A 109,301-nucleotide genomic window follows, 5' to 3' on the forward strand; every position below is an offset into this window, starting at 1 on the left:
TGTCCCCGGCAGGCTGATGGCTCCACAAATAATATTGATGCCTTTTGTTTGGAAACTCTTTGTGGAGGCTTCCCATGTCCCAACAAGCCACACTGAATGCTGGGCCTCCCCCAAGCCACTTTGCCTCTTACACAGTCCTGTGGCCAACTGTGCGGGCGGATGAGGGGCCCTGAATGCTAATGAGGGGAACGGCTGGCATTCCAGAGGCACCGGCTCTGGGAACCCCGCCTTTGTTGCTAAGGAGTGCTGGAACCAGAGCTGAAAGGCTCTCACAAGAGAGGGAGTGAGAAGAGGGGGAGCAGAAAGGCGAGCGTTTGTTTTCAGAGCCGTCCAGTTCTCCGACCAGCTCCAAGCTGTCCAATTTCTGATCCCAGTTAGAATATCAAACCCCGTTATTGTTTCTCTTAATGATTTTGGGAAATTCCTCTGAGGAGTCAGTGAGCACTTAGCAAACTCTCCGGGTGGCGTGATCTGTGCAGCGGCGCTGCTGCTTGTGCTGACGTGTCCCCCTTTATTCTCATCCCCAGAAGGCGGTGATGAGCTGGGAGGACTAGAAGAAGGCAGAACGCTGCTGGGCTTTCCAGATGTTCATATGGGGGCACCAGGTGCCCATTTGATGGTGAATCTGGGCTCCGTGCTGGGACAAGGAAGAAGACGACCTTGGCCGTAGCTTGGCGTGACCACTAGACTTGCTGGGGAGCCAGGCTACACACACTAAAGGGAATTCTGTGGGTTGTTTGCTCTAACTGTGCCCTGCAGGTTGTGTACTGGGTTCTAGTCCTGATTCAGCCCCTCACTAGCTGTTAGTCCTTAGGGGAGTACACTTACTACTCTGAGTCTCAGTGTCTCATCTGTACAATGGGCATAGTAATGCCAACCTGGTTGGGTTATGGTAAGCAGTAAGGGGAGGCAAGAGAATGAAGAGTAGAAACTTGGAGCACCTGGTCTCTGCCCTCCAGGATCACACAGTTAGTGAGCTAAATGTTTGCTTATAAGGCGTCTATACCTGGAAAGTGTGCACAATAATTTGGCCCATTGAATATGGTAAAAGGAAATACTGTGTAAGAGTAAAAGAGAAAACCAGTTTCCCCTGATGGAGCAGGTCTGTGTGCTAGGTGTCGGCCAGGCAATTTGCACACATTATCTCCTTCAATACGTGTGACTCTAGGGGGAGGTAGTGAATTGCTCAGGGTCACATGTCTTGAAAAAAATTCTGCCCATATGGTGAGATCCAGCCTCTGTCATGTCTTCAGTGCTCTTTCCATCTTTAGAGGCTGAGGTTTTTGGACAGTTGGGGCAGACACAGTTGAGACCAAGTCCCTCCAGGGCATCCTGTAGGTTAATCAGTCTACTTCATATAGACACCCATTTAGAAAATTCAAGACCACAGACACTAGACTTCCTCTACCCAGCGTTTATTAGAAATTCACGGTGATACAGCCATAGGGAATATACAAAACACCACTGGTCTGAGAAAAGAAGGGCAAAAGGTAACAGGTTTTTCATGAGCAAATCACAGGGATGGCCTAGCATAGAGGTCATAAGGAATATTCTGAAGCACAGTGACCTCACAGCATTTTGCTGTTTGTGTCCTGTGGTTTGCTTCACAGCCAGGCCTCGTTTAACCTCTGCTGTCACGTTGTCACCTAGATAACCCAAGCAGTTCTCTAGGACTTAGGTTGAATTTTCATTTTTTAAAAAAGCTTACTTAGAGCAAATCTAATGAGAATTTACTTCAGCAAGTGCAGGTCTTGCAAATACGCCCCGTCTCCTGCCCCTGTCTGCGCCCCACGTATCCTGGGGTAAAACAGTGGAGAATTTCAGATGGCAGATGATCCAAGAGCAGTTGTCGCTTGGCTCTAGAAGGCAGAGATAGCTCAAAATTTGTTTTTGCTGTAGCAGTAGCCTCACCTCCATATGCTGTGTCACACGGACCACTGTTCAAACTTCCCGAGGCTCAACAGCTAAGGAAGGGAATTAAGCAAGGCCTGTCTCTACTGCGTGCAAGGAACTGTCCCAGTGGCATGGTTTGCAGTGTTCATAACACTCCCCTGAAAAGTACTGCTCCCGTTTTACACCTGGAGGGACTGAAGCTCAGGGAGGTCAAACATTTGCCAAGGCTGGAGGGCTGGAGCTGGATTTTGGCTGGTTTTAAAGCTTATTCTTTCTCTGCTCTCTGCTGAAGGGTGGGTGGTCATGGTTAGGGGGTGACTGTGGGTCCAGATCTGGCCATGGCTACCCCAGTTATAGAAGCATTCACTCAGCCAGCACCGCAGGAGTATAGGGCACGCACGACCTGAGTCCCATGGTGTTGGGGGAACCTGTCACACTTTATTCTGTGTTGGTGGAGCCCCTTCCAGTTGTGCAAGTTAGTAGGTGCTGAGGCTGCTTTTCAGGAGCTTTACTAGATGCTGGGCACAAAGAACTGGGCAAGGTAACATCACCGCCCTTCAGGACCTCAAGACTGAGTCTAATTACTGCAGCTCCATGTTTAGAGCCTCTCTTCATCCCGATGCCTGCTCCAGTAGTAGGGCATTCTTGAGTATCATGTGCCCAATGCTTTTCAGAAGGTTCTGTCCCTCTGGCCAATTATCAACAGGCACAGGCCATGAGTTTTCTTCTGCTTCTCTTCTCTAAGCCTCTGTTTCCCCATCTGTGAAATGGAGCTGTACAACCTGCTGCCTCGAGTTGTCACAGTTAGATGAAACAAAAGATATCAAGTCCCCAGCACACAGTGGTTGCCCAATGCATATTAAATTGTCTGATCTCATATTCTAACTTTCCCCATTTGGCATTTTGGTAGCATGGGAAAGCCATGTTGGCTTACTTCTCTGCCCTGAAAGGTAGCTAGCAAGTCGGAGGGTTCTGGAACATTCGGGAGGTTGTCAGTCTGCCTCCAAAGGCTTTTTTTTTTTTTTTTTTTTTTCTGGGCAACTCAAGGATTCTAAAAACTAGAGCAAGTCAGACTAGAAGGTCCTTTGAGATAATTTCTGTTAGTGGATTCAAATTATTTTGTTCTTAAAGTCTAATTCATAAGATTTTATGAGACATCCCACTACATAAAATGGATAAAAGCAAATGCTCAGGGACCTTTCTGTGTGCTTTTTCCTTTGACCTGATTCCTTCATCCTGTCTCCCACACAGATTTGAAAATCAGGATACAAGTCCCTCAGCATTAATGATGGTCCTGGGAGCACTTTTGTCTCTGAAGCCCTGGGCTTCTTCCTTCAATGAGCTTACACTGCCTGGGCTGTATGATGTGCATTAAGTGTGTGTATCGTGTGGGAGGTGCAAGTTGCAGGGGGTGGATGTTAAGAACAGAAGAACTATGGGAACCATGAGAAAGTTCTGCTTGATTTTCCTGCCAGAAAGAGCTCAAACGATGTTACCTATTTCCAGAATCCTTTGTCCCAGGCGTCCCTCCTCAAAACTTGTATCCAATACTCTGGGAAATATCCCTGGGGACAGTGTAATATCATGCAGTTTTTTACTAGGGAAGATATTGGACTTGCTTAGAAAATCTTATTTGAAATTCTGCTTCTACTGCTTAGTATTAAGATAATATATTATTAATACTTCTATTTGTCTTACAATGTGGAAATCCTAGAATAGTGACTAGAGGAAAGGGGCTGACTTATGAATCCAAAGAAGATGTATTTAGGTCTGTTATGTGTCTATTTTTAGGAGCTGACAACACCTAGCATGTTTTTTACTATATGGAATTGCAGGGTTTGCAAAAACACAGTTTGATCAGCAATATAGGGAAAAAAAAAGAATCATGGAATATTCATAATCAGCTTTATAAGAATAGAAGGGGATTTTAAGAGATTGGGTCCTTGCCACCTCAGAAGAGAAAACCTGGTTTTCTCGGATCACTTTGAGCTGCTCATGAGTGGGCATCATAGCCAGGAACCAAGTCCAAATTCAAAGTGCCTGCGATAGCTACACCGGCCCCGCTCTGACAGCGCCTCCACCACTGCACGCGAGCTGGGGAGAAACACGTGTCTGGGTAAAAAGCGAGATAAAGGGAACATCTGCTCTCACAATATGGGCTTGTTATCATAGCTCCTTTAAGTACCGAAGCGCTGGCTCCAAGAGCGTGTTTCCTCCCGCACGGAACCTCCGCAAGGCTTGGTCGATTTTCTGAGGGCTCAGGGACAGGTTGTAAATGAGATTGTAGTTGTGAATGAGGCGTCTGGCCCGTTCCTTCTCCAGAACTCCTGTCATCGGGTTGGGTGGGTGGGAGTTTTTTAAAAGAGGATGGAGGGGGGAAAAAAAAGAGGAAAATATATTATCCTGAATGACTTCTGAGCAAAAAGTAAGTGCTAATACTTTGTAATTTTAAGCTTCTTGGAAACCACTTGGCACCCTAAAAAAGAGATTTACAGTCCTGACTATGCATCATAGATGTCGGGAGAAATTTGAGAGTGATTTTGGGGAGAGGAAACAGAGCCCAATAAAATCCGTAGATATATTCTCCAGCAATTTCAGCTCTTCTTTGCAGCCATAAAACTTTAAAAGGCCAAGTTTTGAAAATGGTGGGCGCACCTGCCTGCTAAAAACAATTCCTAATTGCTCTGCTTTATTTTTATCTTATTGCGGTATCCAAACGTGTTCCTAAACATGCAGGATTTAAACAGCTCATTTTTATGCATTTCTGGACATGTGTTTACTGTGACTCCCTCCAGCTAGCTGTGTGATCACAGGTAAATCATCTAACTTCTTGTGGCTCAGAGTCTAACTCTGTGTAATAGAGATGGTGGTAAATGTCATCAGACAATATACTCCGGTACCCACATGTTTCATGTTCCAGTGCCAATATGTTTTCCACGCCAAGGTTAAGTGGATTTTGATAATTGAAGAGGAGTTTAAGTGTAGAACATGATGTCAGCAAAGATAAATAACTCATTCATAAGCCCCTAATTATAAGCTTATGTATGTTAAATACTGTGCCTGGAAATATAGAGGATTTCGAGAAGCCGTATGTTACCTTAGGAAGATCCTCAACCAGTTGGGGTGATAAGAGATGCAGAAAATTAACCAGAGTGCAACAACAATAACATATACAATGTCTCAGGCACCTGCCCCCAAACATTTTATCTGTACTAACTCACTGAATCCTCACAACAATGAATTTTACAGAGGGAGAATCTGAGGCATAGAGATGGTAAGTCACTTGCCCAAGGTTGTTCTGGTCCATGCATTTAACCACTAGGCTGCATTATAGAACAAGGGGGAAGAGACTGTTTCAAGTTAGGGCTCAGATTGTCTCCCATATATTTTCCTTGAATTGGTCTACGCTACACCGTATCTTTTGCAGGGGTGAAAGTCCCATCTCTTCTATGTTGCTTTTCTATCCTCCTGTCCTTGTACAGACTGTAATAATGATTGTGAAATTCTTTCTCAAAGAATCCAGAGGGAGTGGTCCCCGGGCCATTTTGTAGAAAGTCACGGCCAGTTTATTAGAGCTGGGCTCTAGTGGACACCTTTCGTCTCTGTTTAAGCTCTGTCTGTATTTAAATGTGTGAGGACAGCTGAGTGTGATGGTCCCCTTTGAGATACTCTCTAATGTGTTCTTAGCGGTGGACTACAGACAGCAGAGTCCTAATGTGACTTATTCCATTCAGTTCTATTTGATTGTGTCCTGATCCACCCCTTCCTTTCCCTTCCCATCCCACCTTATTCTCACCCCATCCTATCCCATGTCACCCCATCCCATCCTATCCAGTCCACTTTTTAAATTGTCTCTTCCATTCAGGTTTGTTTGTTGTCTATTTCTCCTGTTAGAATGCTTGTCCTTTCCTCCGCAGAAGTACCTTTCTTTGACTTGGCCAACTGCATCTTTGCAATTTTCTCGACTGGGTGGCTGCTCTTGATCTGGTCTAGGTTGGATCCCTCAAGACATTTCCTCATGCTCTACCTCTGGAAATATAAGTCCTGGGCTTCGGAGTAAGTGTCTGATTGAGGAAGGTACTTTAACTTTTTGAGCCTCAGTTTCCTTGACTTCAAAATAGGGATAATGAAATTGTGTAAAAATTAGTACAATAATAAGTGCTTAGCACAGTGCCTGGAACTCTTACGCACTCATTAATGCAGGTATTATTATAGGATGGTTATAATAGTTATATCATCAACATTATTTAAAATGCATAAGAATATATTTTAATTAGAATACGTTATTAAATATACATATAATTTAGTTTATGTTTTAATTAAAAATTAGAGGTAATGTTAAAAAATACATTCAAGAACCACCACTGGGGGGGGGGTGCTTTTCTTCTGTCTTCTAAGCTTTACTATTGGTAGAGGATTCCTAGTGTCAGACAAAAGTCCCCTGACTGAGATCTGTCTGTCAAATTAGCTGTCATTAGGGGATGCCCAGGACAGCTGCATAAAATAATGCTTACCATGCATCTTAGTGCTGGAAAGCCTATCTTTGTCCCACAAGAACCAAAATGAAAGAAATAAGAAGTCCCTCTTTACTCTCCACTTCATCTCACAGTTTACGAAGAACTTTTAAATCTCACCGGACCCCTTTCCAATCGGGGAGGTATGTTTCATTATTATCAGTGCCATTTTATAGACAAGGAAAGAGGCTTGGAGAACGTTAAGTGACTGTTTTTCAGGGCTCAGCAGTTGGTGAGGTCTGGACTTGAATCTCAGTCTTCTGGTTAAAAACACACAAAGAAACAAAGCAACAAGAAAAATCTCATGCTGTTTCTGGTATGTCCTGGGAGACTGGTATAATGGGGAGTCTGATAGAACTGGGTTAGAATGATGCCCTAACTTTCCACGGGCTGATATTTTATTGATTGGAGTTTGGTTTCTCTTCTGTAAATAAGGACATTAATCCCTTCGGCATGTGGCTGATGTGAGGAGCTAGTGCTGCAGTGTAAGTCAAGTCCAGACCCACGCAGAGAAGGTCCTTGAGGACTTCCATTGCATTCTGCCTCCTTGAACTCGACACTGTTTTCTATCTAGCCTTTAGTTCACTGGGAAAATTCCTAATCTACCAGCCACTCAAACATTTATCCCAACCACCCATCTTTCTTTAAAAAACACGACCAGTTGTTCTTAGTCATTCCTTATTCTTCCTCCTCAAGGATATTTTCTTGACAACCCCCATTAAAGCATAAGCATAGAGCAGGTTCCCAGAAATGCTAATTTGGTGATGGATGCTCTGCCTTCACCCTGGATGAAGAACACCCTGGCCTACATATTTCCTTGCACATAATAAAGAATTCATCTGATTCATCAGTGCACAAAGTAGGGATCATCTGCTCAGTGTCTGGAGAGGGCCGTGGTGGTCTGCCGAATGCTGGGGCTAATAAACCAACAAGATGACCTCAGTTAATCCTCTCTGCTCATTACAGACAGTTGTAGATGTTTCCAGATCTGGCTGACACATTCTTTGGCTATTGAGGAACGAATGAATTTCATAGAAACAGAGAAAACAGGCATAAATAGTGAAAAGGCCATGAGAAAGGCATTTCACATCTGCCGGAATCTGCCCCAAAGTCAACAAAACACTGTTTTTCCCCCAGAATAGTTCAGAAGTATGAGAAAGATCCTGGTCTTTGGGGAGTCTCTTAGCAACTAAGTTTATGATCCATCATCTGTCATCACAACTCAGCATTTGTTTCTTTAGAAATGTCTTTTCTCTCCACTTGATTTTTGGGTTTGTTTTTTTTTTTTTTTTTTTTTTGTCTGTCATCCCCTCACCACTCTCACAGTCCTGACATGGACACTTAGACTCGTGGTTACTTCAGTAACCTTTTGATCTCCTTTGTTTTTTCCCCCAGTATGTTTCCTAAATTATCCATCTCAGTTTTCACTGTGTTCTCTGGTTGAACCCTTGGTGGATACTGGGTAGAGAACTAAGCCTCACCCTAACCCTCAGGATTCACAGTAGGATCTCAACTTCACTGTCCAATCCAGCATGACCCCCAGTGCTGTCTTGCTCACTCTCTTCCCCATCATACTCCTTCTCACCTTCAAGCCTTTGCAGAAGATGGTTTCGAACCGGAATGCCCGATCCAGCTGTCCCAAGCCTGCCTCTCCTCCAGGTTCATCTCAGGTTCTCTCTTGCAGGGAGCCCTCTCTGAATGCCCAGCCCACGTTAGACCAGGAGCTTCTCTGCATCTCTTCTCTCCTTTCTTTGGACTCTTAACTCTATTTTGTATCTTCAATTATAACACTTTACTTTATTCTGTCTTTAAAAGTTTTGTTTTACTGGCATTGAATTGGTATTTCCAGTCTCTGTGTCTTAACTAAAAGTTCCTTGAGGCCAGAGACCGTGTCTCATCCTCCCCGGTCTCCCTCCTGGTCCAGATGCTAGCACAGTGCTGGGCTCATAGCATATGTTTGATACATGAGCTTCTCATTCAGCTGGATGAATTTTTCATTTAAAATTTTCATCTTCCCTTCTCTTTGGTGTAGCTATTACAAGTCCTGGGGTATGGTAGGGTCTTTTTACTTCATGTGGTCTAGAATTATGTTGCATTCGAAATTCAAAGCAAAATGAAACAAAAACACTGAGAGAATGAAAAGACATTGGTGTTGTTACATGATTACTTCTAGAAAGTACTAATGTGTACACTGACTTTTATTGTGATGTAATGGACATATAACATTGCATAAGTTTAAGGTGTACAATGTGATGATTTGATATACATATATATTATGAAATGTTTACCACAATAAAGTTAATCAACACATCCTTTACCTTAAATAATTACCATCTTGCTGTTGCTGTCGCTACGGTGAGAACATTAAAGCCCTACTCTCATAGCAACTTTTAAGTATACAATACTACATTGTTAACAAAAGTCATCATGCTGTACGTTAAATCTCTGGAACTTATTATTCACCTTATAACTGAAAGTTTGCACTCTTTGAGCAGCATCTCCCCATTTACCCTGACAGCCACCACTTCTGTGTGTTCCAGGTTTTTAGACTCCACATATAACACTAACTCTTCATGGACCACAGTCTACAATTAAGTTCAACAATTTCAGTGTATGTGTTCTTGTATCTGCTCCCTCTTTTCAATTCCACAGTTTCTTGACCTAGTTCTGCATTTCATTCTCTCTCACTTGAACACAAAACAGTATCCTTTATCCTTTTCCTGCTTTCAATTTCTCCTTCATCCTGCACACAGCCATCAAGGATCTTTCTGAAATACAACTTCATCATACCACTCTTCGGCTTAGAAGCTCAAAGTGCTGCTCACTGTCTTTGAACTAAATCCACCTTCCTTGGTCTGTCATTGAAGGTCTTCCTAGATCTGGTCCCATCTTGTATTTTCACCTTTATCATTTAATCTTCTTCTTAATAGCCATTATATTCTATCCAAACCAAATTCCTTGTATTGAGCTTCACACATAATGCTTTGCTTGGCTAACCTGCACCTTTGCCAGAAAGGGCCCTCTATTTTATTCCCTTGTACACAAACTGTACTTTATCTTTAATGATCAGCTTCACACTAACATAACCTTCCCTGATCACCTCGCTAGGAAGGAAGCCTCCTCTCTCTGAATGCTCACATAGCACACTTTCATGGCATTTATCACCTTCTATTTTGGATTTAGTTATTTCTTTACATTCATTCATTTATTTGTTCCCTCAAAAAAAAAAAAAAAAAGATTGAGTAGAGTTGTGCAAGGTGCTCAGGATAAAAAAGGAATATAGTCTACTGGTAGATAATAGTAAGTCCCAAATAGAAACATACAGTGTATCGCATATGATGATGAGAGTTCAGGTGAAGGTTGGCCTGGATCTGACTGGGGAAATCGTGGGAGTCTCAGAGGAGCAGGGCTAGAGTTCCAACATAACAGATGTTAGGCACTGATTAGCCAGATGGACAAGGTGAGGAGTTGGCACAGGTAGGGTAGGTAGAGGAGAGGCAGACAGCTCAGGTGGAAGGCGTAGGGTTAGAAAAGGCACAGCCACAGAAGAAAGCAAGGCATGTTTGAGGAACTTATGATATGACAGCCTAGGATATGCTGAGAGAATTACAACGGGAAGAGAAGAGGCTGGTCGGGTGGCCAGGGGCCAGCTTCTGCCTTGCTGAAGAGTTTAGAGTTCAGCCTGTTAGCAGGCATGCTGAAGGTTTCAATCAGGAGAATTACAAGATTGAACTGTGGGTCAGAGTCAGAGAAACTGCAAGCACCCTGGTGGGGGATTCACGTCTGATTCATCTTTGTGTTTTGTGATTGTGCTCAGCACATGCCAGGCACACGATTTATTTACAAACTGTATTTGTTAAGAAGTGATAAAAAGGGAGGTGTCTGCTTTCAGCCTACAACACAGATAGAAAGGCATGTGGGCTGTACAAGGCACACCTCACCTGTATTACTTAGATCGCAGAGGTAGAGGGCATTTTCTAGCTTCCTGAACCTGTCGATCCACGTCTCACGTTCTTCAGGCCCATTTTTCATCACTGGACTCACAGAAGGCTGTGAGACTGGCCTCATCTTCAAAGGGCTCAGGGGATATGTGGGGGCTGAAGTTTTAGCAGGAGGGTTTTCTGGCTGCAAATCCTCTTCTGGAGTTTTCTATGAAAACAACACAAACATCTTGCTGGCAACACATTCTTCCTCAATCTCTTGGCCGATGATGAGGACACACAACTAGCAAGGTTTATTGCACGTCTAGTGAGTTTCAAGTCCTTAGTGCCACAGGACCATATTGGCCAAGACTTGCTGGATATAGACTACTATGTTGAGTGTCTTCTTTTTTCTTTAAGAGAAGAATGAAATTGTGGCTTTTATTCAGTTTGCATTTCTGATTACACACACACACACACACACACACACAAAAGCGCTGGTAACTGGCTAAGACTTTCCATGATGTCCTCCTATGTTTTATACTAGTGGGATCCACAGGCAATGCTGACAACGTTTTGATGGGAGAATCTCTGGATCATGAGTGTGAGATTCTTGACAAAAAAGTGATTGAAATAATAATGATATTATCTTGGGCTTGTGGGCTGATAGTAACGAATCATAAAGCACCTTTAGTTCTGTCTGTTCTGTTCATTCAACAAAGGAAGCTGGAGCCCAGAGTGGGGAAGGGACTTACTAAGGTCATACAGTTAACGACAGGCACAAAACTAGAATGAGGGTGTAGAGTTATGCTTAGCTCATGCTGGTGTCCTAACCCCATGTCCAGTAAAAAATACAGAGATGTTTTAGAATAGACAAATGAGTCTCAGTAGAGCCACGTCAAACATCTGTCACCTACCATGTAGAGGGAGTGAGCATCTCCTCTTTGATCTGATATATACATATGCTTCTCTATCCTTCTGATCAATTCAGTTGGTAGAGTTGGCTATGTTAATTGCAGTCCAAATAATCTTAACTTCTTTGTCATAGAAGCAGCCCTCTAGCTTTGTATACCGTCTGTGCTTCTCCCAACTTCCAAATACCTGAATTTTTCCAGTTTTTTACCTTGTCTCAAACTTCTCACATATAAACTGTGGAAATCTCATTGCTCTAAAGAAAAGTAATTTCAGTAAAGAGGCCATGTTTTGCATTTGTTAACAAACATGGATTCAGCTGCTGCTGGGGAATGTGAAGAATTGCCTTGTTTGAAATAATATAATGCTGTATGGAGTTGTACTCATACGATGACCAGCAGCCAGTGCATTTTAAGAGGATATACAAGAATTCTGCTTTGATAAAAATCAATTTTGGAAAAAGCTGGAAGTTTTTATAAAGTAGATAGAGTAGTGGTTCTTATACTTTTTAGAGCTTTGGACCACTTTAGAAATCCAATGAAAACTTTAGATAATCTACCCAGATAAATGCACATTTACATACAGTTTGGTGGATGATTTTTTAGAGAATTCAAAAGGGGCTCCTTGGATCTGACCAATTGACTTTAACTATTTACATGTTTCTTCAGATAATTCAACACTCTGACTACTAAAGACAGGGAATGGGGGGATATGTATGGGCCTGAATTAGTCTCAACCTAGTAAATGAGGAAGTAAGAAGTAACTAGCTGGCTAACTAACTAACTAATCCATGCTCTACTGTTTTGGTCCCACTGTGTCAGAATGAAGTCCAAATTCCTTGTTGCCCATAAGATCATTCAAGTTCTTGTTCTTGCTTCTTTTTTTTCAATGTATACATCCTTTTCTCTAGCCATAAAACCAGAAAAAAAAAAATGAAGCTGTTTTATGCCTATGCCTATTACATGCTGTTTCCTCTGTTGTAAAAGCCCTTCTTGCCACCTATGCCTTAAATGAGTTGGGCTCCTACTCATCCTTCAAGACCCCACTTGTATTTCACTTCTTGCAGGAAGCCTTCTCTGACAGCCCCAGGCTGGGTGAGGGGCAATTCTTTGCAGCCCCTTTAGCCATCACAGTGCTTATCATGGGATATTATAATTGTCTGTTAGAGTATCTCTCCCCTCCCCCAGACATCTGGAGACTGGGCCTGAGAGATAGTCATTTATGTATCTTTAAGGTCTGGTTAGTGACTGTCACATGGCTGGTTCTCAAAATATGTTTACTTTGAATAAGTGAATGAATGAGTGAATGATTTTCTCTGAGACAATAGGAAAGTGGCTTTACCAAACCTCTGCTTCAATCCCCCTTTCTAAAAAGTAGGACAACAAATGCTGCTTAAATAGGAATCTGAGAAGAATCAATAATTTCAGAGATACAGCAAAATCTTCAGACAAGAGGCAAAATAAAAGAGCAAAGTATATATTTTTTATAATCTTATTCACAACAGACTTAACACTCAAGGAGAAAAGCATTTGCTGTTGTCTCTTGCATGGCAAGAGGCTTGCCAAAATGGATACTATTTTCTAAAATATTTCAAAGTGTGAAGTGCACGAAGAGGCCTCCCGTCATTTTAAGATGAATTATGTTCTAATCCGGGCATTTGAAAAACAACAACAACAGAAAAACTCAGGCTGTTTTTCAATTCTGTCTGCATCTTCTCCTGGCTAAGCACTGGGAATATTAAAATGGATTTTTAACTGCTTGCCAGATTTTCTTTTTTTTTTTTTTTTTAAATCAAAGAGTCCATTACATTTTAAAATGTGATGTCTGAGGAAAAGGTCACCCTCAGTTTCTGGAAGCTGGACTTAGGATGTTATAAGAGGTCTCATAACCACCCTTCATTTTTGATGGCAGTTGGTGGACTGGTCACCAGCTTTTGGAAGGACACCCACCCACCCACATGCTACAGGTTCAACTTCTGGGAGCCGAAGGCAAGCCCATCACCAAGTGGTGATGAGAGGTTTCTGCATGCAAACCAGCGAGGACAGGTACCAACCACGCTCTCGGACTCTTCTGCCTCCCTTCACTGCTGGAAAAGAAGCTTAAAGTCAAAGACAGTCTGACATCAAGGTGTTGGGAGGAAATAAAAAACCCAGAAGGGCAGACCCCACCCAACACTGGAGACTAGATGGCGAGGGAGTGGTGAGGCCCTTCCCCGAGCTCTGTATAGCTAGCCGCATACCGTATGTGCAGTTTTGCATTGAGAAATCTCAGGAACTTCAGGATCCACTGGAGTGGCAGAGGTTTCCTTTCCTTTTTTTCCTGGACAAGAAAAAAAGAGATGGTTTTAGTTTGGCCTTTTCATTTTAACATCCACATATACACCCAGGTGAAGAAAATCTTGAGACCCTGCCATGTGGTTGGCACTGTATTATGGGGATGGGGATACACTGGTGGACAAGAAAGATCTAGTTTCTGCCCTGATGAAGCTCACAAAGGGGAGGTAAATGCTAAATAAGCACTCAATATTGTTATTTAATTACAAACTGCCATAAAAACAATAAAGGAAAATGTGAAAGTATTTCAAGTTCTTTTGGGTTAGGGGTATGAGTGGTGGAGGATCAGAGATGACTTCTTGGAGGAGGTGACACTTAAAGTGGGGACCTGAAGGATGAATAGGAGTTTCCAGGCAAAGGTGATGGTGGGTGTGTGAATGGAGCAGCGAGTGCCAGATAAGCAGAGACATCAGCCTGGAGAACTGCCCTGAATCAGGAGGGTCTTGACAGTTTGGGGCGAGGGAAGGAGCCTCTTCCTGTGGCCCAGCCTTAGAGAAGCAGGCACTTCTGCCGCCCTTTCCACTAAGGTTTGAAGGATCAGGTAAAACCTTTGTCTTCCCCCTTCTTGGTTCCTTTCAGTGGTCAGAGGTCCTGTATGGGAAGAGGTTTGAGCAGCATCCCTAACCCAGGGGATCCTATGCCCAGGTACTACTTGCTCAGGCTGCTGCCTTCATGAATAGAAGAAATTTCCTTAGGATGCAGGAAAAAGACATGAAGCCCGTCAGCTGATATCCTCCATGGCTTATTATGGGTATCATTCATTGATCGCTCAGCACCTGCCATCAGACTTGGCGATTTATCCATTTATTGTGCAAATCCATGTGATTACACAGCACAGATTTCTGGGAGCTTCAGCCTCAGTATTGGTGCACAATTCAAATATGCCATTAACAAATACATATAGTTTCTGAGTTGGCTGTCACCATTTTCAATAAAATGGTTCAATCAATGAATTTTAAACAAAAGGTAGAGGGCAATAGTGTGACGTAGTTATAGAATCTCTGAAGCCAGATGCCTTGGGTTTGAGTCCTGGCTCCTCTCTTGATTAGCTGCATGACCTAGGGCAAGGTACTTGTCCCTTTTGTGTCTCAGTTTCCACTTCTGTAAAATGGGGAGAAAGCCACCTCTAGGTTATTATGAGGATTAAATGGACCAGAAAATGTAAAGCAAATATCTGGAGCACAGCAAGTACTCAATACATGTTAACTAATAGTGTTATCTATGTAAGGATGTTTATATAAATTCACATATTAGATTAAAAAGACTTTATTAGAGCTTTAACACTGCACCTGCAACTCATTATGAATCTTTCCCCTCAGTTTTATGATGGAGAAGGCAATGTGATATTATAATTTTCTCTGAAGCCTCAGCACCCATCATTAGAATAAGTACTCAATGCATGTTTGTTGACTGTATGAATGAATGAATGACCACGTGCCCTAATTCGGAGGGTGGAAAACAAAGTCACTGTTCTGTTCCATTTCTGCAACTCCTTTTCCGGCCCTGTGAGAGGAGGGGTTTCTCTCTGCATCTCTTTATCCTCCCATACCTAATACAGATGCTATAGAAGAAAACTTAATGGCTACTCAGTGAGGACCGTGATGGTAGCCAGTTAAAGCAGCCCCTTCGAGGCAGATCTGATTTAATCTGTTAAAAATTTGTCATGGGAACCCATCGTCACTGAGTGGCACTGCTCATGCTTATTTCACTTAGTATGTGAAAGGAAAGCTGTTTACTACAGGTGGAAAAAAAGGTTCAAATTCTGAATCACAGAGCTTGAGAGTTAAAGGGACTCCAGAAGCAGTGCGTGGCAGGGGTATATAGCACAAGGGCTGGAAGATGAACTTTGATGTCAGATCGATACTATAATCCAGATGCTTCCCTTTACCAGCTGCAAGCTTTCAGATCCTAATTTTGGCAGATATGAAAAGGGAATGATAATCGCATTTTGCAATACTATTATGAAGATTTTAACAAATTACCAACATAAAATGCTTAGCATAGGGGAGATGCCCAATACAAGGTACTATTATTTGTTATTGTGTTGTTGTCATGTGATCTTAAGCAAGTCTAGTTTCCCCAGAAAAGAGGACCTTACATTAGTTATGATGTGCCAGGTTATTTTTACATGCACAATCCTTTTTACTATAAGATCTAGAACCTAGAGTTTGTCCCGGTTCTGTTTCTCTACCATCTGCACAGTAAAAGTTTCATTAGGAGAAAATGCATCCCAGTCTCCCTGTTCTTCTAAGCTTCCCTTTCTCCCTCCTAATGCCTGTAAGCATATTAACAAAAGGTAACGGTTTGCACATGTTAAAACTGAGAAACCCAAAGCAGATCTGATTTTTTTTTTTCTTTCTAACACAGCAGGAAGGATAAATAATAACCATCTTTCTAGCCTGCCAGTTGAAGATTTGTACTGGAGGAAATATGCCAAGCTAGCTTCTAGAGATTTCCAGGTGTTGGAAGGGCCAGGTTTTACAGGGCTCTCAGTGGATTTGGAGAGTTACACACAGCCAGCCCTACCATCTCACCCCAACACCCACTAATGACTTGAAATCAGTGGTCTTCAGCACTGGCTGCTAAAAATTACCAATGCCAAGGTGTCACACCAGACCAATTAAATCAGAATCTCTAGGGGTGAGAAACCAGTTTGCAACTTCTAAACAATTCCCAGGTAATCAACTCTAAAGTGAAGATAATAAAAGATTTAACTAAAGAATCTGGCCTCATTGGATCTACTGGATGAAGCTTTTGAGAGAAGGAAACAAATATATGTCAAATATCTATATATGCTAGACATTTCCCACAAGTTTCCTTACTTAATCTGAAGAATCACCCTGTGAGGTAGAAACAATCTCCACTTGACAGGTGAGGAGACTGAGGCAATGAAAGTTTCAGCTACCTGCCTGAGACAAGAGGTAGGGTTAAGGCTGGGATTCTAACCTGTGCGCTCATTCAACAAACATGTGTTAAGTGCTTACTATGACACAACAACGAACAAGGCAGAGTCTTCTCCTGGAGTGCACGTTGCAGTGGTGAGGGCAGATAGGCACGCAAAATAATATCAAGTAGTGACAAGCGCCAGAAACACAACTGAAGCCAATCATGGGCAGAGGAAGGAATGGCGGTTGCTATCTTAGAGAATTCGCCAAAGGCTTCTCTGAAGTGACATTTAAATAGATGGATGCATGTTACTATATGTGAAGTGGATTAGCAGCAAGGACCTACTGGATAGCACAGGGGACTATGTTCGATTTCTTGTAATGAGCCATGATGGAAAAGAAATTGAAAAAAATATGTATGTATGTATGTATGTATGTGTATGTATAATGGAATTGCTTTGCTGTACACCTGAAACTAGCATTATAAATCAACTACACTTCAATACAAAAATAAAATAATAAAATAAAATAAAATAAAATAAAATAAAATAAAATAAAATAAAGTAAAATAACATAACATAACATAACATAACATAACATAACATAACATAACATAAAATAGAGCCCCGAGTGGAGAAACAAGGGAGAAAGCCTTGTGAATGTCTGGGGAAAGAGCAATCCAGGAAAAAGCTATCACAAGGGTGAAGACCTCAAGGGAGGGAGGAGTGCTGAGTGCATTCAAGCAATAGCTGAGGGAAGAGCCTAGCTGACACGGATGAAGAGGGAAGGGAAGTGGGTTAAGTATTCACAGAACTAAAGGGTCTTACAGGCTATGCGTGTGACCCTCCATTACCCCCTTCTAGTGATAGCAACTATGTTTTGCTTTGTGGGGACCACCCCTCCCCTATCCCAGTGCTGTGGTTTGGTAGAGATGACCCCCATTTCCAGCTCCAACCTTGGTTTCCAATTAATTGAAGACTATTATGATATCCTAAATGCAGTCTTGGTTCAAAGATGGACATGAAACTCAACCTGAGTTTCTGAGAAGAGAGGCGGTATCTGTGACAGGTTTGGTTTGTTTTTTGTTTGTTTTGTTTTATTTTGTTTTGTTTTGTTTTGTTTTCCGGCTAGTAAAGTTCTCTCCTTCTTGGCAAGACCTCCCAAAAGAGAGTGCTGTGAAGATGGGATGAACTTAGCTGGCAGAGCTATTTTGCTCTTCCAGGAGGAGAGCCCAGAGCAGTTGGGACACCAACATTTAGAGGCTGAAAATGATGCCAACATCAGGCAACCAGTGAGCCAGAGAGAGAGCAGGTTCTTGATCTGACACTCGAATGGCGAGGTCAAACCACATCTATAGCTCTTGATGCTTCCAGACTCTTCAGTTACATAAACCAAATATTTTTGTTGTCTGAACCAACTGAGTTGTCTTTTCTGTCACTTCAATATAGGTAGTTCTAACTAGAAATTACTACGGATTTTTTTTCCCCCTAATAAAAGGGAGATTAAATTCTGAGCCCTTTTTCTGTTATCTTCAGTGATAGGTTTTTCAGGAAACATTTGAGGGGATCAGTGAACCTCTGAGGCTACCATCATCGCTCCTTATTTCCCCCATCAGCAGCACCCTATCCGTGGCTTCCTGCTTCTTCCTCTCCCTCACTCATAGGCTCCCTTGAGAAGAGATTCAAAGTTGGAGCCACACTTCATTTTTGTAAAATATTAAGACCTTAGAACACACCATGTTGGGAGGGGGCTAAGGTCTTTTTTATTTGTCTTCATATGAGTTTATAGCATTTCTTGGATCTGTGGCTTGAGATAATACATCACTTTTGGAAAATTTTCAGTCATAATTTCTTCAAATATTGCTTCAGCTCTAGTCTCTTCCTCCCATCCTTCTGTGACTTCACTACATGTATGTTGGATATTGTCACCATTTCCTGTATGTCTCTTACATACTCTTTTTTTGCATATTCCATTGTCTTTTCTTATTCATGCTTCAACCTGGATATTTCCTACTGAACAATATTCCAGTTCACTGATCCTCTCTTCAGCTGTGCCCAATCTCCTGTTGAACCCCTCTACTGAGTTTTTTTTAATTTAGTTTTTGTATTTTTTTAGTTCTAGCTATCCCATTTGGTTCCTTTTATAGATTCAAATTATTTGTTCAAAATTCTCCATCTTATCTATTTTCTTAAACGTATTAATTACAGTTATTTGAAAATCCATGCCCTGTTTTGTGTCATTCCTGATCATTTCTAATTGAATGCTGGACATTTTGTATGAATAATTATAGAGATTTTATAAGATGTTAACTTCTTCCACAGAGTGATTTTTCCTCCCTTCTGTCTAGTTGTGCGATTTGAATTCCAAATAATAGTTTTCAAAGAAATATTATTTCATACTTTATATAGTCTTCTAGTTGATTTTGCCAAGTCCATTCTATCCTTAGTCTAAATCAAAGATATTAAGTATTTATGTGACATTTAAAACAAGTTCACAGGATTTTTGTGATTCTAAATGTGATAATGTTCATAATATGAGACTATATATATATAAATGAATAATTTTAATCGGGTTATCATAGAATCTTTGAGGGAAAAAGGGCCCCAGGAATGAGAAAATTCATAATTCTGCACATCCAAAGTGACTAGCTGTCTTTAGTGTCTTATAATGCCCCCTTTTCCCTTTTATGACGCTTATCTGTGGGGCTAGAGAACAAGCAAATAAATGGCCCACGCAGTGCCCAAGAGCATTTAATAATCATAGTTCATCTTGATAGTAAAGTACAAATGGGAAAAGATCAAGACATTTTCTCAGTAAGCAACAGTCTATTACAACAATGCAACAATAGCACCCCACACTCCTGTTGCTCTGCAGAGCAGTAATATTGCCTGAAGTTTTTTTTGTTTGTTTGTTTGCCAGGCTCACAATCACTCTATGAGATCTTTGATTCTACTAATAGTACACCTTCTGCCCTAATGATGGTATTTTCTTCCTACAATTACTAATCTCTGGGTTACCCCATGGTCATGGGTTGAATTGTGTCCCCTAACACAGGTATCACTGAAACCTGTTAGTGTGACCTTGCTTGGAAACAAGGTCTTTTTACATGCAATCAAGGTAAGATGGTGTCATTCTGGATTAGGGTGGGCCTGAAATTGAATGAACAGTAGTGTCTTTGTATAAAAAAGGAGAGGGGAATTTAGAGGCAGAGACATAAAGAGACAGAGAGGGAAGAAGGCCACACGTGAAGACAAAAGAGATTGGAATTATGCAACCATAAGCCAAGGAAGGCCTGGGGCCACCAGAAACTGGAAGAGGCAAGAAAGGATTCCCTCCTAGAGTCTTGAGAGGGAACATGGCCCTCCCGACACTTTGATTTCAGACTTCTAGTTCCAGAAACATGAGAGAAGAAATGTCTGTTATTTTAAGCCACCTGGTTTATAGCACTTTGTTAGGCCAATGTCCTAGGGAAGTGGATACACTCACCGTCCTCTTTTGCTCTTTCAGTCTTCCAGTATTGATATAACCAATCCCTCAATCCCCTGCTATGAATTTCTTCTGTTTGAAATACCTAGTGAGGTTTCTGCTTTTCCACTGGAATGCAAACTGATATACTAACCCCCCTCAGACTCTCAGTACTTTGCATTCTGATCCAAAGAGTAATTGTTAAATGGTTGATGGATGGAGTAAATAGAGAAATTGCAACAACAGATTAATATGAATGCATATTTTTTCACCTGTCATAATTAGCACTTCCTAATTGCTAAATATTTTGCCCAATTCATCTTTATCATTTTACTTAATAATATGTCTTGGAAATCTTCCTGTACCAGGCCAGCATGTTATTTTACAACTGCACCGTTGATCAATTGAATATGATGTAATTTAATTAAATAGTCCTTGAAGGATCTTTTCATTGTTTACACTTTTAAAAACATGTACAAAAAATTGCATGTATATATATATGTGTATGTATGTGTGTGTGTGTGTGTATATATATATATATATATATATATATATAAATCTTGGAGAGTTTTTTGATGAGATATCAGTAGGATAACTACCTAGCTGTGGGATTCTTAGGTCTAATGGACTGTGCAACTGAAATTCTGATGCATGGTATCAGCTTCCTGTACAAGTGTGTTATATCTATCTTAAAGGGCTATCACTGAAGAATGCTTTATGATATAATACAACTTAGAGAATTATGCCTTTTTTGATCCAGCTGACCTAAAAGAATAGCCATTAAGGCAATCCTCACTTTTATTTTTTCTTCTTTGGAGAGCCATTTACATTTCTGGGAGCAATGAGATGAAACCCAACAAGGAAACCATCGGGGCTAAGCCATAGAGACAACGATAGCTCTCTCAGGAACAACATAACCAAACTCACCTATAGGCAAATCAGATGATAAATCAGAGGAAGCTCTGCTCAACAACTCAACGAAATTCCGCCATCTGTGCAAGAAAAGGAAACATAATATTGATGATCAATGTCGGAAACTCTGGAAGAATGTGTAACAAAGCTTAAAGTTTGTATGGACAGTGGTGTTAAAGGTATCTTTGATGCCTGTATCATTCAGGACACAATGAAGGAAACAGAAACTACATTAGGTGTCTCTACTAGAAATGGCTTTAATATAGGAAATCAGGTGCCCACAAAATTAAGGCAGGAGTAGTAGAATGGAGGTCAGTGTTTGCTGCTAGACTAAGGGCTAGGCCTCAGCAGATAGTCTGGCATCCAGGGAACCACAGGAAACTCTGGCTGACGTCTCAGTTGCCCCCGACCTTGAGTTTGGCAACTAGGCAGTGCAAAGTGCATTCTGGCCACTGGAAAAACTGATGCCTGCCAGGGTCTGAAGTTGCTACTGCTGTAGGAAAATAATAAATACTTAAAATATCACTGCCCTTCTCCCCATTCTTCCTGTCATTCAAATCTCCTGCAATTGCCTCTCAATGATGGAAATTAAATCAATTCCAAAATACTTCCCATACTTGGGAAGGCCGAAAAGAGCATTTCCAAAACTCCTTGGGAAGTATTGCAACACAGGAAAGAACAGAAGGGGATAGAAATAGGTGCTGAGTGCAAACAGACAATATTTAGTGAACTCCCCAAGCAGAAATTTCATTGAGCAACATGTGGGCATGTGACAATCGGGAGCTATTTAAAACTTACAAGTAGTTTAAAAACACTTTGGTAGTGAAAATCACTTATATTTGCTTGCTCAGCATCCACTCTCCACTTATATATAGATACGTTTCTCTGGGGAATGGGCTGCAGTCAATGTCCCATGTCCTCTCCTCGCCAATGTTGTGACCCACCTTGTCTAAGAAATCTCAGTCTATCTATCACTTTCCCCATCCATCCCTTCCTCCCTTCTTCCCTCTCTCCCGCTCTCTCTCTCTCTCTCTCTGTTTCTCTCATTAATTTTTGGTTCTGGTGCTTCCTCAAGTTTCATTTTCCCCTAACTTTGTGTGTAACTCCATATCCTTTCAAAATATTTCTTTTTGCTTAAGTTAGCCAAAGGCAGTTTCTATTGTTAGCAACCAATTTGCAACTGATAAGAATTTTTATCACCTCTTTGCCCATTAGGAGTCAAGAAAATATAAAGATCCAGTTGTGAGTCTACATCCTGGGTTTTCTACTAGAATTTTAATGTCATGTGATTTTATTCTCTTTAAATGAAAACAATTCATTAGATATGTTAACTAGTTTGTTTTGCTTATAACTCATAAATCTTTTCCTATACGTCAAATCAGAAGAATTCTTTGGCCAGCATAGAAAATGTGACCTCCAGAGCTTCATGTTACTTTGGGGACAAGAATAGATAAGGCACAGGCATGCAGAGTCACAAGCTGATGGCTATATCAGCTGCTGAAGGGCTAGGCAGGGAAAAGAAAGTTGAAGTAGCACTCTTAAGAAATATTAATAAGCATACAAAGATCTGATAGTTGCACAGATCTGGAAATGAACTGCAGTAGAAGTATCTCCTGTCTTTTGCGTTTCCTGCAACTCCCTCCTCTTAGGAGGGTCAGGTTCACGGCTACAGCATCTTCTGATCCATTGAACAACAATGACAACAACCACCCAGAAGCAAGAGCATGGATCCACTGATACTTCCACATCGCATAACATTTATTTTTTCAGAGCTGTTAGAAGTTATCAAATGTGCAATAAGGGATCTGGACAAAATGGCGTCAGAAAGTCTCCTCCCACTTCTTGAATGTTTGCTGATAGGCAGGGAAAGAAATTGCAGGAAATTTTTCTAAGTATTGAACTTGGGTATTTCCTGATGACCAATGACATCCTTAAGATCCTTCTAATATCATGTTTTCTTCCTTACATATTTTTTACATTACTCTAGGAACTTTTAGAAACATTGACAACTTAAATGTGAGAATGGGTTATTGTTGCCATAACAGACACTATAATTCTAATCACAGAAGCAGGTGCCAAACTCCCCATGTTGAGTGAGGGAGGTCAAGACTGGAGAACGAGGTCTGTGAGCCTAGATTCTGGCAGGTTCTGAGTTCAAATTCTAACTTCAACCAAATTGGTTAAATTAAAATGGCCTTTAGCAAGTGTTCTGGGTCCTTTGCGTGCATTCTCTCATATAAATGAGAAAAACAAGTCATCCTGTGAGACAAGTAATGACTCGCCCAAGGCCACACGGATCAATGGGGCAGCCAGGATTTAACCCCTGACTGTCTGATCCAAGTCCTGCGCCGCTGTACTCCACGGCCTCACACATGGATGCAGTGTAACTTGGTTTCAGCTACATTTTCCCCTCTTTGGAATTCCCTGAACTTGGCTCCAGTGTCTTCTGATATTTATTATTGCAGAAGTTTGAGGTCAGTCTGATTTGGGTTCATTTATCATTGTTTTCTTTCCCTTTGTTTGCTTAGATTTAGTTTTATTTTGTTTTGACCTGCATCCTTAAATGATTTTCTTCGTCTCTGTAACACAGCAGTTTTGTCAGGCTAGACATAAGTACATGTTCTTCTTAATTTATCTTAGACCACAGTGAAGCTTTTCAGTCTGTACACAGAGGTTTTTGTTTTTTTGTTTTTTTATTTTTTCTTTTTTCCCACATCTGCAAAGTTTGTTTAGTTGTGGCTTTTGGTTTTGCTTCTTGTCCAGTTCTTCTGTTTCTCATTCCACCGTGCCAAGGCCGCTTACGCTCAGTCTCCGTTCTTATTCTTCTATCTCTACTATCCTTTCTTCTTTTCTTCTCTGTCCTTTTTCTCTAGATTTTGTGAAAACTGCTCGAGTTTGACATTCTGCACTAGATTTTCTCTAGTTTTAATTTTGCTATTTATTGATTTCTGATTACCTTTTTGGGGGGTAGTAAACAATTGTTTATTAAAACATAGCCACAGTCATTTGTCACACACAGTTTTTGGCTTCTTTCTGGGTATAATGTCATAGTTGAGTAGTTGCAACAGACTACAGACTCACAAAGCCTAAAATATTTATTATCTGACACTTCATAGAAAATGACCTAAACATTTAAAATAAATGTCTTAATACCATTAAGTATCTAGCAATATTCAGATTTCCTTGATTGTCTCATAATTTTAAAATTGAGATACAATTGACATATAAAATCTTAGTTTCAGCTGTACAACATGATTCTATACGTCCCTGTATTGCAAAACGATCACAATTAAGTCTAGTTAACATTTATCACCAAACATAGTTGCAATCCTGTTTACTTCTTTCTGCTGTGAAAATTTCAGTTTCCCTGAAACTATCCATACTTCACCAAGTTCCTTTTAATTTCTTCTGTTCATTTTAATAATTTCCTTTTAATAGCTTTTTAATCTCATTATGCTTATTACTTTCCAACTCATTCCAATAGAGACATGGCTCCTTACATTCTATAGAGAACACCAATGGCTTTCTAAATGTTTTCCAGCTTCTACAGTAAATCGTTTTTAAAAGTTTGTTGTTATTTGGAGTCTGCAAGATCGTGATTACTGCTCCATGTTGCACAGTATTTTTTAAAATTAGGCCTCCTACGTTGGGGTTTTCTCTTTATTCAGTATCAGATGAGGAACTGTTTACGTTCAGCACAACCCAACAGAACTGCATAGATTCCCCTTGGCCCTACTCCCTGCTCATTCAGTGCCTCAGTCAAGGGGTGAGTGACAACTTCCACCAATGCCTGGTGCTTCTCAGCCCCCTCAGTTAGGACCACCTCAAGGTGAGACCTTTTCACCACACCTGCTGGGTATCAGACACTACATTGGTGTAGTGTGCCACAATGAGTACACTCGCTGGCCTGAAACAAACAGACTGACAGATGTTTCTCCAGCAAAGATGGGTTTACTCAGGATCAGCAGAGAATGGCAATTTGTGGTCTGCAACCATGGTGAGCCATATGCTAGTCCCTGTACAGCAAGGGAAAGAGGACATTTTTAATAGGGAGGAAAAGGGAATCGGGACGGCTAGAGTAAACAAAGGGTCTATGGGACACTTGCCAGGGAACAGGAGGAGTCTTTCTTCTTCCTGTTGGGTTTTGCTGTCATCACAGGGCATAGGAGCTCCCTCTTCTGGTCTCCTAACTCTACTTAATTGAGATTTCTGTTTATTAATTTTTTACATTCTCCTCAGCATATGCAAATACCAGGGACCTCCTCTTTCTGCTCGAAACCAAGTGACTTTACATTTCCAGGAATTACATTACACCAGAATCAAACACTGCAGCCAGGTTTAGCCATTCCTGCCTTCTTCACCCCAACTTTCTGCTCTGTTATTCCTGGGATCTGTGCTCTCTGCATTGGTATAGAAAAGCAGTGTGTGGGCAAATGTGTGGGTGTGTAATCTTGGGTAAAGGAAGGAGAGAAAGGAACAGTACTCAGTACTCAAGAAAGTAGCACCTTGTGTCCTGCTCTGGTTGGATAAGACTTGGGCCTCCAAGTCAAGCAGAAGGCTGTGGTGAAGGGACAAAATATCTTCCGTTTTCTGCACTTCTTCTAAGTAGGCAGGGCAAAGCCTGGAGAGCTGACTCATTCATGTTCCCAGATTCTGTTTATAGTTAGTGGAGATTCTTTCTAGATTCTGACACTGGAGTGCCAATAGGTTTTTGCCTCTGGTGTGTTTTTCTGCCTCTTCATTTGTTCATTGGAATTTTAATAAAGGGTTTTTAAGCAGGTGAAATCTTATACAAAAAGGTCATATCTATTAATACAAAACAAAATAAAAGTTCAAACACATCCAAAACAGAACATGGGGGCTATTTCATGGAAACAGTCTTGTAATCTTGATGAAGTAAGTTACAAGGTGACAGGTTCCACTATGAGCTTCATACAGGCTTAAAGGAAAGGTGTGCTGGTGTTTACTTCTTAAGCCCATCACCATTCTCTACCTTGTGAAATGTGTGCTCTGGTCATAACAAACAGTTTGCAGCTCTCCAAACTTGCTCTGCTTTTGCTTGCTTATAAAAAATATTTTTTTTATTGAAGTATCATTGATTTATAATGTTGTGTTAGTACCTGGTGTACAGCATAGTGATTCACTTATACATACCTACATATTTTTTCACTATAAGTTATTGAGTATAGTTCTCTGTGCTACACAGTAGGGTCTGGTTGTTTATCCATTTTATCTATAGTAGTTTTTAATCTACTAATCCCAAACCCCCAGTATATCCTCCCCCCTTTCTCCTTAGGTAACCACACATTTATTTTCTGTGTCTGTAATACTCTTTCTGTTTTGTAAATAAGTTCCTTTGAAGCATTTTTTTTTATTATTCCATGTATATCATATGATACTTGTCTTTGAGTTTCTTCACCTAGTGTGATATCTCTAGGCCCATCCATCGCTTGCTTTTTTGTCCTGGCACCCACTGCTCCTTCTGCCTCTGAAATGCTCTTGCCGTCTCTCATCTGGTTGGCTCCTACAAGTCCCACCAAGCTCTGCCGAGACACGGCACTGAAGACTGCTGAAGAGCCAGCTCTGTTAAGACTGCTAGAATCATAGGTTAAGTCCCATGACTTGAAACGTTTAACCATTAGAGCCATTCCCTTGGGGATCCTGTTACCTACCGTTCCAGCTGAGGGGCACAGAAGCTGCTGGGAAGGGGAGGCAGGTGGGCAGCAGCCACAGAGGAGGCTGTTCGCCTTCAGGGTCTGTCCGGTGTGCTCGGGCTGCTATAACAACTCACCGCAGACTGGGTGGCTTAACCAACGGAAGCGTATTGTCTCACGATGACGGAGGCTGGAAGTCCAAGATCAAGACATCAGTAGGTCTAGCTTCTTCTGAGGCTTTTCCTTGGCGTGCAGATGGCCCCCTTCTCACTGTGTCCCCACACCACGGTCTTTTCTCTGTGTGAGCCCACCCTTGCTGACTCTGTGTCCAGATTTCCTCCTCTTATAAGGATACCAGTCAGACTGGATTAGGGCTCACTCTGATAGACTCGTCTTAACTTAACCATCCCTTTAAAGATCTTATCTTCAAATATATGGTCTGAGGGCCTAGGGTGAGGGCTTCAACTTACAAATGGGAGGGGGATAAATTCAGCCCACACTAGGAACAAAGATTTAAAGAACCCCAACTGGGAACAATTTACTTTAGGTCTCTGAACTTCAGTTTACTCATCTGTGAAGTGGATATAAAACATGTTAATTCATGGGACTGTTTGGATTATGAAATGAGATGAGCCATGTAGCCCCATGCCTGGACATATTAGGTGCACATGCATCAATCCTTATGCCCTCGAGTCGGGAGCTCATTTTTCACAGCATTTAACTCAGCTGTTGGGATGTTCATCCAACTGCATCTTCCTTTGCTTTCACCTTCTTAATCATGTAGCCTAAACTGTCCTCTTCTTGCCTTCCAGTTTACTGTGAGAAGCAAGCCCTTCCCTGATACACAGGCAATAACCTCTCTAATCCAGATGAAAGGATTCTTTTTCCATTTGACAGATGGAAAATTACAATTCAGAGAAATCAGTTACTTGCCCCCCTTCTCAATGCAACCGCATTTTAGTGCCGGAATTTCCATCTAGGCCCATGTGATTCTAGTTCTCCTGCTGCTCCTCTGCACGGATCGGGGCTTGAAGGGGTAGTGGAGGTGTTAAACTTGTGAGGGGAGGCTGCCTGCAAGCCCCGGACATCTTTGGATCATACTTGCCCCGGAACATTTGTGTTTGTGTCCTGCACCTCTCCTGGATCCTAGGGCAGGAGGTTACTGAGCTTCTTAAACCCAGAACTGTGCTCAGCATCAAGCCCAAGGGTGGACAGTTTCCCTGAAGCCCCTGTGCCTAGTCACTATTCTAGAAGTCTTTAAGTTTCACTGGACTTGTAGAAGAGCTGGTACAGTGTATTGAAAGACAGCACCTCGAAGCTACAGAGCCTGCACTTGGCCTAACCTTACTGATGGATTCATTTATCAGTGACATGCTGGTTTTAGCCTCTGTGAGTCTCAACTTCCTCATCTGAAGAATAATAGTACCTATCTCACGGGATATGTGCAAGGTTTAAAAGACTTAATATTTATAAAGCACTTAGAACATTGCCTAGAATATAGCTAGCACTATATAACTATTGGCTAATAATAATAATAATAATAACTTTATTAGCAATATATTATTATTATTGTTATTGTTGTTGTTGTTGTTGTTATTATTATTATTATTATTATTATTATTATTATTATTATTATTATTCTCACCCCATATGAATTACGGGATCTGGAAGCAAAGATTGGAATTAATGAACTCTTCAAAGCTACATCTGGTTTCCAAGACCCAACCAAGGGGCAGATCCACACCACGTCCCTAATGGCTCACTGCCTAACAATTTACCTATTCCCATTAAAAAGTGATTGCTGAATCAGACACCTCATGTTTCCCTTATCTCCTAAAATCCTCTGGTTGTTCCTGGATTATCAAACCAGTCCTTTTCAACCTAATTGCACTCTCAACAGTGGGCCAGATGTGTATGGTAAGTTCTACTCATGGCTGTGTCAATTACACCACTCTATTTATGAAGCTTCCATTGCAGCTTCATTCTTTATCCCCTCCCCCAACACAATTTGGCTTGTGAGCCTATGTTTTAAACTGGGTTTGAAGCATTTAATTTTGCCAATACAATTTTAGAGTATTAGTTTGCCTCCTGTTCTCTCTCTGCCCTCCTTAATTACCATTTATTGCTAAGTCACACAGAAACATTAAATGCTAATTCTGACTTACGTGTTTCTGGCCAAGAACTGGGATAATAATTTCCATCCAACACAACCCGAACTCATTTTACATAAGGGTGATTCAGAGTAGAGATTTGAAATTGTAATCAAGTCTTTCTCAAAATCGCCTTACCCTGGCAGTCATTCACTAATGTCTCTGCTAATTGGTAGGCAAATGGCAAAAAACAAAATCTCCATGTTAAAACACACACACACACACACACACACACAAACACACACAGACACAAAACAACGTTGCAGCAGCGTTCTCAAAATTGCTCCTCTCATCTGCTCTTGCAACGTGACAGTTTAAGAAAAGAACACAACTCATTTTATTTGGTTAGATGGGGCTAATCCCACAAACCATAATCCCTCCTGATGTTTTATTGATTCTAAAGGGCATTTAATCAGGAAGCAGCTCAACACTAGAATCCTGCTAATTAAGCAGCCACATTCCAAATGGGTTCCCAATTGAACAGCAGATTAATGGACAGTATGTACTAAAATAATGATTCGTGCATTCAGCTTCTAAAATGTGTGTCTAAATTGCATCTTTAATCTCTTAAGGATATAGGTTTGCATACAAAGACCTTAACGGAATGGATTTAATTCAACAGAAGAAGCTTTAGCCAATGACTGTTTAAGGATGAAACAGGTTTATCACTTACAAATGCAATTCTTCATTGGTCTCATGGTTTTGATGTCCTTGAACATTCAAAGGTCAAAGACAGGTGAATAAAAAAATCAGAGTATTTCTCGGAGATATGCATAAGATAGTGTGAAACTGAGAATACTGATGTAACTATAGGTTCCTTAAATTCATATGCTCCCCAATCCCTCTTCTTATTCTCATGTCTCTGATTCCCAGAATCTTGGTTCTGGACCCCAACTTCTAATTAAGTATACTCTGTACCAGGTATAATGTGAACTTTGATACTTGCATCTTCTGCCTTTATACTGGTACCTTTAGGGGACTCTCTGTTTTAGCATATTGATTTTCTATTTGACTCTTGGCCCACTTTTTGCTTTTGCTGTCTAACCACCCGCCCTCACTCTCACCCAAAGCCCCCCAAGATTTTAGAGAAGGGAAACTCCCATGTCCAAATCTGGTCCAGTGGAAATTCACAAGCCAGGCTCAACCTCCTATCATCACTTATTTGTCACTTGATATTCCCAACCTTTATCCTTCTTTGTGTTTCTGTATTGTTCTTATCACCGTGTGATATGGCACATATTCTAGCTTGTTTATTATTTCTCTTCCCCAGTAGAATACAAGCTTCATGAAGAAAGGGGCTTTGTTTTATTCATATCTGTATTCCCAATGACTAAAATAGTTATTGGTATATAGTAGGCACTCAGCAAATATTTGTTAAATGAATGAATAAGTAGATTAATCTAGTATTTACTGTGTACCTACCATGTGCCAAGCACTGGCTCACAAAACATTGGAATATAATGTGTCATGACACTTGCAGCATGGAGATCACTATCTAGACATTAAATAAACAAATCACACGAATAAATACATAATTACAAATAGTGATAATTGATAGGGAAGAACATTACTGAATACTAAGAGAGAATACAGCACAAGGAACGTGATTTTGATGAGATGGTTAGGGAGAGCCTTCTTCAATGTGACCATGAGCTAAGGATTAGGCAGAATCATGTATCTGCGTCCCTAAGAATATTTTGAGGCTTTATTCTTCCCCTAGTTCAGTTCAATTCCATAGATATTTATCGAATACCTAGTATGTGCCAGGCGCTGGTCTGGACACTTGAGATATATCAATAAAGAAAACAAAGATTCTGCCTGCTCTATAGTTAATCAGAGATAGACAGATAACAACAATAAACATCATACACCAGCAAATTACTTAATATATCAAAAGTTTATAAATGTATAGAAGGAAGAAAAAGGAAAGCAGGTTAAGGGGGAGAACATGTGAGGGGATTACAACATTAAGTAGAGTGTTCGGTGTAAGCCTCATAGACAAGGTGGCATTTGAGCAAAAACTTAAAGATGGCGAAGGAGTTAGCATGAAGACGTTTGGGGAAGGACCATTCTGGGTTGGGGAATCATTTAGAAGGTAGGTGCTAAAGTGGATGTGTGCCTGGTGTGCTTTAGGACGTCAGGGAACACAGTGTGGCTAGAACAGGAGTTGTAGATGGAGCCAGAAAAGTGATGGAGGCAGATCATGTAGGACCCTTTAGAAGGACTTTGACTTTTTTTTTTCCTTTAAGTGAAATAAGATGCTTTTGCAGTGTTATGAGCAGAACAACAGCATTAACTTTTTTAGGCTTTGATAGATCACTGTAGCTGCTATACTGAGGATAAACTAGGGACAAGGAAGAAGCAGAATTCAGTTAGGAGGCTATTATAGTAATCCAGGAGAAAGACCATGGTAGCCTGGATGGGTGTAGTTAAGTAACAATAAAGGTGGTGGGAAGGGACCAGATTCTGGACATATTCTCAAGACAGAGTTGATTTACTAATGGATTACTGTTGGATTGGATATGAAATGCAAGAAAAAGAAAAAAGACAAAAGATTACTGGTATGTTGTGTTTTGATTTTAAATAAATTTAATTAAAAATATTGTCTAATTTCCCCTGTGATTTCTTCTTTGACCATTGGTTATTTATAGGTGTATTGTTTAGTTTCATGATGTTTGGAGAATCCACGGTTTTATTTTTTTTTTTTTAATTTTTGACTTCTAATTCAATTACTTTACGGTTAACTGAGACTTGTTTTAGGCTCAGAATAGAGTTTATCCTTTAAATATTTCATGTATGCTTACAAGGAATCTGTGTTCTGCTGTTGTGTGGAGTATGGTTGCCACTTACATTAAGTTAGTTGATAATATAGTCTGTCTTCTATATTCTTACTCATTTTCTGTCTACTGGTTTTATCAAATACTGACAGAAATATGTTGAATTCTCCAACTATAACTGTGAATTCATTTCTCCTTCTGGTTTTACGTTTTTACTCCAAGTAACTTGGAGCTATATTATTAAGGACATGAACATGTATGTTTGTATGTCTTCTTGATGAATTGAATTTTTGGCAATGCCCCTTGATTTAAAATCTACTTTGTCTGACTTTAATGTAACCACTCCAGCTTTCTTTTCATTAGAGTTAGTATGGTCTATCTTTTCCACTGTTTTATTTTTAGTGTGTCTATCTTTATATTTTAAAGGGGTTCATTTCAGACAACATTTAGTTGGATCTTGCTTTTCAATGAAATCTGAAAACTCTGTGAAATATGTCCCAGGTAATTGGATAGGGATTGCATTAAATCTGTAGATTGCCTTGGGCAGTGTGACCATTTCAACAATATTGATTCTTCCAATCCAAAAGCATGGGATATCTTTCCATTTTTTAAAGTCTTCTTTAATTTCCTTCAACAATGGTTTATAGTTTTCTGTGTATAATTCTTTCACCTCCTTGGTTAGATTTATTTCTAGGTATTTTATTACTTTGGGTGCTATATTAAAGGGGATTGTTTCTTTACTTTCTTTTTCTGTTGACTCATTGTTAGCGTAAAGAAATGCAACTGATTTTTGAACGTTAATCTTGTAACCTGCTACCTTGCTGAATTCTTCGATCAGCTATAGTAGTTTTTGTGTGGACCTTTTAGAGTATTCTATATATAGTAACATGTCATTGGCATATAGTGACACTTTTGCCTCTTCTTTTCCAATTTGGATCCCTTTTATTTCTCTCTCTTGCGTGATTGCTGTGGCTAGGACTTCCAAGACTATGTTGAATAGGAGTGGTGATAGTGGGCATCCTTGTCTTGTCCCAGATTTGAGTGGGAAGCTTTTGAGTGTTTCACCGTTGAGTACTATGCTGGCTGTAGGTTTGTCATATATAGCTTTTATTATGTTGAGATATGTTCCCTCTGTACCCACTTTGGTGAGAGTTTTTATCATAAATGGGTGTTGAATTTTATCAAATGCTTTTTTTGCATCTATTGAGATGATCATGTAGTTTTTGTCCTTTCCCTTGCTGATGTGATGTATTAAATTGATTGATTTGCATATGTTGAACCACCCTTGTGTCCCTGGGATGAGCCCCACTTGGTCATGATGTCTAATCTTTTTTATGTGTTGTTGGATTCCATTTGCTAATATTTTGGTGAGGATTTGGCATCTATGAAAATTGCTGCCTTTTAATTGGTACATTTGAATCATTAATACCTACTGTAATTATTGATATGGTTGGGTTTAAATTTATCATCTTTATTTATATTTACTTTCAATTTGTTCTATTTCTTGTTTTCTTTTCCCTCTTTTTCATCTATTCTTAGTATTTACATGTGATTATGCTCCCTCATAATTGTCTCTATTAGTATTTCAATACTGACACATTCTTTGTTCAAACAAAATTATACTCCTTAGCTAATAGTATAAGAACCTTTTTACAGTACACTTTCAGTCTTCACAGAAAGACTCAAAGGCAACTCTGTGGAAATCTCCAGAAGGAATCCTCTGGGGATCTCTCCTCTCTGCTACTTTGCACTGGGCATCCCAGCCTTCATGGCTTTCCTGCACTTCATGCTCTATCCCTTTAGCTTGGGGAGAATGCCGGTTTCAGTTTGGATTCCCTCTTCTTACCTCACTTCCTTCTTCTGGGAATCACTCTTCTGTGCTGCCTGATGTCCAAAGTCTGAAAAGTATTGCTTCATCTATTTCGTCCTATTTGTTAGTTGTTTAAGGTGGAATGGCAAATCTGTTTCTTGATAGTCTATAATGGCTGGAAGTGGAAATCTACTGCTTTTGTTTTTCTATGGTCAAGAAGACCTTTGGTCTTAATATAAGCAGACATTTCTTAATTTTTTCTTTAGCTGATAAAAATGATGGCTTCAGACATAAAATTTCTATCCTAAAGACAGATCTCTGTGTTTGATATTCTAATAAAAAACTGTGTGAATAAAAAAATCAACTTACTTTATTTCACCGTGGTGGCCCAAATCTTCATGGTTAAGCAATGTTTCCAGAAGACTCAAAGTCAGATGTAACCCATGTTTCCCACATATAGCCTTGACCTGCAGATAAGGCAATATTTGAAATTTCAATATAACAAAATGAAGGTTTGAATTTCCCTCCCATAATTAGAACTTTTATGAATTTGACTAAGAGTTAATAACCAAGAGTGCATTATACCCTTAGGATAGCATTCAGGACAAGAATGTCCACCTGAGTGCTTGTCAACAGCAAATGTTTATTTGGTTGACACAGAGGTATAGTTCATTACTCAGAAGCGACTGCATTTTGAAATGCTGATCTTTCATTTTTGTCAACCATGAAATGAGTGGTCAAAGCCTAGAAATTATACACATTTATTACACAGGTAAATTGCAAAGTATTTTTGTGCATCTACTTTGATTTACCAGAGAAGCTTGTTCCATTAGTAAGGTTACTATTATGGTGTGCATTTTGTATATGAGGAAACCAAGACTTAGAGAGATTAGCATTAAACATTTAGCATAATGTTTAAACATACAGACTTAGTTATACAAACAAATGGTTTATTTTGAGCAGCAGATAGGCTGCCTATGATCTACGTGACCTCAGGAAGTGACTGAACATTTTTATGCCCAGTTACTTCATCTACTAAATAAGACCAGTGTTTTCTACTTCCCAGGAGAAAATAAGCAGTTAGGGTAATGTCTGGATATTAGTAGGCATTTAATTAACATTTGTTGAAATAAAAGAAGGAAAGGAGTGGAGGAAGGAAGGAAGAAAGAGGCAAAGAAAGAAAAGAAACATCTAATTTAGTGTGTGGACTAATTGTAGCTACTGTTGTTATTTTGAGAAGAAGTTCAGTATAGTGACTGCATTAAGCATGTTTTTTTATTCTGATGCTTTGACATCATGGGGCCTTGGAGACCCTGGAGAGACAGCCCCTCCCAGGGCTAGCCAATTCCTAGAGAGAGCGAAGGACTGGCTTGAAAGTGTGCCTTATATCTGCAAACTAACTACCTCCTTTATTGAGGCGCTCACACTTGGGCCACTATTTCTGTGTCCTAATTTCTCTAGGGCCAAGTACTACGCAACTAGGGATGTCTCCTATGCTCCAGAGCCCACTGAAATTATTCGAACTAGCCAATGCTAAGCCTGCTTACCCTGCCTTACCCATTGCACAGTGAAGGCTCTCGCTCACATTTCCTCCTCATCCCTTCTGCAGCCTGACCTACCTTGGTTCTTCCCCGTGTGGACTGTGCGGTGTGCCCGGCCCCTCCTCTTGGGAACTGCAACAAACTCTCTTTCAATGACGTTCACCTCCTAATCTATTGGTCTGATCATACTTGAATAATAATAGTACCCAGATTTTAATACCATAACAAAAAGCTAATCTTCATTTGTCTTTAAACCAATCTGGGTTTGAAAGTTGCACGTGTTAGTTACTAGGTGTAGAGGAGTATGTCAAGGAAGGAAAAAGATCGATTTAAAACACGAAAGAATGATTAATAATTTGCCAGAAGAATAAGGAGTTAAGGAGAATTCCAGACAGAAGAAAAGCATATGTAAATAATGGGTGAAAAACAGCATAGTGCTTTAAAGAAACTGCATGCAATTTGACATAATTCATTCTATTATAGTTTTATACCCCTTTCTAGGCTGGGCAGTAAATATCTGTTCATTAGAACTTCTCCATTTATTTATTTATTTTATTGAGGTATAGTTGATTTACAGTGTTTTGTTAATTTCTGGGGTACAGCATAGTGATTCATATATATTTTTTTTCATATTCTTTTTCATTATAGGCTATTACAAGGTATTGAATATAGTTCCCTGTTCTATACAGTAAGACCTTGCTATTTACGTATTTTATATATATAGTAGTTAGTATCTGCAAATTCCAGACTCCCAATTTATCCCTCCCTACCCCCTTCCCCCCCAGGAACCATAAGTTTATTTTCTATATCTGGGCGTCTGTCTCTGTTTTGTAAATAAGTTTATTTGTGTCCTTTCTTTTTAGATTGCACATAGAAGTGATATCATGTGGTATTTTTCTTTTCCTTTCTGCTTACTTCACTTAGGATGCACACGCCCACCATTTCTAGAGCTTTTCTAAAAGACAGTGGTTTTCTTGGGGCTGGAATTGTGTTTCCTTTATTTTCCTATTACCATTGCCTAGTACAGTATTGAAAATAATTATTGAATAAGCAAATACATGGATGAATAAGGAATAAATGAATGAGTTGAAGACACTGAAGAGTGGAATGCATATGGGCAGAGGTTAGCAAAAAATAAATCTGGAGAGGTAGAAATTAGTCACATGCCATTTTACTCCATAAATAAGAATCGGCTTATCCTCATGATTGGAGTATATTAAAGTATTTTTTAAACAATAATATTAACAGGTTATTCTAAAAACAGTTTACTTACTTCTGGCAACACTGAGTTTTGCTCCAGGCTAAATGAATAGCAGACCATAAATAGTACATCAGGGTTCCTAGAGGCAGATTGATTGATAGCTACTGAGAACCGACGGCTGACAGTTGTAGAAGAGCAATAGAAAACATCTACCAAAAATTCCTGGCAATTTACTGTTAGTGTTAGTTAACAGTTATTTTAAAAATCCTTTAAAGCATGAATATTCATTACATGACCCTTGTTCAATAAGAAAATGTTTGATGATGTGTAGTTTCTTCTGTTTAATCAGGACCCTTTGAAAATCAAATGTAAATAAAATATCTACTTTATTTAGAAAATGACATGTGAAATAAATACTCAGTTCCTCAAAAGGCTCAAAAGAAAGAGTGAAGCACAGATGCTCTCTCAGCTCCCTGCCTTCCCATTCATGCCTCCATTTGCATTTTACCCCATCGCTCTACTTAAACTGTGCTTACCAAGTCACTGGTGAACTTCCCAGTTTCAAATTCAATGAATACTTTTTGGTCCTGATTATAGATGACCTCTTTGCAGCATGTGATCCTGCCGTCCTTCTCTAAAGCTCTTCTCTTGGCTTTCTTGACCACTTCCATGTTTCTTTTGATTATTTTTAGTCTCCTTTCTTGGCCTGTCTTTATCCACTTACTCCTTCACGATAAGTGCCCTCCGCAATCCTCTCTTCTCACTTTCCGTTATGGCCTTGAGTAATCCTAATTACTCCACATTGAAGACTCATTAAATCATTATTTTGGCTTTAACCTCTCAACACACATCAACATGTTCAAAACTGAACTCATCATCCTTTCCTTTACCTCTCCAAACTGCCTCTTTCCTGTTTCCTATTTCAGAGAATGGTACCACCATCCACTAAGTTGCCAAAACTAGAACCTTGCCAGTCAGTTTTGATTCTTCCTAATTCAGGGCCTACATCCAATTAAGTCTCCAAGACCTACTTTACTACCTCCATAATATCTCCAACCTTCCTGTTACTGCCCTGGTTTAAACCCTCCTAATTTCTTGTTTGAATTACTGGAACAGCCTTTTAAAGGTTCCCTTGGCCTCTAATTCTATCAGAGTGCTCTGTTCAAATTTCAAGTTTGATCATGTCCACTTGCTTGATACTCTTCGATGATTCCACTGGGGCTTCAGGATAAAGTTCATGCTCCTTAGAAAGACCCTTCATAACCTGATTCCTACTGTCCATTCTAATATCAGCTTGAGCAGCAGCCCCCGCCATCCCCAGCCACCAGGAGCTTACTTTATTCTGCCAATTGAATGATTTACAGTTCCCTGAATTAGCCATGTTCTCTCTCATTTCAGTGACATTTCACATTGTGCCTTTTACCTAGAACACCTTTCCTGTCCCTCCTCTGCCCTTCCCCCAACTCTCTGCCAAATTCACATGCGCTCTGAGATGCAGTGCTTGTATCATCTCCTCTGGAGAGTTTCTGGGCGAGGTTAGGCTGGTGTTCCTTCTCTGTGTTCAAAGTTACTGCCATCACTGCATTTGTCATACGGAATTGTAACCTGTTTAAAATATTACCTTTTCCCTGAGCTCCTGGAGAACTCTGGAATGAAGATCATAATAGCGTGTTGTCCTCAGTACCTTATCACACTACCCAGAACCCACTGAGTGATTAATATGTCGAATGCAAGAATAAACAGCCACACTGATCAGAAAGATGACTCGGCTTTGGAAGAAGGGAATGATTCGAAACTAGTAAAAATCGTTGTACAGTTTTAGGACAGAGTGTACTGATATAGCAACAAGCAGACACAAAAAGGGAGCCTGGCAAGCTGCAGAAGGATGTCTTACATTTCTGGTCACTTTGTAAACTAGTGTCATAGTGACAGTCTTGCCACGGGAACAAACTTCCCCTTCACAAACACCAGTTCCCTCAGTAATGGGACTCCCTCTTAAAGGTAATGAAAACGTTGCATGAAAATGAAGCAAAGAGTAGTCAGATGTAGAACTACCAGAGGAGTTTGGGCTAGCTCCTCCTGGCAGGAAGGGCGGGAGTAGTCTGGGAGGGCTTTGTGATGCAGAGAGGAAAGAGGATGAGTCCAAGAGTTGAGACTGTGGATTAGGTATGAAAGTGCTAAACTGAGCCTAGTGCTTGGAAACTCCTTAGGTTCTATGGACTATTTCAACTACGCCTGACTTGAATAATGGTCAAGGAAGTGAATAAATATATGTATGTGGATCCAGGACGAGGATGAGTGAGCCCATAGAATGAGGATGACAGACACTAGATACGTTTTTATACTGTTCTTTGAGAATGATGATAATGCCGTTGATTTGCGTGACAAGACCCATAGACCACCCTTCAAAATTGTGTTTATTTATCCGAGAAGCTACAGATGCCCAGTGAACCCTCTGGAACGTTGGCCATGAGGATGCGCTTTCTTCCCTCTCTGGGCGCAGGGCTCACAGATTTCAGGAGAAACTTGAGGAGGTCTGGGATTCTCTCCCTTGCACCTCAAAGGGGTTTAGAAGTGCTGGTCCAAAGGAGAAACCCTTCCAGCTCGGATAGCCTTTCCCAGTCCACGCTGAAGCCCTGCGTCCAGGAACAAGGATGTTGCGGTGAAACTGCTCCTGCCTTCTGTGTCCAATGTCCTTTGGGCCTCAATTCGTCTCACGTTCTGGGGAGACAGAATTCTATTTGACATGCCTCCCAGAACTGTAATATACTTTGAGTGAGTTCCAGATGTCTTAAGAGATGCCAGATGGCTCACAAGAGGCAGACCAGCTTCGAGGAAAATGTGCCCCATTTCCTTGGCTATGAACCACAAATTTAAGCTTTCAGGGCCAGCTGTGAGAGGAAGACATTCAGGGCCTGCTCTGATAGCCAGTGCTCAGCTGGGCCATCACTTAACCCTGGGAAAGATTCTCCTCTCTTAGGCTATTCTGCAGTGATAATTTCACCAAACCCTGATTTCTTTTTTTATAAGGAAGGGAAACATATTTACTGAGTGCCTCATATACCAGACAGTGCGCTAAGTGCCTTCACACACTTATCTTGCTTAATCCTCCCAATAGACACAGGAGGTAGATATTTGGAACCCAGTTTTTCCAGAAGGAAAATCTGACACTCAACGAGTTTAAGCAAATTTATTTTGATGTTCAGGTCATTTATGTTCCGTTCTATGAGTGTCATCTGAGAACATTCAAGCTTCACTGATGCTGTTAGGTATTTCCGATCTAACAAAAAATTGTTTCTTCGTAGTCAATTTCCACTGATCCTCTCAGTAACATAATAAAGGACATTTATGATGTGTGCAGTTGCTTGTAGGGGTCTCTCTCTCTTCCAGTGAAACATGCCTTCATGTTTAATATTCACATAGGTAATACACACGCACACACACGTACACACTACCACATGCTTTGCCTTCGCTTTGGTTAGTTCACTATATAAATGAACGCCCAGGGAGAGCTACTTCTGCCCTAGAATAAGAATCCTCTTCCAGCATATCGTGTCCTTGTTTCCTTAGTAAAGATCCCTTGTTCTTCTGAACTCTATGCCTCTCTCAGTTCTTAACCCTGTTCACCTAGACAAAAGACATTTTCCAATCTTTCCTACAGAACTTTTTTTTTTGCCTGTGAATTCCAATCCCTTCTACTCCTCTGGAATTCTAACTCCTGTATCCTGAACTCAGTCGAAACTTCAGATATGTTCTGCCTGTTGGAGTTCCAACTCCGTCTCTCAGTTTCCAGTATTCTCCTGTATTTTGAATCCCAGCTCTGCATCTTGCTAGCTGTGGTCCTTGAGTGATTCAATTGTCTTCTCTGAGACTCTTTTTTTTTTTTTTTCATTTATTAAGTGGATACTATAACATCTACCTTGACATTGTACTTATCTGTAAATGTTAAATGAGTTAATGTAAGTAGAGCATTTAACGCAGTGTTTGGCATTTAGGAAGTACTCAGTAAAGCCTGGTTGTGAATGGAATTGCAGTAATAGTGATCATTATTATTTTACCTGCATCCAAAGTAACCTCATGCCTGGGGTTGGTTTGGCCCAAGACACACGTGTGTCAATACGGTTAATATGGTTTTGGATTCTCTTTCATGAAGAGTAATCTATACTCTTAATTATTGCTCCAAAACAGCATGCTAATCTCTGTTGGCAATTAATCACATCAGCCCCTACAATTTGATCCCTAAGGAACAGGGCACCACACACTGACCTCACTGGAAGCTGTTAGAGGGTGTGGAAAATGAACATTTGTCCATTGTTAAATATGATTTGCATGTTATCATACCGTCTATTGTTAATATAAGACATAGACCAGTGTAAGTAATTCTGGGACCAATGCTGCACATTTCACAATTCCTTTTCTCTTCCGTTTTTCTTCTCTTGAGCAAAAAACACAAACAATTGTGTAACATAATCTACAGGCAGAACGCAGATCATAACCCAGCTGACTAACTGTAGACCCAGTGCCCCGAGGTAGCCTTCTAGAGATGAACGAATCTGAAACCTCATTTTGGTTACCTTGGGTGGGGGCAGGCAGCCGGAGAAGGAGCGATCTCCTTTTCGAAAACTCAGGTTGAGGTTCTCTGTGTTGAGTTTGTCATTGGTTGTCTTTAGCGCCATCTTCAAGATCTCCAACAGGCTCTTGTTCACTCCTGAGTGACAGCTGGAGTCTTGGGGGGCAGGACTACTTGGAGAGGCAGGAGAAAGGCTGTGAGAAGATGATCCACTCAAAGCTGCTGTGTGTTCATTTCATATCACATCTCTCACCCCTGATATACACTGTGGAACCAGAGAACCAACCCAGTAAGACCTTCTAAATCTGGGTCCCTCGTCATGGGACTGCATGGGGAAATGACATAGAGTTACTGAAATCTGTTCCACTCTAGTGAGCATCACTGTCTCTTCTTCCAGAGGTACCAACCAGTTTGACCAGAACATACACCAACATCTGTAATCCTCTAATTCTTTTTTCCAGGTGAGAATTGGCCACAGCAGTTTACTCTGCCAGCTTGATTTTGCTTAATTCCAGATAGTTATTGACAGCAAATCAAATTTCCAAACTCCATGGCCACAAGCAAAGCAAGGCAAAACTGACCCTGCCAGATCCCTGTAACCAGGGAACCTATATAGAAGGAAATCTTGAACCAGGTGAACTTCCTGCATTGTCCTCGACTCTGCTCTTTGTATCTGAAAAACCCAGAAAAGGTTTGGGAGTAATAATTCACTTACTGCCTGGCATGTGAACATATGTAACTATTAAGATAGTGTATCTGACTATTGTTACTTTAAATAATTGGTGAAAAACAGCAGAGTGGTAAAGTGCTATAGTCATTTACTCCATGAGATGTTTACTCATCTGTCATTCAGATGTATGTGTCCTTCCAAATCCAAGCTGAACTATCTTCTACACGGTGAAGCTTCCCTAATTTCCACTGTCTCAAGTGCCACTTCCCTAGAAGGACATTCTATGACATCTCCCAACATCCACTCATGTAAAGCAGTTTCCTTTCAGTGGTGTGCCAGCAAATCTTGAAAGACCAGCTCTCCAAGATAAACCCCTAATCTGTAACATTACTAATTTTCACAGTGTAAATGCTCCCAGCATGGCTGATTTCAAGTTGCCAATCTGGTGTCACTGAAGGAGGAGCTGGGAACTGATGGTCACAACTGGCCCTCCTGGTGCTCCGGAACCCCACTGCTCGACAGATTCATAGTTCTTTACCTTAATGAGTGCCCCTCCGGTTGCAATTGCTTCTTTTTGTCCTTAGCTGTTGTCTCCTGTCTGATTTAGTAGACTGCGCTGTTTTTGCTCCTTATTATTTCCTGTGAGCCGTGTACAGAGTGGCGTTGCCAATCTGATGTATCTGTCCCAGATTTGAATCAGAAGTTTTCCTTCCTCCTTCCTTTTCTTGTTAACAGCGGTTCCCGTGGGTAGCAATGAATTCATAAGGCTTTGGCCCTCGGGTCAGTACACCGAGTCCTGAACGGCTCAGTGTTATATGGAACCCATTTACTGCAGCTGGTAGGGTTTCTTAGAAAAACCTGCTGCAGGAGTTTATTTCATCGGGTCCAGCTTAGGAGATGAGGGTGGTTGCCATTTCTGCTGCCCCTGGTGATGCTGGAGGCTTTTTCAACATCACAGAGCTGCCCCATTAAAGGCTCTACTTGATAGGACATGCGAGGGCATTTCTCTGAACAGTAAGTACATTAATTAACAAAGAACCTGGATTCATCACAGGCCATCAGTTCTGCATTTTCACAAACACACTGTCTGGTTTGTATAGAGCAGCAATTTCTCTGATGAATTAAAAATGATTTCTTTATGCACCTTTTTTATATGTAGATATCCAGATGTCCCTGTAGGTGAAGTGATGCAGGCTCTTTGGATACTTGGAGGTGCCAATTACATTCCACAAATATTTACTGAGCATCTCACGTGCCAGGAACTATGCGAACTACACTGGGCACTGAGTTGGCCAGGAAAGACACTATTCCTAACCTCAAAGGTCAAATAAGTAATTACAAGCACAATGTCTGTAATGAAGCGCAAGGGCTATGGGGGCATACAGCAGAGAGATAACCTAGTCTAGGGCTCAGAAAGGCTTCCTATCTAGGATTCGAGACCCATACCTGCCAATAAGTGGCCATGGGTTCTAGTGCACAGTCTGCTACCTCTCAGAGCCCAAATCTCACTATCTGTACCATATGAAGTGTGGTTGCTGATTATTAAGTGTTGCTAGGGCTTGATGGCTCTCAGTAGACATCTACTATCAGTAGTGACATTTGACTGGCATTTCCACACGGCAGCGTCACTTTCTTTGGACTATGAGCCCTTGAGGGAGAGACTGGCCTTGCCAATCTCTGTATTCACTGTGCCCAGCAAAGTGGGCCTGGCAAGCAGCTGGCACTCAATGAATACATGTGGAATGAAGTATTGCAATTATGAAAGGTCACACTGTAGGAAGGAAGGAAGTCTCCCACTTGGCCCCAGGGACATTTTTATAGGAAATCCTGCCTTCTTCCTAGAGGGAAGTGATAAACTTCAATGCCATGGTTCTCAAGCACTGTGTCACATTGTTTGGAACTGGAAAGAGTGTCCTCTGGTAGGATAGTTTGAAAATAGTAACGAACATTTATATAGCACTTACTGTCCATCAGGCAATATTTCAGTTCCTCTTACAAATCTGTGAAGCAGAGGGAAATCTCTGATTGTTCCCATTTTACAGTTGGAGAACGGAAGCACAGAGAGGGTAAGTGACCAGCCCGAGGTTACAGAGTCACTAACCAGCAGAAACAGGAATTGAGCCCAAGCTTCTGTCAATGGAGATTATGCTCCTAACCACTGTGCTTTGTCTTTTTCTTGGAGACACAGAGATTTTCATGCTTTACTGTGCCTCACCTCTAATGCTGTTCCTTACATCCTCTTTTTATGTTGAGTCAGTTTCTTTCCTTTTGAGATTATGTGGAGGAATTATTGATTTCTGCACCTCAAACCTTTCTCTGCTAGTGCCTGTAACCTAGGAGTTCCCTGACCAAACATATTTCTGGAATCCCACTTTATAGACTGGAGCCCTGCCCTGGCACACAATCATTTCTTATTTCATAATCAGGTTTTTCATTTTCACGTGGCAACCTCATAAAAAAGACACGTGCGTGATGTTAAGAAGCATGTGATTGTTGCAACGGACATTCTATGCTGGCCTGAATACAAAAGAGACAGAAAAAACTATCAGCAGAAGCCACGTGTTGCTGAAGAACAAAGTGACTCTGCATTGGGTGAACTTTTCGAGTGCGGGACCTCCAGGATTCCTCCCAGCTCTGGAGGTTTAGGAACACTATGCCTGCAGAAAGGGAGAGAAGTACCTTCGATGGCTGCCACCCTGAGAGCCTTTCATGCTGCTGTCCTCAACAGTTTTGCTTTGCTGTGGGTCACCTAAAGCTGTGACTGTTAAAAACTGGAGTAGCTTTTCATAATTCACCTGAAAATGAAATATAAAACAGAACATCCTCATTTAATTTACATGTAAAGGAAAAACGCCTGCTGAGATAAAATGTACTTGGAAAAGTCTTAGGGATTGGCTGATATAGACTACTATGCACAGAATAGAGTAACAACAAGGTCCTACTGTATAGCCCAGAGAACTATATTTGATGGCTTGTAGTAACCTGTAATGAAAAAGAATAGGAAACAGAATATATAAATATATAGAATATATACACACACACACACAAATATATAGACCTGAATCACTATGTTGTATACCAGAAACTAATATTGTAAATCAAAAAAAAAAAATTAAATTTCCATTTCAAAGAAAAGTTTTAAAACAGATTTTAAAATATAGTAAAATAAATATTAGTGCTTTAAACCAACTATTCCTTTTATTTTCCCCTCTGGACAAGTGGTAAAATTATACTTCCTGGCTGTCTTGTCGTTGGGTAGGGCAATAAGCTGTGAACAGAAGTGATGTGCTACTTCTGGGCTGAGGATTAAACTGACAACATGACACCCTCCAGATCTGTCTTTTTACCTTCTGCCATCATGTCCAAAAATATTCCAGAGTGGACACGTCATCAGCCTGAGTTTGGAGCTAAGATGAGGATAGTACAGAGAAGAGCCTGTGTTGGACTCATTACGAAAAATGGGCTTTTGCTGTTTCAGGGCACTGAGACTTTGGGGCTATTTGTTTCAACAGCATTACCTACCTCTAGCTTCTCTCTCACACATATGTCTTATATATTCATTATATATACTATCTGCTTATATTTAGATATATTCAACAGATATAGTCAGGTTATTTGAGGGCACAGCCTTATTTACCTAAGCAAAAAACTCAAGACCTTCTTTTTTTTAACATAGGACTTGTGGATGAAAAATGTTGTCTGCCATGTCAGTACACAAAGGATGCTGCAGCCATCAAGCCATCAGCCATGACTGAGGCCCCTGATGGTGAGCCTAAGGGGACTCAGGATGGAGACAGAACAGGACGTGGCCCTAGATAGCTAGGTGCATATCAAAGGAATGATGTTAATGAAACCAGTCCTTTGTACCTTCCCATACACAGAAAAGTGCTAAATTCATTAACTTGAAATGTCTGGTTTTCTTTAATTAACAGTAACCTTTTGATGGTCTGGCTACCTGATTTTGTTCCTATATATCCTGGTTCCTCTGTTACTTCTTTGGAACAGTCCCTCAGAGCTATCTGAGAGGCTTTCTCCTGGGCTTGAAGTCCTCAGAAAGTCTGATGAAGAAAACATAATTCTCAGCTTTTAGGGTGTGCATTTTTTTCAGCCAACAGACTAAAGGAATGTCTTCCATTTCTATTGCTGGGCTGGATGACATCCCAGGGACTCTGGTGGGCAGACCACTCCGGGGCAGTGGAGGGGGTAGCAGTGAGGGAGGGGAAGTAGATAAGGTCCTGATAGAAACTAGGTCTCAGGCTAGAGAAATGGCTTGAACTGAAGAGTTGGAGAGGTTATACTAATAGGTTAACATTGTATTGCTAAATATTTTTCATTAATAAACAATTAATTCTATTTTTGCCAGCTAGGGATGGGCAGGAGATAGAGCTAACATTTATTTAAGTACCCCCTAAATGCTAAGCACAAGACCAGGCAATTTGCATTTATTACATCACTAAATCCTCAGATTACCCCTATGAGGTTGGCTTTGGCCTGATTTTCCATCAGCACAGGAAATGACTTGCCCAGTGCTACCACTTCTTCCTATTTTAGCTTCTCTCCTATTTTCCACTAGCTCCCAGAATTTGGTTACACTTGGACTATGTTTTGTATTTACCCATAGTGTGAGCTTGGGAAGGGCACTGCTCAGAGAAAGGACCCTGGCCTTGTGTTTGGGGAATCTTTATCTCTATCCTGGATCTGCCATTAATTCTCTGGGTGCCCTGAACAAGTTCCTTAACCCCTCTGGGTTTCAGTTTCCTAATCAGTGAAATGATGGTGGTGAATTATGCTTCAAAAATACCTCCCTCCTCTATCCCTCCAGGAACTGTCATGATACGTCTTAGTCAAGTTCTCCTTTCTAACTTCAGAGCCTACAGACTGATCAGCTTGTAAACTGACTCAGGTGGGCCCATTATCTTGAACCTGGAACCATCCCAATGGCGTTATGAGCAGACAGTGAAAGCTGGGACAAGAAAGCCCTTTAAAGAGGAATTAAAGGGGGCTGAGAACCCTAAATCTATTTTCTATTGTGGTCTTCTCTGTAGAGATTTTCACGCATGGATATAAGTAAGCTTGGTATCTTAGGGGTCAATAGTAAAGGTTATTTTCCTAAAGACAGTTACCTTTTAATTCTGTTACTCTAGTGGGTGCAAGTCAAGTAGACTAAGGGAACACACACATAAAATAGCAAGACAGTCATACCACTTCAGGAGCGTCCCTCCTAGAAAATCTCTGGCAAAGGATCTTGACTGTTGGTAACTGCAGAGGGACTTCAAGCTTCAAGAAGAGGTGGCTCAGCTGAGATTGGAGAAGAAATCCTGAAGAGATAGGACCAGGGTCTTCAGCTCTTTCTGAAGCTTGTCTAATAAGCCAGAACTCAGAGGGTGTGACTTGAGTTCTCTTCTGACCAGGGCAAGAAGAAAAGTGTCTTCTCTTGTTGTTCCACTTGGCCTGTGGCCAATATCCTAAAACAACAACAACAGCAAATCAACATGGCTCTAAAACAAAATGACTAAAGGCCAATGTAAGGAAGCAGATGCCTAGCTGGGCTGGTGTCAGAGCATCCACTTTCAGGCCTCACCCAGAGGAGGAAAGAATACTTACACGTGAAGGTTAAGTATTCAGTCTGGGTATATTCATTAGTTGATGATGCCTCAGGACCTTTTCCTTCACGAAATAAAAGAAGCAAATCATTTCAGAGTACATGCTCTGTTAGAAGATTCCTTAAGGTGTCATCTGTCTTTTACAGAGTAATTTTTTGATTATATGAGAATTTAGAACAACAAATCTTAGATACCTCTTGGATCTGGGAGGAGGAAGGGGAAAGGAAGATGAGATGTTCAGTGGAGTCATTTGCCTGTGAACTCCCCAGGAAAGCTTCCTGGAAAGCTGATTGGCATATGGAGTCTTGTGTCCACCAGTCCCTGCTCAGAGACCATCTTATTGTCTGTTCTGCATCAAAATATACAGTCCACAAATACTACCCCTTCATCTACAATAGAAAAGATCTCAGTATACACACCTCAGGTTGGCCAAAGCTGCTCTTTGTCATCTGTTTTAAAGACCAGTCTCTAAGGTTTCTCCTGGGCAGGCCATGGATATAGGACAGGGACTGGTCTCCAGTTGGTACAGAGCTGCAGTAGACATTTGCCTGGTTGGGGATTTTAAAGAAACAAAAACAAATAGTGGTAAGGATCAGAAGGAATGAGGAAAGAGAAAGAAGAAAGAGGAGAGAATATGAGTGAGCCAACCAAATCTTAAAACAAATTCTTAGTTCCAAATGACTTCAGCCCATGTAGTCATTGAGTTATTGAATCCCCGGAGAAGAAAGCTTGCCTCAACATTAATTTCAGCATTATGAAATTAATACAAATTTGACAAATAAATTGACAATTAGATAATTTTTCATTTGTAAAAGAAAGAAAGTGTCTGTGGCAAAGAAAAAATAAGTAGAACATAAGGTGTTTATAGGCAAATGTAGAGTTCTTGTTAGAGATAAGAGTGGACTGTTTTAACTAGCAGATTCAGGAATGGCAGCAAAGGAAATTGTGAGTTTTGTCAAGAATGGACTAGAAGAGATTAAAAAGCCCAGAATATTATATGTTAAGGGTAATGTTATAAAGGTTGCAACAGAATAAATGATGGAACAAGGGTCAATGATAAAATCCCACTCCCTCATGCCATGGTGTATAATGTATTAATAGTGTTCCTTATTTTTTTGTATTTTATGATGGTTTGATATCTTGAGGGCCTCGTTGGCTGGAGGAGACTGCGCTCCAAGGGCTAATTTCTAGAGATAGTAAGCAGCTTGCCTGCTAATACACCTTTCATGTGTGAACCAACCAATCCTGAGTCCCTGTCTCCAACCATCTCCTTTATCTAACCTCACACACCAAGCCAGTATTTCCCCCAAATCCACCGAGGTCCAGAAACCAGACTGGGGACAGCCCCTCTGCCTAAAGCCCACTGGAACTGTTCTAACTGGCCAGTTGTAATCTCTCACCGGCCCTGCATTGCCTTTCCCATGGAAACTCCAACAAAGACTGTTGGCTGTGCTTTCCCCTCCCCGGCCTCCTGCCTGAACCTGGTGCTACCCCTTGGGGCCCCGCATGGGGTGGCATGCCCCCCTTTTCCTGGGAAATAAAAGTAATAAGTTCTTTCAAAGAGAGTTGTCTCTTTGTTGGTCTCCTTGCCATACCTGATTAAAATAAAACCCTGGGTGCAAATTGAATCACATGGCTGTTTTTAATATCAGGTAGCTGAAAGGAGACATTATCAGAAGGATTCACTGAAAACTGAGTATCTGTACTCAGTTGATAGTTATACTGAATAACCTATCAGTATGGATAGCAACCTACAGATGCTTTATAGTCATGACACATTTTAAAGAAATATCGAGAGGGTCTCCAGAGTGGGCAGAGGGAGAAGGAGTGGCAGAGAGTTCCCGAATAGGCATAAAAATAACACAACATTTACTGAACACACCCTTTGTACAAGGCACCATAGGAATGCTTTGTTTTTGTCACTTAATTTAATCCTTACAACAACCCCGTAAGGCAGGTAGTATTAGCATTTGTATTTGGAAGGCTGAGGCTTACAGAAGTTAAGTCACTATTCCTTCATTTAAGAAGTGTTTATGGCTTGCCTAGGCTGGGCCAGGCACTGCGACAGACCCCCCCCCCCCAATGAACAAAGCAGATGAGGCCCCTGCTCTCACAGAGACTGCAGACGGGCAGAGGCAGAGAAAGCTCCTGTGACCGCACACTATGGGGTGGTAAGGGCCACGATCAGAAGGGTCCCTGGGTCCCCCCAACCTGGCCTTGGTGGTCTAGGTCTAGGCTTGAAGGATGAGCTAGATTTGGATTTGGATAGGCTTAGGAGTGGAGAAGAGAAGGGAAGAAAGAAAAGTACAGGAAAAGGAAACCAGATGTAGAAAACCTCAAAGGTACACACACGTGCATAAGAGAGAGCAATGGATGCTCTCAGAGCATCATTTAAGTTTTAGGAAAGACAAAAGGCAAGGCTGGAGAGGAAGGCAGGATAAAGGAAGTGAACAGCAGTAAGTCTGTTAGTATCTGTGCTTTATTCCGAGGGCAATGGGGAGTCATGGAAATGTTGTTAGTACATCTAGGACTAGGTTAGACTTGCCCAAAATTTAGATGCTAGTAAATTATGCAGATAATATTTGGACCCTGCTTTTCACCTTTATGCTAGGATGAGAGAGATTCCACATTCAGTCCACAGAGTAGTTTCATTCCAAGGTATTTAGTTAAGTATTTCAGACATAGTGTTCTCAGAACAATGTTTCTTTATAAATTACTTATAATATAAAATATTTATACTTTCAGGCACATATAAATATTTTCTTCCTCTGAGAATTGATACACTTCTATATTACAGTGGTCTAAAGAAGCATTTATCAACGCTTATCATTCCTGTAGATTCAAGGTGTTCTTTAGTCTCCTTTATTCCCATTTACACACCAAAATTTATTGAGTGCCTTTATCTTTGGCACTAGAGGTGCAGGTGAACAAGGCAGGTATGATTGCTGACCCCACCTCATAGATCTTTTGGCCTAGACATCACAGAATAATTTTATGGCCTCATCTATGAACAAGGGAAAGTATAATATACTCCCAGGAATGCTGTGAAGAATGAGTGTTATAATGTATTCTAAGTATTTTGTAAATTCTACAACTATATTATGTATTTATTTGTTATTTTTGTGTATCTCCTTCCAAAAGAGTTTGAACTCTATGTGGGCCAGGACTGTCTTTATGTCCTGTGACTCCCAGTGTTAAGAATAGCAATGAGTTTGAAGAAGAAAACAGAGACAGTGTCGGAATGGTGATGATGTCTTATTTAGGCTAAGGGCACGCCAGGCCTCAGACTCCTCCCTTTGCTGATATAAATCATCCTTGCCTGTTGTTTTTCAAAAGCAGAGAGTGTCCCCAAAGTGGGAGAGAAGATAAAATGGGAAATTTTGATCAAGAATCGCTATGTTTCTGTCTGCAGGTGTTGCCAGAGTCTTTGCAAAAATCTTTGATACTATGTTTCTCCCATTTGCTTTACTCTGAATCCCTAAATACTGCTTCGGAATGGATGACACAGTAGCCTGAAATGACTATGGCAATGCCATTTTTGTGATACTGACCTAAAAGAATCAGTAGAAATGAAGCACAGAAATTTAACACAGATTTGGTAACTCTTCTTGCTATGTTAGAACTTGCAATGTCGGAAGCGTAAATAAGTCTTTTAAAAAGATGGCTTATAAGTAAAACTGTTTTCAAGTGGCTATATTGTAGAGGACATGAATACTCTGCACCAAGACAAGTGAGCACAGCAAACTGTCCTAGTATGATGGAATGGAGAGCTGCGACTTGGGAGAAAATGTACAGAGGCAGTATCGAATGCAGAATTTCCTGCATTTTTTAAGGCTGAATAATGTTCCATTGACTGCATATGTCACATTTTGCTTATCCTTTCATCTGTTCATGTACATTTGGATTTATTCTCCATTTCAGCTATTGTGAATAATGATGCTACGAACATGGGTGTACAAATATTTCCTTGAGACCATCCTTTCAACTCTTTAGAGTGCTACCAGATGTGGAATAGCTGGATCTGATGGTAATTCTACTTCTAATTTTTGAGGAACTGCCAGACAGTGGCTGTACGGCTTTACAGTCCCACCCGCAGGGCACAAGGGTTCTAATTTCTCTACATCCTCGCTAATATTTGCTGTTTCCTTTCTTTTTTGTTTACGTAGACGCTATCCTAATGGGTGTAAAGTGGCATCTCACTGCCGTTTTGAGTTGCTTTTCCCTAATAGTTAGTGACGTTCAGTATCTTTTCATGTGCTTACTGGCCATCTGTATATCTTCTTTGAAAGAATGTCTATCCAAGTCCTTTGCCATTTTTGAATCAGGTTGTTCTTACTGTTGTTGTTGTTGCACTTTAGGAGATCTCTATATATTATGGGCATTAATTCTTTTTATATTGTGGATATTAACCAGATACATGATTTTCACATATCTTCTCGCATTCTGTGGGTTGCATTTCTTTCTTGATAGTGTCTTTGGTGCACAACATTTGAAAATTTTCATGAAATCCAGTTTGTCAATTTTTTATTTTAGTGCCTGTCTCTTTGGGGTCAGAGCCAAGAAACTGCCAGATCCAATGTGAAGAATTTGCCCTATTTTTTCTTTTAAAAGTTCTATAGTTTTAGATCTTATATTTAAATCATAGGTTCATTTTGAGTCAATTTTGGTACATGGTGTTAGATAAGGGTCCAATTGCATACTTTTGTATGTGGATATAGAGCTCTCCCAGTATCATTTGCTGAAAAAACCCTCTTTTCCCCATTGAATCGTCTTGGCATCCTTGTCAAAAAATCAGCATATGTGTGAAGGCTTGTTTTTGGACTCCCTGTTCTATTTCATTTGTTTATTTATCTGTCTTTTTACCAGTACCATATTGTTTTGATTATTGCATCTTTGTAGTTAGCTTAAAAGTCAGAAAGTGTAAGCCCCCAGCTTTATTCTTTTTCAGGATTGCTTTGGATAGTCAAGTTCCATTGAGACTCCATATGAATTTTAGAATGAGTTTTTATATTTCTACAAAAAAAAAAAGTCTTTGGGATTTTGGTAGAAACTGATGATGTTAACTCTTTCTGTACAAGAACACAACATGCCTTTCCATTGTTCAAATATGCTCTTATGTTTTTCAGGAGTGTTTTATATTTGTTCCTCATAAATGTTTGGACGTTATTTCTTTGAAGTTTACACCTAGGCATTTGATTTATTTATTCAGTTAGTTAATTTAGTTAAGCATCTGTTAATACTGTAATTGATGTTTTCCACTTTAGCTTCTAACTACTTTTTGTTTATATATATGAAAGGCATTGACTTGTGTATATTGATGTTAGAAGTCTGTTTTGCCAAATTCTCTTATTGCTTTAATAGTTTCTTCACTAGCAGTTCTGAGATTTTACATGTATAAACTTATCACCTGAAAAGTGTTTTTCTTCTTCCTTTCTAATTATTATGCCTATAATTGCTTTCTCTTATTTAAATACATTGGCTAATACCTCCAACCAATATTAAAAACCACTAGTGCTAATAGGTAACTTCGACTTCTCCCAGACTGTAATGTTAAAGCTCCATTAAATAAGAGGCTTTGTGTTAATATACAGAAAGAAGCATTTTGGAGACAAAAATGAATAAGACAAATTCTTATTCTCAGGGGATTCACAGACTCGCAGAAGGTGATAGACAAGGAAAGAACCTGTTTTAATAGTAGAACAATGTCTGCCATAGGGTGTGCACAGACTGATGTAGAAGTACCTTAGAAAAGGCACTTAGCCCAGTCTTGGTGATCAGACAATGATGCTTCTTGGTAGAGCTGATATCTACGTTGAGACCCTGGTGTAATTAGGAGTTAAATAGAGATGGAGGGGAGAGAAGTTCACATAAAAGGAATAGCATGAGCAAAGGATAGGAGATAAAAGGAAGCAGAACTCTATCTGGGAAACAGAAGTTCAGTTTAGTGAAAGGTGGGGATGGGAGGGAAGTAGAGACTGGGTGGAGATTAGCTGGTATGGTAAGTCAAAGAGTTTGAATTTTATACTAGGGCAAGGGAGATTAAACAATGGTTTTAAGTGTTTTAAATAGAGGTTACACTTGATCAGTGGTTTTGACATTCTTCCTAAAAGAGATAGTATATATATATCTCCCTAATATCCCTGCCCCTTTGGTGTTGTGCTTTGCCATGTGGCTTGTTTTGGCCAATGGGATATTAGTGGATATGACATAAGCAAATACTTAAAACGTACTTGTGGTTAAATAATGTGGTTGAGTTTGTCCTCTTGAAATGCTTCCATTACCATGAAAAGAACTTGCCTGGAAGAGCCCACTGTATTCAGAACAATAAGAAAAACACAGAACAGACCTGAACCAAATTCACAGTCTGGAGCCAAGCCTCAAAAGTCCTACTGGAATAAGTAAAAGCTGTCTGAGCTCACATAAGCAACGTGAATAGAAATGATTATCACTATAAACCACTGAGTATTGGGGTTATCTGTCACACGGCATTGTTATTACCTCAGCTGACCAGTAAAGAGAGGGAATCATAGAAAAGTAAATCCTGTTTTAAGATCATTAGAATCTTCCCACTAATGTGTAATGGTGGTCTGACTAGGATGATGGCAGAGGAAACAGAAGAAAGAAGACACTTGAGAGACATAAAAAAGGTGTAATTTTAAGGGTTCAGTGATTAGTTAGATATCAGAGTTACAGGGAGAGAGGAGGAAAGCCTGTTGAGGTTTCTTGCTTGTGCAACTAGGAGAGCCATGGGACTATTCTGTGACACACAGACCACAGGAAGAACAGCAGGATCAAAGGTCTGGCTTGGAACTTATTGAATGTGAGCTTCCAATGCACAGTCAAGCGGAAATGTCCTTGACATCTGTCTGTTCATCTATGAAGTGGGATAACATCCCATGTGTCTACCTATCTCCCAGGGCTGTCGTGGAGAACAAACAAGATAAAACCTGCAAAAGGGCTTTGAAAAGAACATAGTACTGACCTACTGTGATCATTATTAAAATTAAAGCACTAACACTTTCATTTTCATGCTGCCAGATGTAAAAGCACATTTTAAGTTTATTTTTGAAACGATGCTACTGAGTTTGTTGCTAGTCACACATTCTTTTTTATTGTCTGAGAGAAGGCAGAGCCGATGCTTCTGAGAAACAGTATAAACAACATATATGTATTTTAAAAGACATGTCAGAAGAGAATTTAGAGACAAAAGGTCCTAGAGTGAGAAGAGCCAGGCTCTACCTGTGAGATCTTGAACCATCATTTAAGCTCTCTGGACCTCTCATTCTTCATTTGTGAAATGAAATGTTGTGTTTGTTGATTTCTAAGATGTCTTACTGTTCCTGCATATATGGAACTATGAGTTCTTTTAACATTTTTCAGCTTTACTTAACTCCTGCTAATGATGCTCTTCAAATTTATCTGTAATTTAAAACAGAGTTTCACACTTGCCTGTCCTCACCCACATTAGCTCAAATCTTTATCAGCAAGTTTTCTTTTGGAGCAAATTCAGCTGGTCCAGATTGCCTGTTACGTCCCAGGCAGGAAAGCTTATTTTCATCTATGTGTGAGGGATAAGGATCTAGAAGGAGTTCTGATTGGTTTATTTCTCTCGCTGTGGCAGGATTCCATTTACCACTTAGTCAAGGTGGTAATGAGGGTCTCGGTACCAGGCAACTGTGGCTGCCATCTGGCCGGCCAGCACCATACACTCAGCAGACAGAACCAATTAGTCAGGCCCCACACCTCCCACGAGGTTTTGCTGTGTTTGGCGGCTGGGTGTTAGCCCTGCTGAGCCTCCCACAAGACACCTCCTTGAATTCAGGGAGGGGAGGGGCAAAACATCTCCCTCCGGCACTGAAGAGCTAGCAAAGAACCCAGATCATGGAGGTCCAAGAACAGCTTACCCAATGAACAGCCTGCCCGTTATAATGGCTAGCGCAGAAACTGTACCCCAAGTGGGCAGCTTGATGTGCTGGGGGAGTGTCAAGAAACACATTTCCATTTAACAATTTAGAGAAAATCTAGAAATGACATAAATGCCATCAATTAGGGATTAGTTAAATGAGCCATGTTAGGTCCATATAAAAGAATGAATACAGTTTGGGGGATTGAGGATCTAGACCCTGAGGCTCTGCCACTGCTCAGCCACTTGACCGCAGTTTCTCAGTTCTTTCATGTATGATCTGAAAGTAATAAGAGTTCCTACCTCGTTGGGTGTTTGGGAGTAGTAAGTTAGTTCATATATGTAAAGAGCTTAGATTAGTTCCTGTTATAGAGTAAATGCTGTCTAAGTGTTGGTTCTGAGTATGACTCTCACAGAGGCCTTGAAGACGATGTTTAGAGTGAATTTTTTCAAGCAGGGGGGATAATTCTTGATATGACGTGAATAGACCAGGGTAACAAAGGGCATACACATAATGATTCCCATGCTACATCTATGCATGGAAGAAGAAAGAGAAATATACCACTGTTTCTTTGAGTTTTATTTTCTTCTTATTTATATTCTCCTTCTGCTTTCCAAACTTTCTACATGAGTATATGATATTTATAATTTGAAGGATCAATACAAATTTTAGGAAGAAAAGAGAGAGAAGACCCCAGTGTTAGAGACCTTCCAGAACATGGTCTGAGGTCCACTGGTGGGCTGTTAACCACTCCAAATCATACTCTGCCGAGTTCTTATGAGAAAAAGATAACAAACCCATAGAATTTTATTTTCTCATGACTGAAAACTAGCAAGCATCTGTGATTTAGTAAGGGCTATTAAAATCATAAACTAAAAATAGTTATGTTAGAGTTTACTGCAGGCTGTAATTCAGTACTCTGCTAAAATATCTGGCTGTCACCTCATGCTTGGCAGTGCTGTAGAATTCCTACTCTATGTGTCTGTTTAATTGCAATTTTAACAATTTTTGGAAATGGTACTTTGTTATCAATGAATCATTAGTTTGTCTTGATTTGAATCCAGTTTTCAATTGCTGTTACTCTTGCTTTTTAATTACAAATTACTGATCATTTTGATTCATCATTATCAAGTTAGTTTATTGGTGGATTGTTTGGTTGATTCTTAACAGAGTGCAGTGATATATATTTCTATCAAGATAGTTTAGGGCTGATATTTTTTTGCCATCTAAACATTATTTCATTGGATTTTGAAAATAAATGATCTCTTCCTGTAATGTTGAAGTAGACAGAGCCTCCCCCTCCAACACACCCCAAACCTGCAAGTATGGTGGCACATCACTGTATAACTACCACTGAGTTAGTCACAGATATAGATTGACTGATTCAGTTGGTGGTCAGCAACGATGCAATATACAAAATGACCTCAAAATTCACTTTCAGATTGAAAAAAAAAAGATTCTAATTCTATCTGATGCAAAATGTATTAATTACCATTGGTACAAACCTGTGTTGGTGTGAGTCTGTTTCCAACCTAACTGAATTTTCCTAGCAAGTTACCAAGAAAAGCTCAGATGTTCGTCACTCACTTTGCCATCCAGAAATCTGTGACCAAGTACTCCTGTTAGGAGTTTCTGGTTGTGCTCTGAGTGCTTGCTCTCTTCCACATCGTGTGCATCAGGATTGATTTGATGATTGGTGGAATTAGTAGGAGCTGGGGGTTCTTGGCTCATCTGCCTTGCATTACCAGTCACGGATTTCTGGAGCATTGTTTGAGTTTCTGCCTTCAAGTTCTTATTCTCCTTGCTGTGAAGAAATAGTTTTACACTTGGTTATTCACAGCACAAGCAGACTCTGCATGCACTCGACCGACATTAGAAAAGGAAGGTGTTCATCTGGTGGTGCGAAGAGTGGTGACCCAGCATGGCGGAATGAAGACATAAAGGCTGGTTGTTTGTCTAAGGGTCGTTTATCATAGAGACCATGTCATTCTCTTCTCAGGTTTACCTTCCTCAGATGCATAAAGATCATCTATCTTCCTGCTCCAAAACTCTTACTGTAAGAAACGGCAGTGTCAATGGGGAACCCTAAAGGTTATCGCGTATCTTTCTACCTTACAAGTCAGTCAGGTATTCCCAGTGTTTACCGTTAGAAAAGGAAGAAGGCCAAGGTGGTTTGCTCTGTGTTTCTTCTCAACTGCCTCACTGTGAAGCTTCTTTTTCTCTCAGTTCGTCCTCCATTTAAGTTTAATATTAAATGGGAAGTGCAGGATTTAAAGCCAAACAAAAATGGTCATGGGGCAGACAGTTAACTCTTCCGGAGGAAGGCAAGGGGGACAAATCACCTGCTTGAATCACCCTCAAAATCCTGTTGTAGGCAGTTTCTCAGGATGGAATTGCCTGAGAAATGTGGAATGTAAGTGCCTGTCTGTAAAAACAGCCAGAGTAGATGTAAAATCAAAAATAACCTGTTAAATCTGTTCAAAGTAAAAGCTGTTTTTGAAAAACTAACAACAACAACATACACACATAGCGCTTTAAAATTAACATGGAAAAGACTCCCCAGCTGAGAAGTGGGCATGTGTCTGCTGTTAGCACAAATAATTCCGCAGCACACTTTGGTGGTCGTACTGTTAACAAACCCACAGTTCTTGCTTCTAGGCTTCTGTGCTATCTACCTGCAATACTGAAAACAGAAATTTGCCATTTCAAAAGAAGGAAACAAAATGCCATCAATACTGTTTTGGAAGCAAGACACAGCTAGCTTCCTTACATGTACTTCTAACCTCAGCTGCTGCTCCCCAGGACGCTGTGAAGTGTTCGGTGTCATCTGGGAACTGCGGCAATTAGGGAGGATGACTGCATCGCTGGATGATGAATAAATGAGGAGAAAACTGTCCAGTTGTTCCCTCTCTCACACTGGGCTCTTCCTGCAAACCGGCCTTTTAGTGCCACCCTCTACTAGAGCTCAGAGTCCCAGGATTAGAAAGAAACATTGCAAGGGCGTCCAGTAGCACCCTCTGCCCAAAGCAACGTACAGATCCTGCGCTGGCCCTGCCTCCCGTGCAGTTCCACCTCACCAGATCGCACATTTGATTTGGATTACACCCCCTCCGAGAACATCAAGTCTCAAATGGAGGACCCAGGGGGCTCCGTGAAAAGGTCACCAGATGCCATCTTAAAGGTCTGCCAGCCTTGGCAGCGAGTCAGTGCTGCCAGTTTCCAACTGCGTGGCATCTCACAGGCCCCCAGCCCTCTGGAGGAGACAGCCCGGAGTGTGCCAGCATAGGGAAGGGGGATCTGATTTCAGTAGATGAAAGCATGCTCTTAGTTGGAAGTAATAACAGACAATCAACACAACCAGGCTTTTCTCTTTTAGAAAGACAGCAGCAAAATTAAAATAAGTAGATAAATAAAATGGGACTGGGAGGGGAGCACAGCTGAAAATCTCACCCAACTCCACGGGGAAGCTAACGTTGTGATGAAGTGTGGGGATTTCTACTTCTTCCTTTTTTTTTTTTTTTTTAACGCCACGGAGCCATCTGTATATTATTGATATTTAATCTTCAGAAAGATTTTTAAAATACCTTAACTCCCAAACCTGTGTCTGAATCATTTCTTCCTCATTGTAATCATGCTAGCTAACAGGTCCTAAAGGCTTATTTCTATGGGGCAGCTACTGCGTATAAATTCACACAAATTCTCTTATGTTATCCTAAGAATCCTGAAAAGCAGGTATTATGATCACCATTGTACAGATGAGAAGATGAAAGGTCGGAGAGGTTAAGTAAGTTGCTCTTTGAGGAACTGATCACAAGGAGAGATCTGGGGCTCCGACGCAGGCCCATGTGGTGCCGAAGCGTGTGCTCCTCCCCTGACATTCCTCCTCGATCCCACACCCATAGTAAAAGGACTACCAGTAAACAACAGGATTTTGATTCTCTTTTAAATGTTAATAAAAAACAACATATATAAAAGCGCCTAGTCCATCTTCCAACCTAGGCCTGAAGACCGTCTCAGAACAGCCAAGTGGCCATCCTTCAGCTTTGCTTCCTTTGTGCCTTCCCAGGGGCGAGGGATCTATTACATCCCCAAAGTTATTTCCAAAGTCTCCCATGTCTTTCTTCATAGCATTGAACCACATTCTGACATCGGTGAAAATAACCAAAGTGTATTTTTCATGGCATTTCCACTATGCTGCTTTATAGAATAAAAATAGGTTCTCAAATGAGGGCCATTTTGGCTGCAAAATTAGCAACCAGTTCAATCAGCAATTGTTCTTTGGTATGATTTACCATTCTTTTCTTCACCCCTTTTCTTTTTTAATTGAAGTATAGTTAACTTCTACAAGGTTATATTAGTGTCAGGTGTACAGCATAGTAATTCACTATTTTTATAGATTTTACTCCATAGAAAGTTACGATAAAATGTTGGCTATATTCCCTGTGCCGTTCATTACATCCTTGTAACTTACCGATTTTATACGTGGTAGTTTGTACCTCCTGAGCCCCTTCACCCATTTGGCTCTCCCCCAACCCCTCTCCCCTCTGGTGACCACCAGTCTGTTCACGGTATCAGTGAGTCTGTTTCTATTTTGTTATATTTGTTCATTTGTTTTATTCTTTGGATTTCATGTATAAGTGAAGACAAACAGTATTTGTCTTTTCCTCTCTGACTTATTTCACTAAGCATAATACCCTGCAGGTCCATTCTTTCCATCCATGTTGTCATCTATGGCAAAATTGCTTTCTTTTATATGGCTAAGTAATATTCCATTGTGTATGTACATATCACATCTTCTTCATCCATTCATTTTTCAGTGGACACTTAAGTTGCTTCCATATCTCGGCTATTATCAACAATGCTGCTGTGAACATTGAGATGCACATATCTTTTCAAATTTGTGTTTTCATTTTCCTCAAATAAATTAAATTGCAGGAAATGATATCCCAACAATCTCTTCTGCAACCTTCTTTTTCTACTTAATGCAGTTCTACAGCATCAGACACATTTGCACCATGGATATTTCCTTCTATCTCACTTGATTTTTAGCTATGCATTACTACCTTCTTAGTCAAGGCTGCAGTGAACATCTATCTAGTCCACTCACTGTCTTCAGACTGTGTCGTCTTCAAAGGTGTCATAGTTAAGTGTGGGAAGTAGACAATTAAACAGAAAATTATAATATAACCTGATAACTGAAAAAAAAAAAAAAGAGTATGTAAGAAAGAGATATAGAATCATAGAGGACTTTCAAGCCAAATCTGCTTAAGAGGGATGGAAATGACTCCATGAAGGAATTGACATATAAAATAGCAGTTGAAAGAGAAAATAAGAGATGGGAAAATATTCCAGATGGAGTGAAGGGCTTGTTCTTGGAGCAAAAGACAGTGTTTAAACGTCAGATCACCTGAGATGGGTCATAATAGCACCGGGTGCTGGATAATAAGACAGAAACTTGAATCCCTCTGAATTTATTAAATCAGAATTTCTGAAAGCAGCAGAAGGAAATGTACACTCTTAGCAAACATCTCAGCTGATTCCTATGTACACTAAAGTCTGAGAAACAACGGCATAGAGAATGAAAAAGGAAGGTCTTTTCCATAATTGTGCAAAATTTACACATAATTTCAGGCAGTGGTTAAGGACATGGACTATATGTTCAGCAGACTTGCTTTTGAATCCTAGCCCAAAACATAAGTTGTGTGAATTCTGCTAAGTTACTTCACATCTCTGATTTTCAATTTCTCATCTGTGAGATTAGAAAAATAATACTTATCAAGATAAAGATGTGTGAAATATTTAGCACTGAGCCTGGTTCTCAGTCAGCCTGTGGCAGATGCTAATTTTATTTTAGTCCTAAGTAAAGTGCTCCTTTATCAGCACCTTCCTCATCACCCAGGTACAGAAGGAATGCTCTTTCCCTTGGATCCCCAAACTTAATTGATAGTTAAAACTAAAATTGGAAAAAGATCAACGTTTCATGGATCACAGGAACTGAGGAAAATCTATTTAAATAGCTAAAAAGAGAAAGTTAATATAATCCAGCCAGCCACCTTCTTATTTACTAATGCAAGTTCTAGAAATCACTCACTTAGAAAAAAAGCAGATTAATTAGTATTTAAAATCCGTTTTGATAAAGCACAATTCTTTGGAATCACTTTCCTTAACTTTCTGGAAAAAAATCCAAAACATTGTTGCATCACAATGTCCTCAGGCGAATTATACCCAGGAGCTGTGTAAACTGTGCTGTTTTTAAATCTTTGAGCCAACAGTTTCAGCTACAGGCTTGAAATTAATGTCCTGTGCACATGCATCCTCCCCTGTTTTGCAAGGTGATTGTGCAGCTGCCTGGCCTCTTCACCAGTTATGTCAGAGCTTTAAGGAGCAGTTCTGAGTCAGGTCTTCTCCCCATACCCAGAGAGGACGCAGCACAAACAGTTGTCCTCTCTCTGGGACCCCTTCTTGATGTATCCACACTGTCTATGGGAACAAGAAGCAATAATCACTGCTCTGTGATTTTGTTTAATTAGATTGAACTAAATCAGGGGTATGTGAAGAGATCATGGATTTACAAAGTGTACTAGAGAAAAGGAGGGGAGGAATGAATGGGCAGAGAAAAGGATTTTTAGGGCAATACAAGTACTCTGTATGATACCATAGTGGTGGATACACGTCATTATACATTTGTCAAAACCCACAGAATGTACACCACCAAGAGTGAACTTCAAGGCGAACTATGGACTTTGGGTGATGATGACTTGTTATGGTAGGTTCCTCAGCTGTAACAAACGCATCACTCTGGTGGGGGTGTTGATAATGGGGAACTATGCGTGTGTGGGGGCAGGAGGCGTATGGGAAATCTCTGGACCTTCCTTTCAGTTTTGTCATGAACCTAACATCACCCTAAAATACAAAATCCTAAAAGAAAAGTGTTCTCTATAAACATAAATCAGTGCTTTCTCAAAATTGTAAGTGGCTAAACTAAATGTGGCCAGGTATTATCTTTTCATAGAAAATTTCCATGTATGTACAGAGGAACTTTTGCTCTTAAACCAAACTAGGATTATATAGTTTTGTGATCTTCAAAAAATTTTTTCCAGTAGACAATATAATGTAGAAAACTTACACATCAATGTTTATGTCTCTACAAAAACATTTAAAGAGTCTAGATAGTATTTCATTGTATGGATGTACAAGAGTTTATTTAAATGGCCCTATATTGTTTGGGAACATTTACTGTGCCCAAAGTTTTACTAATTTAAATGTTGCTTCTCTGCTGGACGATTTCCTTTGCTCCTACTTTCTTGCCTCCTTCCCCACTCTGAGAAACTGACCTATGTGGACTGATCAGCTGGGCAGCAGCTACGACCTCGATTCTGGCTGGTTCTGGCCAGAGGGTAGCCCTGGCAGGAGACAGTTCTCCTTGCAAGAGTGCCTCAAGTGACTTGTGTCTCTTGCCCAAAGGTGGGCAAAGACAGTATTTTTCTCGAGGTGGCCTGAGTACAGAATGCTCCCTCCTCAATACCGTTCCCCTCCTCCCATCGCTGCAGACCCAGGGCTGTGGTAACAACCTTGCAGCTGCTAGTTTCTACTGTATCTCACAGTTCTCTTACTCTTGTAACCAGACCCACCTTGGCTCATTCTAATCTGAGTTATGTAATCTGTTTCCTACTGGACCCAGACTTGTATTTTCTTGTGTAAAATTTTTGGAGCCAAACCACTACATCCATCCCATTTCCACAGAATTGATCCATAGACGGAGACTTCATGCCACAGTACTTGCACTTTTAAGGCTCTTGACAAGTATACTTTGAAACCAATAGTATACGAGTACTCTTTTTACCTTGGTCAACCCATTTGTCAACCCTTTATATTTCCATTATAAAAACATTTCCAAGTTGATTGGTAAAAAAATAATATATCATTGTTATTTAAAATTCCTTTGATTACCACCCACCCCACTCCCCCAACCATACACATATAAAGTGTTCATTTTTATATCCCCTTTGGTGAGTGGCCTGTCTTGATTTTTAGCCAATATTTGACACTCGGCTGCTCGTCTTTTTCTTATTGATTTGTAAGAGCTCTTTACACATTAAGAGGATGAATTTTTTTTTCCTGTCAGATATGTTGTAAACAGTGTTCTATTTTTGCCTTTTACTATGTATTATATTTTTTGCAATGTAGAATTTTAAGTGGCAAAGTAACAATCTCATAGTCTCAATATTTAAGATCAATGGGCACCTATTTTTTATAAGATTGTTTTGACATTCACTCATATAATGCCACATACTCTTATCGAAAGTTTGATGCCTATGTCTTGTGCTGGAGGCATACATCCAAGACAGTATCACATGAGTCTTCATACTCCTCACAGTGGCTAGAATAATAATAATAATTGAAAACCTGTTGTGGGAGATGAACCAAAAAAACACATCAGAAAGGGCATAAGAGAAGTATGATTTTAGCATATTACTTCATTTCTCCAAACTTGTGAAAATAAAGATAATAGTTTGTGCTGATACTATCCTGTTTTAAGGAGAGATTAAATTCATGGATAGTAATGTAATATGTAAATTATGTAGCAAGAAATGCAATAAACAAAGATAAGGCATTATGACTAGTTATTTATAAGAAAAAGAGTAAGTATTTGAATTTTTAAATCACAGAGTTTATCCAGGTTTTATATAAGGACTATAATTGATTATTGCTGCCATTTCCTGCCTGGATTACTATAATTATTCCCTAAATGGTTCTTCTCTGTTTACTCATGTCTCTTCTGGCTTATCCTCCAAACAGCAGCCAGAACCATGCTTTAGAAAGCGTAAATTCAATTGTGTCCTCCACTGCTCTCAATTTTCCAACGTTTTCTCATTCTGCATAGAATAAATCCAGAGTTCCTACCGCGGACCATGTGGCGGTGATCTGAGCCCTGGTCTCCCTGAGCTCACTTCCTACCTCCCTCCCCTTGTTCACTCTGCTCAGCCAACATTGGCTCCGTTTGCTCCTCCTTAAACACGCCAAGACGGTTTCTATTGGCTGTTCCCTCTTCTATTTGCATAGTTTACTCTCTGTGTAGGACTGCAGAAGCATGAGGATGGTGACGAACACCTGTGGTGTCACTTGGTACAGACTGAATCTCGTGGGCAGAAAATCAGCAGCTACACAGCTGCCCTGATCTCTAGGTGCTATGCTCCTGGGGATGGACGCTGTTGTGCTTTTTACGAGGTGATCTTGTACAAAGTATATCTGCTTGGGCTCCTGGTGCTCAACTTAGGTGCTATTTGTAGCAGTTGCTGAGAAAGTCCAGTATCTGGAGAACTTGGGCTCTGTGGGAAGTTGCAGCCTCTTCTTCTGGAGCAGGAGAAGGAAGAAGAAACTAGTAGTTTTATGGAAAGTCGGAAACTGGTGAGCCATGCCCACTGGGATAAAGTTGGGCTAGTCATGGCCAGCTTGCTGCTAAGTAACCATGGATAATTCTCATTGGATAATTCTGACTCCCCTTCACTCAGGTAAACGTCACGTGCTTAGAGACACCTTCTGGGAACACCCTTTGTGACGTGATACTTTCCCTCATTGCACTATCCTTACTTGAACGGTCAGTGTCTGTCTGTTGTACATCTCCCATCACTAGAACTTTACGTACACTGCTGTATCCCTGGGGCTTGGCACTCAGGACTCAATTCATGTTTGTAGAAAACATGTTGATTTCCCATATGCATTCATTTATAAATTTGTTAACATTAACACTTTAAAAAAGTTCAAGAACCTCAAAAATAATGTATTAATATGGACGTCTTCGAGGAATTTAAAAAAATGATAGAATATGGGCTCCAGGAGAGTCATGTGGAAAGAAACACCAGAGCTTTATATTTATTGGCTATAAATACCAATGAACATTATTACAGATATTGCTGCCCTTTCCCATAGAAATGTGCCATCAGCTTCCCCTGTGCTTAACAATGCAATACCAACAGCAATGGAACTATGGAATAAAATGCACTGGATCATTGATTTTTGGCATTGGAAGGAGCTGTAGAGGCCAACTTTATTCACTGGAAGCATCTCTACTCGCAAGATTTTCTTGAAATGGACCCAATTCCTCTTTTATTGAACAACTCATTTTCCAGAGTCTATAAATGTTCCCCTAGGCCACGTTTCACACCCTGGATCTTCCCCAATGCCACCCCTTTAGTGCCCACACCTTTAGTGGGCCAGGGTTCCTCCTAAAAGACGTGGCATCCGGGATGAAGGAGAGTACTCCCGGGCCTCCCCAGTTCCTCTGTCCGGACACCTTTGGCTCATGCTGAGCTCAAACACAAGTATAAACGGGGAAACAGTCCATCTCATCCTCTACTCTGCTCTTTACTACCATCACACACTTCTGTCATCACTCGTCAAACATGTGTGAGCTTTCCCCACACCAAGCAACTCTCTGATACCAGCTGGGTGTCCTACATTGCAATTCAGTGCTGACACTGTCTACTTGGAGTTAGCACAGAGACCCCCCGCCCCGGCTGAGTGCTCAGTCACACAAGACTGCCCCCCACTGCCTTCAGATGTCACTCACAAGTCCAGGTTGTTACTTGTGTTTCTGGCTGACCTGCTGCAAATCAGGGCTCCCACAATTCTCTCCTCAGGTTTGATTCATTTGCTAGAGTGCCTCACAGAACTCAGGAAAACCATTTACTTACTGGTATATTATAGAAGGATCTAACTCAGGCACAGCCGGATGGAAGACATGCAGAGGGCAAATTACGTGGGAAGGGGTGTGGAGCTTCCATGTCTTCCCCAGACACACCACCCTCCCCACATATAGATGCTCTCTGAACCCCATACTTTTGGGATTTTTAGGGAGGCTTCATCTATGGTTATGATCAATCATTAACTCAATCTCCAGCTTCTCTTCCCTCTGGGAGGATGGAGTGAGGGTTGGGGCTGAAAGTTCCAAACTCTTAAACATGGCTTGGTCTTTCAGATGACCAGCCTCCACCCTGAAGGTACCCAGGAGTCCACCGAGGGTATCCTCATCAGAACACCCCATCACTCAGGGAATTCCAAGGGTTTTAGGAGCTCTGTGTCAGGAACCAGGGTCAAAGACCAAATAGTAAAACAGATGATACTCCTAGTACTCTTGTATCTCTTAGGAAATTGTGAGTGTAGGCGCTCCATGCCAGGAACCGGGGCCAGAGACCTGTGTGTATTCTATTATTTCACAACAAGTAAAACCCAAACACTTATGCTATGTATTATTTACGTGTACCCTTATCTAAGGACAGACATCACATGCATTTCTGCTGATTTCATCTTGTTGGTTTTAGCTCATTTTCCTGCCAAGACTTCCCAGCATTCTCCTGCCTACCTGTTTACTGAAGTGATTTGTCTGTCTTCCTTCAGTTAAAGATTTAAAAAATGTTGACTAAGAACAGGGTCACACACAAATCCTCTCAACCTCTTCACTTCCAATGTGTAACGTTTCCATCCATTGTACAGCCACGACCAGGTTTGTAGGTCGCCTACCTTAACATCATCCAGTCCAGAATTCTCTGCCTTATTTCAAAGCTTGGTGAGAAAAGCATGCCTGATGACTCACTGAACTGAACAAATATTGTTTCTTTATGATTCCCCTCATTTGCACCACAGTAACCTCATCAATAAAGAGAATGGGACCAGTTTTAGCATGATCTGTTTTCCGTCAACTTGTATCTTAGTGACCATCACCTTTATGTTGTGTTCTCACATCTAACATATTTAAGTCTTTGGCCTGCAATTTTGCCAGGGATTGTCCACAAGCCTCGGGTTCTGTGACTTTATTACCAACGTTTAGCTCCTTGTAGAAAATGAGAGTATTTGTCTCCTGTCATCTGGTGTATCTTTTGGTCCTTCAGCTGTCAGATTACTCGCCAGGGTTCCACAGCAACGTGACCATGCTATTTTAGCAACATGGGCCTTTAGACATGGATTTAAAGCAACTAAGCATTGTCTTTCTAGATCTTAACTTTTCTTGGCAACTATTTTACGCTCATTCATTTATTAGGCTTTCAATATGTACAAGACTTTGCACTCAGTGCTGAGGGTACAGTAGTACACATAGTATTTACAGTTAAATGGGGGAGACAGAAATGCATCAGACACTATGGAGGACAGTATGGAGGTTCCTTAAAAAATTAAAAATAGACTTACCATATGATCCAGCAATCCCCCTCCTAGGCATATATCTGAAGAAATCTATAATTAGAAAATTATGCTCTGAGAAACCCCTGCTTGGAGGAGTATGGACTAGGAAGAAAAGTAAGTGAAACTCTTACAATTTATGATTCATTATTAATCTCACTCCTTTAATTCATAACAAATTGACTAACAACCATCCTCCCCTCCTCCCCACCAAAATTACTACAAGTGGTAGATTACAAACCTTGTCAGGAGAAGCAGCAATATGCCATTAATATTTGTAAATGTCTCCATGCTTATATTTCCTACCTCTTTGGAAACTCAGCCCAAGTAATTAGAGAGTATGGGGAATTACAAAGATGAAAAATTCAGGACAACAATGCACAAAGATGTTATCAACACTATTTTACTTCCCCTGTTGCATCTTAATGACTTAATTTTCCATGGACGGCATTTTTTAAATGTAAATTTCTAGATTAAAAAAAAAAACTCCAAAACTTCATTATCATCCAAGCAAAACAGATATTTTTCAAACAGTAAACTTACATCTTTGGCTTCTCTGCGAGATAGCGAAAGTGTTTACTTCCGATGATTTTCACCACCATCTCAGGCATCGCACCTGATCCACAGGGACTCTTCCGAACTGAAGACATAATGCTCAAAATTTCTTCAAAACCTTGGAGGCAAAAATTAAGTAAAACGCTTTCCTCTTGATTTTCCACTAGGCCACTGTAGCATCCTTGTCAGTACCAGCAAGAATAATAATAGTGAGGCCGAGTGCTTTACCCGTATTATTAGCTCACTTGATATCTCTAACAAAAGCATGAGTAAGATACTCTTAATTACTATTAACGTTCTTGTTTTACAGTAGAGGGAACAGACCTAATGAGCTGAGTAATGTACCCAATATCACACAAGGGTAATTAGCAGAATTGAGAACCCCACCTTAAGAGGTCTGCAGAACTGGTCCACTGAGCCATCCCACACCTCTGCCTTCCTATACTGCAAGTCACCAGACAGGATTCTTGTGAGGTCAGAGAGGAAACCAGGGCTTTAGAGGGACATGTGAAGAACTCATATTCCGCTCTGATGCTCAGTTTCCCTATTTATGATGCCAGAATAATTCCGGTTCGGCTCTCGGGATTTAGGAGTAATCCAACGAGATTGTACACCTGAGGGCGCGCCATGCATAGGAAAGAGAGAGATTTCTTGTTCTCACTGGCCTGTTTCTGCAACAATCCAGTGAATGTAAAATTGAGGTCCTGTGCTAGATATTCACTGGGTGTGTAAACAGGTCTGATGCCAAGGGAAACTTAGACGTTGTTCTGGAAACCTGGCCCCAGGCTAACCATTCCCTTCCAGAGCCTCTCAGAAACTGAAAGGCCTTTTGAAATCATTCTGGTTCAGAATCTCCCTTTACAGATTGGGAAACCAAGGCCCAGAGAGGGTGCTATTTGACCAAGGTCACACAGCGGGTGAGAACAGACTGTTTCCAGTACTCAGGTCTGATAACTGGGCCAGGGTTCTTCCCAAGACCCCCAGCTTCACTTAGCTTGTGGTCAGCAATAGGACTTGCTCTGCGAGGGTAGCCCCACCCCTACAACTTCTTTGAAGCCATCTGGAAACTTCAAGGAGCAGAATTTGTGATTGTGAGGTCCCCTCTACTCAGCAGCTGCGTGGGAGTCCCGGAGCCCCTTTCCTGGAGAGAGCAGAGGGGCGATCTTACCCCGCTGGCGGCCGCTGCGGCGGTGCGCGCTCAGCGCTTCTCCCCAGGAACCCGACCCGAGAAGGCCGGTGGGGACCGGGTAGGGCTGGAGACTGGCGCCCGGGAATCGGGCCAATCACAGGGCTCGGCTCGTGGGCGGAGGCTGCCACCCCCGCCCCGCCCTGGGTCGCTAAGGACGCAGAGGGCTGTTGCTGGGCGGGGACCCGGGCTCCAACTACCTGCGGAAGGCAGGGGCCTCCTCCGCGGGTGCCCGGGGTGTGGCTGCTGACAGGAGAATAGTTTGGGTGTTGTTTTTCAAATCTGTGCTTTGGAACTTCCTCAAAGACCTGTGAACGTCTTTCTGGAAGCCCGCCTCTCTCACCTGTGTGGTCACGCTTGTCCAGCTCTTTCCCTTTATGAGATGTGCACGCAGCTGAGAATCTCACACTCGTCCCTTCAAACCCAAGATCCTCCACTGTGTGGCTTTGAACAAATCCCCTTTCCCGCCTGAGGTTCAGTGTCCTCCTCCCGTAAAATGGGGGGAAAGTACTAACAGGGTACTAAAGGTAAGCGGGTGATGCAATTAAATAAGAGTATTTAAAAAAATAATTTGGACTAGTATCCATTTGTCAGATCCCTCATTTGGGCCCGTTAATAATTACCAAAATAATTTTATTTCTATTTTATCTATTTAAACATTTTTTAAAAATTGAAATATAGTTGATTTACAATGAAACAAGGCTTAAGGTTTTGAGAAATTAGCCAAGACTCCACAGAGTCAATTGACAGAGCCAAGGTTTGAATATAAACGTACATCCCCAAAATTTCCAGGCGTTTTTATATTATGCTAACAGATTTCAGCAAATATGGGTAGAGACCCTTTAACTCCAAAATGGTGTTATTGCCATCATCCGCGGCAAGCCCAGCACCCCGACCCCCGCCTCCTGCCCTCTTGCGGTATCGTGTGTTGTGGTTTACTGTGTCACTTACTGGTATACGCTGCCAGAGACGGATGGTACACTGAGCTCCCCTCCAGTGTTCAGTCTGTAGTGGGCAAGACTCATAGGCATGTTCTATAACAGACAAAGTGCCTGGGGAGTTGAGGAGAGGGAGCAGCTCCCTTCTTACTCCTCCAGTCCAGCCTTCACATTGTCACCATGTGTCCTCCCAAGGTGCAACTCCGATGAGCCTTCTCCTAGTTCAGTGTCTCTAAGGGCTCCCATTAGCCGTGGAGGTTGTCCACGTTTCAAAGTCTTCTGTGTCCTGCCTCAAGCTAGACCTAGCCTGCTCTCCCACTTCTCCTCCCAGACTTGCTGTACTCCATCCAACCTGGTCTACTCGCTGGCCTGAATCTGCCTCTCATTTTTCTGCCTCTGTGCCTTTGTCCATTCTGTTTCCTCTGTCTGCAACACCCTGCTGTTTCCTCATTGTGTCAGCCTGCGCTCCATTCTTTAAGTTCCATCTCAAATGGCCAGAAGTCTGCACCTGGGAATCAGATACCTTGGGTTCAAATCCTAGCTCTGCCAGTACAGTGTGATCTTGGGCAAGTCATGTAACATCTTTATGCCTTAGTTTCAACATCAAGAAGATGAGGGTGGCTTTTTGTAAAGATTAATTAAGTTATATAATAAGGCATTTAGAACAATACCTGACACATAGGAGCAATATAATGTTTGTGCTCATCATTGTCCTAAGTATCTGTCAAGAAGGCAGACTGTATCCCAGAAGCTGAAAATGATTTCTCCGTTTTCTGTATAATCTGTGGTTTCTCTCTTGTAAAATGAGTCTTTCTTTGCCTGAGAATTTGACTATTTGTTTGCATCCGTTGTCACACCTTCCTGGATTATGCCTGTGGTTGGCTGAATAATCCGCTCCCTCCTCCCCAGAGGTTCACATCCTAATCCTTGGAACCTGTTAATGTAACCTTCTGTGGCAAAATGGACTTTGCAGATGTGATTAAGTCAAGGATCTTGTGATAAGGCAGTTATCCTGGATTATCCAAGTGGGTCCAAATATAATCACAAATATCCTTTAAAAGAGGGAGGCAGTGGGAGATTTGACTACCAAAGAGGAAGTAGGGATATGACCATGGAAGCAAGAGTTTAGAGTAATCTGAAGGAGTCGAGAGCCAAAGAATTCAGGTGGCCTCCAGAAGCTAGTAAAGGCAAGGAAACAGATTCACCAGGGCCTCCAGAAGGTATCACACCTTGCTGATCCCTTGACTTTAGCCCAGTGAAATTGATTTTGGGCATCTGGCCTCTAATTTCTGTTGTTATAAACATCAAATTTGTGATAATTTATTATAACAGCCATAAGAAATTTAATGCAATACCATTGAAGGATCTACTTCTGTATAGAACAGATCACATTTACGGCTTAAGTAGGCCAAACAGTTCTTATCAATGACTAGCACACAGATATCAGAGAAAAAGAAGTCTTCTATCTGCTCAGTTTAGTAACCTGTGAGGATAAGGTGTTGAGACTTTTGGCAGAGATCTATATCAACACATAATAACCTTTTTTCAGTAGAAGAAAAGAAAGCCAGATCAGACTGAAAACAGAGCTAGTGTGTGAAAGAGGGCAAGAGCAAAGAGCCTGGATCCAGCTATGTCTGAAGCTAGTGCTAGAATTCCCAAAAAAGAATGATAAATTTTCCTTTTACTTAGAATATTTTGAGATGATTTTGATAATCTTTACCCAAAGAGTCGTGGCTAATACAGAGACTCTTAAACTTCAGGTTGCTAATGTTTATATGCAGGCTGCCATTAATAGACTGAATGGCATTTTCAATTTTACTATAAATTCTGTGACAAAGCTTGAAGGAGTAAATTGATCCTTAATCAAATAGGCTATTTCACTAAAGACTATCCTTTAGCCTTATCTTGACTTCCAGGTTTTATGAATGCCAGCTTGACACATGACATTGGAGAGAGGCTTTCCATAACGCAACTCTTCTGTTGGTTTGGAGGTATTTAGATGAAATCTGATACATTTTTTTCAGACCCCAAGGAACCTTTGATTTGCTATTTCCTAGCCAAGTGACCCTGAACAAGCAGTTTAACACTTTCATCTCTAAGGTGGAGACCTTCAATAATTACCCTGAAGATCGCTATCAGGATTCGAGATAACATTCTTAGAGCCCTGACATGTAATAGGCTTCCAATAAATTGTCTTCCTGTTTATAACAATAGCAGCTAACATTTAGTGAATGTTTATTACGTGCCAGACACTGTGCTAAGAGCTTTTCATTCAATATCCCATTTCATCTTCCAAAGAATTTTATTTAAAAAAAAACTATTAGTATCCCCATTTTAGAGATGAGGAAACTGAGATTTAGAGAAGATAAAAATCTTGCTCAAGGGAACCTAGCTAGGCAGGGTCAGCTGCAATGAAAATCTAGGTGTGTCTGACTCTAGAAGTAGCCTTTATAACCACTACTCCACAGCTCCTCTGTGGATGTTAGCCAAGATTGTTGTTATTATTATTACTATTAGTACTAATGTTTTTATTGGCATTGCTTTAAGGCTCTAGGTCCCTTAGAGAAGCAGATTATATGACAGAATTCGTAAGAAAGAATGGCCTTTTCTTATTTGGGATTCTCATACTTCACACTCTGCTTTATAAAATGACATAACCAGGAAACATCTCTCCAGTGGTTTATATTAAACAAGACAAAACAAAAGGCTACACAATAAATGTCTCCATAAGATTAAATACTGTGGTTAAAACTGCCTTCCTTGAATTCAACAGCTTTAGATTACGAGTCACCAGAGAAACATCTCCATCCAATAGAGTCAGCTCTCTCTTCCCCTCTACCCCACAAAAGATGAATAGCTGTAATAAAGGGGACCAAAGAAAGCCCCTCCTAAAACTTCATGATTTTACACTTACCATCAAGCAGACTAAGAGGGGAAAAAAATTCTCTCCAATGTTTCTGTTTTGCCCATATAAGTCAACATAGAATGAGTTTATAAATAGGAAGCAATAAAGCACTGCTCTTTTGAACAGTCTAAGAATCCACATATAAAAATAAGGCATTTTTGCGTTGAAGTCCTGTCAAAAAAGAGAAGGGATAAATACTGATGTAAACTGAACTGTATTACAGAAAATATGGGGCATTATACTTTTTTTTTTCCACCAATGAAACATACAGAACCCAAGCCAATGATTTTTATGACTAACGGGGGACTTCAGGTAAAAAGATGAGCAAGGGCAGGCTGATTTTAGAACAGAATGCAAATATGGCCACCTTTCTTTCCTCTTTAAAATGCTCTCAGAGCTCTGGATAAACAAGGACATGTAGCATATTGACTAGATGGGTTGACTTTAGGTCTTATATTAAAGTCCATCACACGTACAACCTAGTGGGTGGGTTAGAAACAGAAATGTATTGTTTCACAGTTCTGGAGGCTAGAGGTCCCAGAAGGTGGCAGCAGAGCTGGTGGTTTCTGGGGATGTTGAGGCAGGGTCTCTCCCATGCCTGTGTCCTCGCTGCTGGTCGTTTACTGACAACGTTTGGCATTCCTCGGCTTGTAGCTTCTGCCTTCATGTTCTCATGGCATTGTCCCGGTGTGCACACCTGTGCCCACTCTACTCCAGGAGAACCTCTTCTTGACGAATTGCCTCTGCAGTCACCCAATTTCCATACTGGGGGGTCAGGATTTCAACATGTGAATTTGGGGGGGATACATCTTGCCATTGACTGAATGCTCCTGCTCCACTCTGCCCCTGCCACAACCATCTGTTGAATCCCTAATCCCTAACGTGAATATTTGAGGTGGGGCCTTTAGGAGGTAATTACATTTAGATGAAGTCATGGGATGGGTGCCCTTATAAAGCAAGAAGGGACCAGAGTGCTTCCGCTCCACCCTGTGAGGCTACAGCAAGAAAGTGCACCTCTGCAAACCAGGAAGGGGGCTCTTCTCAGGAACTGAATTGGCTGGCACCTTGCTTTTGGACTTCCTAGACTTTAGAACTTTGAGAAACAAACGGTTGTTGTTTAAATCACTCAATCACGCATGGCATTTTTGTTATAGTAAATTGAACTAAGATGTTCCATCCATAACAAGCCCCAACTGCATGGACCCAAAATCTGGCCCTTCACTTAATATGGTGTTCTTTCAGGCACGCTACTTTGCCTCTCTCTGTAGCCTCATGGCTACTACCAAGGCCTACGGTCATGCAGGGGTAAAAGGAATTAGCAAAGGTTTTGAACAGTGTTTGGTATATGGTAGGAGTTTGTTGTCACTAGCCTTCCTCCTTAAGACAATGCGCACGTCCTTTATCACGGCCCCCTCGGCTTGGCTCTTGCGCACTCCTCCAGTCGCGTCTCCCCCTCTTTCTCCCTCAACCTAATTAACTGAAGCTGCACCCAGTTGCCTGCAGTTCCTTAAACACCTTCCATGGAGTTTTAGCCCTCACGCCCTTGCAGAAGTTGTTGTTTTTTGTTCCCTTGAAATGTTTTCCTCACGGCCTCGTTTCTAACTTTTCAGGTAAGATCAAAGCTTACCAATTCCGTGAAGCTATCCATTCTCCCTGTCCCTAGGCAGGTAGGTCTGCTGTCTTGATGAAACCCTGGGTTAAATCCATTCCACCTGCCTCCACTTATCAAGGTCATTTTAAGACTTGCCTGACTTCCAGGCAGCAGCCTGCAAACAACAAGATGTTTGCCTGAGTTGTTTTCTAGGAACTTGGAGCCACCTGTGCCCACTTTGAGCTGAGCCAGTGGAGACTTGGTAGGACCACCGGCCCTTCAACTGGGCATGCGGGGAGGACTGCTCAGCGACCTTATGACCCTGCAGGGGCGGTAGCTTAGTTACGCCCGCGCAGAACAACCACTACTGTACCTGTTCCCAGTCACCTTTCCCCACGCGCCCACCTCCCCACGCCTCAGCCGCCCTGCTGCTTTATTCATTATCCCATAAATACCCTGAGCCCCTTTCCTCTGGAGGGTGGATTCGAGGTTTGTTTTTCCATCTCCTCGCTTGGCTGCCTCGTGGACTTCGCAGTCGTAGCATTTTGGCTTCTTGTTTGTCCGGCAAAAAATGAGCCGGGTCGGTAACATTCACGTCTACCACTCTCAGTTGTAATTACTGGTTTATTATCTTTCTCCCCTGTTCAATTGCTCCTGTTGGTGGTAAATTCTATGTCTTGTTTGTTGTATGGTCAGCTCTGAACACAGTGATGGCACATAGTATGTGATCATAAGAATATTTTAAGTACATGAAAGAAAAGCATATGTTGGATCATTTGCAATAGTATAATAATAATAATAATGATAAACACAATTTAACAAAGGGTAGCATCTTCTATTTAAGATTTACTCCTTGCCAGTCACTACGTGAGGTTTTTTATGTGTGGTATCTCATTTAGTTTCAATAATGATCTTATAAGGGATATGTTATTTATTTCTTTTTCTACTGGTGAGGAATCTGGTCTCACAGTTCTAGATTAGACAGGACTCTTGGTAGTGAATAGCAGAAAATTCATTTAAAGCCAACTCTAGCAAAAGGGGCATTTCTCATGAAATCCAGATGCAGAAATGAACTCAGGCCTCTGGAATAGTCAGAGACATGAAGGAGAATTTTTTTCCCCTAAATTTGGCTACACATCTTTCTGTGCATCAGCCTTGTTTGTTCTTTTCTCTGCTATAAATTGGTGTTTTCTGATACCAGACCATGGCAGGAAAGTCATGCATCACAGTTCATGAGTTTATATCATTTCCATTCAAGAGACCCCAAATCTAGAATGCCTTAGTTCCATTTACTAGGGAAAAAAAATATGGTTGGCCTAGTTTGGGTTAGGCCAGTTCATTGCAACCAATGAATTGTTGCACTGGGGGAAAGAAGATAAAAGCAGAATCGTAAACAAAATTGTTGGAGAAGCCCTTAGGTGCAGAGAAGGGATAGTATCCAGGAAGTTACAAGGTACAGGAACCTGGTAGAAGTTAATCTGACAGGAGGTTGAATAACTCGCCCAAGGTCTTGCAGCAAATAAGTGGTAGAGCAATCATTCAGATTCACTGTAAAGCACTGCTTCCTTGGAGGACACATTTTAACCTCTATTTCCTGGAAAAATGTGGTCTTAGTGAGAGGTCCTAGAGAATGACTGCAGAGTAGAAGTTCTAAGTCACAGAAAGATCCTTTTGGTCACCCCTGCCCTGGACTGTTAGGAGTCTTACTCTTCTTTAACATCTACAAATCACACAATCTCAAGGTTGAAAGGAATCTCACAAGTTATCTGATGTCTAACCATCTCTCCACCCAGCCAGATGAAGCATGGGTATTCTTTGTAACATTCTTGCACAGTGATTCTGAAGGCCCCATGGAGGTTACATGATAGAATTAAGAACATTGACTCTGAGGCCAGAAGGCTGGGCTCAGTATCAACTCCACCACTAACGTACGGGTGCATGTCCTTGGGCAATGGGCTTAGCATTTGTGCCTTGATCTCCTAATCTATAAAAGGAGGATAACAAATAACAACTACATCGTTTATTTCCCCCCCAGCAATATTCATTGTGCACTTATCACGTGCAGGCCTTCTTACAAGTGTTTTCTATTTACCAGCACATTTATCATCATCATAATTCTATGAGGTTGGAAATATTATTTTCAGTTGAGGAAACTGAGGCAGAGGGATGTTAAATACCTCATCCTAGGTCATACAATTACTTAGTGGCAAGGCTGGGATTCAAACACACGCAGTCTGGCTTCAGAGCTTACACACTACCCACCATGTTATACCACCTCTTTGCTGCTCTTGGGAAGAGCAAGTGATAAAATATACATAAGGCACGTAGCACGGGCCCTGACACACCCTACATTCTTAGTAAATGTCGCTGCTGCTGCTGCTGCTGCTGACTTTCCTCTCAGTTCCAGTCTCCTCACTACCAGTCACAAAGCCCAGGTGCCATCAACTCCTCAATTGCTGAATGTTCGTGGGCAGAGAGGGAAGCCCATTTCATGGCCTAGAAGAGGGGCCTTGCGTAGATGCAGGACTTTTCAAGACCCAATATCCCTACCCTGATTAGCATAAGGCTCCCTCTTTTGGGTGGGAAGTAAGAAAGTAGTTGAGAGAGGAACCACTTCTTGATAGTTCCCCCAAATAGTCTAAGTTCATTTTATAATAAAACTGGTATTTATTATATATTAGTATCACTGATACCTCTATCTACAAAATATTTATTAGATACAATTTGAAGGCACCAGGTTGAATTGTTCAGGATATTAGGATAAATCAGATTTGAATGCCTCTCGCACAATTACCAATAAAAGAGGTAAAATATGCTCATAAATAATCATAAGACAGGAATGGGAAGATTAATATTGTTCAAATGTCTATACTACACAAACAATCTACAGATTCAGTGCATTCCCTATCAGAATCCCAAGGGCATTTTTCACAGATATTTATCTGAAATTTATATGGCACCACAAAACTCTTAATAGCCAAAGCAATCTTAAAAAAGAAGAACAAAGCCAAAAGCCTCCAGCTTCCTGATTTCCTGCTATATTACCAAGCTACAGTAATCAAAACAGCATGGTCTTTGCCTAGGCCAGACACGCCAATATCTAGATCAATGGAACAGAATACAGAACCCAGAAGTAAACTCATGCATAGATGGTCAATTAATGTATAACAAAAAAGCCAAGAATATATGATGGGAAAAAGGCAGAATCTTCAATAAATGGTGTTGGAAAAACAGGACCATTATCTTACATCATACACAAAAATCAACTCAAAATGGTTTCGATGTGAACATAAGACCTAAAGCCATAAGACTCTTAGAAGAAAACAGACAGTAAGCTCCTTGATGTTGGTGTTGGCAATGATTTTTTGAATTTAACATTAAAAGTAAAGGCAACAAAAGCAAAGATAAACAAGTGGGACCACATAGACTAAAAAGCTCTTCATGGCAAAGGAAATCAACAAAATGAAAAGGACACCTCCTGAATGAGAGAAAACATTTGCAAATCATCAATCTGAAAAGGGCTTACTATCCAATATATGTAAAGAGCTGACACAACTCAATAGCAAATGAAACCAACAATCTAATTAAAAATGGGCAGAGGATCCAAATAGGCATTTTTCCGAAGAAGATACGTGACCAGGTACGTGAAAGGGTGCTGAGCCTCACTGATCATCAGGGAAACGCAAATCAAAACCACAATGAGGTGTCACCTCACACGTGTTAGGATGGCCATGATCAACAAGACAAGAAGTAACAGGTATAGGTGAGGATGTGGAGGAAAGGGAGCCCTTGCACACTGTTGGTGGGAATGTAAATTGGTGCAGCCATGATGGAAAACAGCACAGAGTTTCCTCAAAAAATTAAAAACAGAACCAAAATATATTCCAGTAATTCCACTTCTAGGTGTTTATCTGAAGAAAACAAAAACCCTAACTTGAAAAGATATGCACATCCCCAGGTTCACTGTAGCATTATCTGTAATAGCCAAGACATGGAAACAATCTAAGTGTCCGTTGGTGGATAGATAAATAAAATGTGATCTGTCTGTCTATCTATCTATCTATCTACCTACCTATCTAGATGTAAGAATGTTTTTCAGCCCCATATGAAAGAAGGGAATCTTGTCATCTTTGACAAAATAGACGGACTTAAAGGACATTATGCTAAGTGAAAAAAAGTCAAATAGAGAAAAATACTGTAGTATCTCACTTATCCATGGAATCTGGAAAAGAAAAAAAGCCAACAAGCAAGAAAACAAAGCAAACCAAAGGGAAGGGACTGCCAATGGACGTGGGGTGGCTTTTTGGGGTGATGAAAATTTTCCAAAACTAGATAGTGGTGATGGTTGCACAACTATGAATATAAAAAAACCCCACTGAATTATACATCCTAAAAGAGTACACTTATTATGAATGTGAAATTGTATGAATTGTGAATTATATCTCAATAAAGCTACTATTTTAAAAATTAAAAAAAAAATTGAAGCCACCGTATGTTCCAACAATTCCACTTTAGGGTATTTACTTGAGGAAAAAGAAAATGCTAATTTGAAAAGATCTGCACCCCCATGTTCATTGCAGCCTTATGTGAAATAGCAAGACACAGAAACCACCTCAATGTCCACTGATGGACATGTGTGGCGATGGACAGTCACTGAACTTATTGTGGTAGCCATTGCACCGTACATACATATATCAAGCCATTATGTTGTATACCTGAAACTAATATAATGTTATATGTAAAAATATAATACAGGATATAAAGAAAAAGTAACAAGAAGTAAATACGAAAATTTGAAGAAAAGAGAAATTACTTCAGAATGGCGGGATGAGGGAAGATCTCACTGGAAGAGTTAGCACATGAGTTGGGCCTTTTAAAGAGAGATAGTGATCTGACGTGGGTGAAGGCAAGAGACAGTACACTATGCAGAGGGAATAACGTAAGGAGAGATTAAAAAAAAAAAAAAAAAAAAAGACATCATAAGATGTGGCCAAGGAATGGTATCCAGTTTCATTTGGCGAATGCTGGAAGACAAAATTGGAAAGGTAGGTTCAAGCCAGATTGTAAAAGACTTTGAGTATGAGGTTAAGACTCATACATTATTTTGGATTATGACAGAGGAGGTGTGTGCTGGTTTACAGAATGAATGAAATTACTCCACCAGCAGTGTTAGTGAAGAGGGTCCAAGTAAAGCTGTGGTAAGAGACAACACCTCATCTCAGCAGCCTAAGAAAATGAAAGTTTATTTTCATTCATGCAAGTTCTTCTGTGAATGGGGGCAGTCCTCCAGAACAATTATCTCTCATGTGTTGCTTATCTCAGCAACCAGGCCTCTGTGGACCCAATGGTACCTCCATTTCAACACCTGCTTCCACGATGCCTGTTGCAAGAAGAAAGTTCTGAGAGGTTACCCGCCTGGAACGTTACTCTGCTCTAGAAGCCACACGTGCACTGTTTCTGCACACGGTCCATGGCCACACGGGTGACACTGCCCTTCCTGATACAAATGGGAACTGGGGAGCCTGGTCTCTCTGTGCCTGGAAAAGGGGAAGACATGGAGACTCCTGAGCCTGGGGAATGTCTCCCACACTCACACTTGCAGAAAATCACCGTGACTCAGAACAAGATTGTATTTACAAACAACACAGAGATATGTACGATTTCTGATATACTATTAACAGAAATTTTGCCATCTGTTGCATTTACCACTTTCAAATGAAGGGAATGTTGTTTACGGTTTATCCACCCACAACACAAAATGAAAGGAAGATATCTACTTATGTCCGTAATCTGCCTGTTGTCATCTCTAGCACGGCATAAACCGATGTACGTTGTGGGTGACACAGGCTTGGCCGACATACAGCGGACACCTCGTTTGGCTTCAGCTGCAAGCTGCAGTCTAACCACTATGGACCACAGCTTCCAAAGGATGCCTCCTCGTCAGAAAGTGATGAGAGAAAGCCACACTTAAGAAAGGAAGAACACTGACATAATGTGTATACATATGGTCACCTGTATGTGATCTTAACATATTCTATGGTCTCAAAATATCTTCCTTTTATGGAGAATGGGGTTTAGAACTAGTATGGCTTATTCAAAAGTGCCTGAGCTTTGGAGCCAGAGAGCAATAAACTAGAATCCTAACTTCATGAACTAACTGCTCTGTGACTTTGAGCCTCAGTTTCTCATGTTTAAAGTGACATCGATAACAACAGAGTTGTCAAAAGTATTAAGGACCACAGCTAAATTTAATTAAGAGCCTGGTATGTGTCAAGCATTTTACACATGATGTTCTATCACATGGTAGTTTTCCTCTGTCCTCTATCCGTCTCTTTCTCTTCCTCACCAACAGACATAAGGACATTGATTCAGTTCTTATGCGGTTGGCGGGAGAAGTTCTAGCTTGAGTATAAACTGGGCTTTAATGTATCTGATGCACTGAGTGGATGAGTAAGGCCTCAGGTAGTGGGTTTGCATGCGGGACTGTTCCACAAGTGGAAAGGAGTTGCTGAAGGAAAATAATAAAGTGGTTTCATGTGAGTGTCTAGGGATGGGCCTGAAATAGGATGGACATACAGCGTTTGAGATTTCGGTATCCCACCCACATACCCAAGTCTGTGCACAGCTAGAAGTAGGTGGTAAAGGAGATGATGTGGGGAGACTCTGAGACACAGAGACAGAAGCAGCACCTGTTTGGTAAGCAGGTGACAAAGTGTACTACAAAAGAGAAAAGAGGGATATTTTCCTTCACTTTGGCACGAACACCACGAGAATCAGAGTGTGGCTCTGCTAGTGTCTCCCGAGGGTGTGATGCTCTGAGTGCACTGGACCACAGCATCCTTGGGAGGTAGTCAGCATCCTCCTGGTGGGCACCCTCACCGGTGACTGCAGCAAGGCTGTGCTACCCTCAAGTGGCTTCCTCCCAGTTACCATATCCTCAAGGGAGAAGAAGGAAATCAACAGAAGAACGGTGTTGGTAAGGAGTAGAATACCCGCTGGGACCCTTTGAAATCTGTGGGACACTGTGTCTTTCGTAACAGATCCACAGCTTCTAACCCAAGGTCTGACACGAAGGAGCTCAGACAACTCTTTATCCAAGGAGGAAAGAAGGAATGAAAGATTGTCCCAGTCCTCACGTGAATGCTGTGTTTCTCTGTGGGGATGGCATCGGCATTCTGGATGGAAGGCTCTTCATTGTGCACAACTACTTAGGACATTGAAGGGCATTAAGCAAGCCTCCCCCCTCAGCACCGGATTCGAGGAGCGTGCGGCAGTCAAAACACACGCCGTCCCCATCTCAGATGCTTACTGTGGGGACGCGACTCCCTCAGGGTGAAAATCACTGCTCTCATGGGACTCAACATAACCATGCAGGCTTAGAACCAACATTTCTGTGGGAAGCCACAGAGCCTCTGTAGAGCGGGACCTTTTGTCCTCTGTATGCTCAGAACACTGTGACCGGGATTTTCTCTTGCTTCCTTTGCTTGGTGCCCTAGAATCTCCTGGAAGGGATCTCCACTTGACATTCCAGTGTGCTTGTCCAGGGTGAGGAATCTGCCAAGGTCAGCCCAGTGCTCTCCCGAGGAACCAAGCCTGGCTCCTCAACATCACCACCTCCTTGGTCTCTCATCAGACGTCTAGAAGCTTCTCTCTACTGCATTCCAACTGGTAGAGATTTTGGAAAGAAGAATCAAATGGGAGTAAAAATATCAGCTTTGTGAATGCTCTGGTAGTAAAGATAGTAAAGATCAGGAAGATCAGGGCTTTTTGGCAAAAACAGATTTGGGACTTTCACTGCCGCATGGATCACAATCCATAGTCCAAGCCTTGTAGATTCTGGCCGGAATGTTGTATGTACGTGTGTAAGGGGGAGGAGTTATTTGGATGGGGAGGGTGAGGTGAGTGAGGCAGGAGAGAAAGATGCCTATGAGGAACCTATGTTTGTGCCTTATAACTTAAAAAAATCTATGCCCTAAAACTCCAGCAGCAAAACTGGCAGTTCTACTATGCACCGCTAGGTGGCAGTAAAACAGAAATGTCTGCAAAGAAAGCAGAAATCCCTTCAGAATTACAGTAAGTTTTATAGACCAAGACAACTGCAGTTGTAAAACATTATGGTGTATCAATTGGCATATTTGCTGATCAAATCTTTACAAGGTTCGAATAGCTCATAAATACTGGGTTCTCTAGTTTGGCCTATTCATGCTTCATGCTTCTGTTTAAGACATTTTGGAGGCTGGAAATCCAGCAAATGGTTGAAATATCAAAGCAATATGCCACTGACAATTTGTTTTCCTGTGATTGAGGGAAAATATATATGCCTCGATTAGAAGCACCACCCAAACAAGCAGATTCTTCTACGTTCAAGGATGAGCTCATTTTTCATGCAAAGCTCAGCCCAGGCTGGAGTGAACTAACAGCTAGATCGTTTTGCTACGTGATTTTTACAAGTGAGTTCCAATTCCCTCATCATCCCCGAAAGAGCCTTATTATGCAGGGATGTCTTCATTTTTTTTTTTAATAAATGGTAACCAGCTGATGATAAAATCAGGCATAAATGCGTAAAATCATAGGGCAAGGGGTGACATCAAAATACCCTTTTTCATTAAAGTGTTGGTCTCATGTGAGTGGTTGAAGAGAAGAGTGAATTGGTTTATGACTGTCAACATTTGACAATGGGGAAACTGAGGCTTACGTGTCAAGCGCCTTGCCCAAAGATATATGACTGGTGAGAGATTTAACCAGCCTGTGAAACCAGGTTCCCTCCATAAGGCATTGGATGGGCCGTGAAACTGGTTACCTTTAGAGACCAGTTCAAAGAATTTTGGGGTACCAAAGCAAGTTGAGCAGCTAAGCTTGTCTCTGTTTTTGCAGATGTGCATACCAACCCTTTGGGAGAAGAGGGTGAAAGGTAGACCTTCATCATGTGTTGACTGCTCATTTTATTTTATTAGATTGTCTTTGGCCAATCAGTTCCCATAGATTCTGCCTTTGGAAGCACCTCTTGGGTCCCGCCTCAAAGCTAATGCATACGTGCCCTTTGCTCTGTCTAGAATCTTCTGCCTCTGTTTTCACCTGGATAAATTCTACTAAGGATGAATTTGGTGGCCATTGGATGTGTTCCCCAGATACTCTCCCTAGGTGTTGTCTCTGGGGAGGAACAGCTCTTTTTCATCATTGCCTGAACTTCCATTAGACGCAGGGTAGAGACCACATCTGTTTTGCTGGTCATTAGACGCATGGAACTGCTCGGCACATAGGCGGTCCTTGGACAATTACTACGTGAAAGAATAGAGTGATCCTAACCCTGGCTTTTGTACGATGATATTCTTTTTGAAGATGGAATATTTATTAGAGAATTCAAAATAATACAGAGTATAAAAGGTTTAATGCATGTTGCATATTAAATGTATTTATAAGTATTTTAAATAACTGAAAGCTTTAATTTTACCACAGTAGTTCTATATACATTTAACTATATCTATAATATCTATGTGCCTATGTATATATCTATTTATCTATCAAAGATATATAGACTTAATTGTTTGTTTTGCTCTAGGGAAAGAAGAACTAATAATTATTGATCCCTGCTACGTAGCAGGCAGTGTGTTAGGTCTTTGTACACATCGATTCTGTTTAATCTTCAAATATAAGCAGTTTGAGTGATGAAGTTAGATCTCAGATAGTTATATAGCTAATCATGCACTCAGAATGTAGGAAGGCTGGATTCACACCCAGATCTACCTTCCTCAGAAGTTCATGATATTTCCACTCTCCAGAAGCTAATGGTGCTTAGGGAGCAGGTATCATTTTCCTAACCTCAGACAGCTAGTCAGTGGCAGAGCTGAGAGGTAGAATGTGGGACACCTGACCTTTACCCAGATGAAGACTCTCCTTTCTGCATTAAACTTTCTACTCTGCTAATGGGAAAAGAAGGTAAGAACTCATTTTCATGCAGCTGGAGTGATCTGGCAGATTTCAAGATTTCATGAGACCCAGACTTTCCATCGGTTCTGTTTACACTGAGAAATGCATTCATTTGGCAACTGTCTGGGACCCTTGTGAACAGCTGTTAACTTGTGGTGTTAGCTAGTTCACAGATTCCTTGGTCCTCCTGACTCCAGCTTCTGCAGAAGTTCAGGACTGGGAGACACAGATTTTGTAATCCATTTGTTTGTACATAAAAAATGCATTTTCCAGCCCTCCCATTCCTTAGTCTCTTCCTAAGCTGTCTTGCTGTGCATTTGTCCAGAAATTTTGCCATTTTAAATTTGGAGACAATAATTCAAGTCAGAGAAAGCTAAGCACCAGAATTCATGAAAAAATATATTAGAAACAGTTTTTAAATGGGAATGGCTGTATTTGCTCTATCACAAGCAGAGCATTAAAAAAAATCAATAATAAGAACAACAACTAATGGTGATAATGTCTTCCCTGACTCACAGGGATATTTAAGAGCAAAATGATGTAATTGATGGGAAACACTCTGAAAAATAAAAGCACCATGCAGCACAAGACATTATGATTCTTATACGATTGTCCTTAAGCCCAGCTAAGAGTGTCCCTTGTCTCCCTCAGGACCAGATGTCACCACTGATAAATCATTTGTGTAATTCCCAGGGTGCAGAGGACGTCTGCAGGGCTCCAGGCTCTCGTACTTGTTGTTATGATCTCTCCACTGGGGTGTTCAGCGGATGTGGCCAAGGGCAAGTCACAGGCTCTCTGAGCCTTTGTTCCCACGTCTCTGAGACGGGGATTAGCGTTAGGAATGGCCACCTCCTACAGAGCAATTCTGTGTGCAAGGTACAACGCATCTGGGGTTTATTATTTCATTTAATGCTTACAGAGGAAGTGGCTTATTTTAAAGATGAGGAGAATGAAGCACAGAGCAGCGAAGTGTGTAGGGCTAGGTCACACAGCTGGAGGACTGTGGCGTGTCTGTAGGAGCCCACAGATCTTGAGTAAGTACACTGTGTGCAGTGGGTGGTGCAGATTTGACTCTCCAACGTGCTTTTCTCTACTCGCTCTTCTTCTCTGGAGAACTCCCCTCCCCCAGAACATAGTCCGTGGTATTCTGTTAGGACTGCTAACCCCAAGTGTTCTTCCCAGTGTGACCAGACCTCGCCAGTCAACACTTCTCTGTCCTGTACGTTTGCCATTCACCTACTGAAGGACATCTTGGTTGCTCCCAGTTTTGGGCAATTATGAATATAAAGCTTCTATAAACACCTGTGTGCTGGTTTTGTGTGGACAAAAGATTTTGACAAATGCAATTTTAAAGCTAATTAGAATTAGATTTTTGTTATTTGCAATGAAAAAATTTCTGACTAATATAATAGGTAATAAGGTATGTTTATATACATTTTCTTCCTCGATGCTTACAGCCCTGTGCCCAGCATTCTTGTGAATGGCTTTTTCTAATAGAAATAAAAAAGAGCTAGAAAAACTAGTGACACACTTCATATGTATACTCAGTGGGTGTGCCTCCAAAGACCTTGCTTTTTCCACACTGCCCTGCTAGACACGGGAGGTGGAACCAGGCATGCTAATGAGCTTTGACTTTACTGTAAGACAAAGGCAGATAATCAATCAAATTAGGTTACTCTCTTATTCCTCCTGATTATCAAAAAAGTTAACAAATACTTTCTAGTTATTAAGCATGTACATATAATGGCCCCAAACTCATTTTAATAATATTGTCAACTGACTATACTTCAATAAAAATAAATAAAAATTATTAAGAACTAAAATAATATCTTGTTTTAAACACATTTTACACCTTCATGCCTTCTTGACAACAGAACTCTAACCATGATCGCAGTTTCTACCTGATGATCTGGGTCATAATTTCCCCTGTCACAACAGACAACACACTTTTTCATGTTGCTAATGTAACTGTTTAACTTTCCAATTAGATGGAAAGGTCCATGAGGGTAGGCAGCGTGCTTTCGTCATCATCATCCCAGTTCTTAGCCCAGTACCTGGCATCTGCTGTTAACTAAAGGCCTGACTAATGAATGTATGTGTAAGTGGGCTCGATGGATTGTAAAATGAAGCTGAATAATTGTAATGCAATTAAATCACCAGTGTTTTAGAGGCAACCAAAATACGCAAGGTTGGCCTTTTGTTTAGCCCAGTATCACTAAGGTTTTCGTTTGTCTGCTTTTTCCTTTCTCATATTCTTCCCTCTTTTTCATTAACATTTTGCTGCTCATAAGAGCCTATGACTGTGGGCGTTATATATGCAGTATGTAGAAAAGAAAGACTGGTCTCTAGTATCTGATAGATCCTGGCCCTGTCCCTTAACATTTGTGTGGCTTTGAACACATCCCTTAAAATCTCTGACCTTCACTCTCTAATGCAAAATGGGAATCCAATAAGCTACCCCAAAAATGTGTGATGAGGAATAATTGCAATAAGGCCATCAAATCACCCAGTAGGTGAACCACAGACATGATTTATTGAGATTTCCAAAAGAGTAGGACACTTAATGCCAGTGTGTTAAAACGAGGCAACGCAAAGCTTGAGCGCTGCCTGGATGGAGGAAGTGCAGGGGGAGTGAAGACATCACTCAGAAGGTTTCCACTGTGATCGTGACACTGCAGGTGCCAGATCAGCCTGAGGCCAAGGCCAGGTTGTGAATAAGGATGTTTCTGAGTGATGGAAGGAACGCATTTGCTTCCAGAGCAAAGGACTATTTTCTTCATTGAGTCAGTGTACATGAGTCACACCGTTTTAGAGCCCCACTGCGTTCACCTGTGTGTGCAAATCTGCAAACACTTCCAAGGACCCAGCTCCAGGCAGCTTTGTGTGACCTCAAGTGGCTGTGTCATCGCTTTTCCTTTCCTGAGCGACACCTTCTCTGTTCATCCAAGATAAAGGACAATAAATATTAGGAAAACAGTTTGGGAAGTCAGAGATCCTTAGAGCTTGCTCTTATTTAGCCTTTTCAAATATCTATCTGAACAGATAACTCCTGACTCTTGTGTCAGCAGGAGAGGGTGGCAGTTGAGAATATGGTCTGGAGGAAGTCACATCGACGGGATTCACATCCTTGCTTCTGCCTTTATTAGTTTTGGAACTCGGCACAGGTATCTAACCTCTATAAGCCTCATTATACTCATCCATATAATGTGTATAAAATACCTCCTTGGCATGACTGAAAAAAAAGCCCAGAGCTTAGTACTTAGCAGTTAACTGACTGCTGGAGTTGCACGGGTTTTTGTACAAGTTACTCTGTGAATCTCAGAGCCAGCAGGAGATAGGTCGCCCAGGGTGGAACATCGCTGGCTGTTCCACAGTGTCAGCCTCTCCCTCCCTCTCTCCTCTCCTTTCTTTCCATCTTCCAGTCCTTTGTATATTTCTTTCTTACTTTCTGTTGTTGCCAGCCATCTCTTGACCGTCTACCATGGGCCTACAGCTGAGCAATCAAAACTTCTTTACAGAGTGCTTCCATGGGCATTCACTTTGCTTTTACATTATTTCTCATTTTACAAAGTACATTTATATACATGTGTCCTGTTTTATTTCAACATATTTTATACACCTATAATGGGTAGTCAGAAAAATGCACAAATCACAAGTGATCAACAATATTTGCAAAGTCCATGTGCCTATGTAATCAGCACTGAGATAAACAGAGGACGTTTCCCGTACCCCCAAATCTTCCCATGTCTCTTCCTAACCAAAAGTAACTACTCTTCTGACTTCTGTCATCTTAGATTAGTTTTGCCTGTTTTTGAACTTTAATAAATGGAATTATATACAAAGATATATATAAATACATACATACATGTAATGGAATTATATACATATATGTAAACATAGGCAAAATTATATACATAGATGTAAATCTTTTCTGTACGGTTTATTCCTCTCCATTAGTGTATGAGATTCACCCATGTTGCAGTTCTTTCTTGTTGCTGTGTAGTATTTTTTTAAAATTCATTCTACTTTTTGTGGACATTTGGGTTGTTTCCAGTTTGGGGATGGTATGAATCCTTGCGGTTGTCTTTTGATATACAGGTAACATAGACACACACTTCTGCCGGTCGTATGCTTAGGCGCTGAATGCCAGGTTGTAGACTATTCATCTTTAGCTTGGTTAGGTCCTGCTTAAAGGTTTCCCAGACTAGTTCAAACAATTCATTCCCACACCAGCAGAAAACGATTCTAACAGCGCCATATACTCACCACCAATTGGTATTGTCAGAATTTTTGTTTATGCCCTTTCTGTTGGAAGTGTGGTGGTATTATTTTTATTTCAATTTGCATTTCTCTAATGCCTAATGAAGTCTAGTGCCTTTTCATGCGTATTGACTGTTTGGAATATATTCTTTTGTGAAATGCCTATTTAGATTTTCTATCTTTTTCTTCGTAATTTGCATTTTTTTTAAAATTCTGGATGTAGATTCTTTGCTTTATATATACGCCAGATATATTCTCCTGCTTTGTGGTTTAATTTTTCACTCTCTAAATATTGTCTTTTGGCATATAAAATTTCTTAATTTTTATATATTTATTTATAATTTTATGCAATTTTATAATTGTATAGTGTATTAAAAAGTCCGATTTATAATATTTATGTTGATTTTTGAGTTCTGTTTAGTAAATCTTTGCTTACTCTCAGGTCATAAAGATATTTTCTTTTCTTCTTTTCTAGAAGATTTAATGTTCTACTTTTCACATGTAGACATCCATTTCATGGGGAATTAATTTTTTTGTTGTTGTTTTAGGAAGGGATGAAGGTTCCTTTTTTCCGTAATAATTTTCAGTTGACCTAGTACCATTTCTTGCAAAGTCCATTATCTCCTGACTGCACTGCAGAGAATTATCTGTCCAAATCCAGTGACCAGATATGGGTAGGTTTATTTCTGAACACTCTCTTGTCTTCTGCTGATGTATGTCTTAATCAATGTATGTTTAAACAAATCTTGATATTTGGTAGGCTGATCTTGCAGTATTGCCTTTTTCAAGATTGTCTTGGCTATTCTTAGCGTCTTGCATTTCCACATAAAATTTAGAATCAATTGGTCATTTTTTACAATATCAACTAGTTCTGCTTCAGATGTTGAATGGGGTAGTACTGAACCAACAGTATGAGTTTTCCAAGAAGTAAGCATGGCATATCTCTCCGTTTAATTTGGTTTTCTATAATTTCTCTCGCTAAAGTCTCATAGTTGTGAGTGCAGAAGTCTTGCATCTCTTTTGTTAAATATTTTCCTAAGTATTTTATATCTTTGATGTCACTGTAAATGGTATCATTTAAAAAATATTTTTATTATTGCTATATAAAGCAGTTTTAAAATATTAACCTTGCTATTTTCAGTTATTAATTCTAATTGCATACTCCTTCACATTGTCTATTGCATAGTTATGTCATCTGTGAAAAAGGATCTGTTTAATTTCTTCCACACCAGTCTTACGCTTTCAATTTTTTTCTTCCCTTATTGTGCCAGCCCAGACCTCTGTACAGTGTGGAATAGAAATGGTAGTATCGCGCCTTCCTGTCACATTCTCAATTTCAGGGAGAAAGTTTGACATTTCACTATTAAGTACAATATTTGATGTAAGTTTTTAAAGGATAATATTTACCCAGTTAAGAGAGTTCACTCTATTCCAAATTTGCTAAGAATTTTTAGAATGAATGGTGTTGGATTTTATCAAATGCGTTCATGTATTGAGATTATATTATTTTATTCTTTATTCTGTTAATGTGCTGAATTACATGGATTGAACTTTTGGGTGCTGACCCAACCAGGAATTTTTATTTCTGAAATAAACCGTAGCTGGCCTTGGGAACTATCATTTTTATATAGTGCTGGATTGGACTTGTTGATATTTTATTTAGGATTTTTACATGTTCCTGAGAGAGATTTCTCTGACATTTTCCTTTTTTTTTTTTTTTTTTTTTTGTACTCTCCTTGCCAGGCTGTTGAATCAAGGTTATGCTGATCTCATAAAGCTAGCTCCTCTTTCCTGGAAAAAAATCCTTGCAAGATTGATGATAGTTCCTCCTTAAATACATGGAAAAAGTAACTAATGAGGCTGTCTGAGCCTGGAGACTTCTACATTTGATGGAATGTTTTAATTGGAGATTTAACTTTTCAAATAGCTATAGATTATTCAAGTTTTCTATTTATTCTTGTGTCCGTTTAGGCAAGATTTCTTCTTTTAGAAATTTAGCAATTTCATTTAACTTTTAAAATTTACTGACATAAAGGTATTCATAATATCCTCTCATTATCCTTCCTTCTTTTTAAAAAATATTTGTGGGATACGCTGTGACATGTTCTTTCTTATACCTGGTTATTAAATCTCTCTCTCCCTCCCCTCCTCTCTCTCTCTCTTCTTGATCAGATTTGCTAAGCCTTTATTCCTTGTGTTATTCTAATGATCTCCTTTGCTTTGTTTATTTCCTTTACTGTATTTATTTTTTTTCCATTTCATTATTTCTGCTCTTTTCATTTCCCTCCTCCTTTTTCAGTTAATTACATAAAATTTGGGGCTTGGGCCTTTTAAAATTTCTTTTCCAATGTATACATTTAAGGCTATACATTTTCCTTTAAGCCTATATACTTTAGGAGCATTCAAAAATTTTTGTATGTTTTTAAAAAATAATTTAGTACAAAATATTTTCTAATTTTCATTTTGATTAATTCTTTAACCCAAGAGCCATTTAGAAACATTTTGCATAACCTTTAGTTTTAGGGGTTTTCTATTTAAATTTTTGTTATTTCTAGCTATAAATCGCTGTGTTTGGAGGACATATAGTCTAGCAAATGGTCAGTTTTGATAAAGGCTCTATGTACACTTGAAAATAATGTGTGTTCTCACACTTTTGTTTTCAGTTGCAGTGTTCTATAGCTGTCAGTTCCAAAGTGTTATTTCTGTTATTCAGAACTTTCTTCGTACTGATGTTTTTGTCAGTGTATGTATCAGTTATTGAGAGAGGCATGCTGATATTTCTGACTGTGATTGTAGGTTTATTTTTTTCTTTTTCTTGTCAGTTTGTAGTTCATAGATTGCGAAGTTATGCAATCATATTTATTAATGAGTACTCAATCTTCCTTTTATCCTATGAAATATATTTTTTATTTCTAAGAATGTCTTGCCTATGTTGTCTGATATTAGTATGGCTCCACTGGTTTCGTTTTGTTTAGTTTTTAGGTTAGTATTTGCTTGGTACTTTTTTGTGTGTGTGTGTGGCCAAAGCTATGAATGCCCTGCTCATATCTCCTCAGCACTCACTCTTCTAGGAAATGCCAAACATCCTGCTGAGTCCTTCTGAAGGCATCTTCGACTCCCTGCTGACAGCTTCATCTGAATGACTCCCGTGGCAGGCAGAAAGTAGGGGGAGTCCGTAGTTCTCCAGGCAGAACTCTCCACTAACACGGTACAGGAGTTTAGGGATATGTACCTCAGTTTCCTCACCCCTCAGTGGAGACAACTGTGATATGTGTTTTATGCCTTCTCTCAGCAATCCACAGGAGAATTCAGCTATAGTTGCCCCAAGAATTAAACGGTGCATCAGTGCACCCAGTATCCCTTCTTTTCCTGTCTTATTTTCCCACTCTCTTACATATGATCCTGGCACCGTGTAATACTAAACTATTTGCACTCAAATTCTTGTGTCAGAGTTAGCTTCTGCAGAAATCCAGCCTAAGAAACTATCTTCTTACTTACAGTTTGTCTATATCTTTAAGTTTAAAGAGTATCTCTTACAAGGAGCATATTGTGTGTTGTTTTCATCAGTCAGATAATTTTTGTTTTTAATTGAAACGTTAAGTCCATTTATATTTAATGTGTATACTGGTATATTCGCGTGTGCTATTTTCTCTACCATGCCTATCTTTATTATTTCTCTATTAACTTGTTAGTTGTACATTGTTTTACTATACTTTTAGGGAGCATCCTAGAAATTACAACAAGCGTCCTGGACTAATTACAGTCTAAGGTAAATTAGATTTCTTACCACTTCCCAGATATTGCTATGATTTAAAACATTTTTATTCCATTTTTCTCTTCCTGATTTTTTTGTTATTAATGTCAAGCAAAGTAACACATACATTTTAGAGTTCATAAGACATTATTAACATTGTTTGTTTAGACAATATTCATTCAGGTTTATACATTTAATGTACCTATACCAATTGCCCTTAATTCTTTCCTGCATTTTGACTTTATTGTTTAGAATCATTTTCCTACTGTTTGAAAAACTGCTTTTAGTGTTTCTTTTAGTGTGATTCTGTTGACAGCAAATTTTCTCACAGTTTTCTGTTTGTATAGAAATATTTTTATTTACTCTTTGCTTTTTTTCTTCTTTATATAATTGACATTGTTTTTATTGAGGAATAACTTACATACATTCAAAAGCACAAAACTTCAGTGTTCAGCTTGATGAATTTTTATGTGTACCACCCGAATCAAGGTTTGGCATGTATAAAGCACTCCAGAAAGTCCTCCCATCCTCCCCCAAAGACAACACCATTCCATAGAAGTAACTGCAATTCTGTTACAGAATTGTGTTCCTTAACAATGATTTAGTTTCGCCTGTTCTTGAACTTCATGTAAATGATATGCTACAATATGTACTTTTCTTTCTGGCTTCTTTTACTCAACATTGTGTCTGTGGAATCATCCATCTTTTAGGTGTAATAGCAGCATTTTTTAATTGCCACATAGTATTCTGTTGAATATATCACAATGTGTTTATGCATCCTATTACTGATGGACACTTGGGTTGTTTTTCATTTCATTACTAATAATCAAGCTGTGATGAACATTATTGTACATGTTTTCTTCTTTGTAGGACATAAACACTTATTTCTGCTGGGTATATACCATTTTGTCACTGGTTTTAGTTTGGGGAGTTAATGGATATTTCCTTTAATCACTTTAAAAAGCATTTTTATAGTTTTATATCTTCTAAAGTTTCTATTGAAAAGTCATCCATTAAGATTTATTATTCCTCCTTTGAAGGTAAATGTTTTTTTCCCTCCGGCTGCTTTAAAATGATTTTATTTTTGGTTTTCTGTAGTCTTTTTATGCTATGCCTGGGTGTGGCTTTCTTTTTATATATCCTGCCTTAATCTGTGACTTAATGTTTTTTTTGGTCAATTTTTGATAATTCTCAGCTGTTAATGTTCAAATATTGTCTTTGACCCTTTCTCTCTTTTCCTCCTTTATGTAATTCCAATTATATATATGCTAGACCATTGTGATCCTCTCATATGGCTCTCATGGTACTTTCTAACACTTCCATCTTTTCTTGCTCTCCTTGTATTGGCTTCAACAGTTTCTGTGGACCCACCTCTTGCTTCACTGTTAGGTCCACATCGAATTCTTAATTTGGATTAGTATGTTTTTTTAGTTCTAGAATTTTTATTTGACTTTTTATGGTGCCAGTTCTCTGATTATCTTCTCCATATTGTCATCTATTTCTTAAAACGTTTTACTAAGTTATTTTAAAGCTCATGTCTGATGGGTCCCCGAGTCAAGTCTTCTCCCATTCTTCTTCTTCTCCTGTCTGTGCTTTTCTTTAGTCTTGTGTGTTGATATGATGGATATGTTTAATTGATATGCCAGACATTATGCATGGGAATTTGTGGAAGTTCTGGGTCATGTCATTTTCCTCCAGAGTGAGTTTGCCATATGCTCAGGATGGTAAATAGAGGCCAGAACACATGAATACAATCTGAGAATGAGATGACCTGAAGCTGGGTTGCAACTTTGGTGAGGCTACACTTGCCTCTGGTCCATCCCATATCTGGAGGGTAGCCTTCCATAGACGTTATTTATTTGTTTCTAATACTGTATCAGGTAAGATTCCCTTGGATGCTGCAAGTTAAACAGAATAAATTTATCATCTTACATCATCAAATCCAGAGATAGGGTGGCTCTTTGGCTGCTAATTCATAAATGCATCTTGTTGTTGACCTAGCTTGCTTGGACTCTCTAAAATTCTCCTGGCCGTGTTCTCATAGTTTAAATGGCTGCTGTGAAGTTGTCTTTATGGGGCTCTGTGTAAGAGTGAATAATACATTTTCTAGAGCCCTCCTTCCCCCCAAAGACTTCCCTTCATGTGTCTTTGGCAAGAATTTCGTCACATTCCTATGCCTAAACCAGATTTTGTCAGGGGTGATGGAATGACCTCATTTGACTTAGACTGGTGAAGATTAACCACTTAGGCCTGGGGAGGGGTCCTTTCTCTGAGCATACAGCTGGGGGGAGTATGAACATCTAAGCAAAATTGGGACCTGACTGACAAGGAAGAAGGAGATAATAGGCATCTGTCACGTGGAGAGATAGCTGTCTCCCATACAGCAGTCCCATGGGAGGCATAATATTGTATCCATCCAGTTTTTTTTAAACATTTTTTATTGAGTTATAGTCATTTTATAATGTGTCAAATTCCAGTGTAGAGCACAATTTTTTCAGTTATACATGAACATATATTCATTGTCACCTTTTTTTTTTTGCTGTGAGCTACCACAAGATCTTGTATATATTCCCCTGCACTAATCTTGTTTATCTACTCTACATTTTGAAATCCTAGTCTGTCCCTTCCCACCCCCCGCCCCCTTCCATCCAGTTTTAATTACGGAAAACTGTGATTCACAGAGTTTAAATACCCAGCACAAGGTCAAGTGTTTAGTGGCAGAGTCTCTGTTAAAATAAATTTCATCTGACTTCAGATTCTGTACTCTTCTTAATGCCCTGGAGTTTTCTGACAAATATGTAAGTTTTCTTTTTTTTAGCAGGAGTGGGGAGGTAATTAGGTTTATTTATTTATTTATTTTTTTAATGGAGGTACTGGGGATTGAACCCCGGACCTTGTACATGCTAAGCAGGTGCTCTACCACTGAGCTATCCCCTCCCCCATGAGTTTCCTTTTTTTTATAACCACCCCTACAAGACATTCACATATACAGATTGAGGTGGATGACACCCATTTTACCCTCTGCCCTTCTAGCTCTTAGCCAAAACATCACAGATGGTCAATCAGGATGAGAATACTATGTGGAGAGTTAATCACCTATGGATCTAAGATTGCCTAAAAACTTTAATTCATATATTTCTGTGGCCATTCCTCAACAAGTAATGGACATAAGCCACCTACGGCCTAAGCATTATAAGGTGTTGCTGTTCAAGCTGAAACCACCCGGGACCAATTAGATTTTTCACTTCCATTAGCAAATATGATTTGTGTCCACTCCCTGCTGCCATTCATAATTTTGAACTCTACTCTCCTTAAAATATTCCCTCTCAGCTTCAGCTGAATGATTTTCACAAGAATCTGTCTCTTTGAGAAGTACCCTTAGGATGATGGATTGGTAGCCCTGACAACATTTGCTAAGTTGGGAGCACATTAGCCATTTCCATTTCTCTCCCCCAGAGTGGAGATGGGGAGCCATGAAACCCTGACATGAGGAGAGTTGGAGGGTAGACCTCTCCATGACAGAGCAGCTGGAACAACCACAACTCTAGCCCTTGAGAGCTGCTCATGCCGCGGGGTCAGGGGAGCAGCATTTTATGTTCCTTTGTAGCATAAACTGAATATTTTTATAAGAAACAAATCTTCCATCTATGATCCTGTTCCCATTAGTGGGTCAAGGCAAGAGCAAACCAGAGAGGCTTAATTTACTTAGGAGACATTCAGTATAAATACTCTATTCCCTTGTGTGATGTTCTTGTTCTGTTAGCCTTAATACGTGCAAACAAAGATGACTTACTCAAAGTTTTGATATGCCCAGAGACCATCCTTCTTATAACAGGGTGTTCCCTTTCGGCTGGGTGTCAAGAAGATCCAGAAAGTCTGCGTCAACACAGCATGTATTTTCTCTCCACTAAACTACTATACAATCTGTAATTGCTAACCCCACAAGTTTGAAAGTTTACCTTAACATTTGTGGGAAGCAGATGGTTTTCATACACTGCCAACCTGTTGTTACCAAAGCATTTCCCAAGAATTGTTTCCCAGCCACAGTCACTAGCATAATTAACCTTCCTGTGGATTGAATAAACAAGGAAACGGTCACCAGTCTGCCTGAAAGCCAAATGCACCATTCAAGATTTGCCTCCGAGCGAGCTCTGGGCCACTTATAAAACCACATGCAGCTTGATGAATCATCCTGTTTGGGATGCTTTCTCGTGGCCACCGTTCTTACCCTGCCTCCTTCTCCATTCCATAGTGCAACCCTCTCTTTCTAGCCCTACGTTCCCATTTACCTATTTCTATCTGCAGCCATTGGTTTGGCAGGGTCCGGAGGTATTTTTCTTAACAGAACAGTAACCAGGCAAGAAATAGCTAGGCTGTAAGAAGAAATGGCCTTAGATTTGAGGCTTTTGGACTAACCATCTTCAGCTGTTTGTTTCCTTACAGACTTCATCCAGCCTTTTTCAGTGCCTGTGAATTCCCTGCCACTGCCGCCACCCTCCCACCTTTCTGATCTTTGCATTGTGTCCCGCTATCAGTGTCTTGCTAATTTCTCTCTCTCATTTATATTTCACTTGTTTCGTCTTTTTTTTTTTAACCTTTTTACTTTGAAACAATTATAGATTCACAGGAAGTAGGGAAAAAAAAAGTACAAAGAGGCTGTCAGCTGAGGGGGGCTGGAGAGGGATTCGAGGAGGTGCGCTGCCCTAACTGGAAAAAGGCACAAGGAGCCAATGTAATGCGCAAGGGGCCGACATGGAGCAAAACAGCACTTAGCAGTACAAGTGGGTGAATGCGCTGGCGCTCAACACTTTCTTCTAGTTCAACAAGGTGGTGCGCCCCGTGTGGCGCACTTGTCTGCCCGGGCATGTGTATTGTTCATAATGCTGAGTCACGCTACTGGCGCACGCGTACATTTCCCTCTTACCAGGTGCAAGCTATTGTGAACTTTGGCCTGAGCCCCACGGCCTACTCACTTAAGGCTGCCGACAGGGGTCCTGTGTGTACCTTTCAATTAGTTTTCCCCAATGGTTACATCTTCCATAAATACAGTCTAATAGTGAAACCAGGAAATTGACATTGGTACTATCCTCAGAGCTTATTCAGGTTCCAACTGTTTTAGATGCGTGTGTGTGTGTGTGTGTGTGTGTGTGTGTGTGCGTGTGTGTCCTGAGTTTTAAAGAGGAAACGTCTTCAGTCTTCTGCCTGACTTCAGAATGTTTCAGAATGGGATTCAATAAACACTCATTTAAGAGGATGTATGGAAACTCACATTGTCAGAAAACACACGTTCAGTTGATCTTCACATAAATCCTTTTAAGAAGAGATTCTATTACTCCTTTTATCCATAAGGAATTCAAGTAAACGTCAAAGAAATCCAGTGATAGTCCCAGGGTCATCTAAGTAATGTCTGAGTCCAAATCCAGGGCTCACCATGCTGCTCACCTGGTCCTTCAGCCTCTGCGGAGACCAGGGCCTCTGTCTCATGCATTCTATTCGATTCACAGCCTGACTTGAAGCTCAGTTTTACAGAGGCCTGCAACTTTCTTGCCTCCCTGACTACTGATCCATAGCCTAGACTCACTTCTGACCAGTATGCCCTTTGCTTTTCTGATCCTGACGTCTGTTTGGGGGTCAGAGTGCTCAGTGACCCATGGTGGTATTTGTGATTGTGCCTTAAATGTTGGGAGTAGTTTAGGATGCTCTTCCATACTTGTGGTTTGTTGATGTCCCCAACATATTGAGGTAGGTGGGCTGATGCTACTGTTCCAATTTTGTAGATGTGGGTCATTGAGATTTTGGAATGACAAAGTCAGAAAATCCAAAGTCAAGCCGTCAGAGGTGGAACCAGAATAAAACTCAGGTCTTCTGACTCCTGGTGAAAGTAAGTTCTCCACACTGCTTCCTATCAGAGTGCGGGAGGGCGTCTTTCCGATTGACTGAGTGCCTACTGTGTGTCATGAACTAGCCTTCTTACATACCTGGCTCACTTTGCTCTCTCAGCAGTCCTGCAAGGTTGACTATTATTAGCCTCATGTTGCAGATGAGGACACAGACTCAGAGAGCATGGGTGACTTAGCACCAGGCAAGTGGTAACATCAGGATTGGAATCTGAATCTGTCTGATTCCTGACCTGAATTTGTAACCTGTACTTTCTATTTTGAAAGAAATAAATAATTACCTCATTTTCCTCCAGACACAAAAACAAAAAAGTTCAAATTGTGTGCTATAGGGAGATATTAAAAATAGAGATTAAAATTAATTAGGGTAGTGTATTAACATTTTGAATTATTTACTAATAACTACGCATTGAGAGATTTCACATAAAAATCTGGACTTCTAGATTTTCATGGCACAGTGACACAACTGGCAATGGGTTCTTGGCCCCTGAGTGTGTCTTCTGGGTTGCCAGTGTTCCCTGACAGCACCTCTGCTCTTACCTGCCAGCCCTGCAGGCGTGTGAGTTGTTGGTGTCTCCTCAGACAGTGCATTAAGGGAATGGTATTTCAAGTCAAAGCTGTGGGTTTAAATCACAGGTCCAGTATTACCCATGAGCCTATGGCAGTCTTGAAACATCACCACAGGTCCTTTGTCATCTCCTTTCATGTAGTGATGGAGTTTATTTTCCCTCCTCTAGAATTTGTATGAGTATATGTCTGCTTTGGCCAATAGAATATGGGAGAAGTGACTATGTGACTTTCAAAGTTAGGTTATAAATGTCATGCCATTTCTGCCTTGTTCACTGGAGCACCCTCTTTTGGAACTAACCTGAGACCATCATGCTGGAGAGGCCATGTGTAGGCATTCTGATCAAAAGCCCCCTTGATCTTGGTAATCATTCCACAATGTATATGTATGTCAAATCATCACATTGTACAGGTTAAATCTAAACAATGATATTTTTCAATTATACCTCAATAAAGTTAAAAAAGTTCCAGCTAAGTCCAGCTACCAACTATTCCTGTGAAAGTACCAGACACAAGTGAAGCCATTTTCAATCCTCCAAACCAGCCCATCTGCCAGGTGAATACCACTGAAAGAGTTCAATGCTACATGGGAGAGAAGAATCATACAGCTGAGCCTTGTTCAAATACTTAACTGCAGGATCTTGAGATACAATAAAATGCTTATCGTTTTAAGCTTTGGGGTAGTGTTGTTTTTTTTTCTCAGCAGTAAATTAGACAAAGTATTTAAGTTCCGTGCCTCAATTTGATCATGTATAAAATAAAATTTAGAAAATATTCCTTGTCCTTTTCATACAGATGAAAATAGGAGCAAATGAAAGAACAAATTAAGCAACATACTATAAACTACCAAGTACTATTCAAATAAGGTTATTATAATGATTATAAAAGGCTTAGGACTTTGTGACAATCTTCACCACTTCACTAAGCCTCAGTTTATCTTTATCAAAGAGATATTAAAGCTATCACTGGCTGTGATTAAGTACTTAGCACAGTGCAAAGCATGTAAGTAGTTTCTTTTCCTTTACTTATTTTTAGCTCCTTCTAATTACTAAGTTTCTTCTTTTGTAGGGTGGTCCAAGCTTGACTACCCTTGGACTCATGTACCTGATCTCCAAACTCTCCCTTTTCACCATCAAAATTGAGCAATCCTGAGTGAGCTTTGTGTACTCAAGTTCCTTCTAAAAGGTCTGGTGAGGAGGAGAGAATGGCATGCTCATTCTTTTAGAAGCAGCAGTTCGCAATGAAATGAATACAAGTTTTGAAATCAAGAATTTGGCACCTGCAGGATTTCATGATGCTTGTCACATCCAGGCAACTTCAAATCAAGGCAGCCTATCAGAATGCTCTTCATGAAAAAAGATGCAGGTAACGGAAAAATGGAACAGTTTGCTGTCTGTGGCTCTAAATCAAATTAACTTGTTTAGCTCAGAAGAAGAAAACTTCCTTGATCTAGTCAATATATAGCTTCTGATGTATATTACAAAAGATCTGATTCCAGATGTTTCAGATTTGCTGGTTGTGGTATGATTACTTGGTACTTTTCTCTAAGGTGCTCAGCAAGTTCTTTAGAGGCAATTTGTTTCATTCCTCCTGCAAATAGTTTGGAAAACTAACATTCAGTATTTGGTATTTATCTCTGTATCTGACATGCCCAAGGGGTTTGCAATATCTCTACTTCCTATAGCCTAAGAGGGAGGGGACTTTCAATGATCTAATGTTGTGATAAACACAAACTTGGTGGGAAACTTGTACTTGGAAGGCATAACCTATTTTTCCAAAATTAGATTGTTAAGGGCTGAATCCTCTTCCATTTACTTCCCCAGAGCCTGGGCTAGATCAAGGACATGAAAATCATATAGAATGACCAGGGCCTGCAGTTTCTGGGCAGACTGCTGTTCACTTAAACACTTGCTGTAGCAGTCCCTGTGTTATTGTCCCTCCCGAGTTAGTCCCCAACAAGGGTACCCCTGCCCAGTGTGGTTTATGCCAATAGAACGGGACAGGGTTCAGTTCAGAAACAAAGGAAAGTTCTATTCTTTTTTTTTTCTTTTTCTTCTCCTTTTTCAGTTTTATTAGGTAGAATTATTACCAAAGTTCTATTCTTTGATCAGAGAATGGAGAGGAGTGAGCATGCTCTCTTCATGGGTGGGGCTGCTTTATGGGGATCTCCTGTGGGGGAGGGGGCGGAGCTCTCGCAGGGCTGGGCATGCGCAGGTGAGCTGCTCCGCTCCAAGTCTCAGTCCCGGCGCAGCGTCTCTGCGCACGGCCCGCTGCCGCCGGCGCCATCTTGGACGGAGTGCGTGGGCCCGGCTTCTGCTTGCGGTCCTGAGATGAGCAGAGCTGTCGGGGCGCAGCCCTCTCCTGCGGGGGAGCTCCGGTCTGAAGTGCCAGGTGCAAGGTCTCCCCGTGCAGTGCCCTGTGAGCAAGTGACACCCGACGAAGCACAAAGGAAAAGAAAGGTCAGACTTTATTTTCCATATTCTATTTTTATACCCTGGGAATTGTTAATGGGCTTTGCCGGTACACGTGACGTTGATTTCTGTGTGTGTGGATTCAGCGCTACCCCATGAAGCGTGCGCTACAAAAAGCGCTGTTAGTAATGCCCGTGAGCGTGAAGTGTCCGCTTTGTTTTCTCGGCTTGAAATGCGTTTCGCCACATCCAAATCCGCAAAAACCTAGTTAATTCTCACCCACCTTTTAAGACCTGTTTTTTTTGCTCTGGAAAAACCATCCCGGAGCCAGCTGAGCAAATTCTTCACTCTGCTTGTTGTAAGGCTACTCGCAGTGGTACTTACTCTGATTGCAGAACAGCGTTTGTTTCTACACTGTTTTTCCTGGCTAGACAGAGCTCTTTCTAGTTCAGTGCCATTCCTGGTTCTTCTGTGATAACCCACTACCCAGTACTGAGGTTGATTTCGAGAAAATATTTTATAAATTATTGGATAAATAATTATTTACAAGGCTTTGGAAAAAAACAAAAGCAGAAAATACTTAAAGGACTTTGGGGAAGAGAAAGGAAATTTACCCAACATTTATTGAGAGCCTAGTATATGCCGCTTAACATAGAAGAACTTACTTGTTCCTCACAGCACCCTTTAGAAAAAAAGTATGATTGTCCTCATTGTCCTAACAACTGAAAGTGTAATAAATACATTAAAGTTACACAACCAAGAATTGGTGAATTCAGATTTGATTGAAATCTGTGTGATTCCATAACTGGAAGTCTTTCATACTGTTCTTTTCTACTTCTCAGTGAGGCCCGCACTCATAATTTGTGCTCTCAGTGAACAGGATTCCTGGACATCTGATTTATTTTACTCGATTTTGTCAGAAACAAATGTTCAGCCACCTCCCAAACATCAGGCCTACCGCTTCCTAATGACTTTTTGACTTCTTGGCCACTTCTAAGGTCCAATATTGCCAGGCTATGAAGAGACATGAGGTATAGCTGATATACAGAAAACCCAGACATATTTGAAGCGTATAATTTGGTAAACATCCATGAGAAAAATTATAGTTTCCTCTTGCTTATGGGTAGAATGTACAGTAAAATTTTAAAAAGAAGTGGTCCAAAGTGGTCTCTTGACTTGCTCCTCCTTTTAGGGGAAAACATTCACTCTTTTATTATTATGTGTGATGGTAGTGTTACTGGGAAAAGGGAGGTAAGAATTACCTAAGTTCTTAGTCACCTGAAAAAAAATATTTTTGACAAGAGACAGAAAGTGTGATATAAGCAAGATTTTTATTAGTGAAGTAAGAAAAAAAGTGAAAGGACACTCCTGAGATTTGGGAGCGGGCCAATCCAAGAGAAGAAAAATGGTGCAGTTCCTTTGTTTTTCCAATTTTTACATCCTGGTTTTGTGATTGACTGATTGACTGATTGATTGATTGGCTGATTGATTGATTGATTGATTGACTGATTGACAACTCAGGTTCCTTGCGTTCTGGTTAATTGACATCTCAGGTTCCTTGTGTTCTGGGTTGTTCCTTTCCCCATCCCCTGCCCCTGCCCAGTGCTCATTTCTATCTAAACTACCTAACAGTAGCTTTACCGTTTTTGTAGGTGTGGTTCATTAAATTGAAGATGTTCCCTTCTGTGACTGCATAAGAGGTTTTTTGTTTGTATTTTCGTCTGTTTTTTTTTTTTTAATCTAGACAGGATTGGATGTTGGATATCATCATATGATTTTTCTGAATCTACTGAGATGATTATATGTTTTCCTTTTTAATCTGTTATTCTAATGGTAAAGTACCCTCAAGATTTTTTAAAATAAATTTTAGATTCTATAGATCTGTGATTATAAGTTATTTAAATACTTGGATCTATCTTACCAAAATTCTAGTATTATTTTGGACATCATAAATCTAAAGGCTAATAAATAAAGATGATGTTAATATATTTCTTACATAGTGTAGCAAAGCCATGCTTATTAGACATGAAGCTGGAGTTCTTTTCATCACGTGGACTTTGACATTTATTCATTTTTAAAATTTTGCATAAAACAAAATTACTCCTGACTATACAATCCCATAGGTTTTGATAAATAATCAGTCATGCAGCCACTTCTAAAATCATGATACAGATTCATTTCTCTCTTAATGCCAAAGTTCCCTCATGTAGTTTCTTTCTGGGCAAGCCCAGAACCTCTTCCCAACCTTGAAAACCATTGATTTGTTCTCAATTTTTATAGTTTCACCTTTTCCTGACTATTTTTATTGCATGGATTCACACAGTGTGCAGTCTTTGGGGAGGGGCTTCTTTTGTCTAGTAAAATGCGTTTAAGATTTGTTGATGATGTTTTGTGTATCAGTAGCTTGGGAGCACGTTTTCCTGCCAGCTTTCTGAAAGGAAATGAAAATAAGCAGTGGGGAATGTGGTATATTTATCAAAAGAAAATGGAATCACATACCTAAAGTGGTAAAGTGGGGGAGGCTACTGTTTGCTTTGCTGTAGTGCAAAAGTCACATTTTTCAATATGTAAAAAGCAAAGGAAAACTGAACTCTTTGGGCCGACTGGTGATGATATCCTCTGAGCACACAAACGGGGAGGGCCCTTGTAGGAGGCCCAAGTCCCTGCTATCGTTTCTGTGCATGTTCTGCAGTCAGTCTCTATTTTGCTTATTTAGTAGCAATTCATTGAATTCTCGCTTGATGAACTGGGCTGGATTGGATAGCACCGTTGTACGTGTAGCCTGTATGGTACTGAGAGTGAAATAGTTAAATAGAGATGGGCAGGTGAGGTCGGATTTAGTGAATGGACTTCTGTTTTTCTTCCCAATGAGGGATGCATTTTCAGCGCAGGCCCCCACTGGTCAGATCCTTTGACAGAGTAGGCAGTGTGGGATGAGAGCCGCAGGAGGCCCAGGAGAAGAGTTTAAACAATGACAGGAATGATGGTAGATGTAGTAGATCTCATTTGCTTAGCCATTTCTAAAGGTTTTCTCTGACCCTTTGGGAAGTTGAACGGGACATAAATACCAGGTTCCCATTGTACAGTATGTACAGTCCACTGCAAACTGTGCTTTTGTTAACTGTATTACAAGCTGTGTATTCTTAGTCCAAAGTAGATTCAGCTCTCAACTGATGCTTTGGCTATCTCTGCAAGGCCTAGCATTAAAACAAAACAAAACACAACCAAAAAAAAAAAAAAAAAAAAACAAAAACCAACCAAACCAAACCAAAAACTAAACAGATCAAAACAAACAAACAAAACCCTCTCTGGCTATTTCTGAAGACTGGCAGGTGCATCCCAGTACAAGCCGTATCTGACCTGCACCGAGACAGGCTTCAGGGCAGGGTAGCTGGTGTTGGTGGGGAGCAGTGGTGAGCTCTGGAGTGGGTTGGGAGATTGACATTGACACTTTGTAGGGTATCTTGGAAAGTAATGTTCCCTCCCTCTAGACAGCAGGGAACAAATTACTAGGCAGAAGAAGTCCAAACTTCCAACAAAAGCTGTCAGGCACTCATTCACAGCAAATGTCAGACTCTAGACACCAACTGCCAGTGTGTTAGAAAACGCTGATTAGGGATTACTGAAGCTGCCTATAAACTTGCTATTACCTTTATTTAAGGAAAGTCTGAACTGAGTTGATTCTACTTCCACCAGCAGTTTATGTTTTTCTTATAGGTTGCAAATATGTGACTGTTAGCATTTATAAAACATAGCTGAGAGATGTATTTATAATAAATGCATATGAAAGAGGGAAACATATTGAATAAATATAAGCATCAACATTAGATCATATATGCAGGATTAATTTTGGAATTGACTTGTGTGATGTACGTAAGAATTATACACCTCTAAACTGGGTAAGTTTCATGAGGGTAGAATGTTAATTCTGTTTTGTTAATGGATGTACACTAAGCCCCCAGAACAGTTCGACAGTGTTGAATTGAAGTAGAGTTCAGAAAGTAAAATAAAAATACTATATTTGTAAACCAGAGGGCTTATATAATTGCTATGGTTGGACAAGAAATTTGATGCTAAAGTGAATATGAAATTACACTTGGTTACAAAGCTTACATTGTAAAAGAGGTGAAAGGACACCAATCCATTAAGGGGAAATTAAGTTCTTCTAGGGCTAAACTTTATAAGAACTTCCCAAAGTAGAGATTCACAAGAATCAGCAGTGAGTTTTTCAGGTGATTTTTCATGGTAATTGTCAGTGACAGTTGAGAGCACGAGAGCTGATTTTTAACATATCAAAGATAATTGCGAATGGGTGGTAAAAACAAACAAACAAACAAACAAACAAACTTCAGTTAAGGAAAGTTGGGAGACCAGAGAGGGAAGCTCTCATGCCCTGTGACAGTAAGAGACCAATAGGAAAAAGAAAGACTTCCTCTTCTTTCCTGTTAAGAGACTGTCAGAAGTCAGGCAATGAAATGCTGATATGGGCTCTTTGCTTATGGTAACCCTCCCAACCTTTTCTCCTCTATAAATGATTTTTTTCTCTCCACTTTTCCTGGGACTTGCCCATGGCTCATCATGGTTTCAGACCCCAAATAGCAATTCTTTGCTGATCCTGAGAGATCGTTGGCAGTCGATCTGTTTTAGGTCAGGAGAGCTTAGAGAAGATTCCTTCCTTGTATAAGATGGGAGGAGCTGAAAGGGGCAGCAGGGAGTGATGTGTAAAATTGTAGGCAGGTGAAACCCTACTGCGGCTGAAAGAATTTGTCTCCTCAGAAATAGAAATTGTCTCCCATTTGTCTTCTTAGTCATTTCCTGATCAATCTTGTTTTAATCCTTTACTCACTCAGAATCATTGATTAATCACTTTTTATGCCTCAGTAGCTGTGATCGATGCTGAGGATACAAGATAAATTCAACATAGCCCAGTTCTTGGGTAGTTCTAAATCTGGTGAAAGGGAAAAGCAAGTCCATGGAGAATTGCGATGAGTAAGGTCCCCGCGGTGTGTGTGGGGACACAGAGGAGAGTCATCTAAATTAAGCTGAGTCAAAGTAGGCTTCCCAGAAAAGGAGAACATAGAGCTGATTTTTAAAGATATAGTTGAGTTAACTGGATAAACAAGGGGGAGAAGTCACCCTGTGTGGAGGACTGGCACATGTACTGGGAAATTGCAATGACTGTCTAGGGTGGAGAGCAGTGCTGTAGAAGAAGACATGCTTCTGAGGATTAAAGAGAGAGGAAGGCAAAGGAGTTGGAAGAAAGGAGATGGGGAGCTTTGTGGGTTAAGCTAAGAATGTTGAATTTTATCCTGAAAGCTGTGGACAGTCACTATAGCTGGAAAAGCAAGATCTTGGTGATTGCAAGTCACTCTTAATGATCAGTGATTTTAATCTTGGTCAAAGAGGGATTTTAATGCTGTCCTTTTGGTTCTGAGAGGCAGTTGGTAACAAAGACTCAGGAGATACGAGTTCAGATTTCAACTTTGCAATAATTTTGTGACCTTAAGAAATCATGTAACCTTTCTGAGCTTCAATGCCTTATAAACAGAGTTAATGTCTCCTTAAAATCTAGATTTGATGTTGAAATAATGTGAAAAAGCTATGGTTTTTCACTGGCCCTTAAGTCAGTATTTATTGATCCTGAAGCTCAAGTGTTCTGATTTCTACTTTGAGGTTGTTTTCCCAGAGCCTTTTTGGGAGGGTTGTGTCTATATTATGGCTCTCTCCCCTGCTCTTTGTATTAATTCACGGCATCCCTGTGCCTTTTGGACTCAAGCTCTAATCATATCCAAACAGATCCTTTGAGCTCGGGCAACTCGGGTCTGTAGAGAGTTCCTGAAAATTCTCAAGAGTAGTGGATCCTGTGAGTTTTTGGTATTAGAGCAAGTGGCAGAAACACGGGGTTCTCATTGAAACCTCTGGATAAGAATATTTTGAAACTTAACATGACCAGGATCTGCCAGTTATCAGCAGACTGAGGCCTGAAATAACCTGGAACCTGAGCACTGCTCGTTAATGACGAAAGTGCTTTGGGAATGGAGGTGGGTGTTGACGGTGACTTAAAGACAGACACAGAAGTGGAAGCATATTTTTGAGATCAATTTTTCTTAAAATCAACCCATCCAAACGAAGTCATTATAAAGCTAACCAAGGATAACAGCTCTATTAATCAAACCTTTTGCCTTCACAGCTGAGTGAAATCTTTTTCTACCCTTTATAACCAAAACTAAGAGGGCAGTTTAATTTCCCAGTTAGAGGCAAGAGAGTCTTTTCTTGACCCCTGCTCTTTGTCTCCACAGAATAGCTCACCCCATTTTAATGGTATGCTTTATTATTCATATTATTTTTTTGAAAATTATTCCCAGAGGAGAAAGAATATAATGAAAAACTATCAGGCTTTTTATTTGAAGAACGAATCAAATTTTAGGAAGACACATCAGTGCACTGTAGGGTTTCTGGACAGGAAGCGAAAATGATCCATTCCTCGCGATGGTTATACAAGTATTCATTTAGCAGAGAATGAGTTTTCTGGGCTTCATAGGGAGGCTCATAGAAGGAGGTGGAGGACCCTATTGTGTACCACGAGGAGGGATACCAGGCCCATGTTAAGAACATTCCCTTTTGGAAAATTGAAATATTATCCTGCTAGCTGTGGTGTATTAATTCTTCAGTCTCATTCCAGGAAGGAATGAAGTTATTGTGGAAGAGATCTGCCTCAGACAGAGAATACCTGCATCTCAGCCAAGACAGGCTGATTATGGCTAATGAATTACATGTGACTTACTGTATTTCACAAAGCCCAGAGTATGTAGTAATATACTCATGAGACCAAGTCAGATTCAGCCACCTACTAGGACCCTACCCATAATGGTAGTGTAGATTTTTTTCTATCTCATATTGCTCTGATTATTTATATAGGTAAACTGAGCTTTCTGGAGATATATCTTCAGGACTTGGGGTACTCTAAGGCATTATTTATTCTAGGGCCTTCATGTTATAACTGAAGAATCAGAGGTGTCTGATTTTCTGAAAGTCATAGAGGTGGTTAGGGCCAGCAATAGACCAAGAGACCAGGTCTTTCAAATTGTAGTATCAGCCTCTTTCTTATATTGCATTCTTGAGAAATTCCTTAACTAGTCTAGCATTATTAAGAGCATATTGAGGAATAGGGTAGAAAAGTCATCTAATACCTGTTGAGCAGTTAATAGACATTTAGAGTGGTGACTGAGGGCTCTTAAATTTAATCTGCACTAATCCTTTGAGGTCAGTATTATGCTTACTCTACAGATACAGAAACTGAGGCTCAGAGAAGTTGATGTGGTCAAGGTACCAAAGTTAGGACATTGGAACTGGAACTAGCTGCAAGGTCAGTTAGGCCCCAACTTGCCACAAACTACCATTTAACACTTAGGCAGTGTGAATTTATGAAATCATAAATTCTGAGTTCGTAGTGAAATTAGAGGTAACCAACTTCCATCTTCAATTTAAGACAAGATTTTTCTTTACAGACTCCCTGACAGATAGATGTTCACCAGTTTCTACACTGGCACCTCCAGTCATGAAGAACTCACTCTCTCACAAGATATTTAACCCTTGTTGATACGTGATGTATAACACGGCCCGTATTTGATTTCTTAGTTTATCCTTATCACTCATATCCCCTAGATCATACTCTGGTATTCCATTCTGCACGATGTACCCAATATTAATTTAAAATATTGAGTATCTATTACATACCAGGCACTATATTCTGAGAATATAATGATAAATAAAGCAAACAACATCCCTGTCTTCATGGATTTTGCATTGTTTAAGCAAGGATTTGGGTGTAATTCATACTTGAGTAACTGGAAGTGGAGAGCATTAATAACAGAGCACATAGAATTTTTAAAAACAGACAACCCAGGGTCTAAAATGTGGCTTACTCAAACCTATAATAAAATGTTTATGTAGAAGGCAGCTGACTTGCCTTTAAGGATCACTTAGAAAATGAGATATGGGGAGAATTTTTCCTCTGAGAAAGCAATGAAAAAATTTGCTTAGAGCATCTAAATGGCTCCTCAGAGATCCAGCTGAGTTATGGTCGGTGATATAAAGGGATCCCTGACAAATAGGGCTATATGTTTAGCTGAAGGCAAGTTGTGCTAGATACTAGGCTTGCCGTTGTGCAAATCCTGACTCCGGAACATAGTATGCACAGGGCCATGTTCTGGTCCTGAAGCAGCATCTGATTAAACTGATTCTCAGAGAACTCATCAGGAAGATCCACTTCTACCATAATAGGAAGCAGGCCTGGGGAGGGCCTGAACAGAGGCTGCTGGGAAAATACCTGTCCCAGGGCGAGAATAAACAATCTCTAAGCGCCTATTGTAAGCCAGGACCTTTATGTAGTTAGGTAATCCTCACAACAGTTCTCTGAAAG

General features: G+C 40.5%; 1 protein-coding gene and 1 long non-coding RNA gene across 2 annotated transcripts; both read right to left on the bottom strand.

Annotated features, from left to right (window-relative positions):
• Nucleotides 1–4,059: 4,059 nt before the first annotated feature.
• On the bottom strand, nt 4,060–68,674 carry C13H1orf87 (chromosome 13 C1orf87 homolog). Its single transcript, XM_032494419.1, is given in 13 exon segments — nt 4,060–4,220; nt 10,349–10,556; nt 13,479–13,558; nt 20,850–20,914; nt 33,595–33,692; nt 40,542–40,707; nt 43,887–44,002; nt 46,410–46,540; nt 46,543–46,672; nt 47,230–47,358; nt 56,302–56,518; nt 67,432–67,561; nt 68,612–68,674. Coding segments are annotated over 12 exon segments (1,608 nt in total). The 5' UTR covers nt 67,539–67,561; nt 68,612–68,674.
• LOC116668032 lies at nt 25,055–32,052 on the bottom strand. The gene is made up of 3 exons (XR_004325078.1): nt 31,898–32,052; nt 31,390–31,399; nt 25,055–25,065 (listed from the first exon to the last, which is right to left on the bottom strand). It is a non-coding gene; the product is annotated as an uncharacterized LOC116668032 (long non-coding RNA).
• Nucleotides 68,675–109,301: the final 40,627 nt, after the last annotated feature.

This window comes from Camelus ferus, chromosome 13 (genome assembly GCF_009834535.1).
Source record: "Camelus ferus isolate YT-003-E chromosome 13, BCGSAC_Cfer_1.0, whole genome shotgun sequence".
Lineage (NCBI taxonomy): Eukaryota > Metazoa > Chordata > Mammalia > Artiodactyla > Camelidae > Camelus > Camelus ferus.